The sequence below is a fragment of the Elgaria multicarinata genome, chromosome 20, assembly GCF_023053635.1.
Source record: "Elgaria multicarinata webbii isolate HBS135686 ecotype San Diego chromosome 20, rElgMul1.1.pri, whole genome shotgun sequence".
NCBI lineage: Eukaryota > Metazoa > Chordata > Lepidosauria > Squamata > Anguidae > Elgaria > Elgaria multicarinata.
The window spans coordinates 13463068-13605380 of NC_086190.1; the positions used below are offsets into that span (position 1 = coordinate 13463068).

Genomic DNA, 142313 nt, shown 5'->3' on the forward strand with positions numbered 1-142313 from the left:
GCCGATTATATTTCAGAAGAGCTCTTGGGGGCCGCATTCCGGAAGTGCATGAGGCCAAAGGGGAAAAGGATGAGGTCAGAAGTAGGGTGACCGTACGGAAAGGAGGACAGGGGCCAGATACAAAAGAGGGCAGGGCTCCTGCAGCTTTAACTGTTGCGATGACGGTGCTGCATGCATACCAATGACACCAGCTGGAATTCTCTTTTCTGTACAACTGTTAGAGATACAGGAGCCCTGTCCTCCTTTTCATAGGGTCACCCTACCTGCAGCACCTGGTGGCCTTCTGCCCGGGCACAGTACGGCCCAGATTCAGGTCTGCTCAGCTTCAGCAGAACTGCCGACTTTGCCAACTAGGCCCCAAGATCCAGTATGGACCTTGGGTGGGGAATGTAGCGAGTGGAGAGGAACAGCAGGCAGGCTTGGTTCTTTGATGTTCTACATCACTCGCAAAGCATTCATAAGCCAAACGGTGACATAATAAACAAGCTGTCAAGGCACAGGGGATGAAAGCAGGAGTTTGCATTGAGTGGGACAATCCTCAGCAAGGGGGCTAAGAGGAACTGAAGGCGAAACCAGCCCGGGATGTCTTTCTGATGCTCGGTCCCACCGCAATGATGTCAGTTCTCATTTGTCTTCTCTGTTGATGTTTAGGACAAATGTGATCTGTGGGGGAGTGGAGGTAATCTCTGTTTCCCCTCCCGGGGCTTCGATTTGGAAGCAGGAAAGTGATAAAATGCCCATTTTCTGTTCCTTGGATTTTCCTTTCCTTTCTTCTTTCCTGGAACGTCTTAAATGGGTTGGGAGTTGTTTGGAGGCAGGAGAAATTGCTCGTAAATGCTAACAGAACTGACATGTAAGTGCGTGATCTCGGACCACGGTTTTGTCTATTGGTTTGACTCAGGCCTAGCTGACTGTCAAGAGCCTCTGACTGAAGCCTGACAGGCTGCAATGTATGTCTGAGACCTAGCCGACAGACTGTAGCCTGTAGGGTGACCGTACCCACCAGAGAAGTCCGGACTCCTTCGGGAAAATAAGGCCTACCGGAACTGATGGGCAACTCACTGGGAAAATGGGGGCGGCCTGCCCGGTTGCAGTTGCGGTAGGCCTTGTTTCCCCGTGGCCTGGCCTTCTTCTCCAGGAAATAGGAAGTCTGGCGAGACTTCCAAAAGACCCGCCTGGCTGGCTGATCTGCACAGAAGCAGCAGTCAGCGTGGGTGCAGCAGCAGTTTGACGACCACCACCCAGCAGCACCACCACCGGGATTATAAGGTAGGTACGTGGCTGGGAGTGCCCTCCGCCCCATCCTCAGCCACGTGGTGCAAGCGGCTCAGCTGCAGCTCACCTATCCTCCACTCCATCCTCAGCCGCAAAGCGCAGGTGGCTCAGTTTGGGTGCATGCCCGGGCCTGCAGCATAGCCCTTTATTTATGTCCAGCAACGACTGTGTAAGCTGGCTGCTTGGTGGGTGTGATGGTGATAAGTTAGGGTGACCATATTTGGGAAACCCAAAAAGAGGACACCTAGTGTGTGGGGGGGGAAGCAGCTTTCTGAGTCCTGCAGAAAGTACGTTATTCCCCCGCCACCTTAAAGAACCCGATTGGAGTGGAGGAGGGGAAAGGATTTCATTCTGCACCACCACCATCCACTCCAATTGGGGCCTTTTCTATAATGTCCACACATAACCCACTTTCCCCTTTAAGACCTCAATTGGAGCTCGGGGTGGGGGAATGATGTGCCTCAAGAAAGCATGTCTCACTCCTGCCATGCTAATGGAAGCCTTAGAGGGGAAGGTGTGTCATTCCAGGGCATTATTGAAAATTATAGAAAATCCCCCCTGACACCATGGAAAGAACAAAAACCAGGACAAATCCGGGGAAATCCTTACAGTTGGTCATCCTACGAATGACCCACTTTCCCCTTTAAGACCTCAATTGGAGCTCAGGGTGGGGGAATGACGTGCCTCAAGAAAGCATGTCATTCCCTCCTGCCATCCTAATGGCAGCCTTAAAGAGGAAGGTGTGTCATTCCAGGACATTATTGAAAATGATAGAAAATCCCCCCTGACACCATGGAAAGAACAAAAAACAGGACAAATCCGGGGAAACCCTGACAGTTGGTCACCCTATGATAAGTTAATGGATGATGGTGATATAATGATGATAATGGTTAGGGTGGTGATGATAATGGATGGTTGTCTCAGGGATTTCCTAATAGTCTGAAAAGGAGAGACGAGGCATGAACTACAGCGGTGTGGAACATGTGGCCCTCCAGATGTTGTCGGGACTGCGATTTCCACCATTCCTCACCATTAGCTATGCTGGGTTGTGCTCCAACAACATCTGGAGAGCCACACATTCCCCAAGAATAATAGAAACCATCTTTTTGCCCTATTATGGCTCATCCCTTTATCCAAACCTTCGGGTTCCACCCAAAGGCAGACGTCTCCTTGTCTTCTCCAGTGACCCCTTCATTTGGGACAGGATGACCCTGCCTTGTGGGGAGAATTCTACCCCGGTATTCATTTACTCCATTTGGATAAGATAAGACCGGGCTGGGGTGAGAGAGCCCTTCAGCTTTTTTAACTGCCGCACTTAATTTGTCTCAGCTTTCCGGAATTTATTTTTGGTGCCTCTAGCCTGGACGCCTGGGCCCCACTGGAAACACCAGCCACGGATTGATCTTATCTGCAGCTATTACAGAGACGGCCACGCTTAGCCCTCCTCGGACAATCTGTTATTTCTAAGAAACCAGATCTGTGTTGTTAAGGCGTCTCTTTCGCCCCGCTCCTCTTCACATCTCATAAACTTTGCCTTCGCCCTGGGAACCCGCCTTCGGTGAGGTTTTTACGGGAGCCAGCTTGGATTCTTATTCTAATAAGGTAATAATCGGTCTTTCGGCTTACACAACGCTCCCACGCTGAATTAGCCCAGACGTCCCGGGCCTCCCTGAAAACTCCAGTACCAAAAGGCCACGAGACCTGTGCAAATGTTTTTTAAAAGTGCATTTTGATGTACGGGTTAAAGTACGGTGATCTCCTTGAAAACTGAATAGATCTCCCTTTCTCTCTCTCTCTCTCTCTCTGTATATATAAACTGGTCTGCTTCCTTATGAGGAAAGAGCACTGGAGCCTTAGCTGTTCTGTTGATATCTGTGTCTTTACGAAATATACAAGCTAAGCAGGGGGAAGCATTAGCGATGCCTGTCCCCCACCAGCTGCAAAACTCAAGGGTTCTGTCTCCTGGGGACATGCAAAGTTCCACACGTTTCTCTCTGCACCGACCTTGAGCAGGTATCATAGAATCATAGAATCATAGAATAGCAGAGTTGGAAGGGGCCTACAAGGCCATCGAGTCCAACCCCCTGCTCAATGCAGGAATCCACCCTCAAGCATCCCTGACAGATGGCTGTCCAGCTGCCTCTTGAAGGCCTCTAGTGTGGGAGAGCCCACAACCTCCCTAGGTAACTGGTTCCATTGTCGTACTGCTCTAACAGTCAGGAAGTTTTTCCTGATGTCTAGCCAGAATCTGGCTTACTTTAACTTGAGCCCGTTATTCCGTGTCCTGCACTCTGGGAAGATCGAGAAGAGATCCTGGCCCTCCTCTGCGTGACAACCTTTCAAGTATTTGAAGAGGGCTGTCATGTCTCCCCTCCATCTTCTCTTCTCCAGGCTAAACATGCCCAGTTCTTTCAGTCTCTCTTCATAGGGCTTTGTTTCCAGACCCCTGATCATCCCGGTTGCCCTCCTCTAAACACGCTCCAGCTTATCTGCATCCTTGAATTGTGGAGCCCAGAATTTCTCGTTCTCTTCCTTGCTCTTGATGATTTCCACATTGGATCGTTTCCTTCCCATGTCAAAAGCGTTTGGGGGCTTTGGTTGGCTGGGAGAAGAAAAGGAGCGACTTCCTGATCAGCCACAAGAGGGAGGCCTGAGGCTTGGAATGAAAGCGACGCAGCACCAGTCCGTTCGACAGAGAGTGCTTCTGCTCCAACACACGGCTGAGAATAGCATCTGAAGCACAGGCGTGATGTATGGAACGGCGTGCCTTCCTAGCCGTAGGACCTAGGAATATGGAGATGCTGCTTTCTAAGAAAGTTTACTTCGGTTATCAAAATTCTTTCGCGTCCCTCGAAATCCTGACCGAATCTTGCTGGCCCTCTCCTTCCACTTCAGGCCTTAAGATCATCTACAGGGGCCCTTTTCCGTGAGCCCCTGCCAAAGGAAGTGAGGCAGGTGGCTACTAGGAGCAGGGCCTTCTCCGCTGTGGCATCCCGGTTGTGGAATGAGCTCTCTAGAGAGGTCCTCCTGGCGCCTACACTGTACTCCTTTCGTCGCCAGCTGAAGACCTTTTTTATTCGCTCAGTATTTTAACACTTCATTTTAACTTAAATTTAAATTTTACTGTTCAAACTCTGTATTTTAATCTTATATTAATTTTGCTGCGTGGTTTTTATCCTGGTTGTGCTTTTTATACTGTATTTTGTATTTGTGCTTTTAACCTGTTGGTTGTTTTACTATGGTTTTAATTTTTGTGAACCGCCCAGAGAGCTTCGGCTATTGGGCGGTATAAAAATGTAATAAATAAATAAATAAATAAATATTGCACCCGAGTCCTCCTCGTCCACCAGCGTGGGCTTGGCTCCATTTGATGGCTATCAATTCTGACCGCTGCCTCCTGTTTTCCTGATAACCCAAATCGTTTGTCTCTGTTGTTCTCTTGTTCTATCCCATTCTTCCCTAGGGCATTTTGACTGTCATTTCTAGAAAGGTCAGCCAATGACAGTCAAGGACCGTTTTGCTCCCCCTTCTGTGACTTCAGGAATGTTCAGCTAATGAGAGCCAATGATCTTCTGTGACTTCCAGAATGCTCCGCCAATGAGTGCCAAGGACCCTTCTGCTCTCCCTTCTGTGACTTCAGAAGAGCTCAGCCAATGACAGCCAACGGCCCTTCCGTGACTTCCAGAATGCTCAGCCAATGAGAGCCAAGGACCCTTCTGTGACTTCCAGAATGCTCAGCCAATGAGAGCCAAGGACCCTTCTGCTCCCCCTTCTGTGACTTCAGAAGAGCTCAGCCAATGACAGCCAAGGGCCCTTCCTTGACTTCCAGAATGTTCCGCCAATGAGAGCCAAGGACCCTTCTGCTCCCCCTTCTGTGACTTCAGAAGAGCTCAGCCAATGACAGCCAAGGGCCCTTCCTTGACTTCCAGAATGCTAAGCCAACGAGAGCCAAGGACCCTTCTGCTCCCCCTTCTGTGACTTCCAGAACACTCAGCCAACGACCCTTCTGCTCTCCCTTCTGTGACTTCAGAAGAGCTCAGCCAATCAGTGCCAGACGCACCATCATCATAAAATCCCTTAGCATGTTACAATAGAACACCCCATTGAGCCATCCAGTTGAGTTTGTGGGGCTGTCCTAAACCGCTACCACCCCTCCCTTCTCCCCTCCCCAAATCTCCTTGGCTGGGCAACATTCCCACCACCACACTTCCTCACCACTCCGGTCCTCCTTTGTTGTCACCCATTACTCACGTTATCACTTACAATGGCTTAATTCGTCAAAACGCAGCAGCGGAGACAAAGGGCCTCCGGCTCCCTCTTCAATAAAGGGATGGCTGTGTGTTTAATTAAAACCAATAATAATTTTCAGATTAATGAATAAATGGGAGTCCCAGCTCTGCCGGCTGCTGCCGGGAACGGAATTAAACTTTAATCTTCTGCTGAATTATTGAACCAAATGGAACGCTGATCTTGTAATGGGTATAACCGGGCGTCTCGGCGGAGCTGGGGAGGTTGCCTGTAGAAGCTTGTCAGGGTATAGATTTTTCCTTACCGCACTCGACGCTATTCCTAGTGCAGCAACCTGAAGCAGACTTCCTCACGAGCGAGGCGCCGTTCGTTCGAAGGGGTTTGCAGGGCAAGCAGTTTGAGTTTCGATTGGGGTTGGGTGGGGTGTCTGCTGAGGGACCCATTTGGATCAGAGGTTCTTCTTTGAACACCAGCGTGGTACAGTTCCTGAAGCTGCAAACCTAAGTACTCAGAAGCAAATCTCCATGAAATCAGTGGGGCTTTGGAACATGGAAAGCTGCCCTATCCTTGGGGGGCCGCCTACATGGTGCTGTTTTGCCACTGCTTTCTCTGCAGTAGGGTGGCAGCAGCTAATCTTGATGCAGAGGGAGGGCGTGGGGTTTCCAGTAGCAATGCAGCTCGCCAGTCCACCCCCTGGCCTCTGCTTGGGGTCCAGGTGACCAATCAGGGGTCACCTTCCACCCGGGAACGCCTCCATATCACTGCCGGAGCCAGGTTAGACAGCGGAAGAGCAATGTTCACCTCTCTCTAACCTAAAAAGTTGGGTAAGTCTCCAATTTTTAAATGCGGAGCTTGGCAGAAATGCCCCAAGGTGGCTGCTGCGTCGTATAAAACATGCAGCGCTGCTGTGCAGCCACTGCAGAGTTTTTGCAGCGTATAGACAGCCCCTTGGTCTGACCATTTATCCATCTAGCCTAATATTGCCAATTCTGATTGGCTGTCCAGTGTCTCAGGCAGGGTTGCATCTGCTCCCTCTTCCGTCTAAAGCAGGGGTGTTGAACCCAGGGATTGTCAGTCATTTGCAGTCTGCCCCTTTTTAGATCTGACAGATTCCTGCTGCCTGCCCGGCTCAGCTTGCATTCATGACCCGAGATGTGAGTTTTTCCTGAACCTTTTCGGGTGTTTTTGTTTTGTTTTGTAAATAGAATTTTGCGCAAAATGTAGCCACATGCTCCTGGTGGTTCCACATGGACTTATAGCCTGTCTGGAGTCCAACTGGGGAAGAGCCTTCAGAGTGGAGGGCCTTTTTATTAGGAATTCCTTGCTCCCGGAAGTCAAGCAGGCACCAACACTGCCTTCCTTCCGGTGCCTATTCAAAACAGTCCTCCTCCAAGGAGCATTCCTTAATTGACTAGCTACGATTTTTCTTGGTTTTTTCTTGGTACTCTTGGTTTTAAAAGTTCACTGCTCCGGAATCTGTCTTCCGCGTGGAGCATTACATCGAAATGTTGTAAAATAAATAAGTAAATAAATATTTTGCGGAAATAACAGCTGCCCTTTGCGCAAATTCTGGCCGCAATTTGCACAAATCGCGCCCGCAATTTGCGCAAATTACAGCTGCCATTTGCACAAACCACACCTATAATAAATAAATTGCGCAGCTCACAGCTGCAATTTGCCCGAATCACGCCTGCCATTTGCACCAAGGCTCTCATGGTCCCCCCTGTCATTTTGGGTGGGTGTGTTGGGGGCATGGGAGGGCTGTGGATCTCCATTTCAGGCAGGGGTATGAGGGTAGAGAAAGGCTGCGAGAGGCATTCTCCCAGCCACCCCTGCAATTAGGGTTGGGGTCAAAGGTGAGCATAGCTGGGCACGTGTCGAGGGCCCATAGTCCAGGAAGGGCCCACTGTCAAGAGCCATCAGGATTTACTCCTCCCCTTCACCTTCTTTGTCCCCCTGCTTCTTGCTCTGGCCCAGATAGTGGTGGTGGTGAGATGGAGGAGGAGGAGACGCCACGGCCTTCTTGCTCATGGCCCCTCCCGACCTGCCCAGCAAGCAAGTGGGAGCCATGATGAGAAAGAGGAGGAGGAGCAAGAGCAACCGGTGACAATGGTGCTGAGAAGGTAGACTCACGGAGGCTGTCAAAGATAAAATCCACTTTGGTCGTAATGCAACTCTGTTTTATCAAGTGTAATACAGCTGCATGGAGAAAGTCCGACCAACAAAGAACTTCTCAACTGGCAGCGTGAAAAGCAGGCATATTTATACACGGTAGCACCTTAACCAATTAGCAGTTAGCAAAGTTCTAAAGCAAAACAAAGACAGATCAAATCATAGAATAGTAGAGTTGGAAGGGGCCTACAAGGCCATTGAGTCCAACCCCCTGCTCAATGCAGGAATCCACCCTAAAGCATCCCTGACAGATGGTTGTCCAGCTGCCTCTTGAAGGCCTCTGGTATGGGAGAGCCCACAACCTCCTTAGGTAACTGGTTCCATTGTCGTACCGCTCTAACCATCAGGAAGTTTTTCCTGATGTCCAGCCGGAATCTGGCTTCCTGTAACTTGAGCCTGTTATTCCGTGTCCTGCACTCTGGGAGGATCGAGAAGAGATCTTGGCCCTCCTCTGGGTGACAACCTTTCAAGTATTTGAAGAGTGCTATCATGTCTCCCCTTAATCTTCTCTTCTCCAGGCTAAACATGCCCAGTTGTTTCAGTCTCTCTTCATAGGGCTTTGTTTCCGGACCCCTGATCATCCTGGTTGCCCTCCTCTGAACACGCTCCAGCTTATCTGCCTCCTTCCTGAAGTGTGATGCCCAGAACTGGACGGAATACTCTAGATGAGGCCTAACCAGGGCCAAATAGAGAGGAACCAGTACCTCATGCGATTCGGAAGCTATACTCCTATTAATGCAGCCCCAAATACCATTTGCCTTTCTTGCAGCCATATCGCACTGTTGGCTCATATTCAGCTTGTGATCTACAACAATTCCAGAGAGTGGAATTGTTGTAGATCACTTCTTTATTATACCTTCTCAACAGTTGGCCCATAACACTTCCGGCAATGTCAGATTGACCTGGATGGTCAGTCCTCATCAAGCTACAGAGGGTTTACTGGGAGGCTCAGTAGGGGCAGTTGGCCAGGCAGAGCGGCGATTTCTCCTTGACGCTGTGCTTGCAATCCAGTGCAAAGAGGAAGCAATGAACAAATAAGCAAATAAGCCACCGTATAGGAGGTCTGGGGGAGCGGGGGTAAGGGAAAGGGTGCTCATGCATAATTCATAGTGCTTTCTAGCAAACTTTTGTTGGGGGGGGGGGGGAAGAAACCTTGATCAAAAGTCGTGCCAAGCCCAGAAAGGAGATGCAGTGAGATTTTGAAAACCGACTCCCTTATCCTCCCTTTAACCTTGCTCCCTGAAAAGGAGAAGGAGAAAGGTTGCATAGCTACCTCGAGGAGAGAACGAGGCTTTCATCCGTATCCAAAATGCAAAGAGGAAATCAAAGGTATTTATTTTCTTCCCCGCCCACATGTCGGCCTAGATGTCCCCTCCGCCCTACGGCACCAAGCATGGCTTGCGAGGATGAAGTTGCTTTGGAGATATTATCCGCGGCGCTCTGGTGTAGGTTACATTTGCGTCTCTGGGAAAAATGCGGTGCCCTCGTTCATTCTCCCAACAACAGCAACATGTTCTTTAAGTGAGCAGGGTGGGGTGGGGGTGGATCTGAGATTTAAAAATTCAATTAGCTTGCCTGGGGACGAGGTTGAGCCAATGACAAACCTATTTCCATCCCCATGAATCGCTTGGCGATGATGAATGTGTTTCATTCTCAGAAGGAGCCTCTCGCACCAGGGAGGGGCCAGATAAATTGGCCGAGCATTGGGTTGGCATCCCAGAAGGTTGCATGATCATAGAATCAGAATAGTAGAGTTGGAAGGGGCCTATAAGGCCGTCGAGTCCAACCCCCTGCTCAATGCAGGAATCCATCTTAAAGCTTACCTGATCTTGAATAAGATGAGAGAGCCCACTACCTCCCTGTCATTGGTTCCATTGTCATACTGCTCTTATACTCAGAAAGTTTTTCCTGCTGTCCAGCCGGAATCTGGCTTCCTGTAACTTGAGCCCATGATTCCGTGTCCTGCACTCTGGGATGATCGAGAAGAGATCCTAGCCCTCCTCTGTGTGACAACCTTTCAAGGACTTGAAGAGTGCTCTCATGTCTCCCCTCAATCTTCTCTTCTCCAGGCTAAACATGCCCAGTTCTTTCAGTCCCTCTTCACAGGGCTTTGTTCCCAGACCCCTGATCATCCTCGTTGCCCTCCTTTGAACCCCTTGTCTGCATCCTTCTTGAAGTGTGGTGGCCACAACTGGACGCAGTACTCAAGACGAGGCCTAATCAGTACCGAATAGAAGGGAGCCAGCACTTTGCGCGATTTGGAAGCTGTACCTCTATGAATGCAGCCCCAAAGAGCATTTGCTGTTTTAATTTTTTGCAGCCACATCACAATGTCGGCTCGTATTCAGCTTGTGATCTACAACGAATCAGTCTCTCCCATCACCATTCGAAAGGATTTGGGATGAGATGGGCTTTTGCTCGATACTTTGAAGCAGCCTTGCTCAACCTGGTGCCTTCCAGATGTGTTGGACTACAATTTCCGTCATCCCCAGACAGCGTGGCCAAGTCACTGCCCTTGGGGCTAGACAGACTGGTACCAGCATCCTTTGTTATATAGGTAAGGCTGACAGAGAAGAATTCACCCAAGCTTTGCTAGTTGAAATTCATAGCCGAATGCAGGAGCTGTTGGAGAAGGGTCCTTCAATTCTTTGTGTTCAGCAGCCTCAAATGGTGAAATGTCAGAACTGCCGCTTGGGACATTCTCCTCGCTGCAGTTAAGCTTTCTCTGGCTCAGGATTAGCCCCACCCACCTCGGCTGGCTGTTGGTCCCTCCTGGACAGGAAGGGCTATAAAAGGCTTCCTGTTTGGGTTGGGACTTTGTCTGAGCAACAGGGTCTTTGCGGTCCTGGAGCATTTCAGTGCCATATCTCACCTCTGACGTCTGCCTACCACTTCGCCATAAGAAGCAAGGGAATTAAGCTTTGGCTTCTTAAGGAACACAACATGCTATACAACCCAGAAGTTGGCACTCAAGCCTGCTCTTGTTTACAGAGCTCAGTCTTACCATCTAAACCAACTGCCCCTCTGTTCTGCTTTGGTTTATTAACCACAAGCAAACCACAAAGAGAAACTATGGTTTGTTGTTGGTTTTTTTGTGGTTAACAAAACATGGTTTGTTAGGGGCACGGAATTCACACAAAACAACAGCCCACAATTCAACATGGCTCAATGACAACCCGTACTCAATCCACTTTCTTAGGCCGTAGCTAGACCGAAGGTTTATCCCTGGATTGTCCAGGGGTTAAACCTGTTCATCTAGGTGACACACAGGGGATCCAGTGCTCAGGCAAACCCTGGATGATCCCAGGATAAACCTTAGGTCTAGCTGCGGCCTTAGTGTGTGGAGGTTCAGACCCACCTTGTCTGAGCAGATTAATTGTGTGTGACTGACCCATGGTATCCATTTTGTCAGTCCCCCAGAACAAATTCTCAGATTGCCAAGAGCCCACAGACCTATCCCTGCTCCAGAGCAACATGGACTCCTCCAGAACTTGTGCTTTGCAGCTCTCATCAGCTCCAGCCAGGGTGGCCAGTGATCTGGAATGATGGGAATTGTAGTCCAAAACATCACCGCATCATTGTTGGTTGTTTTTAAGCTCTTTGTGATTTTAATTTTTGTGACCCGCCCAGAGAGCTTCGGCTATTGAGCGGTATAAAAATGAAATAAATAAATAAATAAATAAATAAATAAATAAATAAATAATAGAGAAGGCTGAAAGTGCAACTGAATACCGGGGTCTGGCTTTTATATCTCTAGGCTGGCCTTTCCCAACTTATATCTCTAGGCTGGCCTTTCCCAACCCCGGTGTCTTCCAGGTGTGTGGGACTCCCGCCCCCATGCACCATGAGTCGCCGTCCAACGCATCCGGAGGGTGCCATGTTGTAATCCCTGCACCATGCTGGCTCTTTGGTCAATTAATGTAGAATCTCCGTTTATCAGCTTGAGTGCGGTTCGTGGAAGCGAGCGGGAATATAAGCCTTACGTGGGTCTGAGTGAATGAGCGTATGTGTGTATGAGTAAATGGAAAACAGAACGTTGAGATCATTCATCTCCTGACTTTGTCCTCCCTCCCCAAAGCTGCATTCAATCCCCAGGCAGAAAAGTGCTTCTGAATTATTAATGCACACTTCGGGGGGGGGGGGGGGATGACGACGTCGACGACGACTTGTCCTTTATTTACCACCCACCTCCCCGACCATAGTTCAGCAAATTCTTCTGTGATTATAAATACTTAATACGGATGTCGGTATTCATTGAGCATCTGATCTGTCTTGTCTAATTAGGTCAGAGTTATTCATAATCCTCTCTCTGTCTCTCTTCATGCCACGCTCGAAACCTGCCAGTATGGCATGTGGAACATCTTCTGAAACGTTTCTGGGATCTTTCCACGTGCCGGGGACGGCTGCAAAGCTTTTAGGAGATTAAGGTTTTATTTGGTTCTCCAAAGCTATTCGCTACGGCGAGAGCACAGGTAGAATTCGTTGTCGGATCACTTCATAGTAACGATTCTTGGCATTTACGTAGCACTTTCCCGAAGTGAGCAAAGAACTTCACGTGTGCATTGTGTCGGTAATCCTTGCAACATTGATGTAAAGTTCAACAGTATTGTTAGTTCACCTGCCTTAACACCGTTTGGGTTCAAACAACACGTTAAACCACACTTAATGGTTGAGTGCTGGTTGCTTTGTTGAACCATGGGTTGGCAAGTTGTCTGAACCAGGACATTTTCTTCAGGATGGCTTGTTAACCGTGCCAGTCACTGTGTAGGCAACTTGGGGGTGGGGAGCGCTGTGCACACATTTGGCAATTTAAGAAAGTGTTCTGGGCAGCACCACAAGATGGCTGCCATGGGAGGCATGACTAGTCACGACATGTTACCTGCCGCAAAGTATGACTACCAAGGCAGGGGTCTGAGCCCTGATGCACTAAACAACTCCTTTGAACCCAAGTTTCAACAGAAACTTATCTTCACAGTCAGCAAACACATTCCCTCACCAGTAGACAAATATTCTAAATAATAAAACATACTTAGTCCTTTTATCACCGATGCGTGACTGACAGCAGCTTTCTAATTTGGCGAGATGCTGCTGACGGGAGTTCAGGAACGATCCCCTTGAAGGCTCGCTTTGAAGTTTCTTTGCCGGTGCTGGAAATCCAATAGAACGATACTTCCCGCGCAAACGTGAAAAAGCACAGATCCTCTGACAAAATGGTCTAAGCGTGCTGCCCTCTCTAGGGCTACCGCTAGGGTAGCCCTAGAGGTTCTTGGAGATGTGGTCAGGTCACGTAAGAGTTGCCAAAGACGACGGAAACATTCCCTCCCGATGTCCCACGCTCGTATCCGACGAGAAACCTCTGGCGGACTACAACTTTCCCTGCTATCACCTCTGAAAATGGGTGCTTTGGTAAGCCATCACAGCTAACAGACCATGAATTTGTAGACTGCCCTGTTAAATTAATCTTACCTGGTGGCCATCAACGCATCATTTCTTAGATTTGGAGAGAGGGAGGAGGCCTCATAGGCCATCGAACCCCTGCTCATTGCAGGAAATCAAGGGTTAGAACATGGTCAGCAGGTGGGTGTCCAGCCTCTGTTTGAAGACGAGAGCAAGAGAGCGCCCACCCACACCTCCAGGGAATTTGGTCCATTGGCAAGCTGCTCCTACAGTTAAGAAGTCCCTTCTAAGTTCAACCAAAATCTACCCTCCTCTGGGGCAGCAGAGAGATTTTTGCCTTCTTCTATGGGCATGTCTACACTAGTCCTATATCCCGGAATCGTTCCTATGCATCCAAATGCCACACAGGGGATCCCGGAAGCAGGCAGGGATGATCCCTCCATTTTCCTGGGATAATCCTTCGGTATAGAAAGGGCCTATGTGACAGTCCTTCAGTTATTTGAAGAATGCTATCCTGTCTTGCGGTCTGCCCATTGTTCTGGACCTGATCAAGAAAACATGCATTTCCATTGTGATGGTGAGTTACATGCTAATAGCTTTTGCTCTTAGCTGAAGGCTTGTGAAAGAATCGTCTATTGCATGGTGGGAAAAGATCTGTGCTGGTATGGTGTTGATCAAAATAAAGTCATCCATTGCTATGGGATGGAAGGATGAACTCCATGCAGACCTTTTGAAATAATTGGGTTCTGTTTAATTATTGGAACAGGCACAGGCAGATACATTGGGTGCACACACCACGACAACCCTCACTCAAGGCTGAGCATGGGTTGTCACTGAACTGTGGGTTGATGTGTTGTGTGAACCCAGCTGCACTAAGAAACCATGGTTTGTTCACCACAAACAACCCACAGTTCACAACCCAAGAGCAAACCATGGTTTCAATTCAAGGGTTATTTGTGATTAACAAACCATGGTTTGTTAGCATGGCTGGATTCACACAGCATGACAACCCACACAGGTTGACGACAATCGACACTCAATCTTGACTGGGTTGTGCAGTGTGAATTAAAGGTGCTGGAAAGAAATTTGTAAGAGTAAAATGTGGAAATTTCTAGAAAAATGGATATACCCCCCCCAACCCATGTATCTAACTTTAGAATGCAAAAGGAAAGTTTGCATCTCATTTTAATCCAGAAAAACAACAAAGTTGACCAACGTAACAAGATCCAGTTAATGACAGTATTTGATTTTTTGACTGTCATCCCAATTCAGAGTGCTCTGTATGAAATGAAAGGGTCTAAGCTTTTCTCCCCGCCGCTTGAATAAACATTGTAACCTGTAGCCATCGTCTTCTAGCTAGCAAGGTATTATGCACTCAGCTTTCATAATGTCATCCGTTGCATCTTGATGTTGCAACCAAGCAAGAAATAAACAACTCTGACTTCCCATCTGGCAAGCTTGACGTTGTAATGGAATAATGCAAGCAGGGTCGTTTGATAGATTTCGACACACAAGGGAAAATGCCCCATCTTGGCAAAATCCAGGTTTAAGAAGGACCGATAAGTGGCTAATACAATCGCTGCTACAGACTGCTAGATAAATGAAGAAAAATGTAGACATCTTTATCAGAGCTCCCTTAGTAGCGGCTAAAGGCATATGTAAAAACAAATACATCCAACCAAGACCAATGTAAAACTTGAAAATGGGGGTGTACACAACCATCTGCCTATGCTGAGCGGGGAAAAACAGCACTGCCGTATTATCTCAGCCCACGAACATGCCTCAGACAAGAAAAAGGAATGAGGAAATGCCATGTTTTCACCAAAGGTTAATGGAATTTCCTCTCCAGAAATAACTGCTTAACTTTATTATTTAACTGCAAAGTTAAAACGATGCCATTTTCCCAGGCTTTTAGTGCTGTTCTCATTTTAAATTAGATTTGCTATGTTGAGCTTTACTTTTGCTGCTCTTGATAGGATTGCTGGAAGCCATCTTGAATCGTTCTTGAATATCAGGGGCAGGGGGAAAGAGTCCATTTAAACTTTTGTTACTTTCTTTTAGAATACTGCAGGGGAGGGGCATGTTTTGGGCTAAAACTGGGGGATTCAGGCGGTAGGGTTTGTGGATTACATTAAACGGCCTGTTGCCTTATCACCCATAATACGAGCGCTGTCGAGAATACTTTTCAAAGTGGAAAGGTAGGATACAAATATTCTGAATACATAACACGTCTACGCCGCCATGTAGAGGTCCACCTTACTTTCTGAAAACCATCATTCTAATTCCATTTTTCATCATCCCAACGCATCCAATGTCAAACTATCATTTTTGGCGTTACATCAATGTTTAGTGCAGCAGAATGTAACTGAAAGAACTGGGCATGTTTAGCCTGGATAAGAGAAGATTGAGGGGAGACATAATAGCACTCTTCAAATACTTAAAAGGTTAAGGAGGGCCAGGATCTCTTCTCGACCATCCCAGAGTGCAGGACACGGAATAACGGGCTCAAGTGGCGGGAAGCCAGATTCCGGCTAGACATCAGGAAAAACCTCCCGACTGTTAGAGCGGTACGACAATGGAACCAGTTACCTAGGGAGATTTTGGGCTCTCCCACACCAGAGGCCTTCAAGAGGCAGCTGGACAGCCATCTGTCAGGGATGCTTTAAGGTGGATTCCTGCATCGAACAGGGGGTTGGACTCGATGGCCTTATAGGCCCCTTCCAACTCTACTATTCTTTGATTCTATGATTCTATTAAAAAGCCTGTTGTGTCCTTGCAGCGCTGCAGTAAATTCACCAGTTAAGATGTCTAGCTGGTTATTTATTTTTGAGAAGTCAAAGGCCATACCCAGTCCCAATCCCACTGCTTTAAGTTCATATGCATCTGTGCCACGGGAGGAAGGCTCTAATCCTTCCAAGTCAGGTAGCTGACAAGCGCACGGCTTTCTATAAAAAGCCTTCCAGCCATCGGCAGTGCTCACGTGAGCTTTCCACTGTCACATTTCATTTGGCAATTTTCCATTTCTTCTGAAGCTTAAAATCCAATCACCACAGGGGAGTTACAGGGGTGGTGAGGGAGAGGACTCTGTTAAAATAAATAAATAATGGAAGCGACAACACAAATTACTTTCAGAAGCATTGATATTTTGACTAAAAGGAGTGATCGGAACACTCTTTTTTCTTTCCTTTTTTTTACAAGCTCCCAAAATACATGCAGAGGGTTTGGGCTTAAAGTTCAGCCCTGGCGCATTTAAATAATAAACTGTACAGCAGAAAAGGCATCTGATAAGTAATAGTTTCAAGCCTCGACACACTCCTTTCATTAATTTAAAATTACCGAGACACTCGGCTGTTTTCGAGCCGGCGACTATACACAGTACATTTACAATATTTATAAATAAATAATCACAGTTGTAAACACATAATTCTACGTACAATACCGACTTCTCTCAGAGCAAGGAGAGAAATGTGTTTTTGACTTTTCCAGAAACCAATTTCTTAGAGCAAGCCTGCACAACTGGTGTTCCACCGCCCAGCAGTCCACCAGAGGCTCAATAACACCCCCCAATTTTTTTTTTTGTATTTTGCAAAAAAAAAAGGGGGGGTCATGGAGATTTCAACAACTTGGCAGGCTAAGTGACAGCATGATTGGACCAGAATGTTCTTTTTTTGAAGATCTAAACACCACTGGAAGATGAATTTGTAAAGGAGTGTTGACACACGATTGGATACCTCAGATTCTTCATTCATTCGTGCTTTTCAACATTGAGAGTTAGCTCGTGTCCAGAGATACTTTAGGTCCTCAGAAGCAGCTCTTCAAACGTATTTGGAATGTTTAGGATTCAGATTTAGGTGCAGGAAGATGGCAGGGGAAAAAAGGAAGTACTGGATATAGCAGTTCTGTATGACGCAAATTACAAGTCCCCGGCTCCGCCACAGTCATCCTGCCACACCCATCTCGAATTCTCATGCTGTGCAAGGAATCCCCAAAAGGAAAGCCATTAAATATATTTACATCTGTCTGCAAGATTTCTTGGTACAGAACTCTTTTAAGACCTTGGACATATACGTCAGAATTCTGAGAGCCACCAAATGAAGGGTTCTGCAGATGTTCGAGTGTAGCGTTTCTCTATCTGATGCCCTTCAGATATTTTGGCCTTCCAACTCCCCAACCAGCACGGCCAACAGCCAGGAATGCTGGGAGTTGTAGTCCAACACTTCTGGAATTTACACACTTAAAACTCTTTGGAGGGTTAAGCCCCACTCCTCAAGGTAGGCCTCAAAAAAGGGAATGCAACACAAAAGCTATGGAAATTTGTCTTTACAGCTCTCAGCCAATTTACTCTGGGGTAGTCCATTGCTTATCTAAAGGGGGAGAGGTTCAAGGAAGGCATCCTTACAGATCTAAGCAGCTCCTGCATTTTAGTCATCTCCTTGGATCCTTGCAACGTGGATCATTTCCCATGACAAGGAAGACACACCATTTCTTGACAAATGTTATACTTGAGGCGGACAATAATTAATAATAATTTTAAAAGCAACTAATCCCAGAAACTAGTAACACGACATTGGGAGCAATGGCTGCCTGATTTTCAGTCACGATTAGGACATTTTCTATGCTGCTTAATAATCTATCCTTACAAATACGGCCTTGGAGAGCAATTCAGTAACCCCTTAAGTCAATGAAGTTACATTGACGCTCAGCAGGCCTCTCTTAAAACATGTGGTCACTACAGTTATCCTTCCATGGTAAAATCCTATCACCCTGAAAGGCAGTTTTTACAGACTAAAGTTTCTCCCTTTCTGCGTAATTGTCAGATGATTCAGGGAAACACGCTAAGCAATAAACAAGGGAGTAAAGGATTTCTCTCCAGTGACACAAGTTATCCAAGTACAATAAATGTTTAAAGGTTAGAATGTCTCCAGCTAGAACGGACATCTCCCAAAACGTTTTGGCAAGTACGCATGCTTTTCCAGGATAGAAGTGGCTCCTTCAGTTTAGAACTAGTATGATGGAATATATTAATCATCTGTTTCTTTGATGCTAACGACCGCTGTTCTCCTAGTATTACTTTAATTTTTAATTTGTCAACATCCTTGGCAAAAATCCACTTATCTTTTTGAAGAAAGTTAAAAAAACACACACCAAACAGCAGGTACTATGTTTTTTCCACAGTCCATAAGGCATGAAGGATCGTCACATCACTTAAGCCCAATAACTTAAGGTACTGATGAAATCAGTGTTATTTTGCTTGTTTTAAAATTGGCCACTGTCTCACATCACAGGTTTGTTCCCTTTCCCAATTCCTGCCTTTCAGGTACTACTTTTTTGGGATGGGGTGGGTGGGAGAGAGACACATTGCTTGCTCCATGCGCTTCTGTAGCTTTTGCAGCTTGAGACAAAAATATGCGACACTGAAACGTAAGGTTTATGCAATATGGCCTGACATATCGTGTGAAATCTCGGAATAATGTAAAAGCTCTGGTTGCAGGGGGAGGCTTTTCAATGTGACACATATCCGTCTCCATTTAGCCTCCCCCCCACACCTTTCGTGTTCCCTTCCCCTCTCGTTCATGCAGCCTTCAAGGTATACCATCCTTCCTCTGACAGCACTGCGAGGGAGGCACGCTCCAGTCGTACACGTAAGACAGTCTGAGCTTAACCTCCTCTTTACAAAGCTTCCCTTCTTTGGCCAGAGTCTGATGTTTCTCCAACATGTCCTCAATGCTCTGTTTGTGAGTCACAATGTACTTATTGTTGCAACCTCGCGATTTATACTCCGTGTCAAAACGAGGGTCGTGGACCCTCTTCACATCCACTGGAGCGAGCCAGGCGCCCAAGGAGACGTCTTCGCTCTGCCAGACATTGAGATAGTCTTGGCTGAGGCGCAAATAGTGCACCAGGTCAGCCGAGATCACGTAGCCGCCCCCGAGGGCATAAGGCAAGTAATAGTCACAAAGGAGCCACGCGTTCTCTTTCCATTTGCCGCCCGATTTCACGCGCCCGCGGCCAGAGAAGAAGCCCCAGTAGAGACGCCGCGGCTCCTTGGCCCTCAGTTCTTCCACAAGGATATCCAGGCGCACGAACGTGTCGTCGTCCGCCTTGAGGACGAAGCGGAAGTCCAGATGTCCGTCGAGCCAGGCGTACATGGCCAAGACCTTGGCGGTCAAGTTCTCGTAGGAGTCTCGAAGGTCGGGAAGGAGCAACAGGTCACGATGGCGGCTTTGCTCCAGTTCCAAGGTGTGGAGCTCCTCCCCGCTCAGGCCACCGGTGCCCACCACGAAACGGCACCAGACGTCGCCGCCGGGGACCCGGCCGGCCGCCGAGAGCCACGTGCTGCGGATGATGCTACGCCGCTCGGTATACTTGGGGCCACTGGCCACCAGCACAGCCAGGAAGGCGGTCTCCTCAGGGGGCGGCGGCGGGGCGGCGGCGGCGGCGGGGGGATGAGGCCCACTCACGCTCCCCGACCGAGCGGGGGCCGGCTGCTGATGTGGCAGCCCCCAACCCTGCGAGGGCTTGAGGCCTTCCGAGGTGCACTTGGCCAAGTACAGCAGCACCACGCCGAAGAGAGACAGGCCGCCCAGGCCCAGGGCCGTCTTGTGGCGGCACAGCAGCCGCAGCAGCTTCATGATGGCGAACCAAGATGGCGGCAGCGAAGGGGGCCACGCCGTCCCCGCGACACCAAACACCTCCCCTTTAGGGGAGCGGCCCAGAGGCTAGGCTCCTCCCCTTCTGGGGAGTCTTTTGCTCCTCCTCAAGAGCCCTGGCTCCTCCCCTCCCCCTTAGGGAGAGCAATCCAATCCAATCCTCTCCTCCTCTCTGAGGAGCCAATAAGATCTCTGAGCTCCTTTTCCTCACAGGGAAGGCCAGGCGGTTATTTTGGCTCCTCCCCCCGACCTCCCAAGGGGGCGGGGCTCCAGCGACTCCCTCAACACCGCTTCCTTCTCAGGCGCGAGGCCAGGAACGCCCCCCCCTCCCTCAGCTTCGCCTCAGGTTTTGGCGGGAACCACCGCGAGGCGGCTACGGGTGGCGGATTGGGACACACCTCCTCCTTCTCCTCAGACCGCGTTCGAAGCCGCCGCTGGGTCTCCCCTCAGAAGCCTCCGGCGGGGCTTTCATTGTCTCCTCGACGCTCTTTTTACACCCCCCCCCCTCCTCAGTCAGGTGCGCGCGCTGCCTGAAGAGAAGGTGAAGCGCGAGGGGTGGTTTAAAAAAATTGTATTTTTTTGCCGTTGCGTCTTCTCCTGAGGCGAAGAGGAGAGGAAATGCGAATGAATAGAAGTGGAGGAGGGAGGGAGGGAGGGCGCGCGAACAAAGTGGCACCACGTGACCTCGTGCTCGCTCGCTCCCTCGCTCTTCCCCCCCCCGTCCTTCTCTGTCGCCATGTCTTGTCAGGGCGCTCGAAGCTCAACCTCGGCGCCATCTTTGAGGGCGTTCCTTTTTCCCCCTTCCAGAAAACGGCCTGTCTGTCATCTTGTGTCAGGGCAACTGAAGCCGCGGTAGTCGCCATTTTAAGTGAGGGCATCGCTTCCTCCTCCTCCTCCTCTCACCCCCCGCCTTTTTTCAATGCGGGTTTATATCGGCCATCTTTCTTCAGGGAAGGCGAGGGCGAAGCGGCGGCGGCCATCTTAAATAGGGGAAAGACCTTTATTTATTTATTTATTTATTTATTGCATTTCTATACCGCCCAATAGCTGATGCTCTCTGGGCGGTTTACAAATTTAAGACAATTCAGAACAAAACAGTAGTATAAAACCATAATATAAAATACAATATAAAAGCACAACCAAGATAAGATCAGCAGCTGCGATCAATGTGTGGGAAGGCGGACGTAAGACTCTGTCCCGTTTTGCTAGCTTCTCTGCATAATAATAATAATAATAATAATAATAATAATAATAATAATAATAATAATAATAATAATAAAAAAAAAAAACATTTATTTCTAGTTTATGCAGTGGTGGCTGGTGGCTCTGAATCCGGTGGGGCTGAGAATCCATTCTGGGTTTCAGTCAGAACTCCAAAGAAGTTATCCAAGGTGCTGACCCCGTTTTGGGGGAAGATTTCAGAATTTTGGAAAGCTTCTTTAAAGTTCTGACTGAAACCCAGCATGGATTCACAGCCCACTGACGTTGGAGCCACCAGCCTCCACTGCCTTTATCATAGAACCATAGAACAGCAGCGTTGAAAGGGGCCTACAGGCCTCTTAAAGGTACATGCATCCACATATCACAGAGTCCAACTCCCTGCTCAGTTATAGTTACAGTCTTATGCGCTGCCACAACGTGTTGTCACAAATTAACACTTTTAATATGTAAAATACACTAAAGCCTTTTTATGAGTGAAAAGGACTCTTGGCCGAAGCAAATATGGCTGCCCTTGACTCACTTTGCCCTGAACAAATATGTCTTCCCTCGCTTGAGGGCTCCTCATTCGCTTTTATAGAATATAGGTGTCCTGCGGAGCGCCTGATTTGTCTCTCTCTATTTATTTATTTATTTATTTTTTAAAAAAGTTCTGCACCTCTTTATTCTCAATATTTACTAACGTGGACGCGGGACGGAGTCAACCCCTGGAGCGCGCACGAAGCGAGGGGTCCTCGCGCTTCTCAGGCAAGGGAGGTGGCGGCCCCGTGAGGGGCGGAAGAGGCGGGGCAATGCCTTTCCCCGCAGTGCTGAGTGGCGCTTCCGGTTTCCGGTGAGGTTCCCGGCAGAGGTAGTCCTTGGGCGCCTGCGTTGCCCCTTCGCGGAGCGTGGAGTGAGGCGGCGGCGGCGGCGGCCGGGCATGAGGAGCCTCGGCGGCCTACGGAGAAGGTACGGCTGCCTTCGCGGGGTAGGGGGCGGGAAGGACAAGGGCGGCCTGCGGGGGGGAAGGTGGGAAGCAGGGGCTGCCCCCTCTGAGCATGTGCAGAGCGCCTCCTGTGCTTTGACCAAGGGTGTGGGGGGGAAGTGGGTGTTTCTGGGTTGTTTCTCTTAAAGGGCTTTTAAAGAGAGTTCCTCTGAGCATGTGCAGAGCGCCGCCTCTGGTTTGAACAGGAGAAAAAAGGGGGTGTTTCTTTTAAAGGGCTTTTAAAGAGAGTTCCTCTGAGTATGTGCAGAGCGCCGCCTCTGGTTTGAACAGGAGGAAAAAGGGGGTGTTTCTCTTAAAGGGCTTTTAAAGAGTTCCTCTTGAGTATGTGCAGAGCGCCGCCTCTGGTTTGAACAGGAGAAAAAAGGGGGGTGTTTCTGAGTTGTTTCTCTTAAAGGGCTTTTAAAGAGAGATCCTCTGAGCATGTGCAGAGCATCGCCTCTGGTTTGAACAGGAGAAAAAAAGGGGGTGTTTCTGAGTTGTTTCTCTTAAAAGGCTTTTAAAGAGAGATCCTCTGAGCATGTGCAGAGCATTGCCTCTGGTTTGAACAGGAGAAAAAAAGGGGTGTTTCTTTTAAAGGGCTTTTAAAGAGAGATCCTCTGAACATGTGCAGAGCGCCGCCTCTGGTTTGAACAGGAGAAAAAAAGGGGTGTTTCTTTTAAAGGGCTTTTAAAGAGTTCCTCTTGAGTATGTGCAGAGCGCCGCCTCTAGTTTGAACAGGAGAAAAAAGGGGGTGTTTCTGAGTTGTTTCTCTTAAAGGGCTTTTAAAGAGTTCCTCTTGAGAATGTGCAGAGCGCCGCCTCTGGTTTGAACAGGAGAAAAAAGGGTGTTTCTGAGTTGTTTCTCATAATGGGCTTTTAGAGAGAGTTCCTCTTGAGTATGTGCAGAGCGCCGCCTCTGGTTTGAACAGGATATAAAAGGGGGTGTTTCTGGGTTGTTTCTTTTAAAGGGCTTTTAAGGAGAGATCCTCTGAGCATGTGCAGAGCACCACCTCTGGTTTGAACAGGAAAAAAAAGTGGGTGTTTCGCTGGGTTGTTTCTTTTAAAGGGCTTTTGAAGAGAGCATATGCAGAGTGCCTCTGCTTTGACCAGAAAAAGCAGGTGTTTTCGTGGTATTTTTAAAAAGTTTTTTTTAAAATGTCTCTGAGTAAGTACAGAGTGCCTTTGCTCCTGTTTTTCTGGTTATTTTTAAAAGTTCCTTTGGGCATATTCAGGACGTTTTTGAGTAGGAAAAAGAATTGGAGTTGGCCATTTTTTGTTTGTTTGTGTTTAACAGGGACAACAAAAAGTAATTAGGGTTATTTTACTGTGTGTGTTATACTTTTATAGAGTTCCTTAGAGCATGTGCAGAGTGCTTCTGCCCTGGGTAGACTAAAGTGCCACTTTTACTAAAGTGTTGTGTTTTAAAGCGTTTCTTATTTATTTGAACATATGCCAAGTGATTTTCCTGTCAGATAAGTTATTTTTTGTTACTAATTTAAAAAGTGTCAGCGGTATGTAGATCTTTTGCACTTGTTTTTGGTGAAACAAATGTGGTACTAAGGGGAGTTTACAGCAAAAACTTGAAAGATTGAATTGGACTGATTGATGAAGGTAACAGGAAATTAGTGGCAAAGGACAGAGAAAGGAGGCGTCTTTTAAAAGGGTTTTATTGAACATGTGCAGAGTCACCAGGAAACCATATGCTAACATCTGTTCTCCCCTTCTTTTTTAAAAAAAGAAGAGGAAGAAAATTGTGTTATGGGGCGAATATGCTTAAACGTATAGAGGCTGGTTTTAATTTTGGACAGGTTAAAGCTTTCTTTTTTCTTGAAATCTATATTGGAATACAGTGTGTTTTAAGCATAGTGTAAGAAAGTGTAGAAAGTAGGTGAGGGTTATCTCTGAGTATAATCTCCATATTGGCCTACCTGACAGTTCCTCCACCCTGTGTCCTTCTCTGGTTCTCCCAACGGTATCCCATCAGCCATTCCTGCAAAAAATAAATAAATCCTAACGGCTCTCCTGGAGCGGTACGCACTCTTTTACCGCTCTTGCCAGGGAAAAGTCAACACGGAGCCCTCCACACAACACGCAGCACAGCGGTCGTGCAGGAACTCTCCGTCGCACAGCGTGGATATTCTGCGTGGCGCGTTCCCCCCCCACCCCAAAAAAACCCCACTCCCGCCAATCAGCACTTTTCTCGGTGGTGGTGTAAAAACTCCACCGTGGAGTTCTAAAACCATCGTTGAGAAACGTGTTGTCTTGACAGAGCCAGATGGCAGAACTTTGCACTTCAGCCTTGCAACCTCCTACCTGCTAAGTCCGAAGTCTAAACCAGGCTGAAAATTCAGCCAGGACTAGGGCAGAGACTGGATTAAAAGGGTGAGATCAATCCACGCCTCCCACCAGTAATACTTCTTTAAATTGATCCACTGACATTGTGAGTTCCCCTGTTGTTGTTGTTGTTATTATTATTATTATTATATTTATTTGTATCCCGCCTTTTGCCCATGCTGGGCCTCAAGGTGGCCTTACAAAGTTTAAAACATACATGGAGAGGGGGGAACATAAACGTTTAAAATACACAACGAAATTATAAGGCATTAACATAGATGGAGGGCCAGATTATTCTCCAAAGGCCTGCTGGAACAAAAAAGTTTTAGCCTGCTTCCAAAAGCCCATCAAGGAGGGAGCCAGTCTAGCTTCCCTGGGAAGAGAGTTCCAAAGCACTGGAGCAGACACCGAGGAGGCCCTCTCCCACGTTCCCACCAAGCACGCCTGTGAAGAAGGTGGGACTGAAAGAAGGGCTTCTCCAGAAGATCTCAAAGCACGGGCAGGCTCATAAGGGAGAATACGGTCTTTCAGATAACATGGACCCTAGTTCCAGATGTACCGGTACATTACAGTCAATCAGGGTGGATAAAAATCAATTGTGTTTTTTTAAAAAAAATAATAAAAAAATCGGATTTTTTAAATTTAAATTGGATTTTTTAAATTTAAATCGGACTCTTTTTAATAAAATGCTATTTGAGGAAAAATCTATCTAAAGATAGTTTTCTATTTAAGATACATTATAGTCCAAAGGTTATTCATCATGAAATAAGGATTAGTTTTTAATTATGTAGCATGAGGCTGTATATTCACGCAATGTTTAAATTTTTGGGTAAATGAATTCCATTCACAATGTCATGCTCTTCCAGAGGTTTCTGTAAAATTATTGGGTAATTTTTCTATCTAGAAGATATTATCACAGATGCTTCGTTTTACAGTTCTCAAAACGGTGAATTTGTGTCTGCAGAGATCACAATCGCATTGTTCCTTTGCAAATCTATGTACACAGAATCAACCCCCTTACCTCTTAAGTGCTAAGTTTCAAAAAGTTCAATGAATAGAGTGCACTTTTGGGGGGGGGGTTAAGTCACATGATTCAATCGAGTCTTTCTGAATGGTGATTTAAATCAAATTGATTTAAATCAAATCCACCCTGGAGTCAATAGAAGACTTTCTTTCCGGAGGGTAATTGTGTTAGTCTGTTGCATTAACGAAGAGTCTCGTGGCGCCTTTAAAACCAATTAATTTATTCTGGCATAAGCTTTCACGGACTCTAGCCCACTTTGTCGGATGTCTGGGGTATCATGGAGAGTTTTAGGCTTATTTGCAGTGCGTAATGTGCTGGGGAAATATGGTAAACAATGAAGTAAGAAGGACATTAAATGCAGGAAGTTAGAACATAACATAAAATCTTATAGAATCATAGAATAGCAGAGTTGGAAGGGGCCTACAAGGCCATTGAGTCCAACCCCCTGCTCAATGCAGGAATCCACCCTAAAGCATCCCTGACAGATGGTTGTCCAGCTGCCTCTTGAAGGCCTCTAGTGTGGGAGAGGCCACAACCTCCCTAGGTAACTGATTCCATTATCGTACTGCTCTAACAGTCAGGAAGTTTTTCCTGATGTCCAGCTGAAGTGCCATGCTGAATCAGACCAAGGGTCCATCTAGTCCAGCACTCTGTTGTCACAGTGGCCAACCAGCTGTCAGCCAGTGGCCCACAAGCAAGACATGGTGCAACAGCACCCTCCTGCCCATGTTCCCCAGCGACTGGTGCATATAGGCTTATTTTCTCTAATACTGGAGGTAGCACATAGCCATCAGAACTAGTAGCCATCGATAGCCTTCTCCAGGAATTTATCCAACCCCCTTTTAAAACCATCCAAACTGGTGGCTGTCAATACATTTTGTATTAGCAAACATCTGGCAGATGGCTGTTTAATGTATATATTTATTTATTACATTTTTATACCGCCCAATAGCCGAAGCTCTCTGGTCAGTTCACAAAAATTAAACCATAATAAAACAACCAACAGTTTAAAAACACAAATACAAAATATAGTATAAAAAGCCCAACCAGGATAAAACCACGCAGCAAAAATTGAGATAAGATTAAAATACAGAGTTAGAACAGTAAAATTTAAATTTAAGTTAAAATTAAGTGTTAAAATACTGAGAAAATAAAAAGGTCTTCAGCTGGCGACGAAAGGAGTACAGTGTAGGCGCCAGGCGGACCTCTCTGGGGAGCTCATTCCACAGCCGGGGTGCGACAGCGGAGAAGGCCCTGCTCCTAGTAGCCACCTGCCTCACTTCCTTTGGTAGGGGCTCACGGAGAAGGGCCCCTGTAGATGATCTTAAGGTCCAGACAGGAATCGGACTGCATGTTGAATGCTTCTCTTGCTCGCAACTTTGCCCATTGATGGGTTAAACAACCTGTGAATTGGTGTTACGTATGAACCAGGTCACCGTGTTTATTCAAGTTGGCCAAAACCCGGTTTGAGAGTAGGTAGCGTCCAGGTAATTGAAATCTTTGACTTGTTCTATGACGTTCTCACCCAAGAGATCAGCCAAAGGTGGAGTAAATAGCCAAATTCCCCTCCCTTAGCTTTGTGGAAGTTAATTTGTATATATCCAGTCTTAGGAAGAACCTCTCCCAATATTCACGTGAGACTATTAAATGCTTGCAAGACTCAGTATGAACATTACCGTACCCTCTCATTCTGCTAGAAAAGTGAAATCATTCATTGAGGACACATAAGCAAATTGGGGGCAGGAGGAAGTGGAATAAAAATAGATGCTTCGAAGCACAAAAGGATTGCCAATGATCTTGCTGTGACGGACTCTGTAATACCGAAAGCTCTAATCCTGCAAGCACAGTTTACAAAAGAATTAATTAGAAAAAACAACCCACTCCAGCAACTTGCAGGCAAACGCTTTTCCTGGAGCGTGGCAAACCCCCATAGGAAGGAAAGCTGGTCACAGTCTTTGACGACTTAATCATGCAATTATTTTGAACATAGAATTAAGAACACACACACACACATGCTGGTTTGTGAGTTTCACTATAAATCTGAGAAGTATTCGTGGTCATCTGCTCCCCCAAAATTATTTCATATATTAATCCTAAGGGATCATCTGTGCACCACACTTCAAGAAGGAAACAGACAAGCTGGAGGGGGTTCAGAGGAGGGCAATGAGGAGCATCGGGTCTGAAAACAAAGCCCTATGAAGAGAGACTGAAATAACGGGGCATGTTTAGTCTTGAGAAGACAAGGCTGAGGGGAGACATGACAGCGCTCTTCAAGTCCTTGAAAGGTTGTCTTGCAGAGGAGGGCCAGGATCTCTTCTCAATGATCCCAGCGTGCAGAACATGGATTCATGGGCTCAAGTTATAGGAAGCCAGATTCCGGCTGGACAGCAGGAAAAACTTCCTGATGGTTAGAGCGGTACGACAGTGGAACCCATGACTTAGGGAGGTGGTGGGCTCTCCCACCCTACGGGCCTTCAAGAGGCAGCTGGACAGCCCTCCATCAGGGATGCTTTAAGGTGGATTCCTGCCTTGAGCAGGGGGTTGGACTCGATGGCCTTAATGGCCCCTTCCAACTCTGCTATATGGCTCGGGTCCAGGTTATGAAAGACCATGTTCTCCCTTATGAGCCTGCCCGTGCTTTGAGATCTTCTGGAGAAGCCCTTCTTTCAGTTCCGCCATCTTCACAGGCGCGCTTGGTGGGAACATGGGACAGGGCCTTCTCGGTGGCTGCTCCAGTGCTTTGGAACTCTCTTCCCGGGGAAGCTGGGCTGGCTCCCTCCTTGATGGGCTTTCGGAAGCAGGCTAAAACTTGTTTGTTCCAGCAGGCCTTTGGAGAATAATCTGGCCCTCCAGCTATGTTAATGTCTTATAATTTTGTTGTGTATTTTAAATGTTTATGTCCCCTCCCGCAATGTATGTTTTAAACTTTGTAAGGCCGCCTTGAAGCCCAGCATAGGCAAAAGGCAGGATACAAATAAATATAATAATAATAATAATAATAATAATAATAATAATATTCTATGAATCACTCTGCTCCCGCCTGCTCTTTTGCTTTGCATCAGCTTTGTATCCACAACCCAGGAGCAATGGGGAATTGCTGGGTTAAACTCCGGGTTGTTTAACCCTGATCCACCCAGGATGCCAGTCTCAGGCATCACAAACCATGGCCGCAAACCATGATGCGAAACCATTGTTTTGAATGGGTTTGTGTTTACCATGGCCTGCTGCTACGTCTATACTGAGCAAGCCATGGTTATGGCTGTTTCACTTTCCTGCCAGCTAGGTCACAAGGTGGTCTCACTACTGTTTCCTGTCCACACCTTTCAGGGCAGGCCTTACCTTGGCAAGTTTATGCTCGGAATCTTACTTAGTTTAATCTTAATTTTATTTATTATGTGCTGCCCTTCAATTAATAAATTTCCAGGGCAGGTGACAAAAACAGCGAGGACATGCATAGAATTCTGTTATCGACCAGGGTTAAGGGAACAACCCATGGTTAGCAGGAACCAGGTTTAGGTGTTCACTGTGCCCATGTGTCTGATGGAGGGTACCGGCTTAGCTTATGAGCTCATTAAAAAAAAGCCACTTGAAAACAGTGCTCGTTTTCACATCCGGTTGGTTTTCCTCCCAGGTTATCCAGTCGTTGCACCCGTGTTTTAAGTTGCTGACGCTTTGAAGGAGAGGAGCGATGGTTTCGAAACGGGCTTTCATCTGCAGCTTGGGCTCCATCTACTTATCCCTCCTCTTCGTTTTCCTGCTCATGGACGTCTACGCTCGGCCCGCCAACAACTCTGCCTTAAAAGAGAAGGCGGCCGACAGCAACAATAATAACAAGGACGAGAATGAGATCCTGCCTCCGGACCACTTGAACGGCGTCAAGATGGAGATGGACGGACATCTCAACAAGGAGTTCCACCAGGAGGTCTTTCTAGGGAAGGAGATGGAGGAGTTCGATGAAGATTCAGAACCCCGGAGAAACAGGAGGAAGCTCATGGTTATCTTCTCAAAGTGAGTGTCGCTCCTTGCGTTGCCTTTTTTGGCCATGCTGGCAACGGGCGCTGGGAATCGAAGCCCAGAACATCTGGAGATCTACCTTCTGCTCACATTTTGTGTATTGTATGTTATTAATTATGAATGCAGTGCATAATGCAAGGGACATTAGCTAACTGATTCTGTCAGGTACATTGTAGTGCCTTCCATACAATATATTTTTCAAGGAATTCCTCAGGTTCTCTTCATCTTCTGAAGCTAAGCAGTTTTGGTGAGCCTGCCAACTCCCATCAGCCCCAGTAGGCATGGTCAAGGGTCAGGAATTCTGGAGTTGAAGTCCCAAACATCTGGAAATTCCCAGAGCCCGTTGCCAGCATGGCCAGTGGTCAGGAGGTCTACCTTCTGTCCATCCCTGGTCCACAATGACTGGCAATGGTTCTCCATTGTTTAAACCAGGTTTTTCCCCAGCCCTACTTGGAGATGCCAGGGATTTAAATTGGGGCCTTCTGTATCCTAAGCATGCATCCACTCCGCTCCCAAGAGGGGGGTGGGTTTGGTTGTTTTCCTGGTCTAAATGTCCCCCAAAATCCCAAGAAGGGGTTGGCTGTTTTCCTGGTCTAAATGTCCCCCAGAATCCCAAGAAGGGATTGGCTGTTTTCCTGATCTAAATGTCCCCCAGAATACCAAGAAGGGGTTGGCTGTTTTCCTGGTCTAAATGTCCCCCAGAATCCCTGTTTTTCACTGCAGGGCTAAGGGCAGTTTTCAGGGTTTAATTTAGATTGGTGTAACTTGCATATGTAAAGGTGACATTAACTACTGCTCCACTCTAAATGAGACACACGCTCCTGTGAATGCTTTTACGTAAAAATTAAAACATCAGGTGGCTTGACCACCTTGGTATCTGAAAGCAGGGAAAATAGCCCGGATCGTGGTGTGCGGGTGCGCAAAGAGCATTTCGTTCTGTCCCCAGCCGCGATTCCCTTTAGAATCATTAATTACAAGTCTCTGGTGCTGTTGGATCGGTAGCCACCTCACAGGCGCTTTGTCGGCAAATTAAAAGATTTATTATTAAGTGCATAGCGGATAAGCGGCTGGCAATAATGAAACTGGAAAGCTGATTAGTGCCCTGGGAGGCCGATTAGTGACTTATGTCATGCCCAAGCCCCCCCCCCCCCCCCGGTGCCTCTGGCCGCTTTCCGTTCGTAGCACAGAAAGTGCAGGTCACAAGCAGTCTGGCTGCTGTCATCCTGACCTTGGCAAACGATCGTGGGCAGAGGGCAAGCCCTTATTCCGTCCCACGTTCCTTTGGGAGCAGAGCTCAGGAAAGAAAGGATTTTTATTTTACTTTTTGTAAGAGGCGCCCTTCAAAGATTGAGGGGAGGGGTGGAAGGGGCTTCCTTTCGCGAACGAGGTACCGGGGGGGGGGGACCCTCCCTTTGCAAAAAGGCTTGTGTGTAAAATGCCAGATTTTCCAAGCAGGGTCTTTCGATGCACAAACGGAACATTTTTATTTATTTTTTAAATTTATATACCACCACATAGCCGAAGCTCTTTTTAAAAAGTTTAAAAAACAGTGGACGTTAAAGCGTATACCAAATTTAAAACGATCGAAACATTAAAAAAACGACAGTATACAGTATCCATTTTAAACAACAACAGTTTTCCATTAAAAAGCAAACAAACTTAGCATATGTTGTTAAATGCTGTTAAATGCCTGGGAGAAGAGAAAGGTCTTGACCTGGCGCTGAAAAGAAAACAATGTGGGCGCCAGGCGAGCCTCGTCGGGGAGATCATTCCACAGTCAGGGGGCCACCACTGAAAAGGCCCTCTCCCTTGTTGCCATCCTCCGAGCTTCCCTCATAGTAGGCACTCGGAGGAGGATCTTAAATGTTGAGCGCAGTGTACGGGTCGGTTCATGTCGGGAGAGGCGTTCCATCAGGTATTGTGGTCCCAAGCCATGTAAGGCTTTATAGGTTAAAAACAGCACCTTGAATTGGGCTCGGGAACATATAGGCAGCCAATGCAAGCGGGCCAGAATCGGTGTTATATGTCCGAACCTTCTGGTTCCAGTTATCAATCTGGCCGCTGCATTTCAAGTTCCCACCTTCATCGGCAGGGTAAATGTCTCCCTGTCCACATTCTCCACGCCATGCATCATTTTGTACACCTCTATCATGTCTCCCCTCATCCTCCTCTTTTCCAAGCTAAACAATCCCAGCTGTTGTAACCTTCTCTCTATTATTATTATTATTATTATTATTATTATTATTATTATTATTTCCAAACATAAAAAACAGACAAGTAAAATAACATCACAAAAACAACACCTATACATTTAAAACGGGCTTCCGATTTCCTCCACAGCAAAAATAAGTAACAATAAGTTCTCTAACACTTTAATCACACAAGAATGAGACATTCCCCTCTTTTTGATGTCTTACATTTTCTTCTTATTCGTTGAATCCACAGACAAGCAGGTCGTGTGTGTTTTTTTCCTAGATCCCGCAAAAAGTCTATAAGAGGTCTATAAAAAGTCCATTCAGTTGTAAACCTGGATGTTGACTTCCTCTTCATTATTGATGTAAGTTTCCCCATCCCCGCCAACTCCAGTATCTGTTGTCACCTTCCCTCCTAAGGGAGATGCTCCACTCAGCCCCTTCATCATTAGAGTTGCAGTTTTTTCAGCTCTACAACATATTTTTTTTTAGGTGTGGTGACCAGAACTGCACACAGTATTCTAAGTGTGTGGGTGTGTCCCCCCCCCCCTGTATTCTAACCTGCCCCCCCGGTGTTTGTCCTACAGGGTCGACATCAACCGGGACAAAAAGATCAGCGCGAAAGAGATGCAGCGTTGGATCATGGAGAAGACAGAGGAACACTTCCAGGAGGCTGTGGAAGAGAACAAGATGCACTTCCGGGCGGTGGATCCTGACGGTGACGGTAGGAGACTGAGGGCTGCGGTCCCTAGACTAGCTTGGGCAGGTCATAGGCAACCAGCCAAAGGGAAGGCTAGCCAGCGGACATGTGTTGCAATAGCCCACTTGAGCATATTGAACACCTTGAGGTTGTTACCTAGAAGAGCTGAAATGGAGAGTTAAGTTGGGGTAGGTCATCAGCAGAGGTCTTGGTTTATTAGACAGCTTCTGTTTTTACTTGCCAGCTAGCGCCTGATGTGCAAATATGTCCAGACGGCCATGTCTGTTTCTCTTAGAATCATAGAATGGTAGAGTTGGAAGGGGTCTATAAGGCCATCGAGTCCAACCCCCTGCTCAGTACAGGAATCCACCCTAAAGCATCCCTGACAAATAGTTGCCCAGCTGCCTCTTGAAGGCCTCTAGTGTGGGAGAGCCCACAACCTCCCTAGGTAACTGGTTCCATTGTCATACTGTTATAACAGTGACAAAGTTTTTCCTGCTGTCCAGCCGGAATTTGGCTTCCTGTAACTTGAGCCCGTCATTCCGTGTCCTGCACTCTGGGAGGATCGAGAAGAGATCCTGGCCCTCCTCTGTGTGACAACCTTTTAAGTCTTTGAAGAGTGCTATCATGTCTCCCCTCTATCTTCTCTTCTGATTCCGGCTGGACATCAGGAAAAACTTCCTGACTGTTAGAGCGGTATGACAATGGAACCCATGACCTAGGGAGGTTGTGGTCTCTCCCACAGTAGAGGCAGCTGGACAACCACCTGTCAGGGATGCTTTAAGGTGGATTCCTGCCTTGAGCAGGGGGTTGGAATTGATGACCTTATAGGGCACTTCCAACTCTACTATTCTATGAGTCTACGTTTCCTATGTACCCTTGGAAGCTTTTTGCTACGTCGCAATGAAGTGTTGGTTTGAGTCCAAAATGGAATCAATGGCTGGTCCTGTCATTGGCAGACGCATCAAAGCCCTTTTATCCCGACCCTTGATCAATACCAGACTACTTAACTTGACGTTCTTCGGCGGTTGACGCATTCGCCTCTTGAGACTCTCTTCCTCCCTTTCCAGGGCACGTGTCCTGGGACGAGTATAAAATCAAGTTCCTGGCAAGCAAAGGATTGAATGAGAAGGAGGTGGCTGAAAAAGTCAAGAATAACGAGGAGCTGAAGATCGACGAAGAGAGTAAGTGGGAGGTGGTCTTCTTCTTTCTTTGGCCTGCGTGGAAATGTCTTCATTGTCTGATTGCCTACATTGAGTTGAAGGTACCGCCTTGAGCGTTGAGTAGGTGTTGTCTCTGTGGCTTCTACTGGCTCATGCAACACCCCTGCTCTGAACCATGGTGTTCCTTCTATTTTTGGGAACCTCGCATCATGGTTTCGGATCTAAACCAGGGCCAGCGCAAGCCACAGTTTGTTTATTTATTTATTACATTTATATCCCACCTTTTTTCCTCCAAGGAACCCAAGGCGGCCTACATAATCCTCCTCCTCTCCGTTTTATCTTACAACAACAACCCTGTGAGGTAGCCTGGCCTGAGAGTCCGTGACCGGCCCAAAGTCTCCCAGTGGGTTTCCGTGGCCAAGTGGGGACTAGAACCTAGATCGCCAGACTCCCAGTCTAGCACTCTAACCACTACACCATCCTAGCCCAATGCTTGAATGGCCAGCCCAGTGAGCTTAGGAGCTGGGTGGGAATTTGAACCCAGGACTCTCCGGGCTTAGTCCAATGCCATTACCCAATTGTTGGCAACCAGGTGCCTCACCAGATGTTTTGGACTATGATGCCCATAAACTCCAATCAGCACGGCCAGGGATTATTGGAGTTGTAGTCGAAAATACCTGGAGGACCCTAACCGCTAGGCCACACTGCCTTTTGTTCGGTGCTTGGCGTACTCTAAGCTTGCAAAAAGAAAAAGCTGACCTCTTACTGGTGCTCATTGTTAAAAATGGGACTTTTTTTGTAGTTTTCATTGTTTTGCATAACCTGTCTCGTTTTTGCTCTTGTGGTTTTGCTGTTCACGCGGAGAGCTCAAAGCTGCAATCTTTTCAGTTGCCCTTCGGGCCTCTTGAGAGTTCGCCCAGGCATCCCTCTGCAACCCTAAGGACTAGGAACTTGCTTTTTTCTTTCTTTTTTTTAAAGCCAACTCAGAGCAACCGGAACCTGAATTCTGCGTTCAATTCCTCCATTCTTTATTTTTCTTTCACGCTCCCAATCGGGCCACGGAACACGCACACGAGTCCTGGGTACAATTGTGGGTCTGTTCAGAAGACACCTTAAACCTGCTGGTTAAGGCTTTTGGTTCAGCAGCGGGGTCTAAGGGTTCTTGTGTAATGTGTTTTGCTAAACCCTGCTCACTCACAAACCACAGTCAGACTGCCTGCAGCAGTGCAGCAGGGTTATTATTATTATTATTATTATTATTATTGTTATTAACATCTTTATTTGTATCCTGACTTTTGCCCAATGCTGGGCCTCAAGGCGGCTTTACAAAATTAAAGCTATAAGTAAAAATATACAGAAGTTTAAAATATAGTTTAAATAAGTACCAATATTAATACATTTCAACATTTAAAATACATATTAAATTTTATAAGTCTAAAACATAGATGGAGGTCCACATTATTCAGCAAAGGCCTGCCTAGCTTCCCTGGGAAGTGAGTTCCGGAGCACTGGAGACGCCACCGAGAAGCCACCATGGCTTAAAGTGTGGAACAGCACGGCTTGTGGTCAGTGCTAACCCTAGAGAACCACAGTTTCGCTAACCACAGAGCCTGAAGACACCTTAAACCATGGCTTGAACCATGGTGGTTAAGCCAGAAAGCCAGGCTGTGTTCAGAAGACACTTTAAACCACAGCTTTAACCACAGCTTTTTGCTTTATTCACCGTGGTTGAAGTTGTGGTTTAAGGTGTCTTCTGAACAGGGCTGGTGTGCCGTCTGGACAGGCCCAATGCAAAAATGAGTGACATTGGCCCCGTTCAGACAACACGCTAAACCATGCTGCTTAACCACAAAATGGTTAATGGAATGCATTGACCTTAACGCATTCCATTAACCATTTTGTGGTTCAGCAGCGTGGGTTTAGCATGTTGTCTGAACCAGACCAGCGTGTTCCAGTGAGCAAAGTAGAGCAGCTGTAGGAACTTGTAGTCCAGTCACGATCCATACAGCAAGTAGCGATAAATGCAGACGCGTCTCTCAAAACGGACTAGTACGGAAGAAAGTTTCAGTAGAATCGGAACAAGGCACGGCTGGATTCAAGCACACGCACAGATTCGTTGGCCTGTTGTGCCATGCGATGGAAACTGAGTCAGTCAACATTTATTCCGTACGAGCCTTTAATCTCATCCGTAGGCATTACGCACACGCAGTCTTAATCACTCCGTCTAGAGCGCCGTGCCATCTGGAGCAGAGAAGCCCATCTGGCAATCTGCTACCACTCCAGCCTGAAGGAAGGCGCTTGCGTCAATCCGAGAGTCTGCCCTCTTCCATATTGCACTCCCTGGTTTGCTGTTGCTCATTTGTCAGCGGCACTTGGAAGCAAGATGCTATTGGAGACGCGGCCTCCTCCCCTTGCCCCGTTCTTCTACGAACGGAGCCTGGCTCTGTGGTTCAATCCTGCCTCCTTGGCTTGGTCCCTAAGCCCTCTAAACACATGGATAGTTGGGATGCAATAGGAAACTAGTCCAGCCTCCTAGATTATTATTACTATTATCTCTTCTCGCTCATGGCAAGTTTTCTAGACTGACCCTTTGCCAGGTCACGCTGTCCTTTACGGACTCAGAAACCTGGCTATTGAACCTGTTTTGAGTACGACTGCTTTCTGGATGTTGGTGTGGATGTATTTTGGTAGGCCCAGTTTCTGAAGGTTTCCTGTATAGTTTTTTTTAACGTGATGCTGATGATTGATGTGACTAATGTAATAATTATGGCCTTTTCCTGTTGCTGTAGTTTTTCACTTCCATGGCCAGTGGTGTATATTTTTCTCTTTTCTTCTTCCTTTTCTACAACATTTTTGTCATTAGATAGTGCTATGTCAATGAGGTACTTGTGTTTCTCCTTTTTGTCTGTAACTGTTATGTCTGGTTGGTTGCAAGGTATTGTCTTGTCCGTATGAATTGTTCTGTCCCAGTATATTTTATGATCTATATTTTCCAAGATTTTTTCAGGTGGTTATGTATAATATGGTCTTGGTAGTTTGATGAGGTTGAATTTGTTGGCGAATTATTTTTGTAGCTGTATTGGATCTGTCTGTATAGTCCATTCCTCTCAGAATTTTACATCCTCCTGTTACATGGGCTATTGTTTCTTGGAATTGGTGGCATTCCCTACATAAATCTGTTGTTACACTGTTACCTTTTATGATGAACTTTTGGTAGTTCTTGGTTGCTATAACTTGATCCTGTATAGCTATTAGGAATCCATTATTATTATTATTATATTATTATTATTTCAATTTATACCCCACCTATCTACAAAATCCCCGAGGCAGCAGATGTGTTGGACAATTCCCATTATCCCCAGTTTATGTGGCCAATGCCACTGGGGATGATGGGATTTGTCCAGCATCTAGAGATTGCCATATTGGGGACGGCCACTCTGGTTTAAATGTGGATGCTTTTGATCTTTTCACAGCTATTATTATTATTATTATTATTATTATTATTATTATTATTAATATAGCACCAACAATGTACTTGGTGCTGAACTATGCAAAAGAAGCATGTGAACTTGAAACTTGTTGTATAGCACTAAACTGTGGTTTGGAGTTGCATCTGAACTGAGGGTTTCAAAGACCCTGTTCGGATGACACTCTAAGCCATGATGGTTAAGCCCTTTGAGCTAACATCATGGCTTAGCATGTCGTGTGGACCATTCCTAACCACGCTGGCTACATAACCACGGTTTAAACACACTCACTCACCATCTGCTGCAAAAGGGTTAGCAGCCTAACCATGGTTTAGTGTGTCGTCTGAACAGGCGGCCTTTGGAGCCTTACAAGGCTATAAGCATCAGTTTGGGGATTTTTTTGAATTTTACCATTTTTCTTGTTTTCCACAGAACAAGGCCATATTCCATTTAAGGCCTTTTTCACGGCAGACATGTGGGCTAGCCATTCTTACTAATTAGTTCCCTAAATACCCTTAACTTTATATCATTCTTACTTTATTTTAGCCAGCAACATGATTGTGTATTAAGACCGCAGGTTATATGTGAAAAGCACCATCAGTTTTGGTTTTAACCAGGGCTATTTCAAAACGTGAATTAGAAGCCGCAAAAGCGAAGCTGTCGATCCAGCCCCCGTTCAGACAGCCTGTATTCTAAACACGGAGCTTTCCTCAACATCCCACGGGAATCGTGGTAGCTCAGGAAAAGGATGACAGCCCCAGAAACGGGCTTTTTTTTTTTTAAAAAAAAAAGGTACTTTTCTTCTTCAATTTTTTTTTTTTTAATTCCCTCCTGGTTTGTAGCGCAGGAAGTCCTTGATAACTTGAAAGACCGCTGGTATCAAGCTGACAACCCGCCCGCCGACCTCTTGCTGAACGAGGAGGAATTCCTGTCGTTTCTTCATCCGGAACACAGTCGCGGGATGTTGAAGTTTATGGTCAAAGAAATTGTCCGGGATTTGGGTAGGTCTCTCTCTTTCTCTCCAAGTCAAAACGGCCAGAAGCCCTTTTAGAGCCGAATCAACATCCCGGCAAATAAACAGGCAAACGGATGCCTGCCAGGCGGATAGATGTATGCTGGTGACAAAATGCCAGAGAGGCATGAACCATCTCTTCCTGGACGTGTCGCAGCTGATGTTAACAGGGTGTGTGTGTGTGGCATAGACGGGGCATGAGCACAAGAGGAGAGCGTAGGGGGTGGCCTGAGTTGTGCGAAAGGTAAGCACTGGGTGAAGAATGCCCTCCTATGTGTGCACACACGCACACACACACCCCATCCTCAGGCTGAGATATTGGGGAAGGGGGCATTGTTTGGCAACATTTTCAGGGGGCAGGCAAACATTTTAACCTTCTTATTTATTTATTTTATTTATTTATTTATTACATTTGAATACCGCCCCATGGCCGCTCTCTGGGTGGTTTACAAAAGTTAAAACAGGGTTCTAAATGCAAATTTAGAACCAGCAAAAATATAAAAAAACAACAGTGCAAAACAGGATCCGTTTTAAACAACAGTTCTGGGGTCCATTAAAAAGCAAACAAACTTGGCATAAATGCCTGGGAGAAGAGAAAGGGCAATGTTGGTGCCAGGCGAGCCTCATCGAGGAGATCATTCCATAATTGGGGGGGGGGGGCACCACTGAAAAGGCCCTCTGCCTTGTTGCCATCCTCCGAGCTTCCCTCGGAGTAGGCACTCGGAGGAGGACCTTTTTTAAAAATCGGTCATGAAAATTTTAAATCATAAAAACATAAAATAGACAGCATGCCAAGGCAACATCCATTTAAAAACAGCTTTGAGCCGAGCGTCAAGATAAATTTAGGATTGATTCAAAACTCAACGTATGCTGCTAAATGCCTGGGAGAAAAGTCTTGACCTGGTGTTGAAAAGATAACCGTGTGGGTGCCAGGTGGGCCTCGTTGGGGACATCATTCCATAATTGGGGGGCCACCACCGAAAAGGCCCTCTCCCTTGTTGCCATCCTCCAAGCTTCCCTCGGAGTAGGCACTCGGAGGAGGACCTTAGATGTTGAGCGCAGTGTACGGGTAGGTTCATGTCGGGAGAGGCGTTCCATCAGGTATTGTGGTCCCAAGCCATGTAAGGCTTTATAGGTTAAAACCAGCACCTTGAATTGGGCTCAGAAATGTATAGGCAGCCAAAGCAAGTGGGCGAGAATCAGTGTTATATGTTCGAACCTTCTGGTTCCAGTTATCACTCTGGCCGCTGCATTTTGCACGAGCTGCAGCTTCCGACCGTCTTCAAAGGCTGCCCCACGTAGAGGGCATTGCAGTAATCTAATTTGGAGGTTACCAGGGCATGGACAACTGAAGCCAGGCAATCCCTGTCCAGATAGGGGCGTAGCTGGGCCACCAAATGGAGTTGGTAGAAGGCACTCCGTGCCACCAAGGCCACCTGAGCCTCAAGTGACAGAGATGGTTCTAGGAGAACCCCCAAGCTATGAACCTGCTCCTTCGGGGGGGTGCAACCCCATCCAGAACCGGTTGAACACACACCCCCCCCCATCCGGTCAGAAGAACCACCCACCAGCAGCATCTCAGTCTTTTCAATGCCGGAGTGGCTTACCAGAGAAAGTGTTGGCTGTGAAGTCACGGCACAACATCATTCCAGATGCATTGTTGGTGGGAGCCGGGGGTGGTGGGTGATGGAGAGAAATCAGATACTGCCCTTCACTAGCCAGTGGGGGCCACTATCTTATTTCAACCCACCTACCCCCCCAAAAAACATCAGAATGATTCTGTTATATAGGAAAAGATGGTAGCCTGGCTGGCCATGATATGCCGCATCTCCTGGACACTCCAAGCCTCCATGAAAATTTCTGTTTTAAAAATAAGAAAGTGGTTTAAAAACAGTCTCCTTTACCCCCTGCCTTTTATGGTATTTATTTATTTATTTATTTATTGCATTTTTATACTGCTCAAGAGCCAAAACTCTGCGGGCAGTTCACCCCTCCACCCTCTAGAAATTTTAAACCTCCTGCCTAATCTCACCCCACCCCCAACGTAGAAAGGTTCACCTTCAATTTTCTCCCACCCTAAATCCCCCCTGAAAAGAAGAAAAATACCAAGTGAGGCAGTACCAAGCAAAACTTTTGGAACCGTTCTAAGAAAATGTAAATAGTAAAGACCCCAAGAGGGGATTAATTGTTAGAGTAACATCCACGTGTGTTGCAAGGTTTCCCGTGGCCAGGAGGGGGAGCCCTGGTCCCGCGCGATGCTCTTTTATCTCACTGGTGCGGCCTGTCTTCTCCTTCTTCTCCTCCTCCTCGTCCTCCTCCTCCTCCTCCTCCTCCTACTATTCCGCCATGCTAAGTTTTCTCCATCTGATTCCATTCCTGTTGGGTCAAGGCTGCCTGGATCCCTGCCAAAGCTTCCACCCCTTCCCAAAACGCATGCAGCTGTGAGTGAATGCGTGCAAATGTCAATGAACGGGCAGTTCTTGCGATGCGTTTAATTTAATGTAATTGCATTTTTATCCCAGGAGCGCTCCATATGACCTGGTTCTCTTTGTTCCCATCCTACCTCCAAAATAGACCTTAGTTTTAAGGCGATGATGACCCAGTGGAGGGGGAAATTGGAGTTGCCCCTGTGTGTTTAACGTGCTGATCTGAAGTCATAATAAAATGCAGATTCCGGCTAGACAGCAGGAAAAACTTCCTGACTGTTAGAGCAGTATGACAATGGAACCGGTGACCTAGGGAGGTTGTGGGCTCTCCCACACTAGAGGCCTTCAAGAGGCAGCTGGACAACCCTCTGTCGGGGATGTTTTAGGGATGTTTTAATCATGTATGTTATGTTTTTAATCAGTTTTTAATGTGTTTTATATTCATTGTTGTTCCCTGCCTCGATCCAAGTGGAGAGGTGGGTAAGAAATAAATTATTATTATTATTATTATTATTATTATTATTATTATTATTGGTGGATTCCTGCATGGAGCAGGGGGTTGGACTCGATGGCCTTAGAGGCCCCTTCCAACTCTACTATTCTATGATTCTATTATCTATCCTGTCCATGGCTAACCCAGACTGCTCCAACCTGGTCCTCTCTAAATCTTTGGGACTACAACTCCCAGCATTCCTGACTATTGGCCATGCTGGCTAGGCCTGATGGGAGTTGAGTCCAAAATACTTGAAAGTCACTAAGTTGGGAGATGTTTGCTATATCCATTTTCACTTTGTGCCCCCCCTCCCCTCTCTTTCTCTTTTTCCTCCCTGGCTCCTCTTTGTAGGAAGGAAGAGATTTAGCTGCAATAGAGGCAAGGACTCACTGGCTGGGTTCACACAACACACTAACCCACACTTAGTGGTTGAGCATGGGTTGTTGTTGAACCGTGGGTCCGCATGTTGTCCGAACCCAGGACATTTTCCGCAGGGTGGCTTGACCACCATGACATGTGGCTGATTTTTCTCGAACAAGCCACCTTGAGAACCCATGGTTGGTTGTTGGGTTGTTCAGGGTGGTTAACAAAGCCACACTGTACAGTTAACAAGCCACCCTGCAGAAGACATCCGGGGTTCAGACTACAAGCTAACCCCCGGTTCAACAAACAACCCACGACTCAATGACAACCCAGTGTGGGTTAGCGTGTCGTGTGGACCCAGCCGTTGAAGGATGTCGGAAGCAGCACCCCACCCTCGAAAATGACTCTGAATTCTTAATTTCTTCAGCACTCGCTGCTGAAATACCGGGGCTCCTGTTAGCCTGCACCCCCACCTTTCAGTACCTTGCAGCATTGCTACGTCATGACGCAGAGTCACTCTGGGGCACAAATGGCATTGAGGCGGCCACCGGAGTACCAGTTGTTGAAATGGGAGGGGGACTGTTTTGCTGCCTCTTCGATCTCAATATCCCTCCCTCCCAAATAACTCTGAATCTTTAGATTTGTTTGGTGGCGCGTCCCAGTGGTGCTGCCGTGGTAACAGACAACGCCCCTGACCCTATCAACAGCATTCTGTAAGCAGAAACCTGCAAACCAGAAACCAGTCCAGGTCCGGGCCCAATTCAAAGTGCTGGTATTGACATTTAAAGCCCTAAATGGTTTGGGGCCAGGTTATTTGAAGGAACGCCTCCTCCCATATGTACCTGCCTGGGCCTTAAGATCATCTACAGGAGCCCTTCTCCATGAACCCCTGCCAAAGGAAGTGAGGCAGGTGGCTACTAGGAGGAGGGCCTTCTCCGCTGTGGCACCCCGGTTGTGGAATGAGCTCCCCAGAGAGATCCGCCTGGCGCCTACACTGTACTCCTTTCGTCGCCAGCTGAAGACCTTTTTATTCGCTCAGTATTTTAACACTTAATTTTAACTTAAATCTAAATTATACTGTTTTAACTCTGTATTTTAACCTTATATCAATTTTGCTGCGTGGTTTTATCCTGGTTGTGCTTTTTATACTGTATTTTGTGTTTGTGTTTTTAACTTGTTGGTTGTTTTATGATGGTTTTAATTTTTGTGAACCGGCCAGAGAGCTTCGGCTATTGGGCGGTATAAAAATGAAATAAATAAATAAATAAATAAATAAACTGGATTAGCTTATTTATTTATTATTTATTTATTACATTTCTATACCGCCCAATAGCCGGAGCTCTCTGGGCGGTTCACAAAAATTAAAAACATTCAAAGTATAAAACAACAGTATAAAACCATAATATAAAAGCTTAACCAGATAAAACCAGCAGCAATGCAAAATTACAAATTTAAAACGCCAAGTTACAATTTATTTATAGACTGTTAAAATGCTGGGAGGATAAAAAGGTCTTCACCTGGCGTCGAAAAGCATCTAATGTAGGTGCCAAGCGAACCTCTTTAGGGAGCTCATTCCACAGCCGGGGTAGCTTGCTTTCAACATTTGCATGACAAGGAACTGAGGGTGGTGGTGGGTGGGTGGGGAAGCAAGATGACTCATGCACGGGACGCATTTCTTTTTTTCTTCTTCATTTTGAAACGTTTCCTCTGTGCAGATCAAGACGGCGATAAGAAGCTGACGCTTTCCGAATTCATCTCGCTGCCCGTCGGCACGGTGGAGAACCAGCAAGCGCAGGATATAGACGACGACTGGGTGAAAGACAGGAAGAAAGAGTTTGAAGACGTCATTGACGCTGACCACGACGGCATTGTCACCATGGAAGAATTAGAGGTTCATTGTATTTATTTATTCCGTTTCTATCCCGCCCAGCGGCCGAAGCGCTCTGGGCGCTTCGCGACAGCCAAAAGCATCAAATGCAACACGATCAAATGTAACGTGGAAGTTCCAAACTGCAATATAAAATAAAAACCAAAATAAAACCTAGCAGCCATGCAAAGATTTTAAAAAATATAGTAGCAGATTTAAAACAAAATCTGAAAGACTAAAACGCCTGGGGAAATGTTTGAAGACCGCTGTTGTTTCTCCCCTTATCTCGGAAGAACAACACATGGGTCGTTTATATTTATAAAATCATAGAACTTTAATGCTTGGACGCAGCTTCGGAGGCCAGAGAAGTAAGATAAGGCTAGATAAAAAGTATTCAGGTTGCCCTGATGGCCAAGGAGAGCTATGGATCTGAAATATCTTCATTGGCTTCCAATTCACCCCAGAATCCAATATCGGCTTCTCCTGTTGACTTTCAAAGCTTGTCACAGTCTAGCTCCTTCCTATCTTTCCTCTCTCACCTCACACTATTGCCCCGTTCGTGCTCTTCGCTCCTCTGATGCCATGTTTCTGACCCGCCCGAGGGTCTCTACTTCTCTTGCTCGCCTTCGTCCATTTTCTCTCGCTGCCCCTTACGCCTGCAATTCTCTTCCAGAGCATGTGCAGATCACGAGTTCAGTGACTGTTTTTAAAGCTCAATTGAAAACTTTTCTTTTTTCTACATCTTTTAGAACTTGAATTTGTTCTTACTTTCACACTGTTAGTTTTATTACCCCCTGTGCCTATTTGGTACATTCTCTTCACTTTCTTATTGTTTTATTATGATTTTATTAGAATGTAAGCCTATTTGAATCATAGAATAGTAGAGTTGGAAGGGGTCTATAAAGGCCATCAAGTCCAACCCTCTGCTCAATGCAGGAATCCACCGTAAAGCATCCCTGACAGAGGGTTGTCCAGCTGCCTCTTGAAAGCCTCTAGTGTGGGAGAGCCCACAACCTCCCTAGGTAACTGATTCCATTGTCGTACTGCTCTAACGGTCAGGAAGTTTTTCCTGATGTCCTGCCTGAATCTGGCTTCCTGTAACTTGAGCCCATGATTCCATGTCCTGCACTCTGGGAGGGTCGAGAAGAGATCCTGGTCCTCCTCTGTGTGACAACCTTTGAAGTATTTGAAGAGTGCTCTCATGTCTCCCCTCAATCATCTCTTCTCCAGGCTAAACATGCCCAGTTCTTTCAGTCTCTCTTCATAGGGCTTTGTTTCCAGACCCCTGATCATCCTGGTTGCCCTCCTCTGAACACGCTCCAGCTTGTCTGCATCCTTCTTGTACATCTTTTACTATGTACAGCACCATGTACGTTGATGGTGCTACATAAATAAATAAATAATAAAAAATCAATAGTAAAGTTTTGTCCTGCTGACCTTTTCTTTCCCTCTTCTCAGGAATACATGGACCCCATGAACGAATACAATGCCTTGAACGAAGCCAAGCAGATGATCGCGGTGGCCGATGAAAACCAGAACCACCATTTGGAGCTGGAGGAGATTTTGAAATACAGCGAGTATTTCACCGGCAGCAAGCTCATGGACTACGCCCGGAACGTCCACGAGGAATTCTGAGTCCTCAGAGCCGGGCTCTCGACGCACCTTCTCGCTTTCCAAAAAATGAAAAACAAAAGAAAATCACCCCTTTGCTGCTATATCTGTGTTCCGTGTGTATACCGTGTGGTGTTCTAGACTTCTTCTTTTTTCAAAAACGTCCACATATATTAAAAGCAGAAAAAAATGCTATAGCTCTTTCCGCTCCGAGAGCAGAAGGCTCCTGAAAGTCTCCAGGGTGGAATCCGGACAAGCGCCTGCTCGTGTCATGGACGGACGGCTTTTCTGGCATGGGAGGACCAGTTTTCCCCTTCGAAGTTCAAGCATCTCGTTCTGAAAGCCACGCTGAACATCTCAAGCCCATCGTCTTGACCGGCAGTGGGGGGCCAGGGAGGGGGCATATGTGGGTCAGTGACCTCGTGGTGATGGGTTCCTTCAGCCTTGCACTTGCGTTCTGGTTTTGCGGGGGGCTTGTAGCACAGCAGGCGACGTGGCGATCGCTAAAAAAAGTGTGTGGTCGCGTTTCTGGGGCTGTCATCCTTTTCCTGAGCTGCCACGATTCCCGTGGGATGTTGAGGAAAGCTCCGTGTTTAAAATACAGGCTGTCTGAACGGGGGCCGGGTCGACAGCTTTGCTTTTGCGGCTTCTAATTCATGTCCTCTTCCTCCTGGCCGTCCTCACGTGCTTCATCATCCACGCTACGTTTTCTCTTTGTGTCTCTTTTCTCCACCATACTTTTTTTTTATTTTTAAAGCTTGTTTCTGCTGTCTTCGCTTTCTTTCGTTCTAGTTCAGGGCCTGGCCACCTCTTTGCACACCGTGCAACGCTCGTCACTTAAAAGCAAGCTGCTGCTCTACACATATCTGCGTCTTAAATTTTCTTTTTAATTAATCCCTGCGTCTTTCTCGTGGTATCGAAAAGGGGAGCAGCCACTACCCTGTGGCCCTTGTATGCCCACCGCTACACACACATACACAAACACGTCAGTATTATCGAACGCTCAGGGTGCATTCACACTGGCTCGGTGCCCTTCTGGAACTTGATTGGCTGGCGCGGGGTAAGATGCATTGTGGGTACTCGCATAATGCCTCGTGCGTGCGTGCCATGTTCTGAAGTCGTTGCGTGGCGGTTGGAACGAACGACGCTTTCTGGATTAGCAGAACCCTTCAACGGAGTAGAACATTTGAGCGTTTCGTGGACTGTACCGCTTCATAGAATCATAGAATAGCAGAGTTGGAAGGGGCCTACAAGGCCATCGAGTCCAACCCCCTGCTCAATGCAGGAATCCACCCCAAAGCATACCTAACAGATGGTTGAGGACTGCCGGGGGTGGGGTGGGAGTGGTTGCATGTTTGATTAACCTAGGGTGACCCTATGAAAAGGAGGACAGGGCTGCTGTATCTTTAACAGTTGCATAGAAAAGGGAAATTCAGCAGGTGTCATTTCTATATATGGAGAACCTGGTGAAATTCCCTCTTCATCACAACAGTTAAAGCTGCAGGAGCTATACTAGAGAGACCAGATTTAAAAGAGGGCAGCTTTAACTGGTGTGATGAAGAGGGAATTTCACCCTCTTCCATTGACACCTGCTGAAATTCCCTTTTCAATGCAACTGTTAAAGATACAGGAGCCCTGTCCTCTTTTCCATAGGGTCACCCTAAATAACCCGCCCACCCTGAGTGTCGTAGAGCTGAGCCAAGCGCCCATTTGTGAGAATCCTCCGCTGGAGTTTTGCACCGTGATGTGTGGCATCTAGCTCTCCTTTTACCCTCTCGCCTCCGCCGGGGCTGTCATAACGCACCCACCGCGGATGTAATGTCTCTCAGTGAGGCTGTTGGGGAAATCAAAACAGTCAGGTGGCATTTGCAGGCTCCTCCTCATTTCGTCCCACCCCTCCTGACTTCGAATCTCCCCCACTCCCTTTGTCACCACATGGAAATGGTAAGGCAGTTGTGTCGAACCTTTTTCACCTCCCCCCCGGGCCAGATTGGGTTTCAGGGAAGCTCTCGGGGGCCACAGTCTAGTGGTGGCCGGGGCTGAACAGACGGGCATACTATAGCTTTTAAAGCTCTTCTTGTCATTAACTACTATATCGACCTTTTAGAATTGGATAAACTGCAAAAAGCTGTACAACCACTGGATGATGGGTGGTTTGGGAGGAAGGCGGTGGAGTTTGGTGAAGGGACGAAGGTCCCCTTCATAGAATAGCAGAGTTGGAAGGGGCCTACAAGGCCATCGAGTCCAACCCCCTGCTCAATGCAGGAATCCACCTGAAAGCATCCCTGACAGATGGCTGTCCAGCTGCCTCTTGAAGGCCTGTAGTGTGGGAGAGCCCTCGACCTCCCTAGGTAACTGGTTCCATTGTACTGCTCTAACCATCAGGAAGTTTTTCCTGATGTCCAGCTGGAATCTGGCTTCCTGTAACTTGAGCCAGTTATTCCATGTCGTGCACTCTGGGATGATTGAGGAGAGATCCTGGCCCTCCTCTGTGTGACAACCTTTGAAGTATTTGAAGAGTGCTATCATGTCTCCCCTCTTCTCCAGGCTAAACATGCCCAGTTGTCCAGTTTCAGTCTCTGAGAGCCTCTGAAAGTTTGATCTGGCCCCTGGGCCAAACGTTACCCACCCCTGTGGTAAAGCAAAGGCGGTTTGGTCTGGACCCATGGAAAAAGTTGGGGAGAAGCATTTCGCTTGGCAGTCTCTCCCATGTCCTAGGTTATGACATACAGGGAGCCCCACCCCCTAAGGAAGAGGGTTCACACCTGCAACAGGTCTCCCAACCTGAAGTGGTACAGTCTTGCAAAACTTTTAGCAAGCGTCCTGGTTAGTGTGAAATGCCCCTGCTATAAAACGTGTCGGGGTGGGGGGGTATTCTTTAGCCATGATGCCCCTTTGAGCCAAATCTACCATCACCTCTCTTATTTTTTAAGGGAGCAACTTCACCAGCAAAACTACGCATGCAGCTGAGCCTCCATCTCAGTAAAACTGCCTTCTGGCTAGTTGGGCATTGTAAGGAATTGACCATCACAGCTTCAGCTGCTGCTTACACTTTTAACTGAGTTCAAACATCTCTGCAGCCTGAAAGATGCAACCCCATTTCCCACTTGAATTATTGCTGGGACTAAGGGTTGAGTCCACGAAGATTTATTTTTTAAAAAATTTCGTTTCAATGGATTTATTCAGCTCTCGCCCTTTTGGAATTGCAGCTTAAGGTGTCTGATCAGATTTTATCCTTCTTAATATAATGTAAATACATCTAACTTGTGTGTGTTTTATTTCCCCTGTTTTATTTCAACAGGTATTGTTGAACAGTTACTGGGAAGGTGTATGCAAAGTGGTGGGTGGATGTCATTTTCATAGAATAGTAGAGTTGGGAGGAGCCTCTTTGTTTGGCCCCTCCCCTTTCCCCTATGGTCCGCCCCCCACTGGAAGGCAGCCCAACCCCTGAGCGTTTCTCCCAAATGGAATTTGGCTCACAGACAAAAAGAGGTTCTGCAGTCCGGCTTTAGACTACGGTGGACTGACTTCAGTATTGCTAGATCTGCTCCATATTCTTTTGTGACTACAACGTTGAGGTCTACCGGGTGCAAAACAGTGGCTCACTGTGGGCAGGAAGGATGTAGGAGGAGAATGAAGGGACGGTGTCTCTTGATTCGAGCTCAACACGGGGAAATGTTTTAGTTAAAGAGCTGAGTGTGCAATCCTTTCTCACCCACGCGTGTACACCCAGAGTTCTGGTTTTCCCCTAAGCGTTCTCCATTTCGCCAGAAGAATTTGGGGTGGGGAGAACCCCATTATTTTGTGTCTGCTATCAAATGATTTGGAGGCATACAGTGTCGTCCTGGTCAAATCATGCGGCAATCACCCAGCAAATCCCAACCTACCTTTCCCAAGCCTGCTTTCGGCCACTTTAGGGGACTCTAGCTCAGTGCTAGGGCGTTCACCTGATGAGCAGAAAGTCACGGCATCTCCCAATCAAAAGGGGGTAAAGGAAATAGCTATCATCTCTATACTGCCCTATAGCTGAAGCTCTCTGTGCAGTTTACAAAAGGTTAAAACATTAAAAAAAAACAATCATGAAAATTTTAAACCTTAAAAACGTAAGACAGCATACCAAGGCATGCTTTAAAAACAACTTTGAGCTCTGAGCCGAACGTAAAGCTAAATTTAGGATCGATTCAAAACTCAACGTGCATTGCTAAATGCCTGGGAGAAAAGTCTTGACCTGGTGTTGAAAAGATAACCGTGTGGGTGCCAGGTGAGCCTCGTTGGGGAGATCATTCCACAATTGGGGGCCGCCACTGAGAAGGCCCTCTTGTTGCCATCCTCTGAGCTTCCCTCAGAGTAGGCACTGGGAGGGGAATGTTAGAGGTTGAGCAGGTAGGGTTGTTGAACAGGTAGGGTTGTTGAAGCAGTACAGGGCAGAGGGTTATAGGGGGGAGGGAGGCAGCAGGGACATTGTGGGGGTGTGGAACGCAATAGGCTGTTGGTTAGGGGTGTGCACGGATCCCTCAATCCGTGGCCCGATCCGATCCTCTTCACGCCGCTCCGCCCGTCTTCCGCTCCGCAGAGCGAGATCCAGCTTTGCTGCCATCACTTTACGGACAGTGGCGGTGGCGCAAGATAAGCCACCCACCCACCCCGCCCCCTAACCTTCATCCATCGCAGGCTTCAATTGAGGCCCCGGTTGAAGCCGGAAGAGGCCTCGGCCTTCACTTCCGGCTTCAATTGAAGCCCACGACGGAGGAAGGTAAGCGTCCCTCCTCCCTGCTCCCTTACCTAGCGCTGCCGCCGCATAGATGGCAGCGCCGGCAGTGCCAGATGAGTCCCCCTCCCCCCCACTTACCTGCAGGCGAAGCTCCGGATTGAGGCAATCCTCTTCGCCTCAATCCGCAGCCCCCCTGACTCTCTTCGCCTCCGCCTTTTCCGGAGGCGAATTAGGCCGCCTCGCTCCTGCTTCTCTGAACCGTACTGTTGGTTGCTCTGAAGTTGTCTCCCTGTATCAGGTTGATTAGTCTGGGTGACAGTTTCATACAACTCTACTCACCACTAGGGATGTCCATCATTTCCGATTATGGTCGACGGATACCCGTTACCAGCAAGACACTGCTTCCATTTGCGAACCGAGCCACAAGCTTTTCCCAGAATCGGGAACTTTTTTTCATTTCCCCCCTTAAATCGACGTACGTGCAAATTGCGACCATGTTTTGTGTAAATCGGGCCAGTTGCATCCGTAATTTGGGCAAATTACAGCTGCGAATTGCACAAATCGCAGCTGCGTTTTGCATGGCTTATGCAAAGTGCGAATGCCCTTTGCGTGAATGATGCAAATTTTGGACGCGCCTTGCACAGATTATGCAAATTGTGGGTGCGCTTTGCGGGAATTACGCAAATTGCAGCTGCAATTTATGTAAAGGTCAGTTTAAGAAAAGGAACAAGCTTAAAATCCATGAACCGGCCTGACTCAATATCGTGTTGGGTCAACTTGTGAATAAGAGAGATAAAGTCCAGGGTGCCAACCTGATGAAAGTATAGCCAACGTCACCTGGATGGATTCCTCCGTCATCCCTACTTCGAATCATAGAATAATCGAGTTGGAAGGAGCCTAAAAGGCCATCAAGTCCAACCCTCTGCTCAATGCAGGAATCCACCCTAAAGCATCCCTGACAGACTTACTTCTTGCTATCAGAATGTTCAGACCCGCAATCCGACACATCTCCCTTGAACCTGGGTTTGCTTCCGGGTCACTAGCACGCCCCTCCCTGTGTGAGAACATCTGAACCAGACCATGATTTCATCCGACTCCGTAACGCTGATGAGGAGGTGGAGAGGGGGAATACAGTGTCATATAAACTATTAAATCTAGGGAGTTTCAGCGAGGTTTCATTTCCCCGATTGATCAAAGTGCTGACGATTGCGATCTCCAGCGTGGAAAATGAGCTTACTTGTGCTTTTCTCTACTTGAACAAAGAAAAGGGGTTTGGGGCGTACGTGTTTTTCTTCTTCACAGCTTCTGGGAACTTCCCAGCCATGAAGAAACTGCTTAGGTGATTTGCTGGCATTGTCATTCATCCACAGTAGCGCAAACACGCACATGCTCTTTTGCTGGTTCAGCGCCGTGAAGTTGGGGATCAGTAGAGCCAACCCTGGGCTGAACATGAAATCTGCCATTGGTTTCACAGCCATGCTCTCCTTCTCCTTGCTGGCACACACCACATGGGGATTACAGTGCTCGGAGATTCAATATCCCCTCGGGAAGGTGAAATGCTGTGATTTTTGTCCACCAGGTGAGTAATGCTTTGTTTTATTAATTTATGTGATGCAATCCCCAGGTGTGGGGGGACAGAGGAAAAGGGTTTAAACTTTTGTGAGCTGCCCAGAGAGCTCCAGCTGTTGGGTGGTATAGAAATGAAATAAAAGAATGGAAAAAATCTGGACATATATCTCATTTCTGCTCAGTTGGTTGATTTATTGAGTTCTGGGCGTCGAATGTAGCTCCCTGGATACTCCAGGGTTGACTTTTTTCCTGCTTTGGATGACAGAATCCTTCCGAGGAAATCGGGTCTTGACATTGTATACGAGGTCGGGACACTGGTGACATTCGAGACAGACTAAAATGCGTTCGGATTTCTCAGAAGCTGAGCCGCGGAATCCGCTGCCTTCCCGAGCCACGCGGAGTCCGTGGGCTTTCGCATTTTTAAAAAACGTTTTTGAAATTTATGCAAATTTATTTGCGGGAAAACGCGCACATTTCTGCTGAGACGTGCGCCCTGCTGGAAAATGAACGCAGGGGAAGGTCGACTGGAACGGGGGACCATATGCTAAACTTAACGTACTAACCTAAATTGCTGCCAGCATTCTCGCAGAATTATTGACGTACTTTTCCGCCAGTCGGAGCGTATGACACCGCACACTCCACGAGACACACGCGGGGCAGATTTCGCCAAATCTAGGGTTCAACAATGACTTGAGACAAATTTGTCCGTCCCCCCCCCCCCCCAATCTCTGTGCAACCCAGATTTCAAAAGCAGGATGAAAATGAGAAGCGACCAATTATTATTATTATTATTTATTTATATAGCACCATCAATGTACATGGTGCTGTACAGATTATACACAGTAAATAGCAAGACCCTGCCGCATAGGCTTACAATCTAAGGCAACAGAATGGGTCACCAGGCTGTTTTGGCTCCAAATGCTTAGCCCATCAAACTACACGGTACACCTTCAGACTTGTTCTGGGCATTGTGTTGCAGGGCGCGCCTTTCCAAGCAATTAAATACCTGAGGCAAGGACATCCTGCATTGAGCAGGGGGTTGGACTCGATGGCCTTGTAGGCCCCTTCCAACTCTGCTATTCTATGATTCTATGACATGAGCGTACCCTGTTTGTAGTGCACATGGACATCACTGCATGCGCGTGAGTGTGAAGGCAGCATGTGGCACGCAGCTGGCAGTCCTCACATTTTCACACATGATGGATGCTCGTCACTGGAAAATCTGTCTCTTTTTTGGTCTCGGCGGAGTTCCACCGGGCGTACCGCTCCCTTTGTGTCTGAGAGCCGAGTGTCCAGTTCTGGGCACCACACTGAGAAGGATGCAGACAAGCTGGAGGGGGTTCAGGATGATCAGGGGTCTGGAAACCAAGCCCTATGAGGAGAGACTGAAAGAATTGGGCATGTTTAGCCTGGAGAAGAGAAGATGGAGGGGAGGCATGGGAGCACAAGTCCTTGAAAGGTTTCCCCACAGAGGAGGGCCAGGATCTCTTCTCGATCCTCCCAGATTGCAGGACACGAAATCATGAGCTCAAGTTACAGGAAGCCAGATTCCGGCTGGACATCAGGAAAAACTTCCTGACAGTTAGAGCAGTACGACAATGGAACCAGTGACCTAGGGAGGTTGTGGGCTCTCCCACACTAGAGGCCTTCAAGAGGCAGCTGGACAGCCATCTGTCAGGGGTGCTTTAGGGTGGATTCCAGGTTTCCACTAGAATGTTTTTGAGGGCGTTCTCTTCAAACATGCGTGTTCCTGTGAAAGCAACTAACGTAGCATTTCACTTTGCCTATTCCAAACACCCTCCCAATCACAATTTTTTTTTAAATCTATGACTACTCAATCAATTTTTTATTTTTTTATTTTTTACCCTATCTATGACTAAGTTGGTGTAACATTCTGGGAAATTAAAAGAATAAAAATAAACATTGTCTGCACCTCTCCGAAATCCGTGAGCTTCAGGAAAAGCCAGTCTGCGGCAGGATCTGTGGGTCAGATTCACAGAACTCAGGACTCGTTTGATTCCGTGGCAGATTTCTCCCACATTCCTACCTTACAGGGTTGTTGGGAGGATGAAAGAGAACGGGGAGAGAATCAGATAAGTTGCCTTGAGGTGACCTTAAACAAATGTTTCTGCCCTAGAAATGTAGGATTTGGAATTGCAGTGGCCTCCTCTCTCTCTCTTTCTCTTTCTCCCTCTCTCTTTCTCCACCCCCTCTCTTTCTCTCTCTCCTCTCTCTCTCCCTCCCTCTCTGAGATACATTTTTCTTCCATTTAGGACAGCAGCTGGCAGCACGCTGTACACTCTCGACCCAAACCAGCTGTGAGCCGTGCGAAGAGAACTACTACAACAGCGACCACACCTACTCTGATTGTAAACGTTGCACTGTCTGTGACAAAGGTAAGCCTTCTCCCCTTTCGATGAGAGATGGCTTTAAAAGGGAGTTGGATCAATTCCTGGAGGAGAAGGCTATCAAGGGTTCCTAGCCTTGATGGCTAGGATGTGCTACCTCTAATATCAGAGGCGGTAGAATCATAGAATAGCAGAGTTGGAAGGGGCCTACAAGGCCATCGAGTCTAACCCCCTGCTCAATGCAGGAATCCACCCTAAAGCATCCCTGACAGATGCTTGTCCAGCTGCCTCTTGAAGGCCTCTAGTGTGGGAGAGCCCACAACCTCCCCAGGCAACTGATTCCATTGTCGCACTGCTCTAACAGTCAGGACGTTTTTCCTGATGTCCAGCTGGAATCTGGCTTCCTTTAACTTGAGCCCGTTATTCCGTGTCCTGCACTCTGGGAGGATCGAGAAGAGATCCTGGCCCTCCTCTGTGGGACAATCTTTTAAGTATTTGAAGAGTGCTCTCATGTCTCCCCTCAATCTTCTCTTCTCCTGGCTAAACATGCCCAATTGTTTAAGTCTCTCTTCATAGGGCTTTGTTTCCAGACCCCTGATCATCCTGGTTGCCCTCCTGTAAACACGCTCCAGCTTGTCTGCGTCCTTGTTGAATTGTGGAGCCCAGAACTGGACGCAATACTCTAGATGAGGCCTAACCAGAGCTGAATAGAGAGGAACCAGGACCTCACGTGATTTGGAAGCTCTACTTCTATTAATGCAGCCCAAAATAGCATTTGCCTTTCTTGCAGCCATATCGCACTGTTGGCTCATATTCAGCTTGCGATCTACAACAAGGTTCTGCATCTCTGCTCTATTTTGTGTCTCCCCTGGCCAGCGGAGGCTCAGAACTCTAAAGACGCTCTCCAAAGTGCTCAACCTGTTTGTGGAGGAAAGGGTTCAGCACCCTGGACAGCTCAAGAGTTCTGGGGGAAACCCAGGGCAGATTCACTGCCCCACTGACTTCAGAGCCATCAGCCTCCACTGCTTAGATCTCAGTCTACTGCTCCCTCCGCCCCATCCCTCTATCTCCTCCCCTCGGCTAGAGGGGTGTCATTTACTCCAAGCTCTGATGGGTGTCTCAGTCCATTCCGACACTGGAGAGCAATTCCTGGCAATAAGGAGTCCCCCCCTTCCACCCATTAGTTCCCTTTGATGGAACAGCAATAGACCTTTCTGGATTATTCACCAGCATCCAACGTAGTAAAGGACCGATTGGCAAGTAGCTGTAACGTCATTATGAGAACTGAAGCCAGTTGTCTTAGGAGCTCTCGTTCTCCCTCGCTTCCTTTTCTGCTTTCCCAGATAAGGGTCTCCGAGAGGTGAAGAAATGTACAAGGGAGTCCAATACGGTTTGTGGGCATCTTCTGGGAAACGCACCAGCCGGTGGAGGTGCAAATGACAAAAGTGAGTATGAGGGTGGATGGGTGGGTTTGACAGTGGTAGTCATTCAAACACACGGCTAGCCACTTCTGTTGTATGATTGAAGCGGGAGAGGAATCCATTCCTTTACCAGTAATCACAAAAAAGTGGCAATAGAAGAACTCCCTGCCTCTGTTGACACCATGGTTGCTGACTGGTTACCTGCCTCTATCAGCACCATGTAGGTGTGTGGTTGCTGACTGGTTACCTGCCTCTATCAGCACCATGTAAGTGTGTGGTTGCTGACTGTTTACCTGCCTCTATCAGCACCATGTAGGTGTGTGGTTGCTGACTGGTTACCTGCCTCTATCAGCACCATGTAGGTGTGTGGTTGCTGACTGGTTACCTGCCTCTATCAGCACCATGTAAGTGTGTGGTTGCTGACTGGTTACCTGCCTCTATCAGCACCATGTAAGTGTGTGGTTGCTGACTGGTTACCTGCCTCTATCAGCACCATGTAGGTGCGTGGTTGCTGACTGGTTACCTGCCTCTATCAGCACCATGTAGGTGTGTGGTTGCTGACTGGTTACCTGCCTCTGTCAGCACCATGTAGGTGTGTGGTTGCTGACTAGTTACCTGCCTCTATCAGCACCATGTAGGTGTGTGGTTGCTGACTGGTTACCTGCCTCTATCAGCACCATGTAGGTGTGTGGTTGCTGACTGGTTACCTGCCTCTATCAGCACCATGTAGGTGTGTGGTTGCTGACTAGTTACCTGCCTCTATCAGCACCATGTTGCTGGGGAACATGGGTGGGAGGGTGCTGTTGCACCATGCCCTGCTTTGTGGGTCCCTGGTCAACAGTTGCTGCCGCTGTGTGAACAGAGTGCTGGACTACATGGACCCTTGGTCTGATCCAGCAAGGCTCTTCTTAAGTTCTTACGTTCTTGTTCCTTTTCATCATTTCAGGATCTGACCCCTGTCCCAGTGGAGGAGGGAAAGAGAATTCTGGGCCTCGGAGAAAGTACGTATTGCCCAGCGAAGTATAATGTTTAAGGCCCAGGTGATATGACCAGCACAATCGAGCTGTAAAGTTGTGCTGTTTGTAATAAATGAATAAATATTAGATTGAACCACGTCAGCTTTCAGATTGGTGGAGAAGTGAATGGTTTTTATTGTTGTTTAAGCTGCAATTTTTTATTTTTTTAAAAAAAACCCACTTACTTGGAAGTAAGTCTCATTGAACTCAGTGGGACTTATTTCTGAGTTGGCATGTATAGATTTGCACTGTTATTTATTTAAAGAAATTTTATAATGTCTTTCAAGGGAAAGTTTCCTCAAGGCAATTTGCAAAGTAACATTTTAAAATGATAAAACAGAAAGTACAATGTAATGAAAACAGTGGCATAAAGCCTTTTAACACAGGGGCAGGGGACCCTTTTCAGCTCTTGGGGGCAGCATTCCAGTGATGGGCGGGGCCGAAGACAAAATGGGCGGAGCTAAAATACCAGCAGATCAAAGCCAAAAGCTCTCATATCTAGGAATTAGGACTTAGACGCATTTCAACCTTGTAGAATGGGAGGAAATCGCTGAGAAGCCAGGATTCCAGCAAATGATTGGTTGTTGGGGGCAAAGGGGGTGGGGCCATCTAGGAAATGACAAAGGGCTGGATTGGGACCCTAGGCAAGCCAGATTTGGCCACAGGCTAAAGATGAACTACTCATGGTGCAATTCATTTATAGGGCAGTGTAAGCAAAGGCTAGGTCGCTTCCCCAAGGACCCTGTGGTTGCTGACTGGTTACCTGCTCCTGCCAATATCACCCAGGCAGCTAGCCAATCAGCAAGCATGTACTTCTGCCCCAACCTTCACCTGCTTAGCTGGCTCTGGGATAAAAGGATAAGAAGGTGTGGCAGAGGGACAAATATAAAGAAATGCATTCGCGTTTGTGGGGTTCCCCCGAATTTTAGCAGGGTTCATTTTCTGCAATGGGAAGGTGCCATTTTAGGTGGTGGTGGTGGTGAGTCAAGGTGTAGGTGACAGTGGTAGTCAAGACATGCTTTTTTCCTATGAGGGAGGGGGGGAATCACTTTCGGCTGGAAAACGTTGATTTCCCCTTCTCGGTGTTTATGCTACTGTACATCACCTCTTTTCAATGGGATCCTTGCGTCCGAAAGATCACCAAGGCTGGGGGGGGGGGGTCTTGTCATGTGGCGGCAGGAGGTGCCATTTTTTATGAAAAGGAGCCCCCCACCCGCTATGTTTCACCCCCACTGCGATTTCTCTCTTTTTTAAAAAAAAAAAGACATTTCCATGTATTATTATTATTATTATTATTATTATTATTATTATTATTATTATTATTATTATTATTTTGGTTTACCCCGGTAGTTGCACGTCTGAAGGCCGGAATACCCTGCATCCTGGGACCAGGGAAGAAAATGCACCTTGTAATGAGCAGCCCACCGCATCTCTGGGACCGACAGCTGTCGCACTTTCCTCAAGCCAAAGACAGGAGCATGGTGGGCCCACTACAAAGCCCAGTTTGACTCCTTTTAGTTTGACCACTCAGCTCAACAAACACAAACCAAAGGAGGCAGGGAATGGTAAGGGTCTTGGATGGCGCTAAGGGTCAGCATCGTGGGGCACCTGTCGAGGGCCCACACCCCAGCAGGGGCCCATGGACAAGAGCCCCCTGGAGCTGCCCTTCCTCTTCAGCATGGCAACTGGCTTGTCACCTACTTCTCACTCTGCTTAGACAACAGCAGTGGTGAGGAGGAGGAGCAGGTGATGGTAAGGGTCTTGGATGGCACCAAGGGTCAGCATCGTGGGGCACCTGTCGAGGGCCCACACCCCAGCAGGGGCCCATGGACAAGAGCCCCCTGGAGCTGCCCTTCCTCTTCAGCATGGCAACTGGCTTGTCACCTACTTCTCACTCTGCTTAGACAACAGCGGTGGTGAGGAGGAGGAGCAGGTGATGGTAAGGGTCTTGGATGCCACCAAGGGCCAGCATCATAGGGCACATGTCGAGGGCCCACACCCCAGCAGGGGCCCATGGACAAGAGCCCCCTGGAGCTGCCCTTCCTCTTCAGCATGGCAACTGGCTTGTCACCTACTTCTCACTCTGCTTAGACAACAGCGGTGGTGAGGAGGAGGAGCAGGTGATGGTAAGGGTCTTGGATGGCACCAAGGGCCAGCATCATAGGGCACATGAAGGCCCAGGGATTTTCCAAGATTCGGATGGGCTTGGGGATTTTCGGGGCCCACCATTTCTCTTTTCCTTGAGCTGCTCCCCACATGAGCTTCATGGGGTTTTTTCCCATCTCTAGCTAATGCTGAATGCGGTTAACTTGAATGTATTTCCCAGGCATCTCTAACATTGGGCCTTTCCTGACTGTTTGTCTTTGAGGGCTCTTGACGATTTCTCTGATCTGCGTGGGGCTGCTACTTGCCATCGGAGGGCCAGTCCTTCTTGTGCTTTTTTGGAAGGCCAAGAAAAAGAAGGCGCTGGCAAGGACTGGAATCTTCTCTGAGGTTCCCCATGAGGGTAAGTGAAGTCTGGAGCAGGACTGAAGGCGCCAGATTAAAACTAGAGATGGTCAAACTAGCCAAGGCGGATTCGTTGCACATGCATCCCGCCGTGCCACACAAGCTTCTATTTTGGCTGACCATGTCGCCATTTCCTGATCCGCCATTTCACACACCATGGAGGCTCCGGAAATTGCCCCTTTACGGCTGACATTTATGCAATGGCGAAATCACATCATTTCCAGAGCCTCCCTTGTCACGTGCAACGGAGGCTCCAGAGAAGGGCGGACGGCTTCCAGGAGTTCCGCAGGCCACGCGGGGCCCATGGACTCCGGGGCGTGGACACGGGTGAATTCGTCAGGCTCTCGGACCCAGCCTGGTGCCCGCGACCATCCTAGTTAAAACCTTTTCAAACAAAATTGCCCAGGCATTTTTACTGGTGTCTACTTGTTTACAAGTGAACGTTGTTTCTTGGTTTCCAGCCAATGGTTGAGTTTTTCTTGTTTCTCTCAATGTTTTGATTGAGGTTATTATTATCATCATTATTATTATAATTATCAAAATGTTTTGGGCACCCATGCCTTGGCCTCTCTTCACCCTTACCATCCACCGCCCTCCCACAAATATTTGTCTTTCAGACGGACGAAGCAGTTATCGAATCCCAATCCAGGAGGAGCAAACGGAATCCAAATCCACCCTTGCGCGAAACTGATTATCCCCATGGTGAAAATCAGATCTTTATCCTTCCGAGCTAAAAGGAACACAGTCTGGGCGTCCAGATCACCTTCCAATTTGTTAGCCTTTTCCTAATCAAACCTGTCTTTCCCCTCTCCTTTCCTCCTTAATGAGATTTGTTTAATTTTGATCAGGGCTTCTATTGTTTTGTTTTCTACGGCAGAAGGTAGAACTCTAGATATTTGGGACTTCAACTCCCAGAAGTCCTTGCAAGCATCAGGAATGCTGGGAGCTGAAGTCCAAAACACCCATAGACCTACTTTCCGCCCACCCCTGTTCTGCAGCACCTAGTTATTTTAGGTGCTTTATAAGTAGGGATGAATTGGTTTTGTCAAACCCTTTCCGTCCACATATTGTGAATTGTCAGGAGCCTTTCAATCCTTTCTCCATTCGTTGGTGGAATCGGATCCCCCAGCCCCATTTCCCCAAATTTGTGCGAATTCGCATTTGCGCAAATTCAGCCTCGCGAAAAGCTGCAAATGCCCCCAAATATGCAAATTTTCTCCAAAATACACACCAAAAAAACCCCCTCCCCAAATGCATTTCCGTGCTCTAAGCTATAGGGGAAATGCAAATTTTCAGTTCGTGGTTATTCTTTATTTTACATAATTTGTCAATGACTAAATTTATGTAAAATCCCAGAAAGTGGAAAAAAAAATCCAAAAAAACCCTGCGGAATCCGTGCGACTCAGCCTCTGTTGGTTGGATTTCATTGTGGATTTTTCTAACATCCCTATTTATACGTAATGAATAACTGATAGTCATTTCAGATTAAGGAGGATTCAGATTAAGGAAGATGCAATAGGCATATGTGAAGAGAAATACTTCTGCTCTTTTAATGAAAACCTTTACCTGCTTATTGGGGGGCGGGCGGGGATAAAATACTTTAAAAGAAAAATGCATACGGATTGAAGAGATGGATTGCGTCTCTAAATCTATATATCCCCAAAACGTTATATGGTATACTTTCTAAGTGGAGTGGATCTCAACATTTTTGTGTTTTCTTAAGGGAACATTGGTTTTCCTCCCAAATGGGAAGGTTTTAAAGCATTTATGTGTTTATGTGTAATTATGCACACACACCCAAAATGCAGGGTGTGTTTGTTTGTTTGTTGATGTGCACGACATACAGATGATCTTAAAAACACCATAAGTTGGATCCAAGATTATAGTCAGAGAAGACCCACTGATCTCTTCTCGATCCTCCCAGAGTGCAGGACACTGAAGAACGGGCTCAAGTTAAAGGAAGCCAGATTCCAGCTGGACATCAGGAAAATTTCCTGACTGTTAGAGCAGTACGACAATGGAATCAGTTACCTAGGGAGGTGGTGGGCTCTCCCACACTAGAGGCCTTCAAGAGGCAGCTAGACAACCATCTGTCAGGGATGGTTGTGGGGTGGGGAACAGAGTGGATTGCCTGGAACGTTGAACAGCATTCTGCCATGCAGTATTTTGTGTCTATCCCTTACAAGCATTTGAAGTTACATTTCGAGTGACTCCGGTCATTCGACCGGACATATCGGGGATTGAACTGCAATCTGTCTACATCCAAAACAGCTGCTCTGCCACAGAGCCATGGTGCCCTAATAATAGTACTTTTTATCATATTGATAACCCGTAGTTTTATTTGCTTATACCTGTTGAAGGTTCTCTTGGGATTGCTAAAACTGATGATCTAATTTATGGCTGGTTTCTCCCCCCCCCCCCCCTGTGAAAAACGAGCGCCGAAAAGCTTTTGAAAGCAAAATAACGCGTGTGGGCAATCCCACATCCACTACGCCAGGCGTGACATTTTTAATTTCAAAGAGTCGCTGCATCTTGAATTGATGACGAATGTCCAGTTCTTAGTTAGTATCCAGTTCAGTAATTTTGTTAGCGGTAGCGATGTTGTGCTAGCGGAAACCAGGTTCTGAAGTATGCACTAGAGAGGAGTCCCACTAAAGTTACTTCTGTGCATGTTCAGTTGGACAAGGGGTGGTGCATTCTGCTTGCACAACCAGATGTGCAACCCACTGCACGTAACTCTGGGACAACGCATTGCACATTCTGCTTTTGCAGCCGGCTGTGCCATGGCTTGCAGCAACCATAACAGGCGACCGCTTGCGCAAAAGAAAGATTCAACGGAACTCTGCTAGTGGAATTTGAGTTGGCCACTGCCTCAAATTTTTGCTTTCTGCTTTGCCTTTGAGCAGCTGTTTTGCTGCAAACTTTTGTATTTTGGGAGTGACAAATACCTCAGTGACGAATACCCAATTAAAAATGCGACACAGTCAATATTCTTTTCTCTCTGTGTGTGTGTGATAACATTACATGTATCCAGGGCTGGTACCAGACTATTTTGCGCCCTAGGCAAGGTGAGCTACTTTCACACACACACACACACACACACACACACACGCAAAATGCCAACTTTGATTTTTAAGAACATACGTTTCCTGGAAAAAATAAGAAGCACATCATGCCAATTATATCAAACAAATTGGAAAGGAACGTCTATGGGTCTAAAATGCATTATTTAATAGGAATATCACCTCCAAATCATCCCCCCCAACTCGCACACGCACACACATGCACTCGGCATCACTCACTCCAAACACACGCGTGAACACATGCATTCACTCAAAGACCCCATGCACCCCATTCACCCAGACATTCTCTCTCTCTCTTCCAGGCATGTTCTGGAAGTCCGAACATGGAGCCACCCCACTCCCACCCCAGCGTCCCTGGCTTTGCTTCGTCCCGGCTCCTTGCGAGTAAACGCGAAAAGCCAGGAATCGGGCATGGGGTACAGAGCATTTCAGGCACTCTGTGCCCATCAGGGGTTGGGAGGGGAGCAGGGCCAGGGCTTTTTAAAATTATTTTTATCTTCTGTCTGTAAAAAAATAATAATGGCGCGACGGGCACGATGCCCGGGATGTCACCCAGCCCATATGGACTGAGGATGGGGGATCTCACAATCAGCACATTCTGTGGTGTAGACATGCCCAGAGAGAGAAGCAGGTGGATCTGATCCACCTGCTTAAGTTTTCTCATTGCTTCCCCTGAGGTTAGGAGCCTCGTGTGGTGCAGAGCGGTAAAGCAGCAGTTTCTGCAGCTGAAACTCTCCCCACGGCCTGAGTTCGATCCCAGCGGAAGCTGGTTTCAGGCAGCTGGCTCGGGTCGACTCAGCCTTCCATCCTCCCGAGGTTGGTAAAACGAGTGCCCAGTTAGCTGGGGGAAAGTTAATAATGGCCGGGGAAGGCAACGGCAAACCACCCCACTATATAAGGCCTGCCAAGAAAACGTCAGTGAAAGCTGGCGTCCCTCCAAGAGCCAGTAATGACTCAATGCTTGCACGAGAGGTTCCTTTCCTTTCCTTTCGGCTGTGCAGAAACATCCAGTGACAGTGGTGATGGAGGGTTGCAGCCCATGGTGGGTTTCGGTGGGAGGCAATAGAGTCCCTAATTTCCTGAGGCTGCGTCCCCCTGTGATAGAGTAATCCAACAAATAGAATTATTGAAGAAACACATCGGGTAATACCCATAAGGGTGCAGTCCTATGGGAATGGCCGTAAGCCTCCAAACTCGGAGGTTTATGGCCATCCAATGTTGAGTTAGAGGAGCAATAGAGGCGAAATTTCTCCCATGCTCTGCATTTCAGCTAGATGGGCTTTTTTTGCCCATCTAGCTGAGGTGTCGGGGGCGGGGATAGGCAAGTTGGAGGATTCCTCATCGGGCAGGCTCCTCATTGGCAGAGCATTTCTGACAGAGGCAGCTGACATGGTTTTCTCCTCACTAGGAGGGGGAGAGGTATTCCAAGGTTGGAGCAATGTCTCCAATCCGGAAATTCAAACTACCCTATCCCTTCCCTCCCCCCAGATATGTTTAGGGTCCATAGGATTGCTGTGTTGTTTTATTAAAGTTCCTTACATTTTTCAATTCAATTTTGAGGCTTGCCTCTTCTTTTTTTCTTTGTCTTTCAAACTGTATACCGTCACCATTTCTAACAAAATAACATGCAACTACTGCTTTCAGCAAAATAATAAAATAACAAGGACAAAGCTTTCTGGGGTGGGGGACTGTAGAGAAACCAGAAATAATTCCTGAAAAAAAAATTAATGAGTCAACTTTATTGAAGTTCCCTACATTTTTCAATAGTGTTTTGAGGCTTGCCTCTTTTTTTTCTTTTTTCTCTTCCTCGCATGTATAGAGACATCATTTCTTTAAAAAATAACTTCAAATGTTTAAATAACAAGAATAAAATAATAAAAATATTTAAATGAAAAGCTTTCGGGGGGGGGAATTAATAACTGTGAAGAAACTGGAAATGAAATGAAAGAAAAGTCGGCTAAGCACCCATCACCTCATCTTGTGGCAATGAATCCCATGGCCTAAATATGGCTTCTAAGAAGTGCTTCCTTTTGTCAAATGGGAAACAGATGCTACTCGGTTTCGTGAAGTGATAGACATCCATTTTCCGGGGGTGGAAGAGATCGGGCGGCTTCAATGCTCTTAAAATAGCTGCAGTCTCGATGCCTTCAATCTACATCTTTGATCCTATCTGCGTTTGTGAAGTGGAGGGACTTCACCTTCACGGAAGTGCTGGCATGTGCATAATTTCTCTTCCTGCCTTCCTCAAGAGGCACAGAAAGAAACAGTGCTCATTACAGAAGTCTGTTCCGCAACTGGTATGGCTGACTTCAAGGGTAGTTATGTTTGGGCACTGGCTGAGGGCCGAACACCTCAGCAGGGGCCCACAGGGAAGAGCCCTCTGGACTTGCTCCTCCTCTTCACCATGACAACCGGCTTGTCACCTGCCTCTCACTCTGCTTAGACAACAGCAGTGGTTAGGAGCAGGAGATGCCATGGCCTCCTTGCTCCTTGGCTCTCTGCCTTCCCAGCAAGCAAGTGGGAGCCATGATGGCTGTTGTGTTCTTGCCTGTTCCCTCTGGCATTCACACGTGCCGGCAAGCTGACACGAGACACTCACATCAGTGAGACTTCTCTTAGTGAGGAAATCGCACGGTAGACAAGTTTAATGGTTACAGAGTCTCCAAAACACACTTAAGGCTGAACGATGGTTAGGAAGCTTTAGGCTCTTTTTTTCTGAAACTATCCTTAAGGCTTGTTTGGGACTCAGGAGGTGGCGTAAATAGGGTACACCAATAACAGCTTTGAGCTTCTCTAGACTCCGCACATGCTGACACCTCAAAGAGACCTGGCCAATCTCCTAAAACAACGTCCCAGGAAAGGTTTCTCTGAGCCACCAGAGCCGGGCAGAGAAATCCGTCACGCACTTGTCAATCTCAGCCTACCACTACTGAGCTGACCCTGTTACCATGACTTCAGGAAAGGTTAAGCCTCAGGCCCAGGAATCCCATCCTTCTGCTAAGGACTGGGAACTCCTTGCCACCTGAGTCTGGGCACGAACACAGAATCCACAGCATATGCAAGTCTGAGTCTATGAAAAGCCTCACTACTTTTCATAGCACAGTTCTTCAATACCCAAAGTCCAAATAGCAAAGCGTCCATGTGCAGAGTGCTTTCAAAGTCTCAAGCAGAGATGGAACCCAAAGCAGGGGGTTGGACTAGATGGCCTTGTAGACCCCTTCCAACTCTGCTATTCTATGATTCAGGAGGGAGGTCAGGTGTTGCGTCGAGAGATGAAACCTAGCCAAGCTTTTTCAGCTTTGCACCGGCCTTTAAGGCCTAGTCAAAGCCACTTGACAGACAGGTCCTCTGACCTGTAAACCACGCCCACGTGCCAAGAGGGCGGGATGTTACAACCCACTTCGAAGAGCGGCCCCCACCTTTTCCAAAACACTCTGAAGTTCCCAGAGAACCAGCCGCTTCAAGGCCGAAGCAAAGGAGCGAACCCAGCGACTCCCATGGGAACCTTTCACAGAGATAAGCTTGCAGGGAACATCTGACATTCTCAAAGCATTTCCTCATAAATCTAACCACTAGGTACAAGGCCTATACCTGACAACGGCAAAGAGGAGGAGGAGGAGCAAAAGCAGATGGTGACCATGGCGCTGAGAAGGTAGACTCACTGAAGGACGGACCCGCGGCTGCTTCAACTGAGCCCGAGGACTCAAACAGGAAGACCAGGCCGCAGTTGCGGCCTAGTCTTCCTGTTTGAGTCCTCAGGCTCAGTTGAAGCAGCTGCAGGACTGCGGACGGATGGAAGTAAGACCCCCCTGCCCCTTACCTGACTCTGCCGCCGTCGCCGCATGGGCGGCAGTGACAGCGGCAGGGCCAAGTAAACCCCCCTTACCATTTTTGCGGAGCTCCGGATCGAGGCGAAGGATCCGCCTTCACCTCGATCTGCTCCGCAACACTCCGCTGCTCCCCCGATCCGCTTCGCCTCCGCCTTAAGGGGAGGCGAAGCCCCCTGATCCGCTTCTGCTTCTCTGGTCCGAGGAGAAGCGGAGCACATCCCTAATTTTTACCTTTAAGTCAGATGTGGAGTGGACAACCCTTCAAATGGAGGATGTTTTTGAATGGACAGGAAAGCAGGTGGCCACCTTACGGGCAGGACGTGAAAGAGATGGCCCTCCCATGGAGGCGCAGATTGAGAGACTAGCTCTGGTGCTGATAAAAATGATTAAAATCTTTAATAATCCTTGTCTGTGTCTGGAACAAGTTTCCGTGGAGCAAGTTTCAAGCATTCGAATTATCATGAGTAGCTAATTAATGCTTGTTTAAAATGTTCCGGTGTCAATCGAGATGAAATTGGCTGCAGTACTTATAGGAAACATTAACCTGTCGGTTGTTTTATTATGGTTTTAATTTTTGTGAACCGCCCAGAGAGCTTCGGCTATTGGGCGGTATAGAAATGTAATAAATAAATAAATAAATAAATAAAGGATGGGAAATGTGTTCCTACTACACTCAAATACCCTTGGATTCGACTTGGAGGTCGATTCGGGACTTCCAAATCGGCCCCGTTTTGATTTGGGGCACAGTGGCTAGCCATTGGGTTGAATTGGTCAAAAGCTTCGGGCTGAGGCGGCTCAATCTGGTCCCAAACTGGATTCAGGTCGAGGCGGGGCGAATCGGTCCACTTCAACTCAGATTCGGGCTTTGGGACTGAGGTGAAGCATAGCATTAAAATGCATCCCTGGGCCGTAATCCAAGACTTGGGGCAACTTCTGGGCCTCAACTGGACTCTGAACCCAGCTCCCCAGTCACTAGATTTTTTAAAAAATATATATTTTAAGTGATGTAAAATCTACTGGTATTTATGAATCAATAAATGCCACTAGATTTGAACACTGCCTTTCAAAGGGGCCCGAATTCCCCTGCTTTTGAACATTATTTCTCTTCATTATTTTCCCTTTTCCCTTCCTCGTTTTTGTTTAATTGTTTGTTTCTTGTTTAAATCAGATTTCATGTTTGTACTTTTTGTGTTGTTTTAAAAACTAAGCTCACAGCGTTCAGCTGATCAATCTGTTCCGGCACTCCGTGAGTGGAAAACAGTGGCACGCGAGCGCACACCGAGTGAATATTAAGAGAAAATCCTGCAAAGCGGTCTTCTTCTTTTTTCCGGAGGGGAGGAAAGAAAGAGCTTTTCTCAGTACCACGTCTCCCAAAACATTTCAGCTCCACTCAAATTGTCACTGATGTACAAATATCGACAGGTGCTGGTTCCGTTTCGCTCCCGTGTTAGAGCCTCTGGCTGTCCTCCGGGCCGTTCGCCCCATACCAGAAAACGAAAGTTTTGCAATAGCATCACATTAAAATGCTTGTATTGGAAACAGAAAGATCAGAATTTCCACATTGTACCACAACCACTCGTCACCCTTCGGCGTTACGCTTCGGCTACCGCTGTCTTGTGCAGAGCTTCTACTTGACGCCCCGGAGGCGAGGGAATGTGGTTTTTTTTCCCCCGAACGGGGTACGGGCTTCCTCATCGTCTTCCCTTCTCGTACTTTCTTTTTTAGCCGGTAAGAAAAAGAAAGAAAGCTATTTCAGTGGTTCCTGTCAAGGAGCTCTGAGACTTCACGTACAGGAAGCGGACCCACGTGGTTTTGTTCCACAGAAATATGTGGGTTGTACAGTATAAAATGTGGCCCAAAGAGCAAAATTGGAGAGATTGAGGCAGTAGGAGGAGAATGAGAGAGAGAGAGAGAGAGAGAGAGAGAAGGCCAAACCTTGAGCTTCAAGACAGGAAGTGAAAACGTGACAGAGATGTTGTCAAACAATTCTCACCCTGGGCTAGACACCTATTTGCTTTACGTCATGATGCTCTGGTTGTGTGTAGGACTTGGGGCAGGTGCACATGGCGCACTCCGTCCGGAAGTAGTATGCTGTGCCACAAATCCTTCAGGTAAGTTTGATCCAGGGCTTTAATTTTCCTCAGGTGAGAGCATCTCAGATTCGGGTCTACCTCGGACTCTTGGACTGCTCCTTCCTTCCCCACTGCAGCTCTTCAAGGGGGTGGGGTCGATTCCGCAGCATGGGGGAACATGGCGCTCTGCACATGCTCCCGGGGACCGCTTAAATCCATGTGACCTGGGCCTGGCTGTTTATTACTAGTCTGAGTCACGTGTTTCAGGGGGCTTGCTCTAAATGCTTCATGTTGATCTATTTTTCCTGGATTCCTTTGAAAACTGTTGCAGCAGGTGATCACGGGGTTGATTTTTCAAACCGAAACATCAAAACTTGCCATAGGCCTCACAGGACATATTATGCCGTGTTTTGTTTTGACTCCTGTCATTGAACCCCTTGAAAATGTGTGGTGTGGTGTAGTGGCTAAAGCCAGCGTGGTGGAGTGGCTAAAATGTCGGACTGGGAATCGGGAGATCCGGGTTCTAGTCCCCGCTCGGCCATGGAAACCCACTGGGGGACTTTGGGCCAGTCACAGACTCTCAGCCCAGCCTACCTCACAGGGTTGTTTTTGTGAGGATAAAATGGAGACGAGGAGGAGGATTATGTACGCCGCCTTGGGTTCCTTGGAGGAAAAAGGCAGGATATAAATGTGATAAATAAATAAATAAAATGGGCCTGGCTCATGGATGGGTGTAACCCTTGAAACGCACACTCCCCTTCTGAAGGTGTCTACCTAATTCCCGTAATTCTCCTGAACTAATTTTCACGACAAGCCACTGAAACGTGTACAAAGAGCCCTAGTTTATCCAATATTTAACTTTTACTCATCCAATTCTATTTATTTTAATATAGCCCCTCCTTCTATTTGAGGTTTAAATGAAGGAACTTCTTGAATGAAAAGCCCAACTTCCTGTAGCTGGTCTCTTCTTTATCTTATCTATCCTCTCCTGTCAAGCTGTATAGCTGGTATGTTTATTTTTACACAGCTGATCTACACTAGCTAGCATATATTATCTATCTAGCCTGTCTAATGTACTTTATCCTCTATCTCTGCATTTGTCAACCTGCCCTGCCTTTCTTTTCTCTCCGTACATAACTTATTTTGAAACGAGCTCTCTGCTAGTTAAAACATGTCCGTTGACAAACTATGAAATAGTGGTGATCAAAAACAATCATTACACGCCCCGCAAGTGGCTAGCGAGAATGGGGTAATGTGGTGTGATTCCTTGGCCCCCATTGGAGGTCATGACACAGGGGTCATTTTTGGCTCTTTTCAGAGGGGAGTGAATTCTCAGGGGGTGAAACTCACGCAAGCTTCCTCACTGCTCCAACAGGTTTGGTGGCCAACGTCTTTTCCCTCTCCCCAAAATTCCCCATTGCAGGGGCATTCTGGGAGAGGTTAAAAAAAAGATGGCGGCCAACGGCCAATGGGGAAATCAAGGGAGCTCCAGGAATGTTCAGCCCTCCTCCACAAAATGGTGTGACCTCTACCACAAAAGTATTATTATTATTATTATTATTATTATTATTATTATTATTATTATTATCATCCCATCTTTGTCAAAGCGGCTTGACAAAATTAAAACATGTACAGCTAAAAGCTATGAAGTCAACATATACAAAGGTGAAAAGTATGGAAGAAGGGAGGTGGTTCTGTCCCTCTGTTTACCCGTCTTCGAGGGGATGTTCCACCAGTTTGAAAGCTTGGAGATGTCCTTCAATGGGACTGGAAAGTCATGGCGCCGGAAGTAGCAACTAGGTGGGGGTGGTAAAGTGAACGTTCCTTATTGTCTTCGTTCATTGGGGCCAGATCTACACCAAACAGGATAAGACACTTTGAAAACATTTTAAAAACTGTATATGGAGTCTGTCCCGGTCCCCAACAGCTGTCACCACTGTTATAAACTGTTTTAAAGCAGTAGTGTAGATCCTGTCTGGGTCTAATCCATGCTTTCCTCGATGACAGCTGAACCTCCTAAATCGTGCGGCGCGTGCAGTTTGGGGAAATGCTGTGAGAACAAGAGGTGCACTCAATGCCGGCCGTTGCCAAAATGCCAGGAAGGGGAGGAGCTACACTGTTCAGGTAAACCTTGGGCTAATTCCTGCTTCCTCTGAGTCAGGGATGGAAAACTCCCTTGGACACCTTCTTCCCCAGGATCCCGTTTCCTCAGCTCCACCCCCTACCCCTCAGCAGGTTGGGGAGGGAGGGGCTTACCTTCCTCCCCCAGGCAGCATGAACAAGTAGCAAACTGCAGGCCTGATCCAGATTGGGACCCTGGCATGGGGGTGTTGTGTTTCTCAGAAAACTCCTGCTTTCAATGGGTGGCAAAGGATGAGGCTTGCTAAGTAATCCACAAAGCTTTTATTATGCAACAAACGTCCCTTCTACCTGAAGAAAGTCTAACTTCTTGGAAACATCCCCCTAGGCAAAACTATGAAAACTAAGCAAGACAATTGTCCGTTCAAGAAGAATAGGAAGCCACCTCCCAAATGCCCATAACTTCAGAGAACCTGATGTGGAGGTAGGCTCTGGCGTAATCGAACTGACTTTCTCACGCCTTCCTTCCATCCTGTGCATTTGAGCTTCCAGCGGGCCTTAGCATCAGAATATCCTCCCGAGGTCGGTAAAATGAGTACCTAGCTAGCTGGGGGAAAGGTAATCACGGCTGGGGAAGGCAACGGCAAACCACCCCGCTATATAAGGCCTGCCAAGAAAACGTCAGCGAAAGTTACTCCCTCCAAGAGTCAGTAATGACTCAGTGCTGCCAAGAGAGGTTCCTTTCCTTTCCCCCTTGTTTTGTATTATTATTATTATTATTATTATTATTATTATTATTATTATTAAATTTATATACCGCCCCATAGCCGAAGTTCTCTGGGCGGTTTACAACAGTTAAAAACAGTGAACGTTAAAAAGTACACAAAATTTAAAACCATCGAAAACATAAAAACGACAACATAAAAACAACAGTATTGTTTGGAGGTTTTACATTCCCGTATACCACCTTGATGGCTTTTGAGCAGCTAAGGCTAATCTCAACATACATTATACATGTAAATGTATAAATAAATACATTTCCCCCCCTTTTCAACATTTTTTAAACGTATTTTTGTATCGTGTTCATCCCGTATGCCGCTTTGAGAGGATTTTACCCTTCCAGGCTGCCTAAAAATCATTTTAAACTAATAAATGAATGCATCATTTTAAATAAATAAATAGTTTTAAATAAATAAATTGCCCCCCCCCCTTTCTTCTAGGCACGATTGACTTCAAGTATTCCTGCAAGCCGTGTCCCAGCGGAACCTACTCTAACACCAAGAAAGGTTGCTGCATCCCTTGGACAGAGTAAGTCATGATCTCATCACACGAAGGCCAGACCTACACCTAGCAGGCTATTGCACCAGGGGGGGATCTACACAGCGCCGTGAAGGTGCTTGCGTGCGCCTGCAGTGCGCCCCGAAAGTCATTGTGTAGATCCTGCCTCGGACTATGCTAGGAAGGGCGCCTCTAGTCCGTCCAACCGTCCATCAGGCTGGCCCCGCCCCATCCCGGCCATGGGCTTTATAATAGGAAATCCTTCCTCCCAATGGCCCGGGCTGAAGCATTTAACCTGTTGGTGCTGGAGGGGGCAGATGAGCAGTTAGTTCAAGCATCCTTCTCCCCCCCCCCCCCGCCGCCACCCCCAGAAACGCCGAGGCAGCAAGGAGGTTGCACTCACCCAGGCTATTGGGAGGAAGGATTTCCTATTATAAAGCCCACGGCTGGGATGGGGCGGGGCCAGCCTGACGGACGGACGGACGGACTAGAGGTGCCCTTCCTAGCGTAGTCTGAGGCAGGCTCTACACAATGACTTTCGGGGCGCACTGGAGGCGCACGCAAGCACCTTCACAGCGCTGTGTAGATCCCCCCTATGAAAGCGGCGTGAAAGCAGTATAAAAGAGGCAGGAGCTACACCGAGCAAGATACAGCACTATGACAGTGGTCTGTGGTCTGTGCCAATGGGCCCCAACTGTTGTCAGGGCGCTTCACTACCGCTCTAAAGCAGGTAGGCATCAAAGGTAGGCATGGGTGGGGCCCCACAGCCCCATAGAGGCCCACTGAGAAAAGCCCCCTGGAGCTCCTCCTCCTCTTCGCCATGGCAACCCGCTTGCTCACCTGCCTCTTGCTCTCTCCCAGGCAATGGTGGTCGTGAGGAGGAGGAGCAGAGATGCTGTGACCTCCTCACTCCCTGGCTCCCTATCAAGTAGGGATGTGCTCTGCTTCTCCTCAAACCGGAGAAGCAGGAGCGGAGTGGGGGGCTTCGCCTCCCCTTAAGGCGGAGGCGAAGAGGATTGGGGGGCCGGCGGAGTGTTGTGGAGCGGATCGAGGTGGAGGTGGATCCTTCGCCTCGATCCGGAGCTCTGCCAAAAAGGTAAGTGGGGTTTACTTGGCCCTGCCGCGATGGCGGCAGGGCCCGGTAAACCCCCCTCCCTCCTCTCCTTTACCTGCGTCCATCCGCGGTCCCTCGGCTTCTTCAATTGAGCCCGCGGCTCAACCAGGAAGTCTAGGCTGCACGGCCCAGACTTCCTGGTTGAGCCACGGGCTCAATTGAAGAAGCCGAGGGACCGCGGACGGACGCAGGTAAGGCCCCCCTCCCCCTGGGGGTGGGTTTTGAATCGCATTTGCTTCTTGTGCGCTTTTGCCACCCCTAAATCTCACAACAGGGCTCTAAGGGATATTAGTACTATTGTATATGCGTCTCGCAGATGGAGGCCAGAAATGAGAGAGAGAAAAACTTGCCTAAAGCCATCTAGTAAACTCAAGGCAGATGTGAGATTTGAACTAGGGACTTATTGGTTCACAGCTCAGTCTTATATTCTTAGCTTCTGTGCTACAACAGCTGCCTATCGTGTACAATACATCATTATCATCATTACCATATTTTAATTATGACTACAGACCTACCTTATACTGAGTCAGGCCATTGCTATGTCTAGACCCATATTGCTTACCCTCCAGATCTATTGGACTACGAGCCTCTCTACATTCAGGGGAAATTGCGTTGCCTTACCGGGGCTTTGTGCTTCCTGCTTGGTTTGCGTGATTGTTATGGGCTGCATTACACAGGCAGAGAAGGGTGACTGTGTGGTTTGAATGCTTCCCCTCTCAGCATGCTTTGTTCACTTCACTGAGACACCACCATCTGGTGGTGGAATTATTACACAATGCCAGAGTTACACACTGGAAGAGCCCGCTTTCCCACCGGACATTACCTCATTATCTGTGGTTCTTTTAATAGCGGGGTTTCCAGGGTATAGTATGGGAGATGTCCTGGTCGTTGACGATGTCATGTAATGGACCCGCAAACTTCCCTGAGGGCTAAATCACGCTCATTTGGAGGAGCCCTGCAACAGCCAGGCAGCATCTGGAAGTCATGAGCTTAGGGAAGGCTGTTTTAGAGTAACCAGGAGTAGCTTTTCAGGGTTTAAAGTCCGGGGTCTTTTCCAGCCATGTGGGTTGATGCAGGAAATTAAACTAGAAACTGCAGGCACGATTATAATGTCCAAGTTCCAGCCGTAACACTCTCTCTCTCTCTCTCTCTCTCTTTCTCTTTCTCACTCTCTCCTTTTTCATGATTTCCTTTATAGCTGCAAGAATCTTCCAACTCTCTTCTTGGGAAACCGAACCCATGACACGCAGTGCGGCCAGGCCCCCGGGGTGGTAGTGAATGTCCTTCAACCAGGTACTGCTCCGTTTGACCTTGGGAAGTGCCCGGCTGTTTTAGATGCCCTCGCTGAACCTCCTTGTGCAATATGTGGGAAAGAATCACAGCCAACCTTGCAGGGTTGTTGTGAAGACCCTCATGAGCGTTATCATCCCGGGACAGTGAATTGAGACAAGTGTGGGCTGGGTTCTGATTAGAGCACTTGTGAAATCCTCAGCCCCCCCTCCTTTTCTTGATACCCTATTTGCAATAGGGTATTGAGAGCTTCGGCAATGGGGCAGTATATAAATTCAATTAATTAATTAATTAATTAAGGGCCTAGAAAGAGAAGGGATGGAGGATACTTGGCTCAGCAATACTACAAACGAAAAGGATCTTGGAATTGTTGTAGATCGCAAGCTGAATATGAGCCAAGAGTGCGATATGGCTGCAAGAAAGGCAAATGGTATTTTGGGCTGCATTCATCGAAGTATAGCTTCCAAATCACGTGAGGTCCTGGTTCCTCTCTATTCGGCCCTGGTTAGGCCTCACCTAGAGTATTGCGTCCAGTTCTGGCTCCACAATTCAAGAAGGATGCAGACAAGCTGGAGCGTGTTCAGAGAAGGGCAACCAGGATGATCAGGGGTCTGGAAACAAAGCCCTATGAAGAGAGACTGAAAGAACTGGGCATGTTTAGCCTGGAGAAGAGAAGATTGAAGGGAGACATGATAGCACTCTTCAAATACTTAAAAGGTTGTCACACAGAAGAGGGCCAGGATCTCTTCTCGATCCTCCCAGAGTGCAGGACACGGAATAACGGGCTGAAGTTAAAGGAAGCCAGATTCCAGCTGGACATCAGGAAAAACTTCCTGAATTTTAGAGCAGTACGACAATGGAACCAGTTACCTAGGGAGGTTGTGGGCTCTCCCACACTAGAGGCCTTCAAGAGGCAGCTGGACAACCATCTGTCAGGGATGCTTTAGGGTGGATTCCTGCATTGAGCAGGGGTTGGACTCGATGGCCTTGTTGGCCCCTTCCAACTCTGCTATTCTATGATTCTATGAGGTGGCGTCATCCATTTTTTTCAAGGAGGAGAAATGTACAAAGAATTCATGTGTAGGCTGAGTATTGATGCCAATGACAGGTGCTTTATGTGTGTGTGTGGTGGTGTGGGGGGGGGAGGCAGCCGTCACCAGAAGCAGCCCCACTGCAGCTGGCAGCAAAGTTTTAACCCCCCCTCCAAAAAAACCCTCCTTATCCCCAAGCGTGGATTCTCTATTGTCCCAAAGTCTTTTGAAGTGTGTAATTCTAAAGCACTATAAAAATCTTCCAAGCCCTTAATCTTTTCTAGGCAACCTTGACTCCTTCCAGGATTTTGTGATCAGAATCCGAGCAGATATAAGCAGTTTGATTATCACATTGCATTGATGCTCCCCCCTCTCCCCCCCACCCCATACGGATTGCTCCAATAGTCCTAACATCCGGTTTTATCCTTGTAGAATCCGTGCTGACGACGCTCTTCATTGTTCTGACGGCAGCGGGTATCTTTGTCCTCGTCCTCATGACTTTCCTCTTAATTGTCTGCACGTGGATGCAGAAGGAGAAATTCCCTCTGGAGGAAGGTCAGTATAGCTCCATGTCGTACAGAGTCTTGGGGCTTTTCCATGGTTCGCACCCAAAGTCCCGTTCCCGCCCGCCCGCCCACCATAGACATCTCACCTGGCTTGTTCTGTGATATCGGTTAGAGACTTGATTTCTTTGGGCCCTCTGCAAATGGCCTCAGACAGGAGTAAGCTGTCTATCTCTCAGCATTCCACTAGGTGCGGAGGAAGTGGGGAGAGAGAAGGGGGTGGCAGAGAGAGAGGGGGGGAGTGAGTGTCACAGAGAAGGAAGGGGGTAGGGACACCAGAGAGAGGGGGAAGGGAAGAGGATGGCACACACACACACACACACACACACACACACACACACACAGTGGAAGGGGTGGAGAAGGGGTGGCAGAGAGAGGGAAGGGGAAGGGGTGGCAGAGAGAGAGGGGAGGGGAAGGGGTGGCAGAGAGAGAGGGAAGGGGAAGGGGTGGCAGAGAGAGGGAAGGGGAAGGGGTGGCAGAGAGAGAGGGAAGGGGAAGGGGTGGTAGAGAGAGGAAAGGGGAAGGGGTGGCAGAGAGAGAGGGGAGGGGAAGGGGTGGCAGAGAGAGGGAAGGGGAAGGGGTGGCAGAGAGAGAGGGGAGGGGAAGGGGTGGCAGAGAGAGGGAAGGGGAAGGGGTGGCAGAGAGAGAGGGGAGGGGAAGGGGTGACAGAGAGAGGGAAGGTGAAGGGGTGGCAGAGAGAGAGGGGAGGGGAAGGGGCGGCAGAGAGAGAGGGGAGGGAAAGGGGTGGCAGAGAGAGAGGAGCTTGGTAAAATTCCGTCCAGCACTGCAGAAAACTGTCCATTTAGTTGATAGGCAAGCTGCCTTGCTTTGTTAAGCCAATTAAGCATAGAGGAGATCTGCTCAGATCTTGGCAGAAGGGCTTGGAATAACAACATAAGAACATTGTTGGACACCGGGCTCGATGGACCAACAGATGCCGTAAGAACACTGCTGCTCTTTTGCCCCACAGAACCTGACTCGGAGAACTCGCCTAGCGTCTTCGGGTCCCAACTCCTGCAAGCTGATACCTCCAGCTGCCCGTTCCCGGAGGAGGAACGCGGTGACAAAATGGCGGAAGAGAAGGCCTCGTTGACGCCCTAAGGGCCATCGGCCAAAGGCTTCGGGGCCAATTCGCGAACGCATCCCTCGATATCGCTCTTCTTGATGACTCTCGGACGAACTGACGAAGCACCTCCGTTACGTTGGAGGCGGAACCCCGTGTCCTTGAGGTGCGTTTGTCCAGGTTGGCTCTTCCACGTGGCTTGACGTCACTTGCTCAACGGCTGTGCAGTCTCGCCTTCCCTTGCAGAAAGGGTGGGAGAAAAAAGGTTACTGGATTGGGGTGTCATGGCTGTTCCAACAACCCCCGCCCCTTCCTGCAACGCACGAGGAAGACGGCGAGCTGCATCCCTTTTCTTTTCTAGACAAGAAGCAGAGACTTCCGATGGAAAGACGGAAAAGATATATTTTTAGATAGGCCTTGCCAGCCTTTGATTCCAAATAAAGAGCTAGGAGGTGGAGCCAGAGAGCAAGGAGGAGTCTGGGAGAATCAGGTGGGCAGACCCAGAAATGGATCTAAGAGGGTGGAGCTTGGCGGAAGCTGGCACGTTAGGAGACGAGCGTCTCCAGAGCATGGAATTTACTGATTTGTCAGAACTCCGGCCCGGTTATGTGGCAGAGTGCAGTTTTACTGACCAGATCAAAGATCTGTTGTGCATTTCCAGTGCAATCCTAAACTTATTAAAGGCAGGAAAAAGTCCCACAACTCCCAGCATCCCCCAATCAGGCATATATATATATATATATATATATATATATATATATATATGGGATGTGCTCCGCTTCTAATTGGACCGGAGAAGCAGTAGCGGAGCGGGGGGCTTCGCCTGCCCTTAAGGCGGAGGCAAAGAGGATTGGGGGGCCGGCGGAGCGTGGCGAAGAGGATTGAGGTGAAGGCGGATCCTTCGCCTCAATCCGGAGCTCTGCCGGAAAGGTAAGTGGGGTTTACCAGGCCCTGTCGCTGTCACTGTCGCCCATGCGGCGACAGCAGCAGGGCCCGGTAACGGCCCCCGCCCTCCTCCCCCTTACCTGCCTCCGTCCGCGGTCCGTCAGCATCTCCAATTGAGCCCGTGGTTCCAGCAGGAAGTCTGGGCCGCACTTGCGGCCCAGACTTCCTGGTGGAACCACGGGCTCAATTGAAGACGGCGACGGACCATGGACGGAGGCAGGTAAGGCCCCCCTCCTCCTTATGGGCGGCGATGGCGGCAGGGCCCGGTAACCCCCCCTATGGGGGGGGACCGGAGCTCCGATCCGGATCCGGAGCTCTGAGCGGAGCGGAGTGGGCACAGGCGGAGTGGGGGCGGGGCGGAGCGGGCCGATCCGAAAATGGCGGATCTTAAAGTGAAGCGGAGCGGGGGGTCCGTGCACATCCCTAATATATATATAGCACTGCATAGGATTGCACCCTTAGCAACCTTATCTAGAGAGGTGGGGCTGCAATGCCTTCCCTCCCTAACACACCTTAGTTAGGTTATTTTTTAGAGAATGCGGCTACCTTAATTTCCAAGAGGATTTCCTTCCTCCCATTTGTGAGCAAATAGCTCAGCTCAGAGTGTGCAAAAATGGCGATTCTACCGGGACGATTTTATGTTTTTTCGCCATGTGGGCAGCGTGGCTTACGGGCACATATATTACCTATTCCTTCAGGGTAGATTCCACAGGCACGTTTCTAGAGGCCATATTAGCCGTTTCCTGTTTTGAGAAGGCAACACTGGGAAAACTGAGGGCGTAATTACACACACACACACACACACACACACCCCGAACGGCTGCCACTTTCTTTTCATACGGTGCCGCCATGCACCCGAGGCTTGCTTTCGTCGCCAAAACGGTCCCGCCTCCAACCCCGAACAAAAAACGCTGCGCAAAAGATCAGACTCTTCAACTCGCACTTCCTTTTGAAACTTAAATTTGAGGCTTCGTGGTTAAAATAATAAAAGTTTCCGCGCCTTGGCCCTGTTTCTTTCCCTCTGTGGCCATGAAGGCCGAGGAAATGGAAATTTACACCTGTCATGGGTACGGCACTTTCTCTTTGCCTGAAGCAGCCTCTGATTGAAAACCTGGTTCCTTGAAATGATTTTGGTAGTGCTTGGTGACTCACTTCCTGGGTGGTTTCCCCTCGAATTTGAGGGGCAGTGTGCTGGTTACTCACGGAACGAGCGCAGTTGTTATCCGGTGGAAAAACGAGGAACTCTTTACGCTTCCCCTGCTAACCCACTTCCCTTCGCGTAACTCGAACCCTCCAAGCACAGACGGACACACAGTTGCTTTGACTCCTGCCCGAATGCTGGACTTGTGTCTGGCTGGAATCCCACAGGGGTGAAAGCAACCAGGCGAGATCTGGGTCCCCACCCCCTCTCGTAATACTAAAACCCAGTGGGGGTCATACCATGAAGCTGATTGGTGGGAGATTCAGGGCAGGTAGAAAGGAATTGTAGATCACAAGCTGAATGTGAGCCAACAGTGCGATATGGCTGCAAGGAAGGCAAACGCTATTTTGGGCTGCATTAGAATCACAGAATAGCACAGTTGGAAGGGGCCAACAAGGCCATCGAGTCCAATAGAAGTATAGCTTCCAAACCGCGGGAGGTACTGGTTCCTCTCTATTCGGCCCTCATCTAGAGCATTGCATCCAGTTCTGGGCTCCACAATTCAAGAAGGACGTAGACAAGCGGGAGCGTGTTCAGAGGAGGGCAACCAGGATGATCAGGGGTCTAGAAACAAAGCCCTATGAAGAGAGACTGAAAGAACTGGGCATGTTTAGCCTGGAGAAGAGAAGATTGAGGGGAGACAGGAGAGCACTCTTCAAATACTTAAAAGGTTGTCACACAGAGGAGGGCCAGGATCTCTTCTCGATCCTCCCAGAGTGCAGGACACGGAATAACGGTCTCGAGTTAAAGGAAGCCAGATTCCGGCTGGACATCAGGAAAAACTTCCTGACTGTTAGAGCAGTACGACAATGGAATCAGTTGCCTAAGGAGGTGGGTTGATGAATGTGGGATTCCTGCATTGAGCTGTTGGACTCGATGGCCTTGTAGGTCCCTTCCAACTCTGCTCTTCTATGATTCTATGTTGTGGTAGTGAGTTCCATAATTTAACTCTGTACTGTGTGAAGAAGTCCTTCCTTTTATTTGTCCTTAATCTCCCACCAATAAGCTTCATGGGATGACACCAGGTTCTAGTATTTTAAGAGCAGGAGAAAATATATCCCTATCCACATAGATTCATAGAATAGTAGAGTTGGAAGGGACCTACAAGGCATTTGAGTCCAATCCCCTGCTCAATGCAGGAATCCATCCTAAAGCATCCCCGACAGATGCTTGTCCAGTTGCCTCTCGAAGGCCTCTAGTGTGGGAGAGCCCTTATTCTTCACACCATGCATAATTTTGGTGTGTGTGTGTGTGTGTGTGTGTGTGTGTGTGTGTGTGTGTGAGAGAGAGAGAGAGAGAGAGAGAGAGAGAGAGAGAGCCAGCAATACCATGAGTAGGCTGATCCTATGAAAAGGAGGACAGGGCTCCTGTATCTTTAACAGTTGTATTGAAAAGGGAATTTCTGCAGGTGTCATTTGTATATATGGAGAACCTGGTGAAATTCCCGCTTCATCACAACAGTTAAAGCTGCAGGAGCTATACTAAAGTGACCAGATTTAAAAGAGGGCAGGGCAGCTACAGCTTTAACTGGTGTGATGAAGAGGGAATTTCACCAGGTTCTCCATATATACAAATGACACCTGCTGAAATCCCCTTTTCTATGCAACTGTTAAAGATACAGGAGCCCTGTCCTCCTTTTCATAGGGTCAACTTAACCATGAGGCAGACTGAGGCAGTCATCTCAGGCAGCAAATTTTGGTTGTCATAAAAGGCCAGCAAATTCTTAGCTATTTACCTTGTTATTGTCTTTCTACTGCCCTGGAAGGGGGAAGTTGTGTATCACATTTCCTGCCACGTGTCTCAAAATCATTCAGCTGACTTTGGGTACTATACACCTTGGCTTGGGTGGGTGAGGGAGGTCTCATTTGCTGCTCTGCCTCAGGGAGCAAAATGCCTTGGGTGGGCCCTGTGTGTGTATGTGTGTTTTACTAGAACCTCAAGGCCTGCCAAATGGAGCCAGTGGCAAAATGGCGTATCAATTGGTACGACAATGGAACCAGTTACCTAGGGAGGTTGTGGGCTCTCCCACACTAGAGGCCTTCAAGAGGCAGCTGGACAACCATCTGTCAGGGATGCTTTAGGGTGGATTCCTGCATTGAGCAGGGGGTTGGACTCGATGGCCTTGGAGGCCCCTTCCAACTCTGCTATTCTATAATTCTATGATTACTGCAGCACATGTGCCATGCTGTGGAATGGCTCTCAGGGCCACTTCCCAGTGTTGGTGGTGGTGGATGAAGCTAAAAAGGGCGGAGCCAACGTGCTCCCAAATTCCGGCGTCTGTAGAATGGCAGTGTGCCCAATTTTTGGATGCGTTTATATCTGACATTCATCAAGCGGGGAGAGGTGCAAAGAAATTGCATGTGGAAATTGTGGGGACAATGAAATGTCTCATTGTCTCGGGGCTTAACGTATTTTAAGGAGGTGGCTGAGCGAGGACTTCTTCTTTTCTTTCGAAGCAAAACTGAACGGAAAACGCCTCATTCAGCTTCCGGGTATTCAATAGGTAGCAGCAATGGAAATCCCCAGACATCCTGTTTAAACCCCTCTAGGGGATTTTTGAGAAAGTTCAAGCAGCCAGAAAGGCTGCAAGAACAGAACTGGATAAAACCTTGGTAAATAAATAAATAAATCCCTGGAAGGATACTCCCTGAATCCAAGATATCTGAGAAAGCCATATCCTTCAGCCTGGAAGGCCCCAGAGTGGCAGGAAGCCAGATTCCGGCTGGACATCAGGAAAAACGTCTTGACTGTTAGAGCGGTACGACAATGGAACCCATGACCTAGGGAGGTTGTGGGCTCTCCCACACTTGAGGCCTTCAAGAGGCAGCTGGACAACCAATCGTCAGGGATGCTTTAGGGTGGATTCCTGCATTGAGCAGGGGGTTGGACTCGATGGCCTTGTAGGCCCCTTCCAACTCTGCTATTCTATGATTCTATGATTCTACAATACACCTGGGGAAATCCAGAGGGCTGCATCCAAGGTGTGCAGAATATCTCCCATAGGTCTGAGGTCCTGTACCCATCTTCTTTATTTCTTGAGGTGGTAGTGCGGTGTGATCAGAACATCAGAAAAGCCCTCCTGGATTGGACCCAGGGTCCATCTAGTCCAGCACTCTGTTCACCCAGTGGCCAACCAGCTATCAACCAGGGAGCAACAAAGCAGGACGTGGTGCAACAGTACCCTCCCACCCATGTTCCCCACCAATCTGAGACTTGCTGCCTCGGACACTGGAGGTAGCACATAACCATCAGGGCTAGTAGCCATGGATAGCCTCCTCCTCCAGGAATTAATCCAACCCCCTTTTAAAGCCATCCAAATTGGTGCCCATCACTACATCTTGTGGTTGTGAGTTCCATAATTTAACTATGCGCCGTGTGAAGCTTTTTTCTTATTACCATTTTTTTGCCCTTGATAATGACAATGTTTCTTTGCGTGTGGTGTGTGTGTCTGGGACGGTTCCATGCAGTTATAAAATGGTTCTAAGCCTGCAATCTAGCTCTGCATATCAAAACGGTTTTTGTTACTCCTCCTCGGCCAAACCCGGCGCATCGAACCAGCAACCTGACCGCACGTGATTTATCTCCAGTGCTCCAGTGCATGAAGAAAGAGAGTATACTGCACGTTTGATACTACATACAAAGATCCGTTGATGTCAGTTTCCTCACTGACACTGAAAACGTTATAGGGCGAGGCGGTCCATCTCACCATATAGGTCTATAGGATGGGATATTTAAAAACCCCGTATATATCCCAGGGAAGACACGGGAGACTAACCGAAACACCGGATAAAGGTGGAAATGGTCAAATCGGTATTTTGCACCATTCACGATGTTTTCTTAAAGGATATCAAATATAGATTTTTTAAAAAATAGTTTTTTAAAAAAGGGGGGGAAATGCTTAACTATATCACAGATAATGGGTTAAGGTGTTTGTTTTTTCCTGGTTGTCCTTTATAGGAAAAAGAACAAGGCCTTTTCAAATACACATGTGATCTTGGTTTTAAGAGCCACGGTGGGAGATCTTATTTTCTGGGATCGATTCGTCGCAGTGATGGCCGCCGGGTGCCGACGCAACCTTGCCGCTGGGTGCCGGGGGGTTGGTGTGCGTCGTGAGCTGGCGGAGGGGCTTGGAAATATCTTGGAAGACCGGGAGGTTGGGCGGGAGGTTGGACTGGAGATGGAGGGAGACCATTTGTGAGCTGGTCAAAGGACTGCCCGCTCCGTTGATGCTGGCCGGCTGGAATTTGGTCCCAAAGGTTTGCTGGAACCAAGTGGCGTAGGAACGGTCCTTGGAGTTGCCTCCGGAGATAGGGCACCCTTTCCCTTTCTCATTGCTGTTCTCAGGTTTGGGATGTTTGTCCGACGACCCTGGGACTTGTTTGATGATATACTGGTTGCCGCTGTTACAGACCTGGTTGCCACGGAGGACGGCTTTCACCGACGGGCAGCAGTTGAGGCTGGGGATGATGGAGATTTGGATCTGGGGCATGGGTAAAGTGTTTCGCGGGACTCCTTTGCTGGGTGGGAGGGAGATGCCTTCAGGCGGGCCGGACAGTTCCACCTTGGGCTCGCCTTTCAGCAGCTTCTCTGGAGCTTTGGCTGGCTGCTTGTCCATCAGTCGGCCAGTGCTGCCACCGGAGCTGCCGACGCTGCTGTTGTCGGACTGGGACCGGTGGCTCCTCAAGGAACGGAGGGACGTCCTGCTCTTGGTGAGCTGCAGCAAGCCGTGGTCGGAGACCAGCCCGTTGTATAGCAGCGCAAAATGGCACAGGGACTGCAGTGGCAGGAGGGCCTGGTCCTTTTGAATTTTGGTGAAGATCTCGATGGTCAGATCTGGAAAACACGTATAGAGATTGCACCTAGAACATACCCACAGGAGACACACACGCAAGGGAGCCCATCTAGAAAACACACACACACACACACACTGCACCTAGAAAGTACCCACAGGAAACACATCCAGAAAACACACCCAGAAAACACACACACAAGGGAGACCATCTAGAAAACACACACACACACACTGCATCTAGAAAGTACCCACAGGAAACACATCCAGAAAACACACCCAGAAAACACACACAAGGGAGACCATCTAGAAAACACACACACACACACTGCACCTAGAAAGTACCCACAGGAAACACATCCAGAAAACACACCCAGAAAACACACACAAGGGAGACCATCTAGAAAACACACACACACACACACTGCATCTAGAAAGTACCCACAGGAAACACATCCAGAAAACACACCCAGAAAACACACACACAAGGGAGACCATCTAGAAAACACACACACACACACTGCATCTAGAAAGTACCCACAGGAAACACATCCAGAAAACACACCCAGAAAACACACACACAAGGGAGACCATCTAGAAAACACACACACACACACTGCATCTAGAAAGTACCCACAGGAAACACATCCAGAAAACACACACAGAAAACACACACAAGGGAGACCATCTAGAAAACACACACAGAGAGAGACACACAGACATAGGAGGGCCAGGATCTCTTCTCGATCCTCCCAGAGTGCAGGACACGGAATAACGGGCCCAAGTTAAAGGAAGCCAGATTCCGGCTGGACAGCAGGAAAAACTTCCTGACTGTTAGAGCAGTACAACAGTGGAACCAGTTACCTAGGGAGGTTGTGGGCTCTCCCACCCTCGAGGCCTTCAAGAGGCAGCTGGACAACTATCTGTGAAGGATGCTTTAGGGTGGATTCCTGCATTGAGCAGGGGGTTGGACTCGATGGCCTTGTAGGCCCCTTCCAACTCTGCTAGTCTATGATTCTATAATTCTAACCTATCCAGAAAATATCCATGGGAAGCCCATCTAGAAAAATGCACACAGTGGAACCCATCCAGAAACACACACACACCATCAGAAAAACACACACCCAGCTAGAAACCATGCTGAATAATGTTGTTTCAGCGAGTGGGAGGCCATTCCTTTGTTAAGGAGATATCGCTCATTAATAGCTTAGAAGGGCTGACTGATGAATTTGACCCTCAAGCTGAAAGAGGTTCAAACCGGCCCAAATCCCCTCTCCTGTTATCAATACAGGAACCTGGGCATCTCGGGCCGTTCTGTTTGGGCAGGCTGTCGCTTCTCCCCCCCCCCCCCCCCCCCCGCCCATTTCAATCCCAATTCCCACCCAAATCATCCTCTTGCTCCCAGGACGATCCATTTCTGCTTACCCAGTGTTTCATTCACCACCGTGGGGATGATGTTCTTCAGCGCCCCACAGTTGGTGTGCAAAGCTGGGTTTGCGTTCATCTCCAAGAGCCAGACCTGTAAAAAGGACAGTTGTTTCTTAAGGTCGGGGTGGTGGTGGCCAGGAACCTCCAGCCCGAGGCCAAATCCAGCCCTCAAAAGTTCCCCAGGGTCAACGCCCCCATCGCCTAGGCTCCGCCCCTTTCCCCAACTCCCCCAAACTACTTTTGTAGTTCCCCGGCTTTTATGCCCTTTTTAAAACCCGATTTTAAGTGACTGGTGTTAGTTACTGGCAGTGCGATCCTTCAAGCTAAAATGTACGGGTATTTTATTCTTTTGGCACCTCCCACTTTTTCCTTGGGCTCCACCCACAAATGGAAGGCGCCCCCTAACAGCTTCTCCGGAAGGGAATTCTGGCTGAAAGCATCTCAACACTCCTGCTCTTGAACTTGTCCCAAATTGCCAGTCCTGATACATATTTTTCCCCTAGGGCGGACCTCACGCATTTGGCGAATCTCTGACCATACAGTTCCCATTCCTGTTTTCCGATGGAGGAAAAAGAAATACGGTGTCTACCAGTTTCTGGGACTCCTAGAAGCACCATCACCTCCCTTTTTTAATCATAGAATCATAGAATAGCAGAGTTGGAAGGGGCCTACAAGGCCATCGAGTCCAACCCCCTGCTCAGTGCAGGAATCCACCCTAAAGCATCCCTGACAGAGGGTTGTCCAGCTGCCTCTTGAATGCCTCTAGGGTGGGAGAGCCCACAACCTTCCTAGGTAACTGATTCCATTACCGCACTGCTCTAACAGTCAGGAAGTTTTTCCTGATGTCCAGCTGGAATCTGGCTTCCTTTAACATGAGCCCGTTATTCCATGTCCTGCACTCTGGGAGGATCGAGAAGAGATCCTGGCCCTCCTCTGTGTGACAACCTTTCAAGTATTTGAAGAGTGTTATCATGTCTCCCTTCAATCTTCTCTTCTCTAGGCTAAACATGCCCAGTTCTATCAGTCTCTCTTCATAGGGCTTTTTTTCCAGACCCCTGATCATCCTGGTTGCCCTCCTCTGAACACGCTCCAGCTTGTCTGCGTCCTTCTTGAATTGTGGAGCCCAGAACTGGACGCAATACTCTAGATGAGGCCTAACCAGGGCCGAATAGAGAGGAACCAGGACCTCACGTAATGTCCCCCCTCCCAAAGCAGCGGTCATTCCTTCAGCCCTAGAGTAAAGGCCACTGCTGTTAAGACTGTACAAACAGGAACCAACAGAAGAGGATCAGGAAAAGTGACTAGGTGAGACGTTTCTCTCCCCAAATCAAAGCTCCAGCGCAAAGTCAACAAATTTCCCCGAAGAACGTGGGAGCTCTTGCAAGAAGAGTTTACGGTTGCCACTAGGGGGCGCTGCTGCCCTTTCTATTTTCTCTGAACAAAAGAGCTAAAACACAAAAGCTTTCCGTCTTGCAAGGCAGGCCAGGAATGAAGACAATCTGGGGCGTAGAGTGTAAGCCAGCCTTGCCCAACCTAATGTACTCCAACCCATCTGCACACACCCATTATTATTATTATTATTATTATTATTATTATTATTATTATTATTATTATTAGGGCCAGCGCCAGACTATATTGCGCCCTAGGCAGGAGCGTTCTGAAGTCGCCGCTCCCCCGCTCGCTCACTCACCGCCCCCTCACTTGCCTGCCCACCCACCCGCTCGCTCACTCACTGCTCCCCCCCGCCCGCTCCCCCTCGCCCGCTCGCTCGCCGCTCTGGCTCCCCTCTCACTCACACGCTCCGGCTTCCCCCATCGCTCGCCCGCCCGCCGCCCTTGCTCGCTCACTCACTGCTATGGCTCCCCCCTTGCTCGCCCACTCACCGCCCGCTCCCTCCCGCTCCTGGCTTTGAAGCCAGGACGCTGGGGTTGGGGGGCGGGGCAGAGGCTTTGAAGCGGCGTGCCCTGAAGTGGCTTCCTGCTGCGCCGTACTGAAGCCTCTGCCTCCAACCCCAGCATCCTAGCTTCGAAGGAGCCAGGACGCTGGCGTTGGGAGGAGGCTGGGGCGGCGGCTTTGGAACAGCACACCCGGAAGCCGCTCTAGGAGAGCAGCTTCCGGGTACGCTGTTCGGCGCCCTCATTTGCTTGGCGCTCTAGGCAGCCGCCTGAGTTGCCTCTATGGCAGCACCGGGCCTGATTATTATTCTCTTTCTCGCTCATGGCGTTTTTTTTAGACGGACATGACGGGCTTTTCTAAGTCATGTTGTCTTTTATAGATTCGGGAATTTTCTGACAATTGAACATGTTTTCATCATGATTGCTTTCTGGATGTCGGTGTGGATGTATTTTGGTAGGCCCAGTTTCTGAAGGTTTTTTGTATAGTTTTTTGATGTGATGGCAGTGACTGATGTGACTAACGGAATAATTGTGACCTTTTCCTGTTGCCATAGTTCTTTGACTTCCATGGCCAATGGTGTGTATTTCTCTTTCTTTTCCTCTTCCTTTTCAACAACGTTTTTGTCATCTGGTATTGCTATGTTGATGAGGTATGTTTATTATTATTATTATTATTATTATTATTATTATTATTATTATTATTATTTACATTTAGATACTGCCCCATAGCCAAAGCTCTCTGGGCGGTTTACAAAGATTAAAACACCGAATATTAAAAACCGATATTCAAAAATGTAAAACTATAAAAAGCATAAAAACAGGTTAAATACAATATCGGAGAATTCCATTATGGATTCAAATGAGTTTGGATTGTGACGAATCCAACCCACGCATGCCCTTGCTCTGAATCGGCTTGGTGGCTTAATCGAAAACGGGGTTGGCTATATAGCACTGCGACATCATTGCGCTCACCGAGCGATTCTTGATTGGCTGCGGTCACTGTTAGCAGAAAGATGACACAGGGTTTTCTTTGGTAGGAAGGGAATGGTGGCCATGCAGCCACAAGTCAGGGCAGTGAACACCAACAGGTGGAAAGCAGAGGCATTGGCACAGAACAGAATTTGGGCCAGTCTTTCCATTGATATCAATGAATATCTGGGCGCAAAGATTACTGCAGACGCTGACTGCAGCCAGGAAATCAGAAGACGTTTACTTCTTGGGAGGAGAGCAATGACAAATCTCGATAAAATAGTTAAGAGCAGAGACACCACACTGACAACAAAGGTCCGCATAGTTAAAGCAATGGTATTCCCCGTAGTAACCTATGGCTGTGAGAGCCGGACCATAAGGAAAGCTGAGCAAAAGAAGATAGATGCTTTTGAACTGTGGTGTTGGAGGAAAATGCGGAGAGTGCCTTGGACCGCAAGAAGATCAAACCAGTCCACACTCCAGGAAATAAAGCCAGACTGCTCACTTGAGGGAATGGTATTAAAGGCAAAACTGAAGTGCTTTGGCCACATAATGAGAAGTCAGGATACCCTGGAGAAGAGGCTGACGCTAGGGAAAGTGGAAGGCAAAAGGAAGAGGGGCTGACCAAGGGCAAGAGGGATGGATGATATTCTGGAGGTGACGGACTTGACCTTGGGGGAGCTAGGGGTGGCGACAGCCGACAGAAAGCTCTGGCGTGGGCTGATCCATGAAGTCACGAAGAGTCAGAAGCAACTGAATGAATAAACAACAAATAAAAGTTAAAGAACTACGTCAACAGGAAAACTGGCATCGCACTGAAAAAACTATATGGAAAATCTTCAGAAACTGGGCCTACCAAATATACATCCACACCCACATCCAGGAAGCCGTCATGCCCAAAATCTGTTCAGTAGTTTCTGAGTTTGTGTGTCAGTAAAGGGCAGCGTGACCTTGCAAAGACTGTCACGTACCTCTAGAAAAACCGCCGTGCGCACGAAAAGAGAGATAATAATAATGATGATGATCATGGTAATTCTGTTGGAGCTATCATCTGTGATAGATTTCTTTTAAAATATTGAGTGGGAAGACATTTATTTAGTCTTCCAGGACCTTGTTTGCGAAGGGAAAGATTATAATTAACCACACGGGGAACGGCCACAATGGAGTGATACCAGATCTCCCGTCTGGAAGTCTGACACAGACGGAGAGTGGCGGGCCCACCTCGAAGGGCAAAGCAGGAGAGGCGACAGACTGTATTTTATCTCCTCCCCAGGCCGTTGACATCCTGCATAAAGGAAAGAAAGGGAGGGGGCCCTGCGTTTCGGTGCCAGCCGCCCCCTGCCAACGGCTGCCACACCGCATTAGGCTTGGGCTCTTTGCACTCTGCATCTGCTCTAGGGCAGGGCCCATGAAAGCATCGGGGGGGGGATCATAGAATCATAGAATAGCAGAGTTGGAAGGGGCCTACAAGGCCATCAAGTCCAACCCCCTGCTCAATGCAGGAATCCACCCTAAAGCATCCCTGACAGATGGTTGTCCAGCTGCCTCTTGAAGGCCTCGAGTGTGGGAGAGCGCACAACTAGAGGCTCTTTTGGTCAACTAGACACCAGCTCTTTTGGTCTACAACTTCAAGCATTCTTGGTGGTGGGCCATGCTGGCTAGTGGTGGGCTGGTTCTGGCTGGATCTAACTGAAATGCAGCAGATTCACTGCCCTGTTGACATTGTGCCTACCATCTAAGGCTCTAAGCTGTTGCCTTGGTGGTCGCCTGCACGGGACCTGTGTCCTCCGACCTTTGGGTCCATCATCCTAGCCTCTGGTAGCTTCTGCCTTTTCTCCTCAGGGCCTAGTTCTGGAGGCTCACGGGATTCGTGCCCCGCCCATCCCATCCCATCCAATGCCCCGGTACCTTAAAGTCTTCGTCAATCAAGAAGTCGCAGCCGATGAGGTCAAAATAACCCAGCTTGCAGTCCAGTTTGGACTTGACGGCCAGAAAACACTGCAACATGATCTCCTTCATTTTCTTCTGAAACACACAGGACGCCGGCATGTTTAGGGGGAAATTGCAGAAGCGACCTCTCCCACGTACGCACGTGCCACACAAAATGGCCACCAAGGCCCCATTTAGGCCTGGTTTATTTATTTATTGCATTTCTCTAGGCAGTTCACAGAAGCCAGGTTGGGACCATTCCCCCCCCCCCCCCGTCGAAACATTCATGGGATTGTTGCCCTGGGTGACAAAGCATTTGCATTCAGGATATGCCATCCGTCTATTTTCACTCCATGGCCCTTTCGCCTGCATTCGCCCACACGCCCATGCCGTCTCCTCTTCCTTCTGCCATTTTTAAGAATCCACAGGCAAATCCGCCTTTGCGCGCACACTTCTGTTAAAGCGTATCAACTCTCAGTTTTAACTGCATGCATCCTCTCCAAAGACTCATGCTCAAACCTGTGTATTTTGGTCCTTTTGGGAGTCGGAGAGAGTTAACCCAAGCCAAGTTTCCTCCGACTTTTCTGCACGCTCCGCTTAACCAGCCCATTCTGGAAACAGGCATTTCTGCGCATTAGGGGTTATATATATATATATATATATATATATATATATATATATATTGCAGTGCAAGTTCTGCAAACCATTGCTCCTGGTCACAATAGGATACTACCTTGGATTTTAATTTTTTTTAGATTTAAAACAAACACGAAAACCTGGGACTTGTGCTACAAAAAGCACAAGTCTCCAAAGACACCTCCTTTTCCCAAAGTGCATCTGGCTCCCATAGGGCATTTCTGGCCAAGTTACTTGCCCCTCCTTAGTCTGTGCAGGAAACTTGTGGGGACAAAAGAATGGCCTTGTGTTCTGGAGTACCCAGGATGGCCTTCACTTTGTTCTGGGGTAAGTTTCTTTTCTTTTAGCCTCACCAGTTTGCCTTCGAAGGAAGGGACGTTTTGAGACCAGCCATGCCTAGCACGTGGCCATTTTGTGAAGAGCTGATCCAACGTGGCGGCCATGTTGTGAGAGTGCCCGCAACGCTCTCTCCAACTTGCCTGCGTGGCCATGAACCTCAAAAAGGTTGGGATCTCTTGGTTTAACAATTTCGTAGAATCATAGAATAGCAGAGTTGGAAGGGGCCTATAAGGCCATTGAGTCCAACCCCCTCTACTCAAGGCAGGAATCCACCTTAAAGCATCCCTGACAGATGCAATTTGACTGCCTCTGCTGTGGGAGAGCCCACGACCTCCCTTGGTTATTCGTTCTATTGTCCTACTGCTCTAACAGTCAAGACATTTTTCTTGATGTCCAGCCGGAATCTGGCTTCCTGTAACTTGAGCCCCTTATTCCGTGTCCTGCACTCTGGGAGGATTGAGAAGAGATCCTGGCCCTCCTCTGTGTGACAACCTTTTAAGTATTTGAAGAGTGCTCTCATGTCTCCCCTCAACCTTCTCTTCTCCAGGCTAAACATGCCCAGTTCTTTCAGTCTCTCTTTATAGGGCTTTGTTTCCAGACCCCTGATCATCCTGGTTGCCCTCCTCTGAACCCCCTCCAGCTTCTCTGCATCCTTCTTGAAGTGTGGCACCCAGAACTGGATGCAATAGTCAAGATGAGGCCTAACCAGGGCTGAACAGAAGGGAACCAGAACCTCGCGTGAATTGGATGCTTTTAAACATTTATTTACTGCATTTCTCTGGATGGTTCACAGAAATCAAAACCATAACCACAAACCTTGGTTTTTCAGGTTGGGTTCCACATTATGTATTTTAACATAAGTCGTATTTTATACCTCCCCTGCCCAATAAGTGGACCATAAATCTATGCAATCAAGAAATGAAACAGTTAAGTAGGAGGGCAATGTGGATGTTTTGCTCCTCTGGAAGCATTTCCCATTTCTGTGTAAGAGCTCCGCTATTGGGAGGTATAGATATGTAATACATAAATACGGATCGGGGAGCGATGCATGAAAACTCACGGTGAATCCGTTGAAGACCCAATCCTTGGGGAGCCCTTTGATGTGACTGAACCTCTCATTGACGTAGTTGTTGAAGCGTTCCATTTGCCAGACCGTCTCTTCCTTGACGTGGGAGTAGATGGGGCTCTTTTTCTGCACATACTGAGGACAGTTGGAAGAAAAAGCCAAAAGCGTGACTAAGACTGCATTAAAGTGTGTAAAGGGTGGGTTGGATGACCTATCGGCGCCAATGGGTGTACACCAGGGTGACCATATTTTGGAAACCAAAAAGGAGGACAACATGGTCACCATGTTAAAAATATTTTTAATAAATAATTTTAAAACCTCAAACTTTTTTTAAAAAAATCGTAAAACTCAATGGATGGACAGATCTGTTTCAAATTTGGTATGGCTAAAGCTCTACCTAAAAGCAATCATGGTGCCAAGTTTCATCTCTTTATCTTTAAAAATGACTATTTTAAAAATAATAATTTTAAAACCTCAATATTTAAAAAAATCCCTAAAAAATCAGCGGATGAACGGATCTGTTTCAAATTTGGTATGATTAAAGCCCTTCCTAAGAGCTACCATCATGCCAAGTTTAATGTCTTTATCTTTAAAAATGACACAGTTATAAGCATTTTTGTTAATTCCCATTAGAGCTGCTCTTTGGAGAAAATCCAGATTTCCCCTCACCCTCCCGGATTTGACATAAAAACCCTGGACAAATCCGGGCAAATCTGGTCATATGGTCACCCTAGCGTACACATCAGAGTAGACTGTACTGGATAGGTGACCTCTTCATGCCTCTTCCAAGGTCCTAAGATCATTCCCAGAGGCCCAAAAAGTGAGGCTAAACATGCCCAGTTGTTTCAATCTCTCTTCATAGGGCTTTGTTTCACACAGTGCATAGTTGAATGATGGAATTCGCTACCAAAAGTTGGAGTGACGGCCAGCAATTTGGATGGTTTTAAAAAGGGGGTTAGATACATTTCTGGAGGAGAAAGCTATCAAAGTCTACCAGTCATGATGGCTATGTGCTCCCTCCAGTATCAGAGGCAGTAAGCCTATAAACACTAGTTGCTGTGGAACATGGGCGGGAGGGTGCTGTTGCACCCACATCCTCTTTGTGGGTCCTGGTTGACAGCTGGTTGGCCACTGTGGGAACAGAGTGCTGTACTAGATGGACCCTTTCTCTGACATGGGGACAGAACGGGTTTAACAAAATCCTGACCCTCCCCCCTTCCCCATGGGTCAGAGAACAAAAACAACCAATGGCAGAGTGAGGTATAATCTGGGTGTGGGTGTGCGTCCTTGTCCCCAGCTGCTCAGGTGAGTCTCTTTGCCCCGCCCACTCCCAATGGACTCGTGGGTAATTCACGCTCTCCGAACGGGGACACCTGTTCCTCGTTTGAGATCTTTTGTGGCCAATGATCTCCCTGGAGCAGCTGAGGCAGCGAGATGCATTTCGAGCTGAGGAAACAACTCAGTCCCAGGGAAATTAAGACCATCTCTTGGTGATGGCAGAAGTGGCGGAAAAACAATACCAAGGAGGACAGGCTGGTGGTGATTGTATATGTTCCAGATGTCCCTATTTACTAGAGACAGTTCTATTTTCAAGCAGGTGTCTTGAGAGAGAGATAGAGAGAGAGAGAGAGAGAGAGAGAGAATATTATTATTAATAATAATTTCGTAGGGAAGGGTGAGCATTTAGTTTTAGTTTGGGGGGAATTAGAATTCACCAAACTTCATGAGACACCTCATTTTTAAAGCACCCCTCTTTGGAAAGAGAAAGGGATGGAGAATTTTTTTTTGGGGGGGGGAAATAAGGATTTCCCAAAATTCACATGGTACTCCATATTTGGAACAAAAAGACCTTGAGATTTTTTAAACAACAAGCAAACATGAAACGTGGGAGAAACTGGAAGTGTGTCCAAATTAGGTGCTAAATTAGGTTGCCACCTTTGTTTTCCTGCCAGGCTCTTCATCTTTAACCGTGAGATCCTCCCTGCCCCCAAATCACACAACCCTACTCTCTTTCTTTCTCCCTTTCCATACCTGATTGGTCAGATGCGAGGTGAGGTCTTCCGATTTCGGGTCGTAGTTCAGGCACGTCAGGCGGACATAGCCATGGCCAAAGAACAGCATGTAAGGCACTGTGCAGGCGATGAGGAGGTAAGAGCGGACATCAAACTTCTTCCCCTCTAGCAGCAGCGGCCGGTCGATGTACCTGTGTGGAAGGAGAAGGTGAAGAACATCTCCGTGGGCCGATTGAAGCCTCACGAATCTTCTTCTGGTCGGATATACACAGTTCCATAAGTTAAATCACCCATCTGCCAAAGAACCGAGGGCAGATCTGCACCCGTTTGCCAGGACAAGTATAAGCATGAAGCCAACCTAGCGCCATCCATTGGCCAGAGAAGGAACAGCAACAGAGAGAACGCCTAGAAGAACTTCGAAGTGAGAAACCGATACACTTTACCCCTTCTCCCTCCGAGTCCCTTTTTCTTTTGTGTCGTGTATTTCGGACTAAATACTAGGGATGTGCTCCGCTTCTCCTCAGACCGGAGAAGCAGGAGCGGATCAGGGGACTTCGCCTCCGCTTAAGGCGGAGGCGAAGAGGATCGGGGGAGCCTCGGAGCGTTGCGGAGTGGATCAAGGTGAAGGCGAATCCTTCGCCTCGATTCGGAGCTCTGCAAAAAAGGTAAGGGGGTTTACTTGGCCCTGCCGCTGTCGCCTATGAGGCAACGGCAGCAGAGCCAGGTAAGGGGGAGGGGGATCTTACCTGCATCCGTCCGCGGTCCTGTGGCTGCTTCAACTGAGCCCAAGGACTCAAACAGGAAGACTAGGCCGCAACTGTGGCCTGGTCTTCCTGGTTGAGGCCTCGGGCTCAGTTGAAGCAGCCATGGGTCCACAGACGGACGCAGGTAAGGGAGAGGAGGGAGGGGGGTTTACCTGGCCCTGCAGCCGCTGCCCATGCGGCGACGGTGGCAGAGCCAGGTAAGGGGGAGGGGGGTCTTACCTGCGTCCGTCGTGGCCTGTCGCCACCTTCACTAGAGCCCGCGGCTCAACGAGGAAGTGTAGGCTGCAATTGGGGCCTACAGTTCCTGGTTGAGCCACGGGCTCTAGTCAAGCTGGGATGGGCCAGGATGGACACAGGTAAGGGGGAGGAGGGAGGGGGCCTTACCTGGCACCACTCCCCATCACTGCAGAGCTCCGACTCGGAGCCAGAGCTCTGCAGCAGAGCGGAGTGGCCCCTAGGCAGATCGAGGCAGGGCGGAGCGGGCCCGACCCGCAATTTGCGGATCGGGTTGAAGAGGATCGGGGGGTCCGTGCACATCCCTACTAAATACAAAATTGATTTATGGGACTCATCACCAGAGGATGTAGTGGCACCTACAGCAGTATCCCAAATTCCTAAATGTGCCCTCTGTTCCATAGAGGTTAGGAGCCTGGTTTATAGATGTCGCTGGGGTGACAGCTCCACGTATCCCTGCATCTTGCTCTCTGGGGAGTTGGAATGCAACAACCTCTGTGAAGATCACAGGCTGCTCACTACTGAGTCCTGCCCTGTGGCTGCTTATAGCTCACAAGGATTGAAGCCAGTGGAGGCTGGTGGCTCAAATTTTGGCGGGGCTGTGAATCCATTCTGGGTTTCATTCAGAACCCAGCGCTCTCCAAGGTGCTGAACCCTATCCCCAAAATGAGAGTCAGCACCTTGGGCAGCTCTTTTAGAATTCTGGCTGGTACTGACGGAAACTCGAAATGGATCTGCAGCTACATCGAAATCGGAGGCACCAGCCTCCCACTGGTTCGGGCCTACGGGTTTTGGGAGCCACAATTCGAAGGTGAAGGCAGAGGGAGACTGGCAGAGGCTGATCCCAAACTTATGGACCATGAATAGCACTGTTTTGTTTTGTTTAAAATATTCAAATAGCATTGTTTGTCATGATAAATAAGCTTTGTAATGAAACCCAGCTGTGCCGCGGGTATGGCTGAGGAAAAGGGTGTGTAGGCTCATCTCCCTGTCATTTCGATTTGATTCTTCTGGCCTCAGGCACTGCAGGATTGGATTGGATTTTTTTTCCTTCCTTTCTTTTAAAAACATCCACATTAAAAAGAAGACTATAAATAGTCATAAAAAGCTTAAGACGGGCAAGGCGTTAGCCTCGGATCCCAAAGGCGGGAGCTGCAGTTCCTCTCCGGGTTTCCGCCTCTCCGAGAGGATGGTTAGACACAGAGGGAGCGGCTGCAGCTGTTCAGCTGAGGCACAGCGTTCGGGGGGGGGGGGGCTTAATCAGCTCACACAATGCTGAGTCGTTCGCGTGCATCTGTCCCTTTGAAGCGCTCCTACGATTTCCAGACAGAAATAATCTCTAATCTCTCTCTCTGCCTGTCTTTCTCTCTCCCCACACCTGTTAAAATGCTAGTGAACTGTCTGCCGGTGACATCAAATTGGAAACAACGCCCTGCCCCCCTCCTCAACAACCTAAGCAAAGTCTTAGGTCACCAACAGCAGGAAACCGTTTGCCCCTGAATTCTCAAGCTCCATGCTGGGGGGAATAGATCATAGATCATAGAATAGCAGAGTTGGAAGGGGCCTACAAGGTCATCGAGTCCAACCCCCTGCTCAATGCAGGAATCCACCCTACAGCATCCCTGACAGATGGTTGAAACTGACAGGTAGTTCAAATTATTTGAACCGAGTTCTCATCAAGGCAGGCATGGTGGGGCACCAGAAGCCCACCCCCAATGAGAGCCCCCTGGAGTTGTGCCTCCCCATCCCCATTGCAACCTGCTTGTTCACCCGCCCCTCGCTCGGGCCCAGATCGGCGGCGGCCGGTGGCTCCGATTCCGGTGGGGCTGTGAATCCCTTCGGAGACGCAACTCGAAAGGAGCTATCTAAGGGGGCGAACCTATTTGGGGGGATAGGCTGCACCTTGGATAGCTCCTCCAGAGTTCTGGTTGGTTCCGGCCGAAATCTGGAATGGATTTGCAGCTTCACTGAAAGTGGTGACGCCGGGTTCCTCTGGCCCAGGCAACGGTGGTGTTGAGAAGGAGGAGGAGGAAGAGGAGCTGGTGACCACGGCGGTGAGAAGGTGGACTTGCTGAGGAAGGGGGCCACTGAGAATGCATTACCAACGAGCCTTCCAAAGCCTGGGACCACCACTGGAAACACATGTGTGTGGTGGACCCTGGGTCTGGTTTCGTCACCTGATTCTCAATCTTATCAAACGTCAGAGTTGTTACCCCAAGTTGGCAATTTGGATCTCGGCAAATAAGGAACCCCAGTCTGCTTTGGGGGGGGGGCGTATCTTTCCTGCCTGTCCAAGCTCACCCATCCATCTATCCATCATGGTGATGTCTCTAGTGACGGCCAAGGTTGGCATGCTGTGTGGACCGTTCCGTTCTCCAAATGGGGCTGGCGCCATGGTTGAGCAGATGCCAAGGGCCCACATCCTAGCAGGGGCCCATGGACAAGACCCCCCCCTGGAGCTCCTCCTCCTCTTCACCATGGCAACCTGCTTGCTCACCTGCCTCTCGCTCTGTCCCAGACAACGATGAAGGTGAGAAGGAGGAGCCGGAGATGCCACGGCCTCCTTGCTCCCCGGCTCTCTGCTGGCCCAGAATCAGGGCCGGTGTCAAGGGTAGGCATGTATGGCCACTTGCTGAGGGCCCCACATCCCAGCAGGGCCCCACAGACAGGAGTTCATGATTGCCACCATCGTGTTCACTCTGCCTGTCCAGCAAGCAAGAGGTAGCCATGATGAGAAAGCGGATGAAGAGCAATCATCTACTGGCAACAACAGTGGTGAGAAGTTTGGCTCACCAAGGGAGGGCCCACCCATTAAGGGTGTCTTGCCCAACGGCCCTCCAAAACCTGGAACCAGAGCCGAGGGCCCGCTTTTACGTAGCCAAAACAGCACCTCCCTCACACAAAAGGGAGGCAGACTCTTTAGGGAGGCAAAACAAAGCGATAAACGACCTACCCCGGAACAACTACCCCCCAAACAGTCCAATGAGGACTGATCATCCTCAGGAGCCACGGAATGCCGAACGATTGTCATGGCAAAGGAAGCGGAATGGAGTTTCCCGCCAAAGGACATGGCCGGCTAGCCGCCGCCCTGAATGCATCCCAAAGGGTTACATTCCAGGAGCTCGCATTTCTGCAAGGAAGCCCATGTGAGGAGGAGAACATTCCCAAGCCGTTCCCTCTCCGCTCCGCGTGCCCCATGTTCCCACTCAAATACAATGGTTAGCATTCCCGAAAGACAGGGGTGCAGAAGATCAGTTCTAACGGCTAAATCTGCCCCACCTGGAATTCCAATCCAGCCCTCTGGAGCTTTGCCCCTTTCGCCTGACTTCCCCAGCTATTGTGCAGGTATCTCCCCAATCTGATGAAGTTGAAAAGCTTCTCCTACTGCGTAGTGACTTGCAGTAAGAGCTGTAAGCTAACAGATTTATTTGATGAATCACTGCGTTGACATCGCCGCCATTTTTCCCCATCCTGCAAGGCAGCTGACATGGGCCTCCTGCCCTCCAATTTAGCCTCACAACAACCCTGCAAGGGAGGCGTGGCGGAGAGCCAGTGACCAGCCCGAAGTCACCCAGGGAGCTTCGTGGCCATCCGTGGTCTAGAACCCTGATCTTCTGAGTCCAAGTCCAGTACCCTAATCACTACCGTACACCGGATCTCAGCATCACCTAGGATGGTTTCTGATATTCCCACCCCCTTCACCTTTGGCCACGCCCTCCCATTGGAACATGTGCCTTCTTTTGGCCCTCTGGCTGAAAGGGATTCCACAGCCCTGGCGTAAGAGTCCCCGGTGTTTCTCACCAGCCATCAGCTGGAGAGAGAGGGCAGCTGTAACAGAACCTCCACATTGCCGGATTCTCTACCTTTGCACTATTCTCGCCGGGGGGTTCTTGTAGGGGAGCTTCTTGTACTGAGGATCTTCCTCCATGCTGTGGAGTTTGGCTTCCAACTCTTTGACCTCGGTTTGGTTTTTCAGGAGGAAAATTCCCCGGCCTTGGTTTGAGCTGGTGGGCTTACAGATCCAGATATGAGGTTCTGCCAAGAGACAAATCGTGAGCCAAGTTTTATTCATGCATTTATTCGTTTTGTGGGTATCTCGCCTTCCTGCTAAACAAAATGACACTCAACATGGCAACCGACTTTGGATCAGAGCGGGATCAGAGTATTATGACTCTAGCCTTCTCCAATCTGGCACTCCCCCCGCCCCAGATGTGTCAGGCTACAATTCCCATCTTTCCCAGGCCACATGCTGGCTGCGGGGTGATGGGATGTGTAATCAAAGTCCAAAGCTCCTATCATTCACCTCTATATATTTCAAAGAAGATTTCTCTCTCGTCTTTGGTGTCCAGGCGGAAAGTCTCAGGGAAAAACTCTTCCATTCTCAGCATTCTGCAAAAATCCATGATAATGTGGGTTCAAATATGCATGTCCTTCATGCAAGGATATGCAACTTCATGAAACAGTGACTGGCATGTGTGAAGCAGCCATCGGAGATCAGAAACCATGGGTAGATCTTTCACATTGGTTTACATCCCCCCTCACCACCACAAACAAAATTTAGGTTCAATGGAGGCAGTTCATCCTTGAGAAATATCATAGAATCATAGAATAGCAGAGTTGGAAGGGGCCTACAAGGCCATCGAGTCCAACCCCCTGCTCAAAGCAGGAATCCACCCTAAAGCATCCCTGACAGATGGTTGTCCAGCTGCCTCTTGAAGGCCTCTAGTGTGGGAGAGCCCACAACCTCCCCAGATAACCGGTTCCATTGTCGTACTGCTCTAACAGTCAGGAAGTTTTTCCTGATGTCCAGCTGGAATCTGGCTTCCTTTAACTTGAGCCCATTATTCCGTGTCCTGCACTCTGGGAGGATCGAGAAGAGATCCTGGCCCTCCTCTGTCTGACAACCTTTTAAGTATTTGAAGAGTGCTCTCATGTCTCCCCTCAATCTTCTCTTCTCCAAGGCTCAACAGGCCCAGTTCTTTCAGTCTCTTTTCACAGGGCTTTGTTTCCAGACCCCTGATCATCCTGGATCATCCATGATTCCTCACAATACGCTACTAGCCAATCAGGGAGCCCATTTTGATGAGTTCATGATCCCTGATAGTCCACGTTTGAAACATCTGGATTCAAGCTTATGAATTATGAATGCCAGTGTTGTTGAATTTTTGCTCTTCAATGTTGGTTGTTGTTTTTGTTTTTGTTGATGTTTTTAAAAAATAAAATCTAGAGCTTTTCTAGACGAGGTTGTTAACCTACTGTATCTACTCCTGGTTTCATCACAGAATTGAGATTTATTATTATTCATTGCATTTCCAATAGCTGAAGCTCTCTGGCTGGTTCACAAAAATTGATGCTAAATACTTTACCTAAAATGATATTTAAGTCCTTAATGTAATTAAAGCTGTAGTCTAATGTTCCCACATTTTATGTTCAGTACTTATTACTCTAAGCCTGATGCTCAACTCTTGAAAGATTTGCTCATCAAGAAAGAAGACCCTGTTTAACATCTGCATGATTTGATCTCTATATGAAGAGCTTTCCTTTTCCTGCCTTTCCATACTTTCCGCTATATAACCTCTAGAGGGCATTGTGGTATAGTGGAATAATGCAGTTATACTAGGTGGGAATTGCGCGTTGTTTCGGGATGGAAAAAGAGTACTGCATTTTCCCTGCTTCAAAAAAACACGCAAAAAAAAAACCCCTACGCAAATGCCCGTAAAAAACAGAAACGAAACTAGATGGTGTGAATGAGTGAGGAACGATAAAGCCCCTAATGTACCATTACTGAATGTTAAGGTAATAAGGAGATTTCATCAATTTGCCAAAGTCAATGTTTTTTGCAAAATATTGTCATTGCTCCTCCTCTCAGCCTCACAAAGCAAACAGCATCCATCATTAAGAACTCAGCTACTGTCAAGCAGAGCGAATGGTACTGCCTGCATAAATTCTGCAAATGGAGCCCATTTGCATATTTTCTCTTATTTTGCATAATGCTGCAATATTGACTTTGGCCGTGTTTCATAATTTATTACAGGCCCGCCGAATGCTGTCAGGCAAATATTTTCAGCCTAAAAAAAAAGGGGGGGCATTTGGGGCCCTCAAAAATATTCCTCAGAAGTTTACCTTCCTTTGCTCACTGTTTACTATTCCTTCCAGCTCTAGGAACATATGTATTTTAATGGAAATTGAATTCAGAAGCTGAATACTGAACATTTCCCTATACTTCCTCCAAATGCACACAGCCCTGGCATCCCCAGAAGCTGAATATATCTTCCAGAAGTCACTACATTGATGAAACAAATAAATGGACGTGCGCGTGTCAGGGGTGGTGACGGTTAAGCATGCACAAATGGAGGTGGGTCTTACTTGTTGGTCCTGTTGATCTTCCTCATCACCCGCTCATACTCCCTGAGGTTCAACAAAAGGCCGATCTTTGTGGTGATTATCTTGTTGTTCGGGATTTGGTAAAGAAGCTGTTCTCCTGTGAGGGAAGGAAGAGCAAGAGGCAATGTGGCATGATGCGGGGATGGATGGACCACATGGATGGATGATGGATCACATGGACCAGTGTGGACCACATGGATGGATGATGGACCACGTGGTCAGTGAGGCATGATGGGTGGATGGATGGACCACATGGACCAGTGAGGCATGATGGGTGGATGGACCAGTGTGGACCACATGGATGGATGATAGACCAGTGAGGCATGATGGGTGGATGGATGGACCACATGGACCAGTGTGGACCACATGGATGGATGATGGACCAGTGAGGCATGATGGGTGGATGGATGGACCACATGGACCAGTGTGGACCACATGGATGGATGATGGACCATGTGGTCAGTGAGGCATGATGGGTGGATGGATGGACCACATGGACCAATGAGGCATGATGGGTGGATGGACCAGTGTGGACCACATGGATGGATGATGGACCAGTGAGGCATGATGGGTGGATGGATGGACCACATGGATCAGTGGGGGCCACATGGATGGATGATAGACCAGTGAGGCATGATGGGTGGAAGAATGACTACATGGATGGATGGACCACATGGATCAGTGTAGACCACATGGATGGATGGCCGACATGGCTGGGTGGACCACATGGACCACATGTGCAACATAGAATTTATGGAACCAGGAGTTGTGCCAAAATGCTTGACCCATTTTGCAGCCCTATTTCACAGGCACTGAAATGGGGCAGGGGGGCACTGGAGCAATTTTGGAGGTGGATGAGAAATGGGGGAAATTCAGAGGGCTTAACACAAGGATTGGATGAAACTGTCCATTCTTGTTTTTTTCTCAATTTCTCATTTTTCCAGCCTAAGGATCATTTCGTCCTGAACTGTGGGCATTTCTTTTCTTTTCTTTTCTTTTCTAATTTAAAAAGAAAAGTGTGCCATGAAAACCCCTTTTCTCCTAATTTTTGTATTTTTGTATACAATCTGGCCTAAGAAACACATTTTTTTTTTGCAAGGACATTTGCTAATAGGCTGCCATATATGTGTGTGGGTGTGTTATTTTCACAAGTAGATGCATTGCTGCATGCAGTTTCCCTAGATATACTAATTTTTTGTACGGAATATCGCAGAACTCTACTGGAAATACAGAGAGGTGTGACTATCAAAGGGTCACTGAGTCCTTTGGTTCGGAAGTATGGAATTAGGTGAATTTGCATTACATTTCTCCTGCATTCCCTACTGAGATGAGCTGTGTTTGACCTCACTGCTGATATATATATATATATATATATATATATATATATATATATATGTGTGTGATCAAACTTACAGATATGCACACCCTCATACCCAATAGACCTGAGAGAAAGCTCTGGGTGAGAATTTGGCCAGACCAGCTCTCTGCCTTCCCATTGGACCCCGTTACCTTCTCGGAAATTGTAATAGGTGTCCCGAAACTTGGTCTCGCACCATTTCAGGATGTAATCCTCCCTCCGGTTGTCATGGATACGCTGCCAACCTTTGCTCTTGCAGTAAACGTTGAGTCTGCGCCGGAGCAAGAAAATGTTCTGGTTATTTATCTGAGGAAGATGTAGGAGAAGGAATTGCAGAGGTCCTCCAAGCCTTTGACGAAAGGCCGGGTTAACCCTGAGGCCTTGGATGCCTGAAAAATCTCATCCTGGCTCACTCCACAAGCACATTAATGGGGTCAGATTCCACCACCCCCTAACTATTGAGAGATGAGGCCTCCCCTTGGTGTTGAAGAAACCAGGAATGAAGCAGTATATAAAAGAAACCACTGAGAGAGTGTTTCCTCTGATTAGCTGTTGTCAAAAAGGCTCCCTTGCTGTGTCCCAGCTGGACATCAGGAAAAACTTCCTGACTGTTAGAGCAGTACAACAATGGAACCAGTTACCTAGGGAGGTTGTGGGCTCTCCCACACTAGAGGCCTTCAAGAGGCAGCTGGACAATCATCTGTCAGGTATGCTTTAGGGTGGATTCCTGCCTTGAGCAGGGGGTTGGACTCGATGGCCTTGTAGGCCCCTTCCAACTCTGCTATTCTATGATTTTATGAAATGCTGTCCTAGATGTTTTTTTGAGGTCAGCTAATGGTCAATTAATGGATACCAATCCAGGTTTGAACTTCAGCCTTCCTGGCCGAGTTTGATCTGCCTGGGATCCCAATCTGGCCATTTGGGGTTTCCCAGAATTCCCCTTTCTCTCAACCACTGACCATTGAGTGGTTTCCTGCTTTTTGTGTCCCAAAGCCAGCAGCAGTAAAAGCTTTACACTACAATGTACTGGCATTTTCTGTATTTTGGCCATGCCCCCTTCACCATTGGCCCTGCCCACCATCAGAATGCGGCCCCTGAGAACTTCTCCAAACTTCAATCCGGCCCCTAGCCTGCAAGAGGTTCCCCATGCCTGCTCTAGGTGACCACACTTCCTGATCCCTGGGGAACGTAGAACTAGGGTGACCATATTTTGGAAACCAAAAAGGAGGACAACATGGTCGCCATGTTAAAATTATTTTTAAAAAATATTTTTAAAACCTCGAACTTTTTTTAAAAAATCCTAAAACTCAATGGATGGATAGATCTGTTTCAAATTTGGTATGGCTAAAGCTCTACCTAAAAGCAACCATGGTGCCAAGTTTCATCTCTTTATCTTTAAAAATGACGATTTTAAAAATAATAATTTTAAAACCTTAATTTTTAAAAAAACCCTAAAAAAATCAACGGATTAATGGATCTGTTTCAAATTTGGTATGACTAAAGCCCTTCCTAAGAGCTACCGTCGTGCCAAGTTTCATGTCTTTATCTTTAAAAATGGCAGAGTTATAAGCATTTTTGTTAATTCCCATTGGAGCTGCTCTTTGGAGAAAATCCGGATTTCCCCTCCGCCTCCCGGATTTGTCATCAAAAACCCGGGCAAATCTGGGCAAATCCAGTCATATGGTCACCCTAGTAGAACTATAGCAGATGGAGGTGCTCTCAGTTGCAGTGCAACGGTTATGATGAGTCTGGGAGGCACATCCATGACAGCGACTTGGCTAAGTTCCATCAGCCAAACTGAGCTTAGCCCTGGGGGAAACAGGGTAATAGAAGTGATGAACGGAGGGCGATTCCAGCTCTGGGTATCCTTACATATCGACCCCATTTGCTCCTCCGAGGTAAAAGAAAGGCCCCAGGGTGGGCGCTTCTTCTGGCTTCTTCTCGTCTGGATGATTCATTTGGGGGGACGCCTTGGGGACACCTCTGAGCCCTTTGGATTTGGTTTCGTTCGTTGGCTCCCCCTCGGGCAGGTTGGGAATGCCTGGAACGGAAACGGAGGTGAAATATTAGGGGTGCAGAATTCCCCACCCTCCGGAACTGGCGGCAATGACATTTGACCGTAGAAGAAGAGGGAAAGGATTATTTCCAGACTGTTCCTGAGTTGTTGTGGTTCACTTCATAAGTCGCATTGCAGCCTGCTCTCATTTGCATCCGAAGCTGGCGTTTTACACTGAAACGTTTTACATGTTAAAATGTGTTTGTTTCTTCAAAAATGTTTTTAGAACTTATAAACTGGATGCACAATCACGGGTTGGTTTTGTGACCTATCCTAGGGGCCTGATGAATGCCTGCACTTCAAGATTTCCCACTATACCTCTTTGTACGTGGGATGTGCCGGTGGTGCCATTTTGCTCTTAGCCGTAGGCATCAAAATGTTTCAGCCTTAAACCGCCCCGTTGCTGGACCACATGGACCCAAGAACTGATTTGGCCTGTGGTGGGTCCATAGATTTACCGTATTTCTTCGATTGTAAGATACCATCGATTGTAAGACACACACTAATTTCAGTACCACCGACAGAAAAAAAGCTTTGATTCTAAGAATAATGATCGCACCCGCGATTCTAGGATGCACCCCGTTTTTAGAGATGTTTATATGGGGAAAAAAGTGTGTCTTAGAATCAAAGAAATACAGTATATCAGTTGTTCCCAAAGTGTGCGGTACCGCCCCCTTGTTGGCGGTGGGACTGCATAGGGAGGCGTTAAGAGGCAAGGGGGTGGCAGGGGGGTGCTCAAGGTGGTCTTTTCCGAGAAGTGCCTCTCCAGAAGGTCTTAAAACCCAGGGACATTTTTATGGGAGAAGGTAGTTTGTTCCCAAGCCATATACGGGAAGAATCCACACATGTGTTAATGCCATTTAAGAAGAGTCCTTTTAACGGTGAATTGAAATGTTTCCAAAGCACCAAAACACTAATGAAGAGACATACCCTGCTTGGTGTGCCCCGCCACGCCGGCTGCAAAATAGAGGCATTCACTCTCTTTTCCCTCCCTCCCTCGGCAAGCCTGCGGCAGGTGCTTCGGATTTAGAATAAATATTCAATTAATTGTTACTATTTTGAATTTTATTGTTATTATCTTCCTGAGTGGGTCATTGAAAACTGCTATTCTGAATCATGATTTTTATAGGGTAGGGTAGGGGGCGCCCGGCATGAGTTTGTGGAACCAAGGGGGCGGTTACCTGAAAAAGTTTGGGAACCACTGATTTATATGATCATGTCGCTAATTATTATCTCATAGAAGCGGATCCTCGTTGCCAATTCATGCCATCCACTGTGACTCGGATGTGCCTGTTTTCCAGGAGAGGTCAGCAGGCCTGTATAAAGCCTATCGAATTTCACTGAGCCTGCAGGGAAGGAGATTCTCCTCTCTGGTGGCCAGGAAATGGGATCATTCCAATTAATGGGGTAGAGAAAGGGTTGGAGCAGACACATGACCCTGGAGTCAGGTTGGTAACTAATTAGCCTGGGGCTCAGCAATCCTCGAAGATTCCCATCTCTAACGCTGAGGCCCTTTGCAAGAGCAAAATTGGCTTTTGATTAACCCCGAGGAGATGAAGTCAGCATGAGGGCTGTGTGAATCTGGGAAGCCAGGGGCCATTGGTCAGCGCTGAGTCCTGAAAGTTTCATAGTGATTTGGGAGTACCACCATCACATACCTGCAGGTTTTTTTTTTTAAGGGTTTAATATAATTCTTTAAACTTTGGACCATGCATTAATAGAAGTATAGCTTCCAAATCACATGAGGTACTGGTTCCTCTCTATTTGGCCCTGGTTAGGCCTCATCTAGAGTATTGCGTCCAGTTCTGGGCTCCACAATTGAAGAACGATGCAGACAAGCTGGAGCGTGTTCAGAGGAGGGCAACCAGGATGATCAGGGGTCTGGAAACAAAGCCCTATGAAGAGAGACCGAAAGAACTGGTGCACCGATGCTACCAGGCAAACCCATGGGGTGAGCGGAGCACTGACTCTTGAGGGAACCCGCCAGGAGCCCTGTGAATGGGTGGGTGCTAAGTCTTGCACCAGCCCTGGTGTGAGACAATGGACAGTCGACATGGCTGAGTTTGAAAGTTGGGTTCCCATCAGGAACTGTAGCTGCAAATGGCAATGAAGACTAGGGCTGTGCTCCGCTCTGTTTCGGGTCGTAGAAGCGGAGCGTCCCGATCCGCCTCCGCCAAAGGAGGATCCGCATCAGGTTGGGGAGCTGCGGATCAAGGCGAAGCAATTCGCCTCCATCTGGAGCTCCAAACACAGGTAAGGGGGGAGGGGGCTCACCTGGCACAGCTGGCGTCGGTGCAGTCCATTCAGTGATGGCGGCGGAGCCAGGTAAGGAGGCAGGGGGGCTTACCTGTGTCCATCGCTGTCCGGCTGTTGAAGCCTGCGCCGGACCATGACGGAGGCAGGTAAGTGGGGGGAGGGGGGCTTACCTGGCTCAAACACCACCGCCATCCATGCGGTGATGGTGGCGGAGCCAGGCAAGGGCCCAGGGGGGAGGGGGGCTTATTCGGCCCTCATTTTGCCCCTCTTCCCCACTTACCTGCCTCCGCCGCCCGCCACGGAGGCAATTAAGTAGGGAAGGGGGAGCAAAATGTCGATCCGCCCCTCCGGATCTCGCTCCGGAGAGGGTCGGATCGGCCCGAAGCGGATCAGCCTGATCTGAAAGTTGCTGATCGGGCCACGAAGCGGTTTGGGGTGTCCGTGCACAGCCTTAACTAAGACTATTCAAGCCTCTGATCCCAGATACGAAAACTATCAATTCCCCTAAATTAAGGGTGTTGAACCTCTGGACCCTGGACCAAAACTGGCTTCCCTGACATCCCAATCGTGCCTTCCCAACGTCTTCAGATGGCCATGCCCCCTTTTTCCCAGCAGGGCGATCGTTTGGTGACTTCCCATCTCCCCCCCGCACCCGATTCTAGAAGGTTGAAATGCTCAGACATAGTGGCGGTCTTTGAGCTAAAAAAAATGCCATGTCCCTTCTGCGTTAGGCCCCTCCCACCACTGGACTGTGGCCCGCGAGAGCTTTCCAGGAAGGCGATACGGCCCCCGAGAGCTGAAAGAGGTTCAACAGCCCTGCATTACATCTGTACCGATGCTGTATTGGACAACCCATTGGTGCAACTGAATGGCTCTAAACACGGAAAAGGATGATGGTGGTCAGAATGCCTACTCTTTTGCTTCTGGGCCTGCAAGGCTTTCAGGACTGGGTTTTCATACACGTATTTGTTTCTCCAGCTGGCTGCGCACTTGAAATCTGCAAAGGAGGGAAATGAGAGGCTCTCGTTAGCGTCCACCTTCCTGTCCCAGAGAGTCATTTTCGGCGTGGACTGGGTGCAAGCGTAGCTGTAGGCCACCAAAAACGTTAGAGGAATCCTCAAGGGATCCAGTGACTCTGGACTAGAAACATAGAATAGTAGAGTTGGAAGGGGCCTACAAGGCCATCGAGTCCAACCCCCTGCTCAATGCAGGAATCCACCCTAAGGCATCCCCAACAGATGGTTGTCCAGCTGCCTCTTGAAGGCCTCTAGTGTGGGAGAACCCACAACCTCCCTAGGTCATGGGTTCCATTGTCATACTGCTCTAACCTTCAGGAAGTTTTTCCTGATGTCCAGCCAAAATCTGGCTTCCTGTAACATGAGCCCGTTATTCCGTGTCCCTGGGAGGATCGAGAAGAAATCCTGGCCCTCCTCTGCGTGACAACCTTTCAAGTATTTGAAGAGTGCTCTCCTGTCTCCCCTCAATCTTCTCTTCTCCAGGCTAAACCTGCCTAGTTCTTTCAGTCTCTCTTCATAGGGCTTTGTTTCCAGACCCCTGATCATCCTGGCTGCCCTCCTCTGAACACGCTCCAGCTTGTCTGCGTCCTTCTTGAATTGTGGAGCCCAGAACTGGACGCAATACTCTAGATGAGGCCTAACCAGGGCTGAATAGTTATCATAAGAACATAAGAACCATGCTGGGTCAGACCAAGGGTCCATCTAGTTTACACAGTTTACACAGTGTCCTACCAGATGTCAGCCAGGGACCTACAAAGCAGGACACAGTGCAACAGCTCCCTCCCACCCATGTTCCCCAGCAACTGGTGCACACAGGCTTATTGCCTCAAATACTGCACACAACCATCAGGGCTAGTAGCCATGGATAGCCTTCTCCTCTAGGACTTTATCCAACCCCCTTTTAAAGCCATCCGAATTGGCGGCCATCACTACATCTTGTGGGAGTGAGTTCCATAATTTAACGATGCACCGTGTGATAGCTTCTTCTTTTTCTGAAGGGATGCAAAAGACTGAATAGATTTTAATTGATTAATCGTGGATACATCAGGCTGCAATTCCACACTACGCACTCGCTGAGGACCAACCCCCTCGAACTCAGTGGATTGCAATCTATTGATTGCATTTGCCTATGCATACACATTCAAAACAAAATATTCCAATGAGGAATGTCAGAGAAATCAGCAATGGAACCAAATGAGTTCAGAGTTTTATGAATCTGATGCATTAAAAAAAATAAAACAGCCAAAAATGCTTATTTCCCCCCATGGGCTAAAGCATGAAACTGCAGCTGGGGGGGAATTGTGCCTTTTGTGGGAATTTGTGCATTTTCGCATATCTGCCAAAATTCAGGCACGCGCAAATTTGGAAACTAAACAAAAAATCGATCCCATCTGTGGGTGGGTGATGGAATGAAAGCCGCCAGACAATTTGCAAAACACGGACGGAACAGAGTTTACACTTTTCATTCATCCCTAATTCCAATGTTGCAAAACAAGAAATATCCTCTTTCTTTCTTTGAGTATGGTGGACACATGTAGTTCCAGTTTGCAGACACATTGAATTGTGCAGACGCATGGATTTTTGGCGGTGTGTAAGCTATTAGAAAAGGTTTCTTTTGACTCAGAGCTGTGCATAGAACCACGTTTCTGTGGGAGCTCAAGATTTTGCATTGGCTATAGAAGTCCAGCTTTGGAATTCGTTTTTTTTTTTTAATCACTGGGACATTTCTGGGCCCTGTAGCTGCAGCGGTATGCCAGAATGTGTGTGCAGGTAAACGGGAAAATGTCAGATGGCAGAGAATTTGCACAGTGAAGTTGTTAGCCTTCGAAGGAGGGCCTTTGCTGCTCCTGTCATTGTTAGGAGCGGCAAAATTAAATATCCAGTCATTTAAAAATAAATGCGAAATGTTCCGAGTGTTGTTTCCTGTATCAGCTCCTCTCTAATGGGCTCAGAGGCGCTGGGGTCAAAATGCTCGTAACGTTCCACCCCCCAGGGTGAAGACCACAATCATCCAGGTTGAATATTAGCGTCCCCAGTAGGAAAGGTTTCCGGATAATAGCATTAGATTACCCATGTGTGTGTGTGGGGGGGGGATTAAACAATAGACAGGTTAGCCCATGATAATACTAGCAAGAGATATGACATCTTCAGGCCTGGGTGATATTTCTGAGAGAGAGAGAGAGAGAGAGAGAGGGAGGGAGGACTCAATTTCTCAACAGTGTCCACGATGCGCAACCGAACACATGGACAGATGGGAAAGCAAGTTGCAATGGTGTAGAGGAGGCGCAAGGCCAGAGGGGTCTCGTTAGTGGGCCCTTTACTGGGTTGTGGGCTCTTGGCGAGGGCCCAATCATTTCGACCCTTGACGCCGACCCTGCGCATGAATGTCACTTTCTCTTAGCGCTGGGTGAAATTTTCGGAAGCCTTAAAGTTCACCCCAGATTTGGACAGGCGTAAAAAAGGGGGTGTGCGGGTGGGTGTGAAAGTGGCACACCTCGGTCTCATTTGAAGGGGGCGGGGATGTATTTTGAGGTGGGGCGTGTTCTTCTGGCATTTGCCCGCCTCACTGCTGTCATGCACCTGGAATTACGACGCATTATGGCGCATCATGGTTCCAAGGGGTAACCTGAGAGAAATGACAACCCCCCCACTCTAAATTTATTTCCGCCCCACACAAGAAAATCCCCACACCCTTCACAGCCTCCAAATGAGATGGTGAAAGTGGTGGCAGAGGGTTTCCTCGGGTCCATGTTTACATACGCGCATGCGTTTATATATTCCCATCACAAAAGTACACGCAACTATGGCCTAGTCCTCCTTGCTTCTGTGCTGCACCAAACTGCAGCTGTGGGCTTCTGTTACTCACATGCAAACCCAGATGTCATGCCCTGCATGTAGAAGTCTAGCATGTCAAAGAGAACCCTTCCCCGCAAGATGCTAGCTTTCTATGCAGCGGGGACCGCTTGCCCGTCGGCTTTTGTGGATGAGTTTCCTGAAGCTCACTTTCAGGCTCCTATTACTCACATGAAAACCCAGACGTCATGCCCTGCATGTAGAAGTCTAGCATGTCAAAGAGAATCCTTCTCCCCAAGATGCTAGCTTTCTATGCAGCGGGGACCGCTTGCCCGGCGGCTTTTGTTGATGAGTTCCCTGAAATTCACTTTCAGGCTCCTATTACTCACATGCAAATCCAGACATCATGCCCTGCATGTAGAAGTCTAGCATGTCAAAGAGAACCCTTCCCCCCAAGCTGCTAGCTTTCTATGCAGCGGGGACCACTTGCCCGGCGGCTTTTGTGGATGAGTTTTCCAAAGCTGACTTTGACGTGAGGAAGAGGTGTTTTGAATACGGTTAGCAATTGTCTTTTCCAGCTGCTCGCTCCTATGGGCTTAACCAGCTGCTTTTTCCGAAGAAAAACCAAGATTTCAACACAATCTGCTCTTGCATTTCATTATAATACCACTACCAGTGATGGCGTTTGAGCACTTCTCAAAGCCCTGAGGAGGGCATAAGTGCTTGGCCCCATGGCGTGACCTCACCTCCTTGCCTACGAGACGGTGCGCTCTTCACCCGTTGTCTGCTGTTTCCTAGGTGACTTTCGGCCGCGGCTGTCCCCTTACGGGTCTCACCTTCAATGTTGTAGTACGGGTACCAACAGAAGCCTAAGCGAAGGGCAGCTGCTTTCTCAGTGGCATCCAGAGGTCTTAAATTCATCCATCCTACAAGGCAGAGCAACTTGATAAGAACTGACGTGGCTGTCCTGGAAGGGCAGACCGGGGCCGTGGCTCAGTGTCAAAGCATCCCTTTTGCATGCAGAAGGTCTCCGGTTCAATCCTCGACATCTCCAGGTCGGGCCAGAAAAAAATCTCATGAGCCACTGCCAGTCAGTGTCGACAATACCGGTTTGTTTATTTATTTATTTATTGCATTTCTATCCCACCTTCCCACCCTCACCAAAGGAACCCAAGGCAACATACATAATCCTCTCTATTTTGTCCTCACAACAACCACTCTGCAAGGTAGGTTGGACTGAGAGTCAGTGACCGGCCCAAAGTCACCCAGTGGGTTTCCGTGGCCGAGTGGGGACTAGAACCCAGATCTCCTGACTCCCAGTCCGACACTCTAACCACTACACCACACTGGCTCCTGGGCTAGAAGGACCGAGGGTCTCTGATTCAACATAACACAGCTTCCTAAGTACCTAACAGTGGGGCATTTTTCAAGCCTTGGTTTTCCCACACTGGCTGGCAATGATGGCTGGCCATGATGTAGTCCAACACATCTGGATTGCACCAGATTGGGGAAGGTTGTTTGAGTTGACATTGGTGTGTGTGTGTGTGTGTGTTTATTTTATTTTTAGGAATTTCACCTGCTTTCCCTCTGAACTGTCATGCACCCACTGGGGATCTGGAGGTTTCCAGTAAGTAAATAAAAATGAGGGATAAATCCGCTGAGTTTTTGGAGTGACGAAGTGGGGTTTTAGAGCTGGAGCATGAAACTCAATATAACTCTGATTCTTGGCTGATTCTTTACAAACTGTCACAATGGATGAAGAGTTCGGTCTCACAAACGGCTCCCAGCTCATCTTATGATTTAATCAAAGCTCTTGAGCTCAAAATCGTCTCTCTCCCTCCCTCTCTCTCTCTGCTTGAAGCTCATTAGCCCTTTTGACTGCCTCTCACCGCTTAATTAAGAAACACAGCCTGCGTCCGAGAGCAAGGCCGTGTCTTTTAATGAGCGGTGATTGACAGAAAAGAAGTGGGAAGATTTTTTTAAAAAAGAAAAGAAAAGAAAAACGTCCTTTTCTCATTTTTTAAAAACCCTCTCGGGATCGCTTCCTCCGAATCGCAAGCCGATTCGCCATTTAGATGGATGCGATCACATTCATCGTCCCTGTCCCCATGGAAGTCCATGGGGCGGAAGACGCATAGGGTTTTGAGAAACAAAGGCTGCCGCATGTTTTGATCCTTTCGTTACACTTCAAAGGTGGCCAGAGGAGGCCTACCTAGGGTTCCCCAGGAGGCCCCGCCTACTTCTTGTGGCCACGCCCCTTCTGCTAGTCCCGCCCCTTCCCCACCACCACTGGTTATTTGTTGGTTATCCACTTTTCCCCTCATTCTATGCCGCTCCTAAAGCTCAGTTACTGAGAGTAAGAGCTTTTGAAACTCAAATATGCCACCATTTTGGCCCCTCCCCATTTTGCCTTTGGCCACAACCACCCCTGAAGTGTGGCCCCTCCCAAGCTCTCCTCAAAAATATAGGGTGGCCATTTGAAAAGGAGGACAGGGCTCCTGTATCTTTAACAGTTGTATTGAAAAGGGAATTTCAGCAGGTGTCATTTGTAGACATGCAGCACCTAGTGAAATCCCCTCTTTGTCACAACAGTTAAAGCTGCAGGAGCTATACTAGAGTGACCAGATTTAAAAGAGGGCAGGGCTCCTGCAGCTTCAGCTGTTGTGATGAAGAGGGAATTTCACCAGGTTGCCCATATATACAAATGACACCTGCTGAAATTCCCTTTTCAATACAACTGTTAAAGATACAGGAACCCTGTCCTCCTTTTCATAGGGTCACCCTATCAAAAATATAATTCTGTATTCTTGATTTAAACAACTCAGGGTCCAAATACCTGCAGGACCATCTCCTCCCATACAATTCAGCCTGTAGACTAAAGAACTTCACTAGAAGTCCGTCGGATACCGTCTCTGGGAGGTCTACACTGTGCATTGACAAACGGCAGGGCCTTCACTTTGGTGGCACCCACTGACTTTGGAATGCCCTCCCAAAGGAGGGCAGACTTCATTTTCTTTTCAGTGCCATCTTAGAACTATTCTGCTTTGCCTAAGCCTTTTAACATTTTCAGAATTCTACCATTTAAAATTTCAGACTGAACTTAGTTTGAAACTGAAATCGGTTGTTGTGTTTTCGCTTGACTTATTAGTTGAAGAGTTTTTATTTTATTTTTAATTTGCCTTTTAAAGTGCAATTGAATGCTGTAGTTGTTTGGGATTTGTTTGTTTTAATGGCATGGTCACCTTGCCCTGGGATCCCTGGGATCCCTTGTAGCTGAAAGGTGGTTCATAAAGTTTCAAAAGAAATAATAAATATTATTTTAGCGAGGTCACAGTACATTTTACCCTCACAACAACCCTGTGAGGTAAGTCAGGTTGAGAGAAAACAGTAGACCCAAAACTCATCCAATGAGCGCCATAAGCTGAATTGGGATTCCACGTCACGCCGGTGTTATAACCACTGCACAGCCCTTCCCCCAAAGAGCTCAGTGTGGTTTATATGTGATCGGTTCTCCTCTCTCATATATATTTCCCTCACAATGGCTACTTGAAGTCGGTCCGATTCAGAAAGACATAAAAAGCGAGGTCCACAATCATCAATTTAAGCTACATGTCTGGCTGGGGCCTAAATTTAGGTCTCTAAAACTGGAAGACCGTCCACTTCACCACACGAGTCAAAGGTAACGTTGAGATGCACGCCCTGGAGACACCTTTGGGATGCAGGCCGCTGGGGTTTGGGCAAGCCAGGCCGGGACAGAATTGCCCATAGAGGGGACCATCTGGGACACCATTTCCACCACCCGGGTTCTCCGTGAGGGCGCTGGGCGAACCTGAGAAACATGGAGGTCTTCGTAGAGTCAAGAGGGGCGGGAAGCTGAAAAGCTTCTTCTTGCAGATCTTTTGTGGCCGGTGAGTCGGTGTTGAAGCTCTTGCCTGCTCTGAAGCCATCTCCTCTCGAAGCTGCCTCAGGAGCAGATCACAATGGAGAGGTTGTGATGTCACGCTTGCAGGCCATCTCCAGGGTTCTTCTCTGAGAGTCGCGTGCATTTTCTCTGAGAGTCGCTGGCGTTTTCAATCGTTGGCATCTCCCGTTCAGCATCACGAAGTAATGGGGAAGGCCTTTCTCTGACAGAGGCATTGGAATGGTCCTGCCTGAATAAGAAATATAGGGAGAGAGAGAGAGAGGGAGGGGGGGCGTGTCTACACCATGCCTTATCCCAGGGATCGCCCCGGGATCATCCCTGTGCATCCACATGACAGGGGATCCCGGGGACGAGGAGAGATGATCCCTCCATTTCCCCAGGATAACCGGGATGGCTTTTAGCCCAATGTTTCACATGGTCTCGGGATCATCTCGAGATCGTAGGAGGTGTCGGCGACCATCCCAGTTTCATCCCGGCTCCTTGCGAGTAAACGCGAAAAGCCAGGAACCGGGCATGGGGTACGGAGCTCTTCAGGCACTCTGTGCCCATCAGGGGTTGGGAGGGGAGCAGGGCCAGGGCTTTTAAAAATTATTTTTATCTTCTGTCTGTAAAAAAATAATAATGGCGTGACGGACGCGATGCCCGGGATGTCACCCAGCCCATATGGACTGAGGATGGGGGATCTCACAATCAGCACATTCTGTGGTGTAGACATGCCCAGAGAGAGAAGCAGGTGGATCTGATCCACCTGCTTAAGTTTTCTCATTGCTTCCCCAGAGGTTAGGAGCCTCGTGTGGCGCAGAGCGGTAAAGCAGCAGTTTCTGCAGCTGAAACTCTCCCCACGGCCTGAGTTCGATCCCAGCAGAAGCTGGTTTCAGGCAGCCGGCTTGGGTCGACTCAGCCTTCCATCCTCCTGAGGTCGGTAAAATGAGTCCGCAGTTAGCTGGGGGAAAGGTAATCATGGCCGGGGAAGGCAACGGCAAACCACCCCGCTATAAGGCCTGCCAAGAAAACGTCAGCGAAAGCTGGTGTCCCTCCAAGAGTCAGTAATGACTCAGTGCTGGCACGAGAGGTTCCTTTCCTTTTCCTTTCCCCAGAGGTTCCAAGTCATGACTCTGACGAATTTTGTAAGTAGCTCGTCGGTTGAAACTCTTCCGTTCGTAACGCTCAGCTTTGTAGCGAGCCTGGATCGGGGGATTACGAATGCGCCATTGCGTTCGGCATGGATTGTGAGCTTCAAAGCACCCGTGATGAAGTAGGCCGCAGCAGGTCTGGCCCTACCATTAGGCAGGGTGAACAGTCACCTCAGGCAGCAGATGCTGAGAGGTGGCGGAAAGGCATTGAAGGAGGGAGCTGTGGGCCTTATAGTCTGCAGCCTTCAGATTCAGTGATTTCAATGGAGGATGTTGTTCCATCACTGGTGTTGAAGAAACAGTCTAGTCAGCTTTTGCACATGAAATTGGAAAGGACGCCATCTTGTTTTTTGCCTCAGGCAGCAAAATGTCTTGGGCCAGCCCTGGTCTGCAGTCACATCCCCCCACGTTAAATTTTCAGTTGGCTACCACCTAGACCTCCAAAAACCTACAAGAAACAGTCTCTTTAGCTGCTGTCCCAGTTTTTGCTCCAAGGAGGAAAAAGAAGACTCTGTGAGATCCATTTTCATATCGGGGATCAGCGACAGCAAGTAAACATCACATGACATCATCCCGCAAGCAGGTCATATGAAAACAACCAATCAGAAACGGAGCTTCTAACATGGTGATGCAAGGTGTCACCCTGCACTGGGCAATTCCAAACTACAGTTCCCAAGATGCACCTTGATATTGCAAATGTGCAGAAACTCATGTACAGTATTAAAGGAGAACACCCATCCCGAGCTCATGTGGATAAATTCTTTCCAAGTAAATAACAAAGTTGCCTGGAGTAAGTTCGCCGATCACTAGATGCAAGCAGCGGTTCACAAATTACCCAGCATGCAAATGAAGAATATTCCCTCTTTACTCTGACAACTGAGTAAGTTATTATGGGCACTTCAGCTATAGGGTGGCTCCTAAATTGAATAAATAAACAAAGTGATAACGAGGCTTTTAAGTTTTATTAATCTTTGTGACAAATTAGCAGAGAAGACGGAAAATCATCAAGTGGAGGTGGGATACTTCTTTCCTTTCCTTTGACATTGTTCCTACTTCGGCGAGCAGTTTAAAATGCTTTTACATGAGATGGTCTGGATTCCAAAACAGGAAGTTAAACTGTTGTATTTCGGCTAGGAATGGGCAAATCTAACTCTTTCTCCCAGGCTTGTTTTTTTTTTTTTTTTTTTTTAAACTGTTACATACTTCCCTGTTTCTAAAACTGCCCACGAATTCTACTTTTGATCAATTCTACTCAAAAGAATATTGCCAAAAAAAAAGAGGGGGGGGCTTAGCAAGCCCCAGGAGTTCAGAAAAATTCAAAACCTCTGAATTCTTCTTCTCGCCAATGATTTATGTTCAAGGCACTGCTTGAAATCTTTCCAGCACTGGGAAAGAGCGGCTGTCTTCACAAGCGTAAATCTCTCTGTCGAGCGTGACTTGGAAGTAAACCACATTAAAATGATTGAGATGATTGAATAGGAAGGGGGTAAAAGTGATGTGTTGACACCTGAGGTGGGGCATCCAAATGGCAGCTGACTTTTTGCAGAAGGAATAATAATAATAATAATAATAATAATAATAATAATAATAATAACAACAACAACAACAACAACAACAACAACAACAACAATAATAACACATTGGCAACTTGTCTTAAGGGTGTGTGCTCATCTACCTGAGCTAGGTGATTCAGTTTGCTTCAAGGTACAATCCTAACCCTTGGAATTTGTTTGTTTCTTTATTTATTTATTGGAGGGGGTTCAGAGGAGGGCAACCAGGATGATCAGGGGTCTGGAAACACAGCCCTATGAGGAGACACTGAAAGAACTGAGCATGTTTAGCCTGGAGAAGAGAAGATTGAGGGGAGACATGATAGCACTCTTCAAATACTTAAAAGGTTGTCAGAGGAGGGCCAGGATCTCTTCTCGATCCTCCCAGAGTGCAGGACACGGAATAACGGTCTCAAGTTACAGGAAGAGCCAGATTCCGGCTGGACATCAGGAAAATCTTCCTGAGTGTAAGAGCAGTACGACAATGGGACCCATGACCTAGGGAGGTGGTGGGCCCTCCCACACTAGAGGCATTCAAGAGGCAGCTGGACAACCACCTGTCAGGGATGCTTTAGGGTGGATTTCTGCATTGAGCAGGGGGTTGGATTCGATGGCCTTATAGGCCCCTTCCATCTCTACAATTCTATGATTCTACAATTCTATGCATTTATATCTCACTTTGTTTCCTCCAAGAACCCAAGGTGGTGTACCATAATCCACCTCTTCTCCATGTTATCCTCACAACAACAACAACCCAGTGAGGTAGGTTGGGCTGAGAGCCTGTGACTTGCCCAAAGTCACCCAGTGAGCGTCCCTGGCCAAGTGCGGGGCTAGAACCCAGATCTCCTAACTCCTAGTCCAAAACTCTCACCACTACACCGTATTGCTTCTCTCGACACCACACTGGCACTCAGACGAAGGTTACTTGCTACATACAGCTAGGCCTTTCAGTCCATTCCATACTCTCACAAACAAGTCCTTGTAGTTGACTAGAAATATCAGAGGAATTCATCTGTGTGTGTGTGTGAAGTTGAAGCTCAGTGGGTTTTCATTTGCTCACCCCCACCCCCCCGCCAGCCCTCAATCCATTTTCCACCAACTTGTCCAACTTGATCTGCAATGAGTTGGGCCAGTTAGTGGATATTCAGCATTTTAAAAAAACCATGCCAGTGACAGCATATTACAGTATGACTTACAGATCCCTGTGGAGTGTATAAGCAGTGACAAACACCATGGTGATTTGTATAATGTCCTAATGGACACGATTTTTTTTTAACGTTTCCTCTTTGCTGCCTTTCTCAGGGCTGGCCCTTCCTTAAGGCATGGTGAGGCCCTTTCCTCAGGTGGCAGACTGCATGGTTCTCCCCACAATGAGAACCATCTGCCAGGGATACTTTAGGGTGGATTCCTGCCTTGAGCAGGGGGTTGGACTTGATGGCCTTGTAGGCCCCTTCCAACTCCACTATTCCATGATTCTATGACTGCCCACTGCTGCTTGCTTGCAAGTATCAGCCAGGCCTGAGGCCCCATGCTGAGGAAGGATCACTCAAAGAGAAGCATTGAGTAGGTGTGCGCTCCAGACAGACTCTCCTGCTGTGGCAAATACTAGGCCCAAATGTCTCTCTCTGAAGGGATATCTCAGAGGACAACATGTAGACATAAATTATGAAATAAGAAATGAGAACCCAGGTTGTTCCTCTAGTGACCATATGGAAAGAAGGACAGGGCTCCAGTATCTTTAACAGTTACAAAGAAAAGAGAATTTCAGCAGGTGTCTTTTGTATGCATGCAGCACCTGGGGAAATTCTCACTTCATCACAACAGTTAAAACTGCAGGAGCCCTGCCCTCTTTTGTATCTGGTCAAGAGGGCAGGCCTCCTGCAGCTTTAACTGTCATGATGAAGAGGGAATTTCACCAGGTGCTGCATGCATACCAATGCCACCTGCTGAAATCCCCTTTTCTATGCAACTGTTAAAGATACAGGAAGCCGGTCCTCCTTTCCACGTGGCCACCCTTCTGTAGCATTAGGAGCCTCCTCTTTTTGAGAAATCAAACCAGCTTTCTCCCGCAATGCTTCATTCTGCATCTGATTTCTAAACCGGAGGCATGACGCCTGACACGCTTACCCCAGGGAAAGCCTTGCGGGATGCGCTGCCGAGGAACACTGCTTCTAACACTGGCCACCAGGAGGACTAGGTGCGCCCTCCTTTGGCGAATGAAAAACGAGATGGTCACAGGTCTTGAAAGCAGCGTTGTACTGATGGGCCGGTAAGGCTGTTCTCTGTAGCTCAATGGCAAATCAACTGCTTTACATGCAGGTTAATGGGTCAATTCCGGGCAGGTCCAATTAAATTCCAATTGTGAACCGCCCAGAGAGCTTCGGCTATTGGGCGGTATAAAAATTTAATAAATAAATAAATAAATAAATGACGTCTCCTTGATAGCCACTAGACAGTCTGATGGCCAGGCTCAGTTTAGTATAAGGCAGCTTTGAACGTTCTTCCCCACCCCACCCCACCCCAAACTCAATTTCGACATTTCTCCAGGTGTGATTTCTTTTTTCAAATGTTACTGGGTTTCTCTTCTTTCCTCATCCCTGCCTACATTCAATCAGCGTTCCCAGTCAACCAATATCCATTTCATTATCACCAGGGCTGCAATAGGACAATTAACAACCAATATTACCACTGCCAGGAACGATAAACTAACAGATTTATTTTCTCCATCTTTTTTGTCGTTTTTTTTTTTATAGCATACCAATATTTGTGGCTTCCTCTTCTCTCCCGGCCCGCCTCCAACTAAATCGACCTATTAATGAAGCGATTGCCTTCGCCTCCAGTCAAATTACCCGCTAATGAGACCGAGGTTTTATACTTCCTTCCGTATTTCCAATTTGCGCTTTTATAAGTCTCACTTGGACAATTTCAGTTTTATGAAGTTCTTGGCAGGGAAGGCAAACGGGGCCTTTGGTTTCGTTCGCTGCCGAGCCGAAGAATATTGTATCTCTCGGGATGGGTCTGCTTCTGACGGAATAACCGAGATGAGGCCTAGCGTCACATGACACTCAGCCTCTTAGCAATGGCCACTTGTCCGCCATTTTGTCTTCTGGTACTTGAAAGTGGGGTTGTACCGTTAGATGCCTGTTGAAAGTTAGGGCAGTTTTGACACCTCAAGGCTCTGCCTGGCTTTTACCTCCCTTTCTGTTCCTCCTCTGGTATTCTTGCTCCCGTCCCTCTGCTCCATCCGCTGTGCGGGGCAGAATGAGTGCTGCACAGAAGTGCCAAAAGGAGAGAGGCATTAGCAGCCCATGAAAAATGTGTGGGGCAAAAATTCATCGACTTTTCAATAGGCAGGAGTGAACATTTGGTCGGGGGAGATGGATTTTGCTCTACGCTTTCCTTCCACTCTGCCCTATTTAAGAACATCAGTGCCCTGATGCTGGATCAGACCAAGGATCCATCTAGACCAGCACTCTGTTCACACAGTGGCCAACCAGCCATCGGCCAGGGACGAACAAGCAGGAAGGACATGGTGCAACAGCACCCTCCCACCCATGTTCCACTGCAACTGGTGCACACAGGCTTACTGCCTCGAATACTGGAGATCGCACACAACCATCAGGACTGGTAGCCATTGATAGCCTTCGCCTCTAGGACTTTATCCAACCCCCTTTTAAAGCCATCCAAATGGGTGGCCATTAGGGATGTGCTCCGCTTCTCTTCGGTTCAGAGCAGCAGGAGCGAGGCAGCCTAATTCGCCTCTGGAAAAGGCGGAGGCAAAGAGAGTCAGGGGGGCTGCGGATCGAGGCGAAGAGGATCGCCTCAATCCGGAGCTTCGCCTGCAGGTAAGTGGGGGGGGAGGGGACTCATCTGGCGCTGCCGGCACCACCATCCATGCGGCAACGGAGGCGCCAGGTAAGGGAGCAGGGAGGAGGGACACTTACCTTCCTCCGTCGCGGGCTTCAATTGAGGCCCCGGTTGAAGGCGGAAGTGAAGGCCGAGGCCTCTTCCGGCTTCAACCGGGGCCTCAATTGAAGCCCGCAACGGAGGAAGGTAAGGGGGCGGGGTGGGTGGGTGGCTTATCTTGCGCCGCCGCCGCCATCCATGTAGTGACGGTGGCGAAGCCGGATCTCGCTCCGTGGAGCGGAGCGGGAGATGGGCGGAGCGGTGCGAAGAGGATCGGGCCCGATCCGGATTTTCCGGATCGGGCCACGAAGTGGATTGGAGGGGTCCGTGCACACCCCTAGTGGCCATCACTACATCTTGCAGTAGTGAATTCCATAATTTAACTCTGCGCTGTGTGAAGAAGTCCTTCCTTTCATTTGTCCTGGATCTCCCACCAATCGGCTTCATGGGATGACCCCGGGTTCTTGCATTATGAGAGAGGGAGAAAAATGTCTCCCTCTCCGCATTCTCCGCACCGTGCATCATTTTGCACACCTCTATCATGTCTCCCCTTAGCCTCCTTTTCCCCCAAGCTGAACAATCCCAGCTGCTGTAACCTTCCCTCATAGCGGAGATGCTCCTGACCCTGGATAATTTGAGTTGCCCTTTTCTGCACTTTCTGCCCTGTGGGGCATTCTGGGGTGGGTGGGTAGAAGGAGAATCATGAGTTCTGCATCCCGTACCTTAAAGTCACACACAGCACCCCAAAATGTGAAAGAGGGGAGGCAGTTTCACCCCTTCTTTTGCCCCTGCCACATATATTCAAGCCTAATATTTTGCCCCTGCACCAGGCAGAATTAGTGCCTTGCTCTGCATCCTTGAACCCATCTGGGTTGAGCAGGTGCCAGGTCACAGAAGCCTATGGGAAGGCTACAGAGACCTGGTTATGCCACTGTTCGGACCCCTCAAAAGGTCCAAAGAGAATCATAGAATTGTAGAGTTGGAAGGGGGTCTAGAAGGCCATCAAGTCCAACCCCCTGAGAGGTGGCTTCCTATCCTCTCAAGAAACCAAGCACAAAGGTCTAATTGGACCATTTACGCCTGTCATTTTGCAGGAATAAGGCCATTTACCAGTATTTCATGCCAATGGCAATTTATGTAAATAGCTGAGCTGCCATTCTTATACAAAATGGCGGCTTGCAGGATAAGTGGATGCCGCACGCCATTCGCCGGGTGCCTCATCCCTAGATGTACATTTCCAGGTGGACCTTGAAGCCTTAGATTGCAGAGGAGGCCAAATGGAACTACCCTGTAGTGTCCACAATTTCCTGTCCAATCTTCATTGCTATAGCAGTCCAGATTGGATGCAGCCATCAAGAGTTCTTGAAAGTCCTTAAGAGTTCCTACCACAACCATGTCATTTATATATGTTATCCATCACCCGGGAGCCATATTAGACAGACTGCAAGTTCTCTCTGAATCTGGGGGAAATAGCCCTCGATGGTACATCCGGGAGGTGCTCTTGGTTGGGTTGAAGGGGGAGGAAGGGAATTTATGGGGGATTGAAAACAAAACTTCCAGTCATAGAATCATAGAATAGCAGAGTTGGAAGGGGCCTACAAGGCCATCGAGTCTAACCCCCTGCTCAAGGCAGGAATCCACCCTAAAGCATCCCTGACAGATGGTTCTCCAGCTACCTCTTGAAGGCCTCTAGTGTGGGAGAGACCACAACCTCCCTAGGTCACTGGTTCCATTGTCGTACTGCTCTAACCGTCAGGAAGTTTTTCCTGATGTCCAGCCGGAATCTGGCTTCCTGTAACTTGAGCCCGTTATTCCGTGTCCTGCACTCTGGGAGGATCCAGAAGAGATCCTGGCCCTCCTCTGTGTGACAACCTTTGAAGTATTTGAAGAGTGCTCTCATGTCTCCCCTCAATCTTCTCTTCTCCAGGCTAACTGGCCCATTTTCCGCTCAGCCCGGGCCAGCTTCTCTGCTTCCTTCCCTCCTGCCTCAATCAAAACAGAAAGGCAGTGACCCCGCAATGCAGCCATGGCTTACAATTTTAAGGTCCAGCTGTACCCATGCGGACAACCAATTCAGGCAGGATATTCAGGCCATAGCTAGAAGGGGCAAAATCCCAGGGTGATCCCCCGGGATTGTCCCTGTGCATCCACATGATGCACAGGGGATCCCAGGAGCAGGGAGGGATCATCCCTCCCTTGTCCTGGGATCTCGCCTTCCCCGTCGAGCCCGCTTTTTCCACGGCCTTGGGATGATCCTGAGACCGCGGAACATGTGTGCATGCGTTGCGGTTTCCCCCAGTTCGTCGTGGTTACTCTTGAGGAGCCGGGACCTGCGTCCATCAGTGGTGGAGTGGAGGGAGTAGGGAAATTAATGTAAAATTAAAAAAATTCACCTTTCACACATAACCGTTTGTGAGCTCTTCGTCTTTAACAACAACAACAAAAATGGCGGCCGCGATGTCCTCTCCCTCCAAGGTTGTTGTGTACCGTGTGTAAACAGAGAGGGAGATCTCGTGATAATAATATCATGAGTTCCTCACCCCTCCATCGTGCTAGACCCGTAGGCTTCAGAGAGGCTCGGCCAGGCCAAGATGCCAAAATCAGGGAGGGAGACATATTTGACAGAAGGCAGACATAGCGGGGACGACTGACTGCAGCTGGAATCAAGACAGCTTTGATACTAACCTTTAGGAAGCGGGACTCTGAGATTCCCCTGTATCTACTGATGGACCATGCTGCCATTTACCTGCTCGCGTTCCAGATTTGCCTTTCTTTTTCCATTTGCAAGCGCCACCTACAACGGACCCCTTAGAGCTGATCTTCGAGCTGGAATGGGACTTTCTGGGTAGGTTGCTCATGGAGCCCCGAATGAGCTCAGGTGGTCTCACATGGGCCTCGGTGTCCCGGCCACGAGCCGTCACTTGCGACTCCGTGAAATCCTGCTCGTATCGTTCCTCCTGGACTTGGTTCCACTCCAGCGAGGCGTCGTGGCATCCCATGCTCAGACCAGTGGTCCCCAGTGGGGTGTTTCCTGGAGACTGTTTCTGACTAGCTTCTACCTCTTGATCTCTTTCGACGGCATGTGTTTTGGGGACCCCCGTGTCCATCCTGGAGAAACCCTGGAGATCCAACGCTTCTATCTGCTTGCTATTGCTCAGTTCACAGCTGCTGATGGACTCCAACCTAAGCCTCAGATCTTCTTTTACATGTCGCAACTGCGATGCACCGCCTTGGGAGCCTACACCCTCGTCTGTAGGCTTGCCTTGCTCACTCAAAGGGTGCAAGATGGACTTCTTTCCAGGAAGTTCCCTTGATGATGCCCATTTGTGCTCCGGACAGTGGCTGTGAAGACAATCAGAGACGACCCACAAGTTAATTCATGAGCTATCCAACGTGGCTCCTTCAAGACACCTCTAGTCAACGATTTCAGCGTCTCTGAGGGGAACAGAGGAACAACACACAGACCCCTCTTTAAAATCATAGTTTTCCATTGGACTACCTATGGTTGTATTTCGGGATGTAGGAAAAAGAGGCGGCTAGCTCTGGTGCTATGAAATGTCAAAAAGGTTTCTTTATTTTTCTTATACCAAATATAAAAAAAGTTCTAAAAACTTTAAACCAAACTTGTACGACGCTCAACGTTTCAGATCTTGTGGATCCTTCGTCAGGAGCTGTACAACGAAATGAATTACTTTTCTAAGTAATTATACATTCGAAACCTTATAGAGACAGAATGACAGAGACGGAATGAAGACGATGGCGATCTTGTAAAAAAAAAAATATCAATAAGCTTTCGAATTTGTAATTACTTACAGAAGTAATTCATTTCGTTGTACAGCTCCTGACGAAGGATCCACAAGATCTGAAACGTTGAGTGTCGTACAAGTTTGGTTTAAAGTTTTTAGAATTTTTTTTTTAATATATTTTGTATAAGAAAAATAAAGAAACCTTTTTGACATTTCATAGCACCAGAGCTGGAGGGGAATCTACACTAGTATATGAAACATTTTTACAGTCATTGAATGTTTTGTTTTTGAATGATTTAAAACGTAGCAGTTTTTAAAACGTTTACTTACTTTTCTCTTTCCATGGGAATGCATTCCTTTTGGCCACACTAAGAAAAGAAATGCATTTGTTCTTTTTCCCTGCCTGCCAATTTCCCCTCCCACTTCCTCTTCTCTCTGAGAATCCTCCACTGGCAAACAATCCAGCCAGCAGCCTCCCAAAAGTGAAACTAAAAGTGTCTGCAAAAAAAGAGGCTTGAAAGAAAAGAAAAAACGGCTCCAACTTTGGGCGCGGAAATTACATAAAAATGCCACCCAGGAATGTGATTGGCTAATTAAGAACTACGGGAAACCCATTTAATATGATGAAATCAGCCACGTCATACCAAATAGAACTACTTCTTTCAGAGAAGTTCAAAATAAAAACCGGAGAACAGACAACAATGAAATGTCACAAACTGAACGTCATGTGGCGAAATACTACCAAAAGCACACTTAAAAATGGTAAGACATATTCTAACTTGACTAGTATAGATCCTCTCCTAATCACCTCTTTTTCCTATAGACTTTTCGTGGTGCTTTCCCCCTCTTTTTTCACATGTGTGGAGCGATGGACGGACACACCTGGGTCCGACGTGGCAGGCGCTCATGGCCTCGTGGCTGCTGCTCACCTGTGTGAGCAGGGCCACGTGAGCCCCTGGGTTGTTCCACGGGCAGTCCGTGAGCGTCCGCAGCCTCCCACTTCTCCCTGCGAGCTGGCATTTTCCATAAAAGCTGGGATCCTGGAAGTGCGCAGATCTGATCTTGTGCACAAGGGCTGCTGTAAATGGCCGTTTACACAGGATTAGAGGTGTAAGGGGACGGGTCCATGGGTCTAGATGGGCTGCCCGCTGGAGTCCCGGACCCAGCCAGGTGGAGTCGATGGAGCAAGGTCCTATTGCACATAGCTGCCGGGCTTTTTACACAATCGACCTTTTCAGCTGGTTCAACTGGTGTTCAGCTTTTAGCACATTTCATTGGAAAAATTCATCTGCTGAAGTTTTCTGGGCTGGCGTCCAGGGCCGGCATGACCGGGCAGCTCCCTAGGCCCGCACCCCTGAAGAGAGGGGGGGCACTGCTTATCCTTAGAGGATTATGAAGAACTGGAGGAGATCAGGTTGGGGAAGACTGGTCTAAGGCCACAGCTAGACCTAAGGTTTATCCTGGGATCATCCACGGTTCGCCCCTGCCTGAGCACTGGATCCTCTGTGTGTCACCTAGACGAACAGGTTTGACCCCTGGACAATCCAGGGATAAACCTTAGGTCTAGCTATGGCCTAAGTCGCTTTTTAAGCTGGTGGTTACCACTACATCTGGTGGTGGTGAGTTCCACAATTTAACTAGGTGCCCTGAGAAGAAGGACTTCCTTTTCCTGCTCCTCCATTTCACTGGATAACACCCCCTCCATGCTAGTATTATGAAAGAAAAGCTCTCTTTCTTTACTTTTTCTCTTCCAAGCCACGCATCATTTTCTAAAGCTCTTATCACAGGGGCACGGTATATATATATATATATATATATATATATATATATATATATATATATATATGCCAATTTTCCATCTGGGAAGGGCCTTGGGGGCCATATTCCAGTGGTGGGTTAGGACAAAGAAAGATGGAATCCTTACTAATTTGGACATTTTCCCAACCAGCATTCCAAAAGCAAAGCTCAGCTCCAAGGACGTTTAGTCAAGAGTAGGCCCCAGTGTAACAGCGCTCAAGTTCTGCTGAAGGAAGAGGTTGATTCTATGCGGGGTATTTAAGTTTAATTGCCTTTAAATGTCCTCTGATCTCTGATCAGTGTTAACACCAGAAGATTTCAGGCCAGATGGAGAACTCCTGCGAGTGTGTCTGGCCCGTGGGCCATTAAATCCTCCATCCCAACTCTATCATGCCCCCCTTTTCCTTGCCTTTCCCCTCCTAAACGAAAAAAGACAAGGAGGATCAGAGTTCAAATCCCCACTCAGTTGCATAGCTCACTGGCTGATCTCTTCAGGAAATAGCTATCCAACCAGCTTCCAGGGAGATAGCCAATCACACTGTCTCTCAAGCTTGTTGTGAGAGAGATGAACAAATCGGTCAATTTCCGTTTCTCTCAGTTTCTCATTCATTTGTCATTTATCCAAACTTTGACTCATTCCTTGTTAACGTTCGCTTGACATCCGGCATTCATTTTCAACGCGCCTTTCTCCTGGCGCATGCTTTTTTTTATTTACAATTTGGCCTACTAGCTATTTTTGGCAAGCGGTTTCCCTAACCTAATGCCGTTTTTGAGTTTTATTTTCACCAACGGATGCATTTTGGCAGGCACCCTTCCGCCAATGCAACAGGTTTTCATACGCCCGTTTGACTGACGCGCCCCATTACAAAATCCGGAGATGCCCGCGTTGGAAAGGTTTGCTGAATTTCAGTTCCCCGATTGGTTCGAAGGTACGAAATCAGGCAAAAGCGCGTTAAAATTCGGGTCGTGCACATTTCCCGCCCATCCCAGAAGGTCGAAACACCGCCTGTGATCTTGTCATATTTTTAAAGGCCCGACCCCGAAGAGAAAGCAAAGTAACAGAGAGTCTAACCTTATCTCGGCACGCCCTAAATGTTTTAATAAAGCTTTTGTGGGCTTTGGTTCCAGGCGGGCCATAAGGACGGCCTAGAGCATGCCAATTGTCCCTTTCAAGCAGACCTGGGCTGCTCCTTCAGAGACACGACGTGATTTGCTTTGGGTTCGCTCAGCAACAGAAAAGTCTCCAGTGGCCCGGCCTCGATGCTCCGGGCATCCAGGAACCGAAGGCAGCTTTTCCCTGGCAAGCTCAGAGCAAACCCTCAACGCTATCAACAAGGGCCAGTTGCCTAGCAACCGGCTGCTTAGGAACCGTTGCTAGAGTTGTGAAGGATTTCCTGCCTTAATGAGCAGGCCTGACTTCTACGGAGGGACGTGTGTGTGGGTTGTGCTGTGTGTGTCATCGTCGGGGTTGTGAGGGACCCAAGCAAAGTGTACCCTGGGGAGCCCCTTTGGTAGTGGTGACCAGCGGGAGCGTTGGGCGGCTAAAGGCCGCCATTTCAGCTTCCCACAATGCCACAGTTCCATGCTAGTCAGGGGCATTGTGGGAAATCAAAATGGCAGCTTCACCCAGCTGCCTGGTGCTGTGCTGATTGAACATCAATGGGAGCGTTGGGTGGCTAAAGGCCGCCATTTCAGTTTCCCACAATGCCACAGTTCCATGCTAGACAGGGGCATTGTGGGAAATCAAAATGGCAGCTTCACCCAGCTGCCTGGTGCCACGCTGGTTGAACATCAATGGAAGTGTTAAGTGGCTAAAGGTTTTCCCACCCCCACCCCAAAGTTGCTTTGTACCTTTCCAGAGCCTGATGCCTATTTTATTATCTTTTGGGGCACCAGACAAAGAGTTCAAAAGAGGAAAAAAGATCACAGGTCCTTTAAAATCCTTTTGTAAATTGGTTCAGAGCTTTAATGCCTTAATCTTCACATTCACAGTGGTGTCATGACGATGCATTTTGCTGTTCTCCTCGTTATGATTTTATGATAATGGCTGAACCTCTCTTTTAATCTCAGTTTGGTTATTTGTAGCATCGTTCTCTGATCTACATTTTTGTTGCCTTTTTTTTGGGGGGGGTGTTAAATCATTCAAAATGGTGCATCTCCCTGAGAATTTCTGTTATAAGGGTGATCAATAATTGTAGGTAGATGATAGATAGATAGATAGATAGATAGATAGATAGATAGATGCATACATACATACTGATAGATAGATAGATAGACAGATAGATAGATGAAAGAAAGAAAAATGACAGAAAGTTAGAAATAAAGGTAGATGACAGATAAAAAGATAGATTAGATAGAAGAAAGATAGAAAATAAAAAGATAGATAGATGAAAGGAAGATAGATAGATAGATAGATATGAAAGAAAGAAAATAGATAAAAAGATAGATTAGATAGATATGAAAGAAAGAAAATAGATAGATAGATAGATAGATAGATGAAAGAACGAACGAACAAAAGATAGATAGATAGAAGACAATTGATAAAAGATAGGCGATAGATAGATAGATGAAAGAAAGAAAGAAAATAGAAAAATAGATCGATCGATAGTTAGATGAAAGAACGGACGAACAAAAGGTAGATAGATGATAGATAGATGAAAGAAAGAAAGAAAATAGAAAGATAGATAGATAGATAGATGAAAGAAAGAAAAATGATAGAAAGTTAGAAATAAAGTTGATGACAGATAAAAAGATAGATTAGATAGAAGAAAGATAGAAAATAAAAAGATAGATAGATGAAAGGAAGATAGATAGATAGATAGATATGAAAGAAAGAAAATAGATAAAAAGATAGATTAGATAGATATGAAAGAAAGAAAATAGATAGATAGATAGATAGATAGATGAAAGAACGAACGAACAAAAGATAGATAGATAGAAGACAATTGATAAAAGATAGGCGATAGATAGATAGATGAAAGAAAGAAAGAAAATAGAAAAATAGATCGATCGATAGTTAGATGAAAGAACGGACGAACAAAAGGTAGATAGATGATAGATAGATGAAAGAAAGAAAGAAAATAGAAAGATAGATAGATAGATAGATGAAAGAAAGAAAAATGATAGAAAGTTAGAAATAAAGTTGATGACAGATAAAAAGATAGATTAGATAGAAGAAAGATAGAAAATAAAAAGATAGATAGATGAAAGGAAGCTAGATAGATAGATAGATAGATAGATAGATAGATATGAAAGAAAGAAAATAGATAAAAAGATAGATTAGATAGATATGAAAGAAAGAAAATAGATAGATAGATAGATAGATAGATAGATAGATAGATAGATGAGAGAAGAAAGAAAGAAAGATAGATAGATAGATAGATAGATAGATAGGTGAAAGAACGAACGAACAAAAGATAGATAGATAGATGATAGACAGAAGACAATAGATAAAAGATAGGTGATAGATAGATGAAAGAAAGAAAGAAAATAGAAAGATAGATAACTTGATGATAGATAGATAGATAGATAGATGGATAGATCAAAAGACAGACAGACAGACAGACAGACAGATAGATAGAAGAAAGATGTTCAAGCACCCTCTGAACATTGCCCTTCTGCTCATCTTGTGTCCAATTCCTGTTTGCGATCACTGCTCACACCATGCGAACGGGAAAATTGCACAAATCGAGCAGTGATCAAACATGAATTTTGAAATCCGTTAGACTAAAGCGGGGCTGGTTCAGCCTATAAGGGAAGTTTGTGCAAATTAAGAAACGTGCCCCAAATCGAACTGGGTGAGCTGCACAAATCAAACCCAATCCCATGACCGGCCCTTGGCGAATATTTTTGGAGGGCATGCGCATATGCTCGTGATGGTGTTTCGGCCTTCAAACAGGGCATACCCGCATGGTTTTGTGAGCAAAAATGGAATTCCTAGAGATCTCTGGCAAGGAGGAGGAAGAGGAGGAGGAAGAAGAGCAGCTGGTGACAATGGTGGGGAGAAGGTAGATTTGTTGAGCGAGGGGTGGCCATGGTGGGGGTCTTCCCTTCTAAAACCTGGAGTCAGCACTAATTAGATACATGCAAAACTGACATGGATCCAATATGGATCATCTTCAAGTCCTTGAAACATCCTGCAGAGGAGGGCCAGGATCTCTTCTCGATCCTGGCAGAGTGCAGGACACGGAATCACGCACTCAAGTGACAGGAAACCAGATTCCGGCCGGACATCAGGAAAAACTTCCTGACTGTTAGAGCAGTATGACAATGGAACCAATGACCTAGGGAGGTTGTGGGCTCTCCCACACTCGAGGCCTTCAAGATGCAGCTGGACAGCCCTCTGTCAGGTATGCTTTAGGGTGGATTCCATGGCCTTATAGGCCCCTTCCAACTCTACTATTCTATGATTCAATATTATTTTGTCCATTTGAAAAGGATGTGTGTGATCCAGCCAAAAGGGAGGGAAGAATTTTTGCACTCGGTTGAGAGATATGCCACCATTTGAGGCCGTGTAACTCTAGGTTGTTGTTATGTGTCTTTCAGGTTCACTGGCCTTTCTGAATGGCTGGGCTGCAACCGAATTTTCAGATTGTATTTTTTTTTAACCTCTTCGGTGAGCGGCGGCGGCTGAAATTACAGCTCAGGCAGCGTGCATTGGAATTGTCATGACACCTTTGATTTTCAATCTGCTGATGAAGGCTGGGATGTCGGAGGCCAAAAGTGGGTGGGGTGGAGAACTGGAGAGAGCAAGTCACTGGAAACAAGATTATATGGCACTCAGGCCCAATGGACTGATGACAATGGCTTTGGGGGGCTGAGGAGGAGGAGGCTGTAAGCTCTGGATCTATGCAGGTGGTCAAAACAATGCTGAATGGCCATTTTCAATAGGGGAGGAGGAGGAAGAGGAAGAGGAGAAGAAGGAGGAGGAGGAGGAGGAGGAGGAGGAGGAGGAGGAGGAGGAGGAGAAGAAGAAGAAGAAGAAGAAGAAGAAGAAGAAGAAGAAGAAGAAGAAGAAGAAGAAGAAGAAGAAGACCACAGTTGCAGAAGGCTGTAAGCTCTGGATCTATGCAGGTGGTCAAAACAATGCTGAATGACCATTTTCAATAGAGGAGGAGGAAGAGGAGAAGGAGGAGATGGAAAATAAGGGGGGAGGAGGAGGAGGAGGAGGAGGAGGAGGAGGAGGAGGAGGAGGAGAAGAAGAAGAAGACGACCACAGTTGCAGAAGGCTGTAAGCTCTGGATCCATGCAGGTGGTCAAAACAATGCTGAATGGCCATTTTCAATAGAGGAGGAGGAAGAGGAAGAGGAGAAGAAGGAGGAGATGGAAAATAAGGGGGGAGGAGAAGGAGAAGGAGAAGGAGAAGAAGAAGAAGAAGAAGAAGAAGAAGAAGAAGAAGAAGAAGAAGAAGAAGAAGAAGAAGGTGGTGGTGGCGGCTGTAAGCTCTGGATCCATGCAGGTAGTCAAAACAATGCTGAATGGCCATTTTCAGAAAAAGAGGAGGAGGAGGAAGAGGAAGAGGAAGAGGAGAAGAAGGAGGAGAAGATGGAAAATAATAAGGAGGAGAAGGAGAAAGGGGAGGAGGAGGAGAGGAAGGGAGGAGGAGAAGGAGGAAGTGAAGGAAGAGATGGAGAAGGAAAATAAGTGGCAGGAGAATGAGAAGAGGGAGGAAGAGGAGAAAGGTATAAAGGAGTAGGAGAAGGAGGAGAAGAAGAAGACAAAGGAAGAGAAGAAGCAGAAAAAGGAGGAGAAAAAAGGAAGGAGGAGAAGACCCACTGTTGACAGTGTCTGGAAGCAGCTCTCCAGGTTTTCATGCTGGGAGTCTTCCTTCCGCAGTCCTATGTTTTTGCATTTGTGGAGCAGAAGTAAGGACACGTCCTCCCGCACAACCCCTTACAGGTATCCCCAGTATAGCTCAACTTTGCCTGTGTGATTACAAATGAGTAGGGATGGTGTACGTGCACAACTCGGTCCAGGAGACCTGAGGATGTCCCCACCCCATGTCTAGCCCCATGGACCCAGTCAGGTGCTCCCAACATGAGCGCAGACACTCTCCACCCGAGTGCTCACAAGGCCTCAGCGAGCTCTCGGAAGCTGAACACTCGTATGCTCAAACCGCGTCTTTACCCTTGTGTCAATGGGGCCTTTAAGGCTGACATTGGCAGGTGGGGGGAATTGCGTAATTAAAGGAAGCTCCGGACATTGCGCGATTCCCCCCCCCCCCCGTTGAGTCAATGGTGGTGGCCACTGAGGCAGGAAGGGAAAGTGCACAATTCTGGTGTATGGGGGCCATCTGCTGAGAGTTCATTTGGGCCTGGGTGGCTGTGGGAGCGGGGTGAGTGCCTGCCAAGGCAAGGTCCCCCACCTCTACTAGGGAATGGAGAACGTCCTCCAAGGTGAATTTGGCACTGCGCGAATTTCTGGTGGAGGACACTAGATGGCACTGCAGAGCCGTCCTTCTCCTTGAAACCCACCCGGCTTTTCCTCTCTCATTTCCAAGAGATGGTTTCGCTCACCCCATTTCCCCGAGCGGCACGGCGTTTACTCTGGGTCACAGCACTCACTCTAGTTTTAGTTCCCTCCGGAAGGGGGTCACCGCAGGCTGGGTGGAGTTTCGCAGTATTTGCATTTCTTTCCAAATGCACAGGCTAGGCGTGGCCGAAGGCACACAGCTGAACTGCTCCTAGGGACAGCCAAAGATCTCAGATATCAAAGGAAGCACCCAGAACTCAAAGTTCAGCTCCGAAAATGCAGTTCCTTTTCATGCACAGAGACCTGAATTCTCTTATCCTTACTTGCGAGTCTGTGTGTACAGTGGAGGCCGGCGGCTCCGATTTCGGCGGGGTGGCAAATCCTTTCTGGGTTTCAGTCAGGCCCAGCCAGGACTCTAACGGAACTATCCAACATGCTGAAATCCATTCTGGGGGTAGGATTCCTCACCTTGAGGGCTCCTTTAATGTTCTGGCCAGTTCTGACGGAAACCCAGCATGGAACAGCAGCCCTACCAAAACCAGATCCACCAGCCTCCACTTCGTGTGGAGGTGGTGGTGGTGGTAGGGAGTCTGTCCCCTTCTTCAAAGAGTTTTTCATGCTCAAATCATAACCCAAATGACCCGGTGTCCATTACCAATTGCTTAACTCGGGAGTGTTGGACTGGGGGCCACATTCCATTTCGTAGATGCTCTTGAAATGTTCCAGGAGTGGGTGGGACCAAAGGCAGAAGGGCGTGGCCAGAACCACCCACATTCTAGCTATTTTAGCTCAATGCTCTTACTGCCAGTAGCTTAGGGGAAGCATTTCAACCTTTTAGAATCATAGAATTGTAAGGGGCCTCTAAGGCCATTGAGTCCAACCCCCTGCTCAAGGCAGGAATCCACCCTAAAGCATCCCTGACAGAGGGTTGTCCATCTGCCTCTAGTGTGGGAGAGCCCACAACCTCCCTAGGTAACTGGTTCCATTGTTGTACTGCTCTAACAGTCAGGAAGTTTTTCCTGATGTCCAGCCGGAATCTGGCTTCCTTTAACTTGAGCCCGTTATTCTGTGTCCTGCACTCTGGGAGGATCGAGAAGAGATCCTGGCCCTCCTCTGTGTGACAACCTTTCAAGTATTTGAAGAATGAGGAGCATTGAATCATATGGCTGAATTGACCAATTTTATTCACAAAGGACCAATGTTAATGGGTAGGGCTTCAAGTTAAGCCTCAGAGCCAATCTGGTGTAGTGGCTAAAGTGTCGGACCGGGAGTCAGGAGATCCGGGTTCTAGTCCCTCCTCAGCCATGGAAACCCAGTGGGTGACTTTGGGCCAGTCACAGACTCTCAGCCCAACCTACCTCACAGGGTTGTTGTTGTGAGGATAAAATGGATAGGATGAGGATTATTTACACCACCTTGGGTTCCTTGGAGGAAAGAAGGCAAGATATAAATGCATCATTATAATAATAATAATAATAATAATAATAATAATAATAATAATAATAGCAACATTACGAGAAAGGGAGTAATAAAGACAAAAGCGTAAAAGGTGCCCCCTGAATTCAACAAGGACAAGTAACTTTGTAAACTTGTGTGTTACATTTAGGCAAAGGAAATTATTAACTGTGCAGCGTTCCCTTAAATGCAGCCCTGACTCCAGATTCCCCCTTCCTTTGGACCTGCTGCAGTCCTGTATTAACAACCCTTCTAGAGGCTTGTAAAAATAATACTATCAACCCTGCTGAATAAACCTGCTACATTACCAAGGCCTGTGTTCCGTGCAGCCTGCAATCCATTTTCAAGGTTCAGCGGACAACATGCGTGTTTTGCTTTGACTTCATCCCATATCTCAAATCGGTATCTTAATTGGGGCTTGAGGGATAAAAATAAAATAAAATTGGAATTAATCAACTGACCGTTTTAAATGAATTGATTTAAAAGTCATATGATTCATCAGCTCGGCATTTAATAAATTGACCACCCAGGGGGAATTCTTCCTTCTCTCCTTCCTTCCTCTTCCTCTTCTTTTTATTTTCTTTTTTCACCCTCTTTTCACTCTGCTGTTTTCTCTTCCTAAATCAGTAGCAAAAGCTGCAATCCCCTGTATTTCCAGGCATGAGTCTATATTTTCCCCCTCTCTTCCATGGCCTAAGATTGCTTATTTCATTGTACAAAGAAAACAGAAAGAGGGGGGGGGGCGCTAAAAAATGATGCATTTGCCCTAGTCTGGGATTTTCAAGGGAAATGAATAGAAATGCAGGCAAAAATGGCGAGACGCATGAACACTGGGCAGGTGTGGTGGGGAACAAGTCTCCCATGATTTTCCATGACTCCCCAGATGGCAGGAGCATGTCCTGGCTGGCCAGCGGTCTGGAGTGGTTTAAGGAAGATTAGAACCCAGGGCACAAAGACAAGGATGATCAGGGGTCTGGAAACAAAGCCCTATGAAGAGAGACTGAAACAAATGGGCATGTTTAGCCTGGAGAAGAGAAGAAGGAGGGGAGACATGATAGCACTCTTCAAATACTTAAAAGGTTGTCACACAGAGGAGGGCCAGGATCTCTCCTCGATCCTCCCAGAGTGCAGGACACGGAATAACGGGCTCAAGTTACAGGATGCCAGATTCCAGCTGGTCATCAGGAAAAACTTCCTGACTGTTAGAGCAGTGCGACAATGGAATCAGTTACCTAGGGAGGTTGTGGGCTCTCCCACACTAGAGGCCTTCAAGAGGCAGCTGGACAGGCATCTGTCGGGGATGCTTTAGGGTGGATTCCTGCCTTGAGCAGGGGGTTGGACTCGATGGCCTTGTAGGCCCCTTCCAACTCTGCTATTCTATGATTCTATGATTCTAAGGGAGGAGGAGGGGGGAAATGAAGCCGCCGTACAGCGCACTTCTGTTCTCGCCTTGCTCTGGGCTCAGGTTCCTGGCAGCCACAGGTTAAAATCTCAGTCGCTCTGTTCATAAGGAAGTCACCTGCCAAGTCCTGCCTGCTGGCAGCTTTGTGCGGCTCCTATTCCTATGGGGAGCAGCTTCGTAGCAACCGATACACGTCACTTGATGCCTGTGATCGCAACGGTTTTTGGGGGTGGGGGTGGCAGGAGTTGGGAAGAGGCCGTGAAAAACAGTTTTTCACAGCTGCCATTTTCATAAGGCACCCCCCCGCCCCCCAAAACAAAACAGGGGCCCTGATTTTGAGGCTGACTAACCAGGAACCAGGAACCAGAAAATATAGACCAATGCACCACCTCGGGGCTGGATTCCGAATCTGAGCCAAAAAGGTCTGATTCGACCCACTTCAGTCTGAATCTGGATCAACATTGGATCAGGCCGAGGCAGTCCAGAGTGTGTTGGGTAGCGCCCGAAGTGCCTTGGGCCACGTTGGCCCAATCTGCGGCAAGGGTAAACCGCTGCCCTGCTCACCCGCTCTTGGGAATTAGTTGAGCCGTCTTGCAGCTGCTTGTCCTCGATTAAAGCCGCCGTTTTAAAAGAAGATGAAGGCTCTGTAGTGACCTACATCTAAGGTCACAAACTACAGAAATGGCTCTTATGGCTGCTGTAGTTTCTGACAGCCCTAAAGGGGGCAGCAGCTCCAGGTTCAGGGGCCAAGCAGGGAACGGGAATCCAATAGACTCCTAGTTGGCCTCATGCCCAGCTTTCCAGGTACCTGCTGAGCAGTTGCATGGCAGGTGCCCAGGATCCCACAACTACTGACCTGCTTCGGGGTATCTGGATCTCACTTCGGATCCAGATCCGAAGCAGGTCGGCCTGGGCCCGAAGCACCCCGAGTTGAACCTGGGATGATCCGAAGTGAATCGTGTGTGTGTGTGTGTGTGTGTGTGTGTGTGTGTGTACAGCCCTAGAGCGGAGTGTATCTTCCTAGTTCAGCCTGTGCGGAAGAACCTTCCCCACAACAGCCATGACATTGCTTCTCCTATGGATGGCGCTATGGCGGCATCAATGGCCTGTTGTTTGGCAGGGAAGGAGCGCTCTAGGGCTCCATCGACATGGGAGTATCCAGTCAATGTTGTCCACTGATTCCCACTTCCCTTGTTTCGGAGACTCCCATTTCCCCGAGCAGCTCCAGGTCCACCTTTTCCAAGCAGCCTCGCTTCCCTTTGCTCTCGGCTGCTGCTTCACAAGCTGAGACCTGTTCCTTGGCGCCGGACGGGATCTGGAGTGATGTCAGGGAAAGGTAGGATCACCCCACCCAAGGTTGCGGCTACGGTTGAGAACGGCTGAGAGAGAGAGAGAGAGAGAGAGAGGCGGGGGAAGAGGAAGGCAGAAAAGGACTCACAACCAACGCTCTGACTCAAGCCTGTTTCCTTCTTCTTTTGCTCCTGGCAACGCAGGGCAAAGGTTTCTTCAGGACTAATAAGCCTTGTGGGCAACTGTGCGAAATACTAGGAGTGGCTTGAAGTGGAGAAGTTGGAGATTGAACTGTGATAGGCCGAAGAGCCTGCTTTGTTGTCCAGGACGGCGCCAACTCCCGGAACTCTGAGGCAGTGGCCAGGGTCCCACAGTAGGGGCTACTGCTGATGTCTGGTGGACATGCATCCTCTTTTACAGATGACACATCTCTATTTCAAGGGCTGCCAGAGGACCATCCATGGTTTGAAGGTGTCCTCTATTTGAAAAGCTGCCCGGTGCAAGTCCAGTTTCAAGTCAAAGAACCCAAGGAATGGCCATCCACTGTTAGCAAAGTGGAATAATTCTAAACAGCACACAACTGCTAGAAGGTCTAAGCAGTGATAGGGAAAGAGGTACACAGATTTTTTATTATACCATAGTTATAATGTACAGAATCACATAATAAACGTAAGTGTATACACACACACATACACACACATGGACATCAGGAAAAACCTCCTGACTGTTAGAGCAGTATGACAATGGAACCAGTTACCTAGGGAGGTGGTGGGTTCTCCCACACTAGAGGCCTTCAAGAGGCAGCTGGACAACCATCTGTCAGACAACCATTTAGGGTGGATTCGATGGCCTTCTAGGCCCCTTCCAACTCTACTGTTCTATGATTCTACATTATTTCGTCCATCCGAAAACGTTGTGTGTGATCCAGCCAAAAGGGAGGGGAAGGACTGTCAGTGAGAGAGGGGGTGTCACGGAGAAAGAGAGAAAGGGGGGTGTCAGAAAGGAAAAGAGAAAATGTGCTTCAGTAAGAGGCCACATTTGGCTCTTGGTGAAGGCTTCTAACAGATTACCCCCTAAAAGACTGCCTTGCATTAAATGGCCAAAGCTATGCAGCACCCAGCCCCGCTGCTGGAGACAAAAGGAGACGGAGGCCTGCTATCTCCTTTAAGAGCATTCATTTCTTTTATTTTCTGCTCTCCTCCACCCAGCAGGTGTGGGGAGGGCAAAAGGGTTCCCCGGCGTTTGGCTCCTTCTGTGTTCAGGCCTCAGCCTTGCAACAGCTGCTGTTTAATGTTTAAACAGCCTGGGCGAATGGGAAAGTTCCTCTCCCGGAAGAGGATGGAGACAGCCTGGCGATCCCAGAGATGCTGTCTCCAAACGTGGTGATGATGTGGTTCTCAGCTCAACAACAACAAAACAGCATCCATCGGAAGGAGGGATGCATAGAAACATGTATGCTTTAGGGGGAAAGATGTACCATTGAAATGCAGATCTCTGTGCATTTTTTTGTTTAATTGCGGAAAACTGGGCTAGCGATTGAACATTTGCAGGACTGACGTGGGTCAGAAACAAATTGATCTGTCCATGCCCAATGGGGGGTTGCTTGTGGTGAGGAAAGGGGACTTCACGCATGCACAGAGGCACCCTTTTCTTCCTGGTTTCTTCCCATCTTCCAAAGTTGAGCTTCTGAGACATTTGAGATCCAACTTCACCAGTGGTAAAGGATAACTAAGGTTGCATTGAGACAAATCCATCTTAATCAATGTCCATGTTGGGACACCAAGCAAATACAACCCGTGAATATTTGAGCATCTTCGCTTCTTTATTATTAATGTGTTTGCTTGTTCATTTTCACTTGACAGCTCGCTTTTTAACAATATGTTGCGGTTGTTATTTTTAGAAGAAAAATACACCTGAAATAACACTGGCTCCTAATCAAATGTACACCCCAAATACAAAAATGTTATGCCGCTAAGAATTTAGGCCAGAGCTTTGGGGGAAGCAAAGCAGCAGTTTCTGCAGCTGAAACTCTCCCCACGGCCTGAGTTCCTCTCCAAAGCCCTCTGTGATCAGGTCAAGGGTGATCTCTCCCTGACTGAGAAAAGGGGTGTCCGAAAGACAAAAAAGGTGGCTCCACCCACTTTTACCTCTGGCCCCACTCACAAGCAGCCTCAGCCCCGGCCCACATGAAAAAAGTTTCCCTGTCTCTGCTCGCTTAGTGTTGCAACCTCATCACTCAAAGATTATGCCACATTTACTCTGAAGTAGTCCCACTGTATTTAGCAGTGCCTACTCCCAGGGAAACGTGCACAGGATTGCAGGCCAAGCCATTTCAAAGTGAGTCAGGGTTACCTTCACTGCCTCATTTCAAAACCTCATCTACCTTCATGTTCTCCTCTCTCTCTCTCCCCCCTTTAGTGTTTGCAATTTCGGGTGGTTTTTTTTAGAGATATTTGAAACCGCTTCAGGCGATTTCTTTCTTCATCTTTTTCTTTTCACTGGCCATTTCAAGATCGCAAATAGGCAAAAAGAGACGATAACAATGAGGAAACAATGAGGAGGCAATGAAGGAAATGATCCCTCAATCGGGAGCACCACGGCGTTTCACCGCTTCTAAAAAATGTTGATTTTTATGGCTTTGCTGGAGAGAACAAACGTGAAAAGAAATGGGGGGAAAGAGATTGCATTTGAGTCAAGGGGGCCATAGGCATCTCAAGCTGCCTGCTGACAGCCTCAGCTACTGTGGCTTTTCCACTGTCCTTCATTTTCACCTGTCACGGAACAATCCCTGCATGTAAAGACGGGTGACCTTGCAGATTGGGGAGCCATTGGCAAAACCAGACGGGGAAGTCTCCACTTCATGAGTTGTCACAGCTGCGGGGGAGACGCACCGCATTTCCAAACTCCTCGATCCTGTGCCTGGGTCCTGTCCTCACCTCTTAGCCCCAGGTGTGTGGGGGCTGGTTTTGTGGTTGCAACAGCGGCTAATAACAAAGGAAGAGCCACACTAATGGTGGCTTTAAAGGGGAAAGCATGCCATTCCCAGATGTTATGGAAAGTTGCAGAAAATCCCACCCTGACACCCAAGATAGAACAAAAGCCTGGACAAATCCGGGGAAATCCTGGCAGTTGGTCACCCTACTTTCTTGGCAGGCAGAAAGCCATGGAGCAAGTAGGCTATGGCATCTCATGCTCTTCTTTCTTAATGCCACCATTGTCTGGGCCAGAGCAGGAGGCAGGTGAAGAAGCAGGTTGCCAGGGTGAAGAGGAGGACCAACTCTAGGAAGCTTTTTTGGCAGTGGAGCACTGCTGGATGTGGGTCACTGCTGGATGCCAAAACATGCCTATCCTTAATGACTGCTCTGAATTATTATTGTCCTACATATAGTAATATAGGTGACCCTATGAAAAGGAGGACCGGGCTCCTGTATCTTTAACAGTTGCATAGAGAAGGGAATTTCAGCAGGTGTCATTTGTATATATGGGGAACCTGGTGAGATTCCCGCTTCATCACAACAGTTAAATAGGGTGACCCTGTGAAAAGGAGGACTGGGATCCTGTATTGCATAGCCCAGAGGCAAAGTTAAGTAGGGTGACCATATGAAAAGGAGGACCGGGCTCCTGTATCTTTGTTGCATAGAAAAGGGAATTTTGGCAGGTGTCATTTGTATATATGGAGAACCTGGTGAAATTTCCTCTTCATCACAACAGTTAAATAGGGTGACCCTATGAAAAGAAGGACCGGGATCCTGTATTGCATAGCCCAGAGCAAAGTTAAGTAGGGTGACCATATGAAAAGGAGGACCGGGCTCCTGTATCTTTGTTGCATAGAAAAGGGAATTTCGGCAGGTGTCATTTGTATATATGGAGAACCTGGTGAAATTCCCGCTTCATCACAACAGTTAAATAGGGTGACCCTATGAAAAGAAGGACCGGGATCTTGTATTGCATAGCCCAGAGGCAAAGTTAAGTAGGGTGACCTTATGAAAAGGAGGACCGGGCTCCTGTATCTTTGTTGCATAGAAAAGGGAATTTCGGCAGGTGTCATTTGTATATATGGAGAACCTGGTGAAATTCCCGCTTCATCACAACAGTTAAATAGGGTGACCCTATGAAAAGAAGGACCGGGATCTTGTATTGCATAGCCCAGAGGCAAAGTTAAGTAGGGTGACCTTATGAAAAGGAGGACCGGGCTCCTGTATCTTTGTTGCATAGAAAAGGGAATTTCGGCAGGTGTCATTTGTATATATGGAGAACCTGGTGAAATTCCCGCTTCATCACAACAGTTAAATAGGGTGACCCTATGAAAAGAAGGACCGGGATCTTGTATTGCATAGCCCAGAGGCAAAGTTAAGTAGGGTGACCATATGAAAAGGAGGACCGGGCTCCTGTATCTTTGTTGCATAGAAAAGGGAATTTCGGCAGGTGTCATTTGTATATATAGAGAACCTGATGAAATTTCCTCTTCATCACAACAGTTAAATAGGGTGACCCTATGAAAAGAAGGACCGGGATCCTGTATTGCATAGCCCAGAGGCAAAGTTAAGTAGGGTGACCATATGAAAAGGAGGACAGGGCTCCTGTATCTTTAATAGTTGTAGAGAAAAGAGATTTTCAGCAGGTGTCATTTGCATGCATACAGCATCTGGTGAATTTCCCTCTTCATTGCAATAGTTAAAGCTGCCGGTGCCCTCCTCTCTTTTGTATCTGGTCAATAAGGCAGGACTCCTGCAGCTTTAACTGTTAGGATGAAGACAAAATTTCACCAGGTGCTACATGCATTCAAATAATACCTTCAGCAGGTGTCATTTGTATATATGGAGAACCTGGTGAAATTCCATCTTCATCACAACACTTAAAGCTGCAGGAGCTATACTACAGTGACCAGATTTAAAAGAGGGCAGCTTTAACTGTTGGGATGAAGATGTAATTTCACCAGGTTCCCCATATATACAAATGACACCTGCTGAAATTCCCTTTTCAATACAACTATTACCGATACAGGAGCCCTGTCCTCCTTTTCATAGGATCATCCTGACTAATAGAAAAAAGCACTGATTCTGATATAGGCAAAGCAGCTAGCTTCGTAGATAAAAAGGAGGTATCAGCAGACTTAGGCCAGATCTGGTGCACACGGGTTTACTGCCTCAGATACTGGAGATAGCGGGCTAGAAGGCATTGGCGTAATCAACACCAAGCAGGATATTCCACTATGAAAGTGACATATAAAAGGCAGGAGCCACACTACTACTATATAGCAGTAGTGAAGTACAACTGTTGAGGCCCATTGTTACATACACATACCATATACCACTTTCATCCCGCTATATCCTGCTTGGTGTGGCTCCTGCCTTTTATATACCACTTTCATTCCGCTTTCATAGCGCAATATCCTGCTTGGTGTAGATTGGGCCATTGATAGCCTTCTCACGGAATAAGGGGCTCAAGTGACAGGAAGCCAGATTCCGGCTGGACATCAGGAAAAACTTCCTGACTGTTAGAGCAGTACGACAATGGAACCAGTTACCTAGGGAGGTTGTGGGCTCTCCCACACTAGAGGCCTTCAAGAGGCAGCTGGACAACCATCTGTCAGGGACGCTTTAGGGTGGATTCCTGCATTGAGCTGGGGGTTGGACTCAATGGCCTTAAAGGCCCCTTCCAACTCTACTATTCTATGATTCTATGATTCCTCCAGGAATTTATCCAACCCCCTTTTACAGCCATCCAAATTGGTGGCCATCGCTACATTAAAATACCAATTAAAGCTTGCAGACCACTGGTGTGTGTGTGTGTGTGTGTGCACTGCTGGCAAAGATCCCTGGTTGAAACTTCACAAACGTTTTCTGTTGCTTTTCCTTGGATCTGAAAGCCATCTGCTCTTGAAAGTGCTCTGTGTGTGTGTGTGTGTATGTGTGTGTGTGTCCACGCGGGATGGAGAATGGAGCATTTGCCCGACACTCACCTGTGACAAAGACCGTGGCTCCCATTGGGAGTTGTGTTAAATAGG

The 142313-nt window shown here is 47.9% G+C and overlaps 4 protein-coding genes across 5 annotated transcripts; 2 read left to right on the forward strand and 2 right to left on the reverse strand.

The window, feature by feature from the left end:
- Nucleotides 1–18440: 18440 nt before the first annotated feature.
- B3GALT6 (beta-1,3-galactosyltransferase 6) lies at nucleotides 18441–19724 on the reverse strand. The gene has a single exon (XM_063145198.1). The coding sequence runs from the start codon at nucleotides 19722–19724 to the stop codon at nucleotides 18675–18677; it is 1050 nt and encodes a 349-aa protein (XP_063001268.1). The 3' UTR covers nucleotides 18441–18674.
- A 2072-nt stretch (nucleotides 19725–21796) lies between these two features.
- SDF4 (stromal cell derived factor 4) lies at nucleotides 21797–45483 on the forward strand. 2 transcript variants are annotated; one of them, XM_063145052.1, is made up of 7 exons: nucleotides 21797–21908; nucleotides 28913–29289; nucleotides 32075–32211; nucleotides 33258–33371; nucleotides 37660–37818; nucleotides 42827–43002; nucleotides 44437–45483. In XM_063145052.1, the coding sequence occupies exons 2-7, from the start codon at nucleotides 28970–28972 to the stop codon at nucleotides 44611–44613; spliced, it is 1083 nt and encodes a 360-aa protein (XP_063001122.1). In that variant the 5' UTR covers nucleotides 21797–21908; nucleotides 28913–28969; the 3' UTR covers nucleotides 44614–45483. The 2 variants fall into 2 exon arrangements, with proteins under 2 accessions (XP_063001122.1, XP_063001123.1); XM_063145053.1 differs by lacking the exon at nucleotides 21797–21908 and adding an exon at nucleotides 24278–24363.
- A 5203-nt stretch (nucleotides 45484–50686) lies between these two features.
- Nucleotides 50687–76247, forward strand: LOC134411556 (uncharacterized). Its single transcript, XM_063145419.1, has 11 exons — nucleotides 50687–50879; nucleotides 53122–53265; nucleotides 54561–54662; nucleotides 55585–55639; nucleotides 57005–57219; nucleotides 58023–58160; nucleotides 69155–69271; nucleotides 70447–70534; nucleotides 72817–72911; nucleotides 74372–74494; nucleotides 75473–76247. Exons 1-11 carry the CDS (start codon nucleotides 50687–50689, stop codon nucleotides 75601–75603), a joined length of 1401 nt encoding a protein of 466 aa, XP_063001489.1. The 3' UTR covers nucleotides 75604–76247.
- Nucleotides 76248–81711: 5464 nt separating this feature from the next.
- Nucleotides 81712–111754, reverse strand: TTLL10 (tubulin tyrosine ligase like 10). Its single transcript, XM_063145454.1, has 14 exons — nucleotides 111663–111754; nucleotides 110471–110601; nucleotides 106739–106822; nucleotides 105917–105946; nucleotides 103386–103554; nucleotides 101666–101784; nucleotides 100139–100253; nucleotides 98076–98161; nucleotides 97636–97807; nucleotides 92794–92965; nucleotides 90757–90897; nucleotides 88701–88817; nucleotides 83926–84019; nucleotides 81712–82544 (listed from the first exon to the last, which is right to left on the reverse strand). Exons 1-14 carry the CDS (start codon nucleotides 111752–111754, stop codon nucleotides 81712–81714), a joined length of 2355 nt encoding a protein of 784 aa, XP_063001524.1.
- Between the last annotated feature and the right edge of the window lie 30559 nt (nucleotides 111755–142313).

What these genes read in the sequence shown, in the direction of transcription:
- B3GALT6 (XM_063145198.1), bottom strand. Translation starts at nt 19,724, where the DNA reads ATGAAGCTGCTGCGGCTGCTGTGCCGCCACAAGACGGCCCTGGGCCTG.
- SDF4 (XM_063145052.1), top strand. Translation starts at nt 28,970, where the DNA reads ATGGTTTCGAAACGGGCTTTCATCTGCAGCTTGGGCTCCATCTACTTA. An exon ending in GCTGAAGATCGACGAAGAGA is followed by an intron (nt 33,372 to 37,659) that starts GTAAGTGGGAGG and finishes CCTGGTTTGTAG; the next exon opens with CGCAGGAAGTCCTTGATAAC. An exon ending in AGAAATTGTCCGGGATTTGG is followed by an intron (nt 37,819 to 42,826) that starts GTAGGTCTCTCT and finishes TCCTCTGTGCAG; the next exon opens with ATCAAGACGGCGATAAGAAG.
- LOC134411556 (XM_063145419.1), top strand. Translation starts at nt 50,687, where the DNA reads ATGCTCTTTTGCTGGTTCAGCGCCGTGAAGTTGGGGATCAGTAGAGCC. An exon ending in TTGCACTGTCTGTGACAAAG is followed by an intron (nt 53,266 to 54,560) that starts GTAAGCCTTCTC and finishes CTGCTTTCCCAG; the next exon opens with ATAAGGGTCTCCGAGAGGTG. An exon ending in TGGAGGTGCAAATGACAAAA is followed by an intron (nt 54,663 to 55,584) that starts GTGAGTATGAGG and finishes TCATCATTTCAG; the next exon opens with GATCTGACCCCTGTCCCAGT.
- TTLL10 (XM_063145454.1), bottom strand. Translation starts at nt 111,754, where the DNA reads ATGGACTTCCATGGGGACAGGGACGATGAATGTGATCGCATCCATCTA. An exon ending in GAGGAAGCGATCCCGAGAGG is followed by an intron (nt 110,602 to 111,662) that starts GTTTTTAAAAAA and finishes CTGCCCTTCCAG; the next exon opens with GACAGCCACGTCAGTTCTTA. An exon ending in CTTCTTTGAAATATATAGAG is followed by an intron (nt 97,808 to 98,075) that starts GTGAATGATAGG and finishes GTCTCTTGGCAG; the next exon opens with AACCTCATATCTGGATCTGT.